The 140,181-nt window shown below is 53.2% G+C and overlaps 7 protein-coding genes across 14 annotated transcripts; 2 read left to right on the top strand and 5 right to left on the bottom strand.

The window, feature by feature from the left end:
• Window positions 1-50,219: 50,219 nt before the first annotated feature.
• KAZALD1 (Kazal type serine peptidase inhibitor domain 1) lies at window positions 50,220-53,152 on the bottom strand (the record flags this gene model as incomplete). The annotated part of the gene is made up of 5 exons (XM_079714673.1): window positions 52,998-53,152; window positions 52,034-52,602; window positions 50,727-50,887; window positions 50,499-50,646; window positions 50,220-50,314 (listed from the first exon to the last, which is right to left on the bottom strand). Exons 2-5 carry the CDS (start codon window positions 52,548-52,550, stop codon window positions 50,220-50,222), a joined length of 921 nt encoding a protein of 306 aa, XP_079570799.1. The 5' UTR covers window positions 52,551-52,602; window positions 52,998-53,152.
• Window positions 53,153-73,737: 20,585 nt separating this feature from the next.
• Window positions 73,738-79,791, bottom strand: SFXN3 (sideroflexin 3; the record flags this gene model as incomplete). 5 transcript variants are annotated; one of them, XM_079717162.1, is made up of 11 exons in its annotated part: window positions 73,738-73,834; window positions 74,108-74,155; window positions 74,623-74,672; window positions 75,521-75,570; window positions 75,750-75,877; window positions 76,099-76,184; window positions 76,569-76,644; window positions 76,981-77,079; window positions 77,424-77,594; window positions 78,254-78,417; window positions 79,577-79,791. In XM_079717162.1, 10 exons carry the CDS (start codon window positions 78,412-78,414, stop codon window positions 73,738-73,740), a joined length of 966 nt encoding a protein of 321 aa, XP_079573288.1. The 5 variants fall into 5 exon arrangements, with proteins under 5 accessions (XP_079573288.1, XP_079573284.1, XP_079573285.1 ...); XM_079717158.1 differs by lacking the exon at window positions 79,577-79,791 and having other exon boundaries at window positions 76,981-77,096; window positions 77,393-77,594; window positions 78,254-78,414; XM_079717159.1 differs by lacking the exon at window positions 79,577-79,791 and having other exon boundaries at window positions 76,981-77,075; window positions 77,420-77,594; window positions 78,254-78,414.
• A 2,090-nt stretch (window positions 79,792-81,881) lies between these two features.
• PDZD7 (PDZ domain containing 7) lies at window positions 81,882-99,247 on the top strand (the record flags this gene model as incomplete). 2 transcript variants are annotated; one of them, XM_079705213.1, is made up of 17 exons in its annotated part: window positions 81,882-82,164; window positions 86,319-86,459; window positions 86,763-86,937; window positions 87,455-87,631; window positions 87,868-88,015; window positions 89,221-89,281; window positions 89,669-90,076; window positions 90,585-90,782; window positions 91,955-92,047; window positions 92,359-92,409; window positions 93,019-93,194; window positions 96,200-96,291; window positions 96,417-96,508; window positions 96,660-96,731; window positions 97,607-98,194; window positions 98,510-98,610; window positions 99,032-99,247. In XM_079705213.1, the coding sequence occupies 17 exons, from the start codon at window positions 81,942-81,944 to the stop codon at window positions 99,245-99,247; spliced, it is 3,012 nt and encodes a 1,003-aa protein (XP_079561339.1). The 2 variants fall into 2 exon arrangements, with proteins under 2 accessions (XP_079561339.1, XP_079561338.1); XM_079705212.1 differs by lacking the exon at window positions 91,955-92,047 and having other exon boundaries at window positions 81,942-82,164.
• Window positions 99,248-100,049: 802 nt separating this feature from the next.
• Window positions 100,050-104,713, bottom strand: LZTS2 (leucine zipper tumor suppressor 2; the record flags this gene model as incomplete). Of its 2 annotated transcripts, XM_079705174.1 has the most annotated exons (4): window positions 100,050-101,397; window positions 102,206-102,457; window positions 102,989-103,651; window positions 104,276-104,713. In XM_079705174.1, 4 exons carry the CDS (start codon window positions 104,681-104,683, stop codon window positions 100,714-100,716), a joined length of 2,007 nt encoding a protein of 668 aa, XP_079561300.1. In that variant the 3' UTR covers window positions 100,050-100,713. The 2 variants fall into 2 exon arrangements, with proteins under 2 accessions (XP_079561300.1, XP_079561301.1); XM_079705175.1 differs by lacking the exon at window positions 102,989-103,651 and having other exon boundaries at window positions 104,276-104,683.
• A 9,264-nt stretch (window positions 104,714-113,977) lies between these two features.
• TWNK (twinkle mtDNA helicase) lies at window positions 113,978-117,742 on the bottom strand (the record flags this gene model as incomplete). The annotated part of the gene is made up of 5 exons (XM_079701979.1): window positions 113,978-114,298; window positions 115,371-115,512; window positions 115,821-115,928; window positions 116,067-116,307; window positions 116,500-117,742. The coding sequence occupies 5 exons, from the start codon at window positions 117,740-117,742 to the stop codon at window positions 113,978-113,980; spliced, it is 2,055 nt and encodes a 684-aa protein (XP_079558105.1).
• Window positions 117,743-118,462: 720 nt separating this feature from the next.
• On the top strand, window positions 118,463-119,624 carry MRPL43 (mitochondrial ribosomal protein L43; the record flags this gene model as incomplete). Its single annotated transcript, XM_079715226.1, has 3 exons — window positions 118,463-118,593; window positions 118,684-118,790; window positions 118,904-119,624. 3 exons carry the CDS (start codon window positions 118,463-118,465, stop codon window positions 119,137-119,139), a joined length of 474 nt encoding a protein of 157 aa, XP_079571352.1. The 3' UTR covers window positions 119,140-119,624.
• Window positions 119,625-121,832: 2,208 nt separating this feature from the next.
• Window positions 121,833-130,626, bottom strand: SEMA4G (semaphorin 4G; the record flags this gene model as incomplete). Of its 2 annotated transcripts, none has more annotated exons than XM_079715204.1 (14): window positions 121,833-122,659; window positions 124,253-124,314; window positions 124,499-124,674; window positions 124,814-124,929; window positions 125,336-125,558; window positions 125,687-125,827; window positions 126,092-126,265; window positions 126,349-126,518; window positions 126,708-126,821; window positions 126,971-127,064; window positions 127,186-127,284; window positions 129,931-129,993; window positions 130,260-130,408; window positions 130,503-130,626. In XM_079715204.1, 14 exons carry the CDS (start codon window positions 130,624-130,626, stop codon window positions 121,833-121,835), a joined length of 2,532 nt encoding a protein of 843 aa, XP_079571330.1. The 2 variants fall into 2 exon arrangements, with proteins under 2 accessions (XP_079571330.1, XP_079571331.1); XM_079715205.1 differs by having other exon boundaries at window positions 124,514-124,674.
• Window positions 130,627-140,181: the final 9,555 nt, after the last annotated feature.

Below are 140,181 nucleotides of genomic sequence, written 5' to 3'. Positions count from 1 at the left end.
ATATCTAGCTATGGGTGAGAGTGAGCCAAACCTGGGAGCCTTGTGCCCAGCAGAAGGGCTCAGTGCATCCGGCAGGGCAGTGACCAGGACCTTCTGGAGGAGTATGCTAAGGGGAGCAGTGGCTGCCTCCATCCACAATGCCCTGCTGCCTGAGGCCAGGGAGAGATGGTGGGGGTGGGAGGCTCCGCGCTGGGGGCAGGCTTGGTGGGCCACCCCGAGAGACCTAGGCACCCATGCTGCCCACTCCCACAAGCCCCGGCCAGGCCTCGGCCGCTCGCACCATACATCCCGGGACTTTTACTGCAGCACCAAGATGAGCAGTGACATCCCCTTCTCCCCTTTCATAAATATTGCATCTTCCCAATGCAATTACAGGAGACGGAGCGGCATGAGCACTTACTAAATAAGATTATGGAGTAATGCTAATGCAGTTTATGTCTGCGCTCTGACACCAGACAAACTCCCTATTAATAACCTCTCAATGAGGCTCGAGGCTCAGAACGCAGGGGCTGCCAGCCGCGCTTGATAAGAATGGCCACAGCATGGCCGCCTTGTGCTTGGGGGCTCTGCCAGCCTGTGCCCTCTTCCCGGGATACGAGGACCACCCTCCTCTCCAGGCTTCCTGGCTTGGAGCTGTTCCTCTCTGGAGACAGCCTCGCATCCACCCCCAAGCCAGGAGCCTCATCGGACACCCTCATTTCTTCCACTTCATTTGTTTATCAGCAACAGTTTGACCCCAGCTGGCGCCCCACTCCTCTCCTCTGAATCCATACTGTTGGAGGGGCCCAATTCTCATCCCCTAAAGGGTGTCCAGGGCATGTTCTTCCCTGGCTTAGAAACCGCTTACTGTTGTCTATGGGAAAATCAACACCCCTCATCCCATTATTCAATGCCCTTAACTTACTTTCCACTTTATCTGTGGTACCCACCCCCAGTTGCTGGCTACCATTAACCATTTTAATAAATATTAAGAGAGACAAATACTCTTTCACCTTCCCATTTGCACCCAACTCGTGGGTACAATGATCGGACAACACCCATCCCCCCACCGCAAAAATAATAATAATAATAATAATAAAAGGAACAGGAATTCCCACTCCTACTTCAAAACCCAACTCAAAGTTCTGCCCCCCCGACATTCTTCAGGCATAATTTATGAGGCCCTCAAGGGGCCAACAGCACACACATTTTAAAAATTACCTTTTTTGTTGGTTGTTGATTTGGAGTCCCAGAGACATGGATTGGAGTCCCATCCACACTGCTTTATAAATGTGATTTGGAACAGATTCATGAACTTCTTTGGCCCATGCTTTTTTTTGTTTATAAAACAGGCACAGTGGACTCTGCCTTCTGTTTCATCAAGCTATTGTCAGACTCCATATAAAGATGAAACAGTATAAGTTTCCTAATTCATCGGGTGCATCTCTGCTTTACCATCTTTCTTATTGCAGTGATACTTATGAGAAATGTTTGTCATCCCTGCGGGTCTGGGAGTCATTGAAACTGAATGTTGTCCAGCCCTCCTCAGTTTCCCAGACGCAGTAGGTCAGCTCCTCAGACATACTAGATGCTTTCTCCTTGCCGCCTTAACTTCTCTCCTCTTGAGGTCTCTTCAGGGTCCAACTGAGAGGACAGGACTAAGGCAGTAGAGACAAGTTCTGGAAAAACAGGACATCAGTACAGCAGAAAAGTGCCGACAGGATTTCAAGGTAAAGAGAGGCAGCCTCCTGTTTCAGGCCTTGCCCTGGTGCAGGCTGGTCATTAACACAGCCCTGGGTTCTTCTTGGCCTTCAGATAAAAAGACATTTCATGCCCAAGGACCTCAGTAATGAGGAACCAGGGAGGGGCTGGGTAGCCTGCAGGCTCAGCAGAAGCTTCCCCTCTCCGAGGCTTCCCCTCCTTTCTCCCTCCTCCTCCATCCCTCTGAAGTCAGCGAAACCTTTGAGCAGTTTCTGGAAGAGGGAGCTTCCTTGGCCTTTGGAGCAGGCACAGGGGTGAAAGAAACTGGCAAGGCCTCCTTCTAGGCCTCCTGGAGCCTCTCTCCTCTGCCCCCACCTCTCTGCCAAGGCCAAACTGTCTTCACCTCAGAGAGGCCATTGGGTCTGTGGGCCCAGGGCCTGAAGGATGGGGGAGGGAGGCCATGCTTTACTGTATTATCCAGTCCCTTGTCCCTTAAAACTGGGGTTACACCTGGTCAGGCCAGCATACCTACCACCAACTCTGACCTGCCATTCCTGCCCTGGGCTACAGGTGACTTTGCTGAATTCTGCAAACCTGTCTGAATCTGTCTGGGGGCACTTCGGACTTACCACAGCATCCCTTCGCTTGTTTATGAAGCATTAGACTTGACTGTCATTCCTCTTTTCCCTTTCTCTCCACTCAGCCTCTCCTGTCCAATCTCCCTGCTGTGTCTTTTCTTAGTGTTCTTGGTACAGGAAACCTTCCTCACCAGCCCTTTTACCCAATTTGTACATGTGTGCACACACACACCCAAATTCGGGGTACATGTAGACCCTCACCCTCAAAACACAAACCTTTGGGCATAACACATCAGGCTGTCATTGAAGTCCTGGGTTCACCTATGCAGACGTGCATCTCTGCTATCTTCCACCGAAAAGCACACACACAGAGAAGTAGGCTCTAAAGGGGCATGGACTTCAAAACAGGACAGGAAGGAGCTACTGGGGCCTCTAAGTTCCAAAAAGCACAAGGCAAAAGTGTCACTTTTCTTGGGGGTGGCTACTTTGGCCCTGGTGAAGCCAGGCCTGACTGTGGCCAGTAAGAGCAGCACAGCTACACCAAAAGGGTTGGTTTCCACCCCAGTGTATTTCAAGAACATCAATCATGGTGAAAAGAAATGGAATAAGGTAAAAGGTGGGGCTTTAAGGAGCCAAGTATAATGCAAAGATGAAAGGCATTGATTCAAATTCTCCTTCTGCCACTCTAGTAGCTGTGTGGTCTTGGGCAACATACTTAACCTCTCTGATCCTTAGTTTCCTCCTCTATTAAATAAAGATATGCTACCTTTCTTGTGTGACTCTAGTGAGAATTAAAAGAAATGAAAAGACCTAAAATGCTTAGCCCAATGGCTGGCGCATGGCAGGATCCAACGGATGGTGGCCATACATGAGAAGGAAGTAATTAGAATGCCAGTGTAAGAAGGCCTGAAACCCAGACAGGAAGATTTAGGGTCTTCCTTTCCTGCAGGACGCAGAAGAAGAAGGGCAGCTATAAGCTGAAGTGCCTGTTCCTGGTCAAGTGTGCAGTGCACAGTGGTTAAGAATCTGATGCCAGATTGCCTGAGTTCAAATCCTACTATGTGACCTACAGCAAATTTCTCTGTGACTTGGTTTCCACCTCTGTAAAATAGACATGAAAATAATATTGAATAGGATCTGTCTCATGAGCTTATTATGAGAAGTAAATGACTTAATATTTGTAAAGTGCTTAGAGTACTACCTGACACATAATAAATGCTGTACAAACGTATGCTAAATAAATAAAAATAAACCAGACTCACATGCTGATGGGGAATCTGGGTCTGAGAAGGATTCAGAGACAGCAGGACAGCCACGGGCCAGGGGCAGCCTGCTTCTTTAGCTGTAGGATCAGCTCTCTTCAGAATCCTGTGCCCTCAGACTCCCTCTTTTGTCCTCCAGTAGCTGTGGTTTGTTTACCTTAGGAACAAGTTACCCTTTTAAGTGTTCAAGCTGCTCAAGGTTTTGTTAAGGGAAAAGCAGGCATTTCTTCATATGTTGCTGGTGGCTCTGTAAATTGGTCCCATCCTCCCTGGGTTATGTAACAAAAACCACAATAGTTTTCATATCCTTTGATCAGATAATCCCACTTTTGGGATCATATCCCAAGGAAATAAAAAAGCAATTTGTACAAAGATGTTTATAGCAGCACTATTCATAGTAGCTCAACCTTGGAAGCAACCCAAATACCCAACACTAGGGAAATGGTTAAGCCAGCTAGGGAACATCAGCTCAAAGGGGTAGTACACAGCCATTCAAACTGCTAACTATGACACAGGCAAACAGTAGGACATGTCACATTCCTAGATAAAGATGCTAAGTCGTGTAAAAATAACAATATTCCCCAAGAAAAATTTACAGTGATGCCTTACTAATCAAAATCACACTTAAGGGGCCTCCCTGGTGGCGCAGTGGTTGCGAGTCCGCCTGCCGATGCAGGGGACACGGGTTCGTGCCCCGGTCCGGGAAGATCCCACATGCCGCGGAGCGGCTGGGCCCGTGAGCCATGGCCGCTGAGCCTGCGCGTCCGGAGCCTGTGCTCCGCAACGGGAGAGGCCACAACAGTGAGAGGCCCACATACCACACACACACACACAAAATCACACTTAAACTCAGAAAAATTTCTTGAACTCAGAAAAAAATGATTCCAAGTTTCACATGAAAGAGTAAATAGGTGAATATATCAAATAATTTTCTAAACAAGAGCAAGTTTGACCAGATGTTAAAACATTTTGTTATAGGGCAACGAGATGGAAACAGCATGGTGTGGGACCAAGATAGATCAAAATCAGTGGGACAGAAGAGAGCCCAGAAATAGACCCAATCACACCTAAGAATTTAATATAAATGTTAGAAAACAAGGGAGAAAGGAACATAACTGAATAAATGGGGTTGTGAAAAGGTTTTCCACTTGAAAAATTAGTTTATTTTACATCATAAAATTAAACACAAGATGGATTAAATAATTTAAATGATGACTAAGATGATGCAGGGAAATATAGGTACAATGCAATGTTAAACTTTAAAAATTCACAAAAGATTGTATGTTCTTACTGACTACAGCTTCGAAAAAGGACAGGTCTTAACCTTGATAAGGATCAAGGGATGACACTTACAGTTGCTGTAAATATTTGGTGTTTCAAACTGATGGAATCTTTAGTTGTTGAGAAGGTAGGAGTTCCTTAAAATAGGGAAAGAAAAGGGTGTAAGTCATCCTGCCTTTCCATCAACACAGAGGAGAGAAGTTGGTACTGCTTGTAGAAGGGCTAGGACTACTTCTGCCCTAGGTCAGATGGGGGGACTCTGGCAGCAGAGATCTAGGACAGCTAACGGGATACTCACTACCTGCTGATTTGACTCTTGAATGTGGCCCTGAACCTGGGCTTCCCTGTCCCCAAGCCAGCTCCTACCAGCTGGTTATACTCACCAGTTCCTTAGAGGCTAGACTGCGTGGGTTCCAATTTCAGTCATCCATGTAAAAATCGGGTGACTTTAGACCAGTAAGTTAACGTCTCTGGATCTTAATTTTGTCATCTATAGAATGGGGATAATAATAACATCTATTCCTAGAATTATTGTGAAGGTTAAATCAGTTAATTCATGTAAATCCACATAATAGTGTGTGGCCCAGAGTAACTTCTCAGTAAAAGTTGGTCATGATTTGAGGGAATTTGAGGTTGAGGGAATTCTAAGGGAAGAGGCAGAAAGCAGTGTTTGATTTCTGTGATACCTGTGTCTTCTGGATCTCTGGCTGGTTTTGGAGCTGAGCCCACCTGGCTCTCTCCCTCATATCAGCTGACGAGGCCAGAGAGACTTGGCCAAGAGGGGCCCTCTGGTGCAGACCAAGAATCCAGCGCTGACACACAGGGCTCAGCTGCCTCAGATTCCTCCTCCCTGCCATGGGGGTTCAGCCTCCCCTCCCCCGCAGGGACAAAGACCAAGCCAAGTCGACATCAGGAATTTGGGGGAAAATAGGCTTTGTGCCTGAGGTATAAAGAGGGGCCAGGTCCTGGGCACTTGGCTGCGGGCCATGTCTCACTGGACAGAGGCAGCTTCCCCAGCCAAGGACTGGCCTCCCAGGCGAGCTCTGTCCTGCTTGGAGTGTTCTTGTCTGGCTTCCTCCAATGATCCCTCCCTCCAGTTCAACTCCAGCCACAAGTCTCCAGGTTTATAGGAAAATGGAGAAGCTTTTCTTGTTCTGTCTTCCCCTATTCCTCTTGCTAAGTCAGACACAGATGGGATGGCAGGGGTGGAGGTGTAATGGTCTGTTTCCTATCATCTTTCCCCATATGTCCCTCACACATAAACCTGGGAGTATCCTTATCTTTTGATGAAAACCTCTGTTTATTGCTATATGTCATTGTTACTATCACTCTCATTATAATTAGCCAAGGCAGGACTTCCCAGGACCTACTTAGTGTCTCCCAGAAGGGGCAAAGGGAGTGACTACTGGGTCCATGCAGGATGGAGAGACCGGCAGGGCAGGGCTCTTTGAGAGCCAGATTGCAAAGCACTTTCTTCTCCTGGGGACCGGAACCGGGGGAACCTCTAGGAGCCAAGGTGGCTACAGAATAACGTGGACGTCAACCCTGGGGAGAGGGGGTGTCCAGAGGGTTGGCTGCAGAGAGAAGAGAAGGAGGAGGTCTGGAAAGGGCTGAGGGTCCTTCCTGACTCCACAGTGAGGCCATCCCCACACATGTGTTGGAAGACTTTTGAACCCAGACCCATGGAGTGAAACCTTCTTTCGTTCATACACCCATTCATTTATTCACTTATTTATCCATGCAGCCAACTCTGTGCTCTGTGCAGACAAACACATATAAGGACAGCAAGCTGGGATGACGACCGTTTCAACGCCACTGCCCCAGACAGAGTTTTCTTCAAACCTGCTGGGGGCTGAGCTGGACAGACCTCCTGGGAGGGAGTTCCGCAGGGGCTCACGGTCGGGGCGGGGGCAGGCCCAGCAACACTCTCATTTCTGTCAAAGCCGGAATCAGCCACTTCTCAACCTTTTTGGAATTCCTGGTGACTTTGTAGTTTGCCTGTGTTTGTTATTTTTGCTAACCCCTGTTTGCCTGTAGTTCCTGGTGATTAGAAAAACAAGCAAAGCAAGCCTTAAACATGAGAAGGGGGACATATGCTTGTTTCGGAGCCCAGGAGCAGAAGAGACCTGGGGAGGTGCAGAGAGAGAGAGAGAGAGAGAGTTGGAAGTCAGAGCCCTCCTCCCTGTCTCCACCCCTCCCCCATGAATGTCCCCAACCTCCTCCCCCTACTCCCTTTCAATGTCCCCTAGCATCATACAGGGTCTCAGGTCCCCTCCCCCTCCCCCTCCCCCTGGGAGTCTGGCCTTGAGCCTGGGGTGCTGGAGAACTTGGGCTGGGCCTGAGCACCCCCCTCCCTAATGAGCATTCGTTCTGGGATGAGCCCTTCCCTCCAGGGGTCAAAGGTGACAGCTTTATTTACTCACAGCCGTGCTCTCACTGCTCTGGTCCTTTCATCATTTTTTATAATAGAAACAGCCCAATGGCCACAGGCGCCCTGGGAGACCACCCCACCACCTCTCTTCTCCCCGCAGCCTCCAGACACACAGACACTTGTATCCCTCCAATAAGGGCTCAGATTTCTCAACAAAGTACAGCTTTGCTCTCAGGACAGTTTTCAGCTGTCGATTTGATCACATTCCTCTGTCTGTTTAGAGCCTGAGCCAAAGAGGCTGGGGGTTGGCCTCAGCGTGTGATGGGGGCACGGGTATGTGAGAAACGGGCACCGCACACGAGCCTGATGGTGCATGGTGTGAGGGTGTGCATTTGTGTGGGAAAACCAACGTGAGTATAGCACACCTGTCCTGAGAACGTGTTTGTGTGTGTGAGAACCCGTGTGAGTGTGTATAACCATGAGCATCTGGGTGGGAATATTTATATATACATATATATGTGTGCATGATAGTCACGCGTGTGAACATAATGAGAATGTGCACAAGTGCATGAGAACTTGGGTGTGCGTTTGTGCTTGAGTTTATGTGCATACTTATGGCAGAACCCTATACACATGACCCTGCCTGTGTGTGAGCTCTTATTAAGTGTGTGTGCATCTCCAGGTACGAATAGTGTTTAAGGCTGTGTCAGCACAACAGCCCGGAAAGATCCCAGAACTGTAATGTTAAAGTGAAGCCATCCCTGGTGGCGCAGTGGTTGAGAGTCTGCCTGCCGATGCAGGGGACACGGGTTCGTGCCCCGGTCCGGGAGGATCCCACATGCTGCGGAGCGGCTGGGCCCGTGAGCCATGGCTGCTGAGCCTGCGCACCCGGAGCCTGTGCTCTGCAGCGGGAGAGGCCACATCAGTGAGAGGCCCACATACCAAAAAATAAAAAAATAAAAAAATAAAGTGAAGCCAGACACAGAAGTTAACATGCTCTGTGGTTCCATTTACATGAAGGGTAAAAATAGGTAAAACTAATCTATGGTACGAGAAGTCAGGATAGGGTATTGTGCCTGGAAAGGGGGCATGAGGGTGTCCCTGGGATACCGATAATATTCTACTTTTTGATCAGATACTGTCTACATGGGTGTGTCTATCTTGTGGAAATTCATTGAGCTCTATACTCATATAGAGTAATAAACCAAAAGTGCATAATTTATGTATTGTCCGAATGTATGTTATGATTCAATAAAAATATTTACCTCCAAAAATGAACATGAAGATGGTCTCCTGAACCTTCTCCCCACTGTCACCTCCACCAGCTTGCCCTGCATTCTCTTCCTTCCTTCCACTCCTCGTGCTCCCTGAAGGTGAGGGTGTCTGGGTGTGTAAGAGGCATATGTATCAGGGTTGCTGAGTCTGGGGTTCTCCCCAGCCCCACGTCCCCCCTGCCCACCTCCATCTCACATTCCTTGGCCTCCCCTTGAAATTCGGTGACCCCATCTAAGGCAGTGCTCCTGCACGCAGAACTCAGATGGGTGAAGGTTTGGCACCCCCCCTCCAGGAGCCCTCAAGCCCAAGTTCTGGACTGGGCCTGACCTCAGGTGTGTACACTGATGCGACAGTGCTAGAAGGCCAGCCACCCTACAGAGGGACAAAATGCACATGGGAAGGAGTGGGTGCTACAGGGCATTAGTTAAGGGTGCTTTTTAGGAGAGAAAAATCTCAAGAGGGTCTCTCTTTGGAAAGCCCCAAAGGCAGACCTTGACCACACTATTTAAACTCCCGGGACCTGGTTTCTTAATCTTAAGGTGAGAGAAAGCATTCCGGGTTCCTGCACTGTCCCTGTGATTATCTGTGTATCTGTGTCTATGTGATTGCATACACGTGCCCGCGGGTGATGTGTGTGACCTTGCGTGTGCTTGTGCCTGTATGTTGGGACGTACACATGAGCCCCTATGTGTGATTCCAGGGGTATGAGCGCTCGTGCTACGTGGGAGAGGTAGAATAAGTACATCTCATTCCAAATTACTTTGCCCTGTGATTCCCACAAACACTTGCCTACCACATGTCCCAGCTGGGGGTTCAGAACCTCAGATTTCTGTAGGTCTCCAGGACATAGGGTCTACACTGGGAAAGGGGCTATGTCTCCAGGGCAGGAAGGGTCAGCCTGGCTCAGCTCTTTCATCCTCCTCCAAGCGGGCTCATTCACGCCCCTCCTGCCCAGGCACTGTGAGGAACCGGGCTCTGTCAGCTCCATCCCAGGTCCCGGTAACTCCCCGAATCAGGGCCCCTCCCACCGTCTCCCAAACCTGCTCAACCCGCCTGGCAGCCCAGCATCTCCCAGAGGTGCCTCCTGCACCCCTCTTCAGGGGAACAGGCATCACACTGGAACCAGGAGAGAGAGCAAGAGCTGGGAGTGGGGTAGGTAGGAGGGCGGGCTGACCCCTTCAGAAGGGGTGGGGAGATTAGGCTTGCCACTACCAGAAGCTGCTCTGATTCTTTTCTCAGAACTTAGCTTGTAGCACCCCCTCCCCTCTTGCCCTGGTCTCATTTTCCAGCCAGCAGGAACTCGGAACTCGGACAGCGACCTCCTTCTTCCCACCCCTACCCTCAGTGGCTCATTCCACCCTGCAGGCTCAGCTGACATTATATCTGAGTGACCCAGAGGGGCAGCTGGGGCTTGCCACCCCAAGGAATGTCCTGGAAGCATGGAAGGGATGAGAGATAGCTGTGAGTCACCATACCCCTCCCCAGGGCTCCCTTTGAGGATGGGGCCCTGGCTCTGGACTCTTGGAAAAAGTGTCCTCAAGCACCTTAGGCCCCCTCAATAGGCATCCACAAAGGACAGACAGACCCACCCAGCCGTCTCCCCCTCCTCAATGGAAGACGGGCAGAGACGGTGTTCCTCCTTTTAAGGGGATGAGAAATACTAACTTGTGTACACAGATACACAGAATAAAGAACATTTCTTGAATGCTTACTATGTGCCAGGGGCTGTTTGTTCTAAGAGTTTTATATAACTTAGCTCATTTTAACTTCACAGCAATCCTGTGACGAAGGAATATTCATTATCCCCATTTTATTTATTTTTTAAAAATCTTTATTGGAGTATAATTGTTTTACAATGTTATGTTAGTTTCTGCTGTACAACAAAGAGAATCAGCTATATGTATACATTATCCCCATTTTAAAGATAGGAAGACTGAGGCACAGAAAGGTTAAGTAATTTTTTCAAGATCATATCTCCAGTGAATAGGGGACTCAGGATTCAAACCCAAGCAACACAACCTTTGCTCTTAACCACCATCCTATGACATTTTGCATGATTACCCTTAAGGATACACACACCTACTCAAGCCATCTCACATACATAGCATAGAAACACATCCTTACCCAGATGTTAATCATGCCTAACATTCATACAACAATTTATTTACGAATCACTTTCACGCTTAGACACAATGTCCACTGAAGGAGGGATTGTTACCGTTACCCTGTAAACAGACAGCAATTAAGGCTGCCATTTACTGACTCAACTGAGGCTCAACTCTTTGCTGGAAGTGGTTCATCTTCTCTTTCCTTCTAAATAAAGGTAAAGTATGCTTAGCAATAGAATTAAAACAGTACAAATGAGAATAAAGTGAAAAGTAAAAGTCCCCCTCCTTCCTCCTGTTATTCCCACTTCCAGAGGTGACCACTGTTACCCTTCCAGAAATTGTCAATGCACACAGAAGCAAATAGTACTAGAGATTATATGTGCCTTCTAATCCTTGTATCAAAATCCTTGCAAAGAAGCTCTGGTTCTCTTTTTTACAGATGAAAACACTCTTAAACGTGGGGCAGCTCTCCAGTGTCACTCAGGTGTGAAGTGGGGGAAGTCTGGTTGCTAACCTAAGTCTACCTGACCTGGAAACTGTGCTCTCACTCCCTCTGCCCATGGGCCCATTGCCTCCTCCTTGCTGGCACCGTGACAGCCCAGCAGAGGTGAGAGGCTCCACCACCCCCATAAGCAGGCCACACCCCTGCTGCTCCATGCTCTTAGGGCAAGGTGAGGGGCTGTGCTGGAGAAGGCCATCCCCTCTGGCAACTCAATCCAGGGATCAGGGCTGACCCCTGATAAGGAAAGGGCAGAGAGCAGGCCTGGGATCCTGACTGAGATCACTGCAGGGTCCACGTCACCCGATGGATGTGTCCCAGGATGCCCCTCTCGAGTCCGCATCAGGTTCCACTGAGGCCTTAGGGTTAGGGAGAGCTGCAGGCAGACAGGCCTCAGTCTTCACAGTACCTCCCAGGCAGGGACACAGGAGCAGGGAGGGGGTGTGAGTCTGGGGCTCACAGGGAGAAGGGGGGCCTTTAGTTAAGAATTCCAGCCCTCCACTTCTGCCTCTGGGAGGGGCTGAGCAGGGACAAGGCAAGTACTATTCCTAGCTCCTGGGGGCAAGTGGAGACTCTGGAAGGCCTCCAGGTAAGCTTTCTGTGACTGCTCCTGGGTAAACTTTCAGAAGGACCCTCCCACCCCTGCCCCCAGACCTGTCCTCAACCCCTCTTCCTACAGAGTCTGCAGGGGTGGGACCTGGGGAGGTGTGAGTTGCCAAGGTTCAGCTGCACCCCAGCTGCTAAGGGTTCCGAGACTCCCAAATGGCTGGACGCAGTGGGTGTTCTGACCCAGGTGGCCTGGGCTGGCCCTGCTGGGTCCTGCGTGTCTCAGGCCTGCAACTCAGTGCCTACATTTCCTATCCTCATACAGGATTTAGAGAATGGGCCAGGGCCAGGATAGCCTTTCCCCAGTCCTCAGGGGAGACTCTTTGGAACGGAACCCTCAACAAGGTGTCCCCTTCCTATCTGAACAAGAGGGAGTTTCCATCAGGAATCCCTGAGGTCAGTACTCATTGGAGGAAGAGAAAGTCAAGGCGAGGCTTGAGAGGACTGAGGAGGAACTGAGGCTTTACCCATTTCTCAGTAATTTCTGGACCAAGTTGACTCCATGGGACAAAGTAGGCCTCCTCAAGAGCTCACCCTCTCCCTTCTTTGCACATGGCAGAGCCTCTCCAGGTCCCCGTCACCTCCAGGATCATGTCCACACATCTTAATGTGAACTTACTACTTTTGAAACCTCACAGCTCTGTTGAGTACAGGGTGGGCGTTTGTGGGACACCCCATTTCTATCTGTTGATAGCAATAGCACGAGACTTGGAGTCCAAGGACATGGGTCCCTTTCCAGCTTGGCTTTTAATCACCTGAAGGATGACTAGTAACTTCCCCACTCTGAGCCTCAGTTTGCCCATGGGTAAAATATAAGAGTTGGACTGAATTTGGAATAATGGGAATCTGGGAATGAGCTGGGGTGAGTGAGGTTGGAATGGGTGTTCTGCTTGTTGAACTGAGCAGGATCTCTCTCTAGAGGAATACTGTGGAAGGTAGGGACCCCTAAAAAGATATTATTGGTCAAGAAGAAAGGATGCATGTGTGTTTGTTATGAGTGTTTTTATGAGTGTATATGTGACATGTACATACGTACAGGGGGGCATGGATACATGTGTAAGGGCGTGTGTGTGTGTGTGTGTGTGTGTGTGTGTGTGTAGCAGCTAATTGATCCCTCCCTCCCAGTTGGGGTGGGGGAAGGGGCCAAGAAGGCAGTCACTCATTAGGAGGCAGCTAATGGGCCCAAATGGCCGTGTCAGCAAAGGCTGAGCTCAGATGAGCTTCCTCCCAGAGTGGGGAGGGGGAGAGATGTGAACTAGGAAGAGAAGGGGAAAAGAGAGCAAAAAAGAGCAGGAGGAAGAAGGGGAAAGAATGGCTTTCCCAGGAGAAACTAGAAGATTTGCCACGTCTTGATCTCCATTAATAAACCTTCCCACCCAAGAGGTGAAAAAGCTCCCTGACCAGAGAAGTGGAGGTGGAAAAACCTGTGGGGGAGGGAAGAGAGGCACACGTGGGCTTCTGCCACAGACATGGGTAGACCAGCCTGCACTCACAGGCCATAGGTACTCAAGGACACACACTGCGCCCTCAACCTGTATCCATGCACATAGGCGGCCACGTGCTCACCCAGGGACACGCCCCTAGGGCACCTGTGAGCAGGAGAATGTATGTGTGTATTCACCCTAGGATGCCAGCTCTGTGGCAGGTGCAGGGGAGATAAAAATGAAGAGTCCCTGCCCCCGGGGGTTGACATTTTAGTGCGGACGGTGCTGAGGAAACAGACCATTCATGTGGTATAACACATGCTGTACCCATAGACTCGCCTGTCAGGACCATCAGGGGATCACCTGCAGTTTTCTTTGCCTGGAGCCATGTTCATACTGAAGGGGGGAAAGGGAGAGCCAAGGCCAGCATCCTATACTTACCTTCATTCAGCTGAGCCCTGTGAGGGGACCTCTCACATCCCACCCACCTCCAGGCCCACCCTACCTTCCCCACACCAGATACCTGCCATTGCTTACAAGGTCTCTCACTTCCAAATTGTGAAAACACTAACGGGCAAGCCTTGATATTAGCAAGTCAGATTCCTAGTCCAGGTACCCGGTGATGGTGGCGGAGGTCTCCAAACTTTACAAAACGATTACGGTATTTCTATCTTGCACCACTCACAAAGTAGACTCCAGAGGAAATAAACGACTCTAAAGATGTTAGAAGACAAGTTAAAATTAAATAATTTTGGATTAAAGAAGGCTGTTTAAAATAAGACACAAACTATAAGAGCCATAAAGAAAAACACTGACAAATATACTACATCTAAATTTAAAACTGATGCGTGATAAAAGGTCAGAAATGACATAGAAAGACAAGCAACCAAAGCATAATAAATATTAACATCCAGAATAAAGAATTCTAACACATCAAGAAAGAGATTTTTAAAAACACATTAGGTGAGAATTCCCTGGTGGTCTAGTGGTTAGGATTTGGTGTTTTAACTGCCGTGGCCCAGGTTAAATCCCTGGTCAGGGAACTGAGGTAAGGCACACGGTGTAGCCAAAAAAAAAAAGCATTAAAAAATGGGCAAAGTATAGGAACAAGCAATTTATAGAAACAGAAATACAAACTGTCCAATAAACTTAAGAAAATACGCTCAGCATTAGAGAAATGTGATTCCTAATTATAGAAATGCAAATTAAAACAAACATAAGATTTTTGCTTGATCCAATAGATTAGCAAAAATTCAGAAAACTGATAGTATCCAACAGTGGAGAGAGTATGTAAGTGGGTTGCCTCATCAGTAATTGGAAATGCTGTAAATTGATCCAGTCTTCTTGGAGAGTACTTTGGCAGTTTCTATTAAAATTAACAATGTGCATCTTTGTCTTAGCAACTCTATTTCTAGATATCCATTATCCTAACGAAATATTCACGTCTGCTCACAGAACCACATACCAGAGAGTTTACTAAGCATTGTTTTTTTTTTTTTTTTTTTTTTTTGCCGTACGCGGGCCTCTCACTGTTGTGGCCTCTCCCGTTGCGGAGCACAGGCTCCGGATGCGCAGGCTCAGCGGCCATGGCTTACGGGCCCAGCCGCTCTGCGGCATGTGGGATCTTCCCGGACCGGGGCATGAACCTGTGTCCCCTGAATCGGCAGGCGGACTCTCAACCACTGCGCCACCAGGGAAGCCCCTAAGCATTGTTTACAACGATGAAATACTAGAAGCAACTTAACAGTCCACTGTGGGGGGGTGATACCCCATGTTACAGAATATTTAATATGTAGCAGTTAAAAATAATGAGGTAGATCTCTGTGTATTGATTCAGGAAAATCTCCAAGCCATATATTTTTTAAATTTATTTATATATTTATTTTTGGCTGCATTAGGTCTTCGTTGCTGCGCACCAGCTTTCTCTAGTTGTGGTGAGCTGGGGCTACTCTTCATTGCAGTGCATGGGCTTCTCATTGTGGTGGCTTCTCTTGTTGAGCATGGGCTTCAGTAGTTGTGGCTCGCGGGCTCTAGAGCGCAGGCACAGCAGTTGTGGCGCACGGGCTTAGTCGCTCCGCAGCATGTAGGATCTTCCCAGACCAGGGCTCGAACCCGTGTCCCCTGCATTGGCAGGTGGATTCTCAACCATTGCGTCACCAGGGAAGCCCTTGGGTTTTTTTTTTTAAAAAAAGGTAGTGTACTATCAAGCATGAGCTCTCAAGCCATGAAAAGACATGGAGGAAACGTAAGTGCGTATTCCAGACTGCTTCTGTTGCCTCTCCTCACCCTAGTCCCACAGGAGCCTGAGGCCAAACAGTTACCAGATCCTGGGGCAGCAGGTGTGGAAGCAAGTGTCCTAACCCAGCGGAGGTAGGGCTCACTCCTCTTCACTAGTTGCCAAGTCAGCAGCCAACCCAGGGGCCACTCTTAAGCCTCCTTACCCTCCACCTCGCCCCACATCCAACTGATCACTAAGCCCTCCCCAGGATTACTAAGTTCTCTCTCCCTCCTCCCCACCTCCTTAGCCCAGGCCAACAACTTCCACCCGGACCAAGGCTACAACCTCCTGACGGGAGTCTAATTCTCTGACCCATCCCCCACCTGGCCACAAGAATAATCTTTCTAAAATATGTATCTGAACAAGCTACTCCTCTGTTAAAAACCCTCTGTGGTTCCTCATTGCCTTGGAGGTCAAATTCAAGTTCAAGCTCTTTGTCAGGTTTTGCAAGGTCCCTGCTTTCTCTTTGATCTCATCTCTTATCGTTTACCATCTCATAGTTTATGCTCTGGCTGGACAGAACTACTTAGAGTTCCTCAGGCTCTCTCCTCAGAACTTCTGAACCAGAATCTGCATTTTAACAAGATTCCTAGATGAGTCTTACGCACATTAAAGTTTGAGAAGCACAGCTCTAGGCTAGTTCTCCAAAATTCCCTGATAATTAGAATCGCCTGGGATATTTATTAAAATGCTCATTCCTGGGCCCCGTCCTAGCTCCACCAAATCAGAATTTCCAGGGGAGGGGCCTGGGAAGCTGCGTATTTACCAAGCAGCTCAAGTGATTCTTTTCACCAGGGAAGTTTGGGAATCATTATCAGTGGTTTTCCATTTTGGCTGCACATTAGAATCACCTGGGGGAGCTTTAAAACTATTTTCATGATTAGAGAGGCTGGTCCGGGGTACAGCCCGGCATCAGGATTGTTCAAATCATCCCCGGGTGATTCCTGTGTGATGTGTAGCTAGGGTTGAGAACCACCACACTCAGTAGATGGTTTCCAAATGCAGGTGCATGGACCAATGGCACCAGAATCACCTGAGAAGCTCAGTGAAGGCTGGACAAGGGCTGCCACAAGCCTAGGACCCTGGGACCTTAGTGGGGAATGGTCTGCAGAAAGTCAGAAGGGAGACATGGAGAGAGAGCCTCTACCCTGGGGCCTTCACCTCCATAGAGGGAGGCGGCAGTAGTTTCCAGAATGTGGTAGGTTGTGGTGAGATGGAGGGGGGTCCCCTGGAGCAGAGCATAGCAGTGGGGTGCGGATGGAAGCCTGAGTCCAGCATGCGGAGCCAATGTGGCAGCTATGCCTGCTCACTCTCCCATCTCTAACCAGCCCACCTGAGCCTGGGTCCCAGAGCCTCACTGAGTGGGCTGCGGCTCTGGCATGCCATCCCACCCCAGCTTGGAACTTGGCATGAGCATGTCTTGGAGGTGGGAGTCGAGGGAGGAAGGCAGAAGATGGAGAGATCTCACTGAGTTCCCAAGAACCTACAGTTGACAGATTACAAAACGCTCTCCGCCCCATAACTGCATTTGGTCCTCATGGTTACCCTGTGAGAGGCTTTCTCCACATTTGCAGGTGTGGAAACTTAGAGAAGTAACATGCCCAAGGCACAGAGCTGGTCAATAGCAGAGCAGAGATTGGACTCTGTATCTTCTGGGATTTTTCCTCTAAGATACACCAACAGAAACACTCCTTTCCACTCGTGTTTGTGCTCCCACACTCCTGCACAATCATTTACACTCAGTAGCACCCATACCCCACCTGGTTACATGCTCACATACCTAGTCACACTTGCTCCTTCAAAGACCCACACATTCACACTCTCATGCTGGTGAACACACAGCCTCGCAGGCACACAACTACATGCAGTCATAGACACATACACTCTCAGGGTTCTGCATACAACTCACACAGGCACAAGTGCACCCACACGCACCCTCATAAGCCCCTGGTTGCTCTCCCTCCTTCCCGGAGGCCAAGTGTCTAATCTTAACCTTGACCCCACTCTAGTGTGTGTTGGGGAGGAAGGTGGGTCCAGGCCTCTGAGGAGTGGCTGGGAAGCAGATGTCTGGCTACAACAGCGTACCTCTCATCCCTCCACCTGCCACATTGTGGCTCCAGTCCCGGGGAAGAGGCTGCCTCTGTTTGTGCAGCGGCGAGGGTTGAATGAGCAAGAGAGGCCAGAACAGAGATCAGAAATGGAAACCCACCATCATCTGGGCCCTCCTCAGTCCATTCTGAGCCTGGTACAAAAACCCTGAGCTCAGAAATCAGACTTAATTGGGTTTGAACCCAGTTTTCCCACTTCCTAGTGATGCGGTTTGGGACAATTTACTTAACCTAAGTCTCCATTTCCTCATCTGTAGAGCGGGGCTGCTATATCTGCCTGCCTGGCAGGACTGATATGAAGATCAAATTGCAAAAACATCTGGCACAACACATGGAAAGTGTTCAGTAAATAGGTGTTGGTTTTTGTTACCCTTGCTATTATGACAGTTATTAAAAAATGTTCCCAGGTGTGGCCATTGTAGAGATCGGCCAATGGGCAGATGGGCCGAGGTGGCCTTTCCTGGGCAGAGCAGAAGGGCAAGCGTGGGGGTAAAAGCTGGCATTGGGGTGAGAAGTCAGAGAGCGCAGCAGTGAGTGAGGGGCTCCTCCCAGCTGGGGGCTGGCAGAGCTTGGGGCAGGCACAGCTGGACGGTGGTGCTGAGCATGGCCTCTGCCCTGTCCCCTGGTTTGGAGGGCAGTTCCTGCCCTGTCACAGAGGCAGATGGGAACTGGGGGCCTTTCCCTAGTCTTGGCTGCCTGGCATCCCATCCCTCTGAAGCTCTAGATAGAAATCAGGGCCCACCCATCAGCAGTGCCCAAGATTGTCCTCTTTATCTCTGGCCCCAATGCCCCAGCAGGCACGGCATCCTGCTCACCACTACTCTCCGAGAAGCTTCACTGCATTCTCCGGGCACCCCAGGGAGGCTTGGAGGATCAGGAACAGTCTCACGGACAGTCAGACTGGGAAACATTTCCTGCTAAGTGACCCTGAGATAGGAAAATGAGGTACAGGATCCCAACCCAAGTCAGCAAATGAGTCCAGCAGAGCTGGGGCTAGAATTCCGACTGTTACCTCCATCCCCAGACACTGAGCACCAGGTCTGAGACGGGCTGGCCTGGGCTGAGGAGTCAAGATCTGCGTCTTCTGGAGGTGAGGCCAGGTTTAGCCAGTGGCTGGGGAGAGACAAGACTTTTCCAAGGCACTCCCAGGCCTCTATTAGATGAGAATGAAGGGAAGCTGGAGGTGGGAGGGCGGGGCACGTAGACCAAGACTGCCCCCTCTGTGGCCTGGGCCTAGCGGAGGAGGCCAGTTACCATGAGCTACTGCTCCCCAGGGCCCCATCACTAGGAGCAGCTCTCATCACCTCCAAGCCCAAGTGGATCCCCCTTTATCAACCCCCCTGGCACCAGCCTGTCTGAGCCTCCCCCATCTCTGTCGCCTAAGACATTTGTTTTGGTATCTGTGGTGACTGTGGTCAGAGCATAATTGGGGTTGAAATACCCACTCGGACCCCCTGAAGGATAAACAAGCTGGGCTGGGGCAGCCCTGGAACCAATGCGAAGACAGACATGAAGACAGCGGTTCCGGGGAAGCCGGGCAAGCTGGGTGCGGAGGGCTGGCTGGGAAGGGAGGGGGACAGTGAGGAGGCCGGCAGTGTGCCTGCTTCCAGGGCAGCTGCGGCAGGGAAGTCAGCCCTTGAGGCCAGCAAGGAAGACCTCCCCACCCACCTGCCCTGGTCTGTGGCTGCCTTCAGGAAGCTTCAGTTCTAGTAGGGCTTTCCCCTGGCTCCAGGGAAGTCTCTTGTGCAGACTTTAGGAAGCTTGGCAACAGTTCCATTCCCTGGACCCCATCCTCACAGCTTGCTCAATAGGCCCAGGAGTCACACATGGAGAAACACATCTTCATTGATGGGGACGTCTTGACCTTGCCTTCAAGTAGCCTAAGAGCAGGAGACAGGGCCCTGCCTGGGGTTGGAAGTTCCCATTAGGACACAAAGGCCCTGGTGGGAGCCAGGAGGGGCACCTTGGGATCCCAGATAACACCTGCTGAGAGCTGGGCTTAGGGGTTTACGGCACAGACACCTAGACAAGAACTGCCAAGGAGATGGATGTTCCAGTTGTTTTCCTAGGACTCCAGTTGAGGCAGCTGGGCCTAAAGGAGGCCTGGCTGTCCTTTAGAGCCTGGTTCTGCCAGCTCCACCCTCAGGGCTCAGGATATTTAAAGGGTCAGAGCCCAGCATCTCTGGTGGAGGCATTTCATTGGCTAGGTGGCCATGCAATGCCACACACGCTGTGCACACCATCATGCTACAGTGTCTGCCCAGCCCCAGTAGATGGCATGCGACCATACCCCCAAGGCACATGTGGAGGCTGATGGGTTTGGAGAAGGGTCACGCTGGGGATCTCTGGAAAGCCCAGTGTTGAAGCCACAAGTCTCCTGAATCTTAGGACCCACTTGTGACTCTGAGCAGCTTACCGCTCTACTTGGAGAAGGGAGGAAAGTGTGGGTCTGTGGGGGGAGAGAGGTCCTTGAGTGGAATGGATCCAAGCAACTCACAGGCCTGTGTGTTTGAATGATCAGTCTACCGGATCAGTGGGTGCTCCAGATGCTGAGAGCTGGGCTTTGCTGGACCCCCACTGACCATATTACACCAGTAGATCCTGTTTTGGCTGCTTCCAAGGGTCTCCCAGCCAAGAGAGAAGGAGCAGGAACCGATGGGCTTGAGCCTGGGAAGGAGAGCCTTGACAGGCTGGCTGCATTTCAGGGGAGTTGGACCAGGGCCAGTGAAGTCAGGACTAGCTGCATCCTTCCCCGCAGGGGTCCCACTGCCTACACACACCTCCTGGGCTCCCAACTCCTCCTGAGATGACCTCATTTGAAGATGGCACCATGTGTGGTTTGGATGTGTGAGATGGGCCCTGTCTTTTGGTCCCACTGAGGCTAAGAGCTCCTTCCCTCAGAAGACTCTACCATCTCCACTTACTCTCCATCACTCTCCTCAGGGGATACCTACCTTTCCAAAGGCACTTCCTCACACAAGTGCTGTTTCCTGCCTCCTGGAGCTGCTGTCCTGGGTTTTAGGTCTGCCATCTGGTGGACATTGCTATAACTACTGCCACCGCCTTCTGAGGCCATGGCCAGAGAGCAGCACGGACCCCAGGGTAGGAAGGAGCGATGGGGGAGGCAGGTCTCCAAGTTCTGTGGACATGCCCACATCCTGCTTCCTGGGACCAGGAACTCCCAAGAGCTGGGCTTGATTGGCAGTGGAGACTCAGGTGTTGATCAGGAACCTCCACGTAAAGTCTCACGCTGCTTTACCCAGCCCAGTCTCAGGAAGCCCAGGGGCCACCAACAGGCCCCATTCTAAACCCCATTTCTTCTGTCCAAAACTGCAGAGGTGCCCGAGGGCTTAGCTCTATTTCCTGGAGCTGCAAACTTCCCATGTGCGCTCTTGGGTGGGACAGATGCTCGTGAATGGGGCCCCCTCCCCCTACCATCCCCCTCAATCCCCTTGCCTGGGGCTCCATGTCTGGACCAGACTAGTGAATTGCACAGCTGCCATGCGGACCCAGAGGTCTGAAGATCCACCTCAGAGAAGGAAGGATGGAAGCCCTCATTACAGGATTCCTCCACATGGGCCCCGCAATGGTGAATAATTTATGTACAAGGCGGAGAAGACAATAAATCAGCTGCAATGATTAACATGAGCTATTTTATGTGCGAGAAAGATCTATGGCAGGAGGCTGCCAGGTTGCTGGTGATTAATGCTGCTGTTTGCACTGGCTTCTGGGCCTTTATATTCAATTATGGTCCTGGAGTATGTGGGGGGTCCTAGGGATGGCATGGGGCAGACAGGGAGCCCAGGGAGGGAACAGGTGATGCCTAGGACCAAGGTGAGGTGACAACAGGTGGCAGCCTAGCCCTGTGGGCACCCTCACTGATGAGAAGTTTAAGTTAGTGGGATGGAGTAGTGGCTATTTCTGTAATGGAAGTCACACTGCCTCTGGGGTGACCTCTAAATACTAGTCAAGGGGGTGCCTTGGGAAGGGGGCACAGACGGAAGGAGGCATGCTTGGGAAAATCTGACTCTTCTACTGTCGAATGCTGGGTTTCTGAGCCCCCTACCTGCCCCTCCCCTGCAATCCCTGCTGCCACTGCCACCATGCTAGGAGTGGAGCCAGCCAGCTAGCCCGGGGCGGGATGGTGGTTAATGCTGGAAAAAGTTCCCTGTCATCAGCACCAGAGCTCGGGAGCCAGGTCCTGTCTCCACATCCTGCACAGCAATGGTGGCAGCCAGGCAGGCTGCGGAAGAAGGCTCTGGTGCCCTCTGCTCAGCTGACCCAGGAAGCCCTGAGAGGCCCCCTCCCTGGATTCCCACACTTGGGCCTCTCGTCCTCAGCCAGCTCCAGCTGGCCCCCATCAGTGCCGGGGGTTCCAAAGACCAGTGGCGGCTCTGGGGTTAAGTGATTTCCCCCAGCCCTGCCCCTCCCAGCCCTGGCTCCTATCAGCTCCTTCTTCCTCTTCCTCCTCCTCCTCCTCTCCAGTGACCTCTGAGCAGTGTGGACATGCCTTCCCTCGGAACCCAAGGGTTGGTCAGGGTGGGTGTGGGGGCTCTTCTGGAAGCTGAGCTGACAGCTGGGCACAGGGACCCTCTGGGGGACTGTGGGCCATGGAGGAAGAACTCCCTTCTCTCCCCCAGCCTGGCTGGGAGCCTGCTCTAAGTCACTCTACCCACAGGCCAACGCTTCAGAATTTCAGTCCTGGGGCAGGAGGAGGTGCTGAAAGAAAAGGAAAAGGGAACATCATCCCCCTGGTGGGGGTGGGGTGGGCATCAAGGGAGGCTGGCAGGGGCAGGTCAGGGTTTCTGGCTGGAGAGAGAATCTCTGGTCCATCTCCCCCAAGTCCCCACCCTAGCTTAGCCCACAGCTTCGTGGGAAGCAGTTCTGAGTCATAATGACATGTGAGCCTGTGTGGGTATGAAATCCATGTGTCTGGTGAGTATGTGGCTCCAAGGCTGCGTGTGTCTGTGTGTCCAAGCACCTGCTGTGTCTCTGAGCGTCTGCATGGTGAATGTGCACACACACACTTGAAGCTGATCCCCACCTGGGGCTCCACTCACAGTCGTGTCTAACCCATTGTTCCCCAACAACAGTCTTCCTTGGCCCCTAATCCCCTGTTTGCCTGGCTCATCCTCTAGACTCCTTGGGACTCCATTAATGAGCCCTGGACGCCCCAGGACAAGCTCCAAATTAACCCCACTGCTGACCCCGACATGGACACCTGTAATTAGGCCAGGAGTGGCTGAGGCAAAGAAGGCCCTGGGGCTCAGTGGGGTGAGGGCAAGGCTGGGCTGGGACAGGGAGCCTAATGCCCAGGAATGCTCTAAAAGCTGTGCCTGGCTCCAGGGCCCGTCGCCTGGCTCACCTCTAATAGCCTCCCAGACGGGGCTCCAGGGGGATTACCCCGTGGAGGGGCCCTGGAGTCAGGCAGGGCTGCTCAGCGGGCCCGCCCTGCCAGCTCTGGGCTGGGAGGCCTTATGGAGGGGAGAGCTGCCCCGTGGCCTCAGAGCCCAGCAGCCAGCCACAAGGTCCTTAGCAGCCCGGAACCCGTGCCCATGACAGCAGTTGCCCAGGAAAGAGCTGAGTCCAAGCTAGCTGGCGCCCCCCACCAGGGCCAGCCCCTCCCTCAGCCCAACTTGTTTTGTTTGCTCTGTGCAGTGTGTCCAGTAGCTCCTTCCGCATTAACCCCTGACCCCAACTGTAACTCTTCCTCCCCTCTGACAACTGTGTTTACCCAGTGACTTTCTTGGGCACAGAGGGGAGGGCTTATGCCTTTATTTTCTTGCCCATCTCTCCTGGGGAAAGCTGCACTCTCCTTGGACTCCCTGATCCCAGGAGCTGCCAGCAGAACCTGTTGCCCATGAGTGTGCCTGAGCACAGCTGATGTGGCTGCAGCTAAGGGCCTGGGAGGCGGCAGCTACACCGGGTTGGGAGTGGGGCTAGATTGGTACAATCATCTCGGTGTGCGATCTGGCAAGTTTTTTACACAATTTTCACTGGACATCTCATTTGACCCAGCAATTCTACTTCTAGGAATTTGTCTGCATATGTCCTCACTTGTTCTCAGATGAATATATCAAGAGAACTTATTGCAGCATTTAAGAGCTAAAGACTAGGAACCTTCTAGGTGTCCACCTAGAGGACTAGCTAAATAATGAAGCCACAGCCATACAGTGGAATACTACGCAGCCATTCAAGAGAATAATCTGCATGTTCCCATCGAGAATGATCTTCAGGGTATAAGGATAGTGGGACTTCCCTCGTGGTCCAGCGGTTAAGACTCTGCACTCCCAGTGTAGGGGGACCTGGTTCGATCCCTGGTCGGGGAGCTAGATCCCGCATGCATGCTGCAGCTAAAGATTCTGCATGTCGCAAGGAAGATCCCGCGTGCTGCAACTAAGACCCGGCGCAGCCAAATAAATACAAAAAATAAATATTTCTTTTAAAAAAGATATAAGGATAGCAAGGTGCAGAGCAGAATATAGAAGATGCCACTATTTGGGGGGGCAGGGAAGAAGGGAAATACACAAAAAAACATTCACATATCTTTGAAAATATCTTTTAAAAAATCCTCAAGAAGTAACAGTAGTGGCCGTGGGAAGAGGAATGAAGGGCAGGAGTGGGAGGGAGACAAAATTTTTACTTATACTTTTCATACTTTATGATTTTTTTGAACTCTGTACGTATTTTACCTTTCAAAAATAAATCTATTATACACACAAATATAAATAAAATGCATATATCCCGGGGCCCAACTATTCAACTTCCAGAAATCTAGCCCACACAAATAAATAAGTACACAAAGATTAAACAAGTATGGTCTATTGCTTAAATGTCATATATTGGAAACAACTTAAATGCCCATCAATAGGTAATTATTTAAATAAATGGTGGTATATCCAAACTATAGAATATTGAGTGACCATGCAAAAATGAAGTAGATCTACATGTACTGGCATGGAAACACTACAAAGACAAATGTAAGGGAAAAAAGCAAACTACAAAACAATACAGAAATATCATTCCATTTACATAAAAAATAAGAGAAAGAAGAGAAAACCATATGTTTCTCTGTGTACCTGTATATTACATAAATGTATCCCCAAAACTCTATCCCCCAAAATAAACACCCATTGATGACAGGGGGAAAATGAGATGGGGAGGTTCACACATATGCTTCTGTATATACAACAAGACTTCAAGTATTTCTTGCATAATTACAAAATAAAATAAATAAAACTTGTAAAAAGAAAAACAGCACCACAGTCACTCTTCTAGTTTCCTCCCACATCAGCTTCCAGAACTCTCATGACCATGAAATTATTATTCTCATGTTACAAATGGACAACTGAGGCTGAGAGAAGTTATGCAGCTCCCCCAAGGTCACACAGCAGACACAAGGCAGAGTCAGGCCCCAAAGCTCATAGCTCGTCCATACCATCACTCCTCAGAGGTGATATTTCTTCCTCGTTCTGAGCCTCTTCAAGGGTGTGGACATTGAGCCTGGGTTAATAATGTCCCCTGGGCTCCTACCTACGGCACAGAGTGAACCCTCTTTCCCTCCTGTCTACCTCACCCCCTCCAGCCCCCAGAGGACCTGCTGGCGAGCCCAGATGGGCGTGGGCTCCAAAGGCTGGTGCAGCTTCCTGCCTTGGCATGGCTGCCAGCCTCCCCATCACCTGCTCCTGTTCTGGCTCCTTCTACCAGGGAGAGCTCAGTACCCTTTCCCCGCCAACAACACCCCCCACAGAGCACCCCCTTAATTACACTTAATGGCAAAGACCATAAGAGCTTTATTAACTTTATTATGGACCCAATTAGCGGCTAATGCCCCGTGACTACTGTCCCCCCCCAATAATCCCATTAAACATAATGAAGCAGCCAACCCCCTCCCCTGCTGGGTGGGGGCCGAGGGGACAGGGAAATCCATCTTCCTGGGCCTGATTCTGCCCCCTCAGGCCCATTGGACACCAGCTCAGTCCCAGAGCTTCCCAGGGACCATGGCTGGGTGTGGGAAGACAGAGATTAATCAGCAAGTATTTTGATGCCAGCCATTGAGCACACGTGCACAAGTGTGCGTGCACACACACACACACACACACATACTCACATATACACACAGCCTGGCTGATGTCCAAACAACTCCTTTCTCAAAACAGAGATGTGGAAACACACACAGCCCTCAAGCACAACCCCATCCAGCAGACGTTCTCCCAGCCTTGTTCAAGAGCTCTTCAGAGCAGGATGTCCAAGTCAAGGGCCTCTGCCTGGGCTTGTCACAGAGTGAGGGGTGGGAGAGCCAGGAATCAAGGAAGACAGAGAGCCTCCCCCATGAAGCCACACCTTCACCACACCCCGGGCCCTTCCCCTGCTTTGGCTGATGGTTTTAAATATTTATTCAGCACCCACAATGTGCCAGACACGGTACGAGGCCCTCTTTGCCATCTCTCTCTTTTATATATATATTCTTTACCGTTATGCTTTACTATACAGAATATTGAATATAGTTCCCTGTGCTGTACAGTAGGACCTTGTTTTTTGCTTTTTGTTTGGCTGCGTTGGGTCTTAGTTGCAATACGCAGGCTCCTCGTGTGGCACACGGGCTGCAGTGAGTGGGCTGTCTAGTTGCTGTGAGTTGGCTCATTAGTTGTGGTGCATGGGCTTAGTTGCCCCGCAGCATGTGGGATCTTAGTTCCCCAACCAGGGATTGAACCTGTGTCCCCTGCATTGGAAGGCAGATCCTCAACCACTGGACCACCAGGGAAGTCCCTCTGCCATCTCTCTTGAGCATCACCCCAAACCAAGGAAGTAGACATTATTTCTCCCATCTTACAGATGAAGAAATGGAGGCCCAGAAAGATGGCCAGTTTTTGAAACAGATCTTATATGTGATTTGCCTTAAGAGATCTCTCCTCTCTCCTTCCCCAGCAACCCACCTTTCTCCAGCCTAAAGCAGAAGAAGCAGAGATCATGGAGATAATTCTCTATTACCTTCTGATGGGGAACTACAGCATAGAGAATGTTGCAGTGACCATCGTGGTGATCACAGTAAGACAGCCCTTGGGGATCCGATTCCACGTCAACCTTGATGGGGTTGAGAGAATTAGAAATCAGAGAACAACCCCATTCCCTACTGCCACAAGAGGTCCCTGAATTACTAGACCCCAGACCCCCGATCCAGGGTCTGGCATGAATGCAAAGGCTGGTAGGGGTGGGGGAGCAAGGGGTATTTGAGAGCAATCACAAGTAAATCCCCAGCCACTCCAGTGATCAAAAGCTTAAGACTTGGGGATTCCGGCCCCTGAGGGTCTGTGCTAGGGGTCTCCATCCACCCCTACACCAAGCACAAGAACCGCCTCGAGATGGGGTGGGTGGCACATAAAGTCTCCATGGCCTTAGGTCCCTCCACTGGGCCTTGGCCCCGGAAAAGGAGTAGGGAGTAAATACCGCCAAGACTGACAGGGTGGAATCAACAGCTGCCCTGAGCAAGGGGGCGGGGGCTCAGGAAGGAAGACCCTTGAACCTTTGCTAGGAAACAGGCTCCCTGTTCCCTTTCCCCCTCCCCCACGCTGGCCTAGCCTGGAAGCAGCCACTTGAAATGGGTCCCAGGGAGCCTGGGAGAGGTGCTGGCCTGGCTCCAGCCTCCAACTCCTGACGCCTCAGCCAGGCCCCCTTCCCCGGCCCCCACTTGGGCCCAGCCCCAGCTGGGGTCAGTAGGTGAGAGGGAGTGCTTTGTGTCTAGACCCATCCAAGTCTCCCTAACCACCACCACACGCCCAGCATGGTGCCCCTCCAATTGTTCTATCCCTGGGGAGGGTGGGTGATGCAGGCAAGTCAGCACCCTCTCCTTTCCCAAGAGGCCATGGGAACTGGGGAGGGGGCGAATTCTCCTCCCTGGGGTGATCCCAGGGCAAGGCACTGGGGAACCTCCCCGGGTGGGGCCCCTATTCTTCCCTTTGCCCTGGATGGGTGTTCTCTGGCACCAAGTCCCCCTCCCCACCCTCTGAACGAACAGTAGCACCACCCTCCCCACCCTCCTCATACCCAGAGGGATCTGGTACCCAGGGAGCCTCAGCTGGATATATCCAGAATCAGCCAACAGGAACACTAGGAAACCTTGGTGGAGGCCAAGGGAAACCTGGGGGCCTTGGGGGAAAGGTAGCCTGTGCTGAGGCTCTGGGTATGGTACAGGTATTGGCTTTATAGTGTCCTGGCTGTGTGAGCTTCAGCAAGTCTCCCAACCTCTCTGAACCTCAATTTTTCATCTGTAAAATAGGGCTGAAAATAGAACCTACTTCACAGTGCTTTTTGTGAGCATTAAAGTTGTAACATACATAAAATGCTTAGACACTTCAAATCCAATGAATGAGAGTTGCATTGTTGTTGTCAGGGATGAGGTGGTACCTAGATTGGTAATAATAACAATAATAATAGATACTGTTAGAGCATTATAGGGACCAGGGCCCCCTCAACTAACCCTGTGCCTGATTCTTACTTAGAAAGGAGGAGCAGGCTTGTGTCTCCTCACCTCGGCCCTCCAAGCCCTCCACTTCCTATAGCCCACACTGGCATGAGAACTTCAGAGGGCTGACTTGGTCCTGGCTCACTTCCAGTAAGCCCTAAAGGTGCCCCCCATCACATCTTCTTGCACACACACACACACACACACACACACACAACATGCGAAATGTTCCTTCCTTTCCCTGAAGCAAGGAGGAAGAGACATGAGGGTTTGAAGGATGAAAATTAACTGGAGCTGAGATAGGTGTCAACTTCAAGGTAGCACCCCCACCCCCACCCCTTCTCTGCCCAAGGGATGGCATTTTCACAAGTCTCTGCAGGGAGACTCCAACGCCCCCCCTACCAGGTGTGGACTGACACTGTCAGATGAGGAGCGCAAGCAGGAGAGGAGGCGGCTTACCAGGGAGAGCAGCTCTGCCCAGCCCAGGGGCCTGTTTTAGGGGCGGGGCCACCACACAGCCCACCCAGGACTCAGATTTGTGGCCAGGGCCCAAAGAGGCCAGAGGGTGGGTAAGTCTGACCTTCTGGATCCCAGCTTCCTTGGCCAGAGCCAAAAGTGCCAGGGGCTGAGCCAGCTGGTTGGGGGGCAACTCTTTTCCCAGGAGGCAAGAGCGATCTAGGACAATGATCTCCAAGGGCCTTCCCAGCCCCACCTCTGGCCAGTCTCAAGGTCTAGTTGGAGCTCCTGCCTCCATTTCCCCACCTCTCAAAGAGGGCCAAGAGCTGTTACTTGCTCTGCTTTCTGGGAACGGTCAAACCGAGTGAGGGGTGGCAGGTCCGGGACAGAAGGGCCCGGCAGAGGAGCTAGTCCCCTCATCCTGTCTCTGTCATTGTTAACAGCCACAATTATTATTATTTGGAGAGACGGGCCAGACGTGGTCAGGGACGTGGTTGGGGTGAATGAAATGAAAGTCCTCGATATGTGCCGTCTAGCCAGGTTAATACTCCTGCCTGTCGGCCTGACAGCAGCAAGATTGATTACCCAGGCCTCCCGCTCTTTATAACTCGATCAGTCGAATTAATCTCTGGCTGTCGGCCCATCTGATGCCTGAATCACAGATTTAATTTGGAGGTGTACAGCTCCTCCCCCATCCTGTCTCCTCCTGCTTTCCAGCCTCCTCTCTCTCCTCTTTCTGCCACTTCACTGTCTCCTGTTCTCCTGCTTCTGCTTCCATCACTGCCTCTCAGGCCCCTCAAGGGGGCAGTGGTGGAGGAGGGAGAGGGGAGTGGGTGGCCCTGAGTCAGCAGCCCCTCTGCCCAGGCCAGACGAGGGGTCATGTTCACCCACCCACTGGGCAAGGCGCCCACCCCGCCATGCTCCACCCCAAATGGAGAAAGAGGCTTAGCTGACACTAAGTAAGACATATTAATGTACTAAAGACTTAATGAAGTTGAGGGGGGGGTGAGGGGTGGAAAGTGCTTGCTTTATTAGTTTATGGCCGATTAATGGGGACGCCACTACTGTGATGGAGATGGATTGCTGCTGTCAGCAGCCTGGGCTGAGGGCCGGCCGCTCCTTCCTCGGGTGGTGGGTGCCCCGAATGGAGTCAGAGAGAACTTCATTAGAAGTGCCTATGGGGTCCCACCTGGGGAGGCCCTGAGGCCAGTCTGGAGGGACGGGGGGCGGGGCAGGGGCTCAGCTCTAGTCTTTGGGAGGGAATTCCAAGGGGTCAGAGCTGGGAGCTCATATCAGCTGGAAACTCCAAAGGCAACAGGGCAGAGAGGTGGCCTGGCTCTGGATCTGAACACATCAGGGGCTCCATAATGTCACCTGGAGGAAAGAGAGGGAGGAAGCTGATAGGACAGAATAACCAGGACCGTCTTGATTTGCCTGAGAGCCTTCCCAGGATGAAGGGAGTGAAGAGTAAGGAAAGGCCCTATTCCTTTCATCCTCCCTCAGACGGGCACGGTGCCCTCCAAACCGGAGGACTGGCCCACCCACATCGGGCTGCAGTCTGCCCTGACGCTAGAATCCCCGGCACCGGAGCCAGACACCTCGCCCTACACTCTGCAGATGAAGTGGAGGAGAAAGCCACATTGCCTCAACTACCTGGCAGCTGCTGACCTCCCAGGCAGCCAGTGGGAAGCAATGAGATGGAGAGCAGACGGGGTGGACTTAGGGGAGAGCAGTGGGGGCTGGGAGGCCAACACTACCCAACCACTAGGTTTCTCAGGCCTGGGGGACAGGGGGTCCCAGTCACTGGACAGGCTGACCAGATACACCCTTGGTGGCTTCTCCCTCCTCTCAGCAACTTCTCACCTCCATGACCCCAGCCCCACCTTGCTTTCTTTGAAGAGGGAGAGGTAAATGCTGGATGTAATACAGCTCCACTCCAAGAGGCCACTTTCTACTGAAGTATCTCTCAGGAGTATATGACATTTCGACATGAACATTTTGATGCAGAAACATTAAACTTTCACAATTATTATTATTATTATTATTATTATTTATTTATTTATTTATTTATTTTTTTGCGGTACGTGGGCCTCTCACTGTTGTGGCCTCTCCCATTGCGGAGCACAGGCTCCGGACACACAGGCTCAACGGCCGTGGCTCACGGGCCCCGCTGCTCCGCGGCATATGGGATCTTCCTGGACCGGGGCACGAACCCGTGTCCTCTGCATTGGCAGGCGGATTCCCAAACACTGCACCACCAGGGAAGCCCCACAATTATTTTTAATTATTATCAACTGGTGTTCAAAACAGACACTCCACAGCCCCTCCTTAACTCCCACTCTGTCCTGAGCATCTCCCAACTCCAACCCCATCCCTGAGAAGAACCAGCAGTGAAAAGAGATTCTAGAATGGGCTCAGAACCACAGTCTGTTGATCAAAATACATGGTACTAAAAAATATTTTATATTTTGACACAAGTTAGGCCAAACAACTATGGCAAAATGAGCCCGAAATGCCCTATTTGGTCCCTTGGCACTTCTTCTCACCATGTGTGTGATTCTGCAGGGATGAGTGTGCCTAGCTCCATGGGTTACCACACATCTGAGCTCCAGCCCTGGGTCTGAGTGTGCCATGTGTCCGAGTGTTCTGCGAGGGCCTGCATCTGTGCGTGTTGGGTATCTGTCTGTCTTGCAGTGTGGACACTCCCTCCTGGGGCACTGAGCTTGCCACTCATGTCTGTTCAGGCCAAGGGCCAACCATTAGTTCAGGGGTCACCACCCAGGCATGCTCCCCAAGGTAGAAGCTACCTGCTCAGCCTAACTGGGAAATAAATACCCTGTTTCTGAGAGTAATTTAATTATTGGCTCCTGCAGACTAGTGGGTAATTAAATTCCGTAGCTCCCAAATTAATTAATTACTATGCAAATAGTAATGCCCTCTGCTTTGGAGAGGAGGATCTCGGCCTGAGTTTGTCCTGCAATTAGAAGCTAATAATTACCCTGTCAGTTCCTCACTTCTGCCGGGTAATTACCTGCTGAAGCCCCACCGGTCACTGAAGATGTTCCCATCACCTGCTACTGTGCTTCTGGCTCTGGTGGTCTCAACAGCAAGGGCAGGGCATCTCCATAGTGCTGGTTGATCTTGAGATCTTCCCCATGCTGCACCATATCCACAAACCCCAAGAGCCCTGAAGAGATGCCCTTCTTTCTGACCAAGGACAACAAAGGACGGACCTCTTTAGCCTCCCTTTACTGAGGGAAGAGGGGCACCAGCTCCCCAGTGTGTAAATTCCTGTTAGGTTGGTTTGACTAACCTACAGTGAGAGATTCCTAGCTGTTGGGAACTTTTGCAAAGAGTATCTAACAGTTAATCTTCATGAAAATCATTTTCACCGTGTGACGGGTTTTTGATGCAACTAGGCTAAGCTATAAGAATGGAAGAAAGGGAGTTTCCCTGGTGGTGCAGTGGTTAAGAATCCGCCTGCCAATGCAGGGGAGACGGGTTCGAGCCCTGGTCTGGGAAGATCCCACATGCCGCAGAGCAACTAAGCCCATGCACCACAACTACTGAGCCTGCACCCCACAAATACTGAGCCCACGTGCCACAAGTACTGAAGCCCGCACGCCTAGAGCCCATGCTCCAAAACAACAGAAGCCACTGCAATGAGAAGCCCTCGCACCGCAATGAAGAGTAGCCCCCTCTTGCCCTAACTAGAGAAAGCCTGCGCGCAGTAACGAAGACCCAACGCAGCCAAAAATAAATAAATAAAATAAATAAATTTATTTAAAAAAAGAATGGAAGAAAGGGAAGAAGGCACTTTGCAGCAAACACACGCCTTCCCCCAGTTATTCAATCAAACACTAATCTAGGGCCTGCTGAAAAGGGATTTTGAAGACGTAATTAAAGTCCCTAATCAGTTACCTTTAAACCAGAGAGATTATCCTTTGTGGGCCTGACCTAATCAGGTGAGCCCTTAAAAGGGACTGAGCTATTCTTGATGAAGGAGACTGCAAATGCCATCTGGGCCTACAACTGCTCGCTGTACAATTGCTAGATCTTCCTTACTGCCTGGGGACAACAGCTTTGTCAGTGCCCAGGGCATCCAGCTTGTTCCTGATCTTTCCTTCCTGACTGCCTGACCTACAGATTTTGGGTTTGCCCCTCTCAGCCCCACCTTCTTAGGAAGGAGTCAGAGCATCAAGAAGCCAGGATACCAACCCCCACAATCGCATCAGCCAATTGGTCCTTGGCCTGACTGACATACCTCTCTTTAGAGGTTGGGAAACTGGAATCAGATACAAAACAGTGGCTGATCAAAGATTTGATAGCTAGGAAAATAAAGTTTGGAGCTGGACCCCCAATTATGTTACCATTTTCCATTTGGCAGCTGGACCTGGCCCTAGGTCTCAGGTAGGTTATACCTGTGCCTAAGTGGGAAGGTATTTTTGGCTCCCCGTACTTCATAACTCTTAAGTATCACTGTGTTTCAGCTGACTTTTCATTTCTTATCTGGATCTTGTCCTCTCCATCAGCTCCAGGCTCTTCTGTCCCAGGTTCTTGATGCCCTCTCTGATTCCTTCCTGAACACATGGGCCTGAGAGTGGCATCACTTATGTATCTTCGAGGCTCTGGTCATTCTCTTTGAGGAACATCCAGACTCCACCCCCTCTGTGCCCTCCTCCTCAAGGTCCAAAATCTTTCAACTGAATCCCTGCGGGATAGTGTCCTGGCATAGTCCCAGAGTTGGGAGATCCCTGGAGGCTGGATAGATTGTGGGTAGGGGAGGATGACTTTTGGAGACTGGGCTGAAGGGCGCTGAGCCAAGAATGGGTCCCAGGAGCCTGGGAAATAAGAGGTGAAGGGAGCAGAAGTGACCAAAAAGGGTGAGAATCCTTGCCCTCCCCACACCTGGGTGCCTCCCACTTCCCTTCAGGTCTCAGCTTCAGTGTACTTCCTCCAGGAAATTCTTCCTCACCCCTAGTGGAGGGTAGGCCTCATGCCCCATGTTTTCTCTCTCCCATACTTCTGTTCTGGACCAGGTGAGCAGATGGGCAGAGGACCCAGGCAGAGGAGACAAGTTTTGCAGGGGACCAGCTCTCTTCAGCCCACAAGACCATGTCTAGGACTGAAGGTGGTAGGAAGCACTACAGGCTTTGAGACCAAAGTCTAGCCCTGTGAATGCCTTGCCTTTGGGTCAGAAGTACCCTGGGATGAGTGTGTGCCACCTAAGACAAGACTCCTTCCACCACCACCAGGAAGGATGAAAGAAAAATGGCAGGCAGAGGGTGGCATCAGGAAAGCCAGAGGTGATAAACAAACATGTTTCCCAAACTTCACATGGGAATGTGGGAAAGAACTATGGGGAAATGCTCAAGATTCTCAATACCAGCAGATGAAGGTCCCTTGATATCAGTGAGGGTCTCATCTATTTGGGAGAAGCCAACCTTGGAGAAGCCCCTTAACCCCTCCTCCTGGCTTCACTTGGCACAACACCCCACGACAGAAGGAATGTAATGGTGTCCCTTGGTCTGGAGTCTGTACCCTGCCTTCTATACCCAACTTCTCTTTCTGATTTGCTGTAGAAACTGGTAGGAGTTCTGTCCCTACCTGTGCCTTCATGAGGTGGCAATTCCTTGCCTCTTGCTAGAAACTCTAGGACAGAGATATGTGATTACTTACAAGTTAGCACTCTTCAGGGAGCTCAGAGAGCAGTCCAGAGGGTGGGAGCCATGTCTCTCCCATCAGACTGGAGATTCCCTAAAAGCAGGGGACCATGTATCTCCCCTCTAAATATGGACTCCCAAGGGCAGTTAACATTTCTATTCCATCTTCTCCCTCAGTACCTGGCCCCAAAGTCTATAAACAGTGATTCTAAAAAAAAAAAAAAAGTACCTATGACATAGCCTGGTAAGACCAGGTGTCTCAGAACCTGGCCAGGGACTTCCAGGCACCCTCCACACAATCTGGCCTCCTGTCTTGGCTGGTGCAGTTACTGCTCCACTGACAGCTCTTTAGAATCCATTCAGAGTTTTGGCCTCAATATAATCTCTGGGTGATGAATATTTCCCCTAATGAACTGATGGGAATTGGATTAGGTTGGAATGCCCGTGTGCTTAGACTCTAGCTGATTAAACCCCCATCTGTGCAAGGCCTGCTTATGAACGACTCGTTACATATAATCTTTTGAAGGAGGGGGAAAAAATGATGTTGGGGGCTTCCCTGGTGGCACAGTGGTTGACAGTCCGCCTGACGATGCAGGGGACACGGGTTCGTGCCCTGGTCCGGGAAGATCCCACATGTCGCGGAGCGGCTAGGCCCGTGAGCCATGGCCGCTGAGCCTGCGTGTCCGGAGCCTGTGCTCCGCAACGGGAGAGGACACAACAGTGAGAGGCCCGCGTATCGCAAAAAAAAAAAAAAAAAAAAAAAAATGATGTTGGTATTCGAGTTCCGTAAAGGAGCAGGAAAGAAAGTGAAAGCAAAATGTCTGTCCAGACTTTTGGCAACTGCTTTTAATCTGACCAGGCCAGCACTCCCTCCCCCCAGGGCACCCTCACTTTCCCCCACTTAGGCTAGGGGTCTCCCAGGACTCAGGTGCCTGCATCCTTACCCAGGAGCCCTGCACAGGGTTCTCTGAGCCCACATCTATCTGTCCGCTGCAAGGAGCACTGACTGCATAGGGAGTTGCTTTGGGGAAAGGCAGGAGAGGGAGAAGGGGTTAGAGGGGGAGAAGTTAGACCTGTGGATTCAGTTCTCACCAGATGAGGCTCAAGCTCTTTATTCTTACTCCAAAATTATCCAGTCACTTTCAAAAGAAATTTCAGGGAGTTTGGAGCCCCATCCAGGACAGGGACTCGGGACAATTCCTGGGCCCTTTATCGGTCAGGACCAAGGATAGCACCTCAGCCATTTCAAGGATCTCTAAACTTCCAGGCCCCTCCAATCTCCCCTCTTTCTTCCCTGCCATTTCTCCATTCTTTAACACTCTCTCTCCTTTTCCTTCTCCTCCCCTTCTTCCTTTCCCTCCTTCTCTTCTTCTTCCTCCATCTCTTCTCACTCCTTTTCCTTATTAATCCCAGGGACAGAACCTGGCTTCTGGTTCTCCACCACCAAGTACTTTGTCCCAGAAATCCCTCAAGAATAGTTATTTTGGGGACTTCCCTCGTGGCACAGTGGTTAAGAATCTGCTTGCCAATGCAGGGGACACGGGTTCAATCCCTGGTCCTGGAAGATCCCACATGACACAGAGCAACTAAGCCCGCGAGCCACAACCACTGAGGCCGTGTGCTGCAACTACTGAAGCCCACGCACCTAGACCCTGTGCTCCACAACAAGAGAAGCCACCACAATGAGGAACCTGCGCACCACAACGAAGAGTAGCCCCCACTCGCCACAACTAGAGAAAGCCCACGTGCAGCAACGAAGACCCAATGCAGCCAAAAACAAAATAAAAAGTTTTAAAAAAGAATAGTTATTTAAGCATCTCAAGAAGCCTATCCTACCTAACCTCTTTTAAAGACCTTATCCACATGATTGACTCTCACCCACACCATCCAAGAATACACACACAAGCTGAAATCTGGTGTCTAGAAGGGAGAAAGATCAGAATGATTGTGTTTGAAAGACTGGCCAACTCTCCCCCTCCCCGGTGGAGCCAGGGATCAGCCCACCTGATTTAAGTACTCCCAGCATGACTATGGCTCTAACCCCACAGCCCTCCCCCACCTCCTTCCACCCTTTCCCTCCCGCTCCCTTCCCCTTCGATCCTCTCCTCTGTGTCTCTATGAAAAGTGGCAGCAGCTGCTGGAAAAGGCATACCCTTCAATGAACATCAGCAATTGTCATGACTGAGTGTCCCAGCCTTCTTTCCCAGTTAATCTAACTTGGGAAGAGTTGAGGTGTGCTCTGGCTCTACTGCCCATGAAAGGCAGAGAACAAATAACAAGCCAGAGGCATAAACAGATGTGCAAATATATGCAGCTGGTGCTTTCCTGCCAAATTACTCTGGACGGAATGCTGGCAGGGGGCCAGGATGCCTCCTCTTCTGATTGGAGTTTGGCCACCAGGACCCATCCAAGATCACCATCTATTTGGCAACATCTAAGTGAGGGGAGGGGATGCCAGGGAAGGGACTGGAGAGGCTGCAGGTGCCCTTAAGTTTGGTGAAGCACTCCAGAGGTTTATCCCAGAGACTCAGGTGGGTGGGGGTTAACATGATGGGGGAGGAATACAGCATCCTGTCCAGACCCGCCCTGAAGGTTCCTGAGAGTCCTCTCTCCAGGGTGGGGCTTACAGTGGTTTGAGGGTCGATTCTAACAACACTACATATCTACATCATGAGCGCTATGTTGCCACCCTCCTTCTCACTCAAGGGCTGGAAGTTCCTGTGATGTTTGATCATATATGACACTGCTCAGAGCTGGCATGGAGTGCAGTGGGCGGGTGGCAGCTGGATAAGAGCTAAACATGAAAAAATATCCCTGAAGACTCCAGCCCTGGAACAAGAGATGGAGGGAAAACTCGTTGGAATCTTTGTGGCATCAGGTGAGCAGGAAGAGAAAGAGTGCCTTAGGGGGCCTCTCTAGACACCCCAGATCTGAATTCAGAGAAACACCAAGCTACCTTCTAGGCTTCATTCAGATCACAAAGAGTTTTTCTCTTCATTCGTTTGGGGGAGCAGGGAACAGTTTTTCCATTGCCCAATTCCTGCCCCTTCTCCAGCTAAGGTGATACAGATTCCTGACCTATGGGGATGGGAAATATGTGCTCTGGTGAACTATGGCATTATGATGGATCGTGAGTGGACTCAGTCTTATGAGTCTACGCTCAGGCACAGTAGCATGGAAATGTCAACTGCCCTTCGGAGTCCATATTTAGAGGGGAGATACATGGTCCCCTGCTTTTAGGGAATCTCCAGGCAATGGGAAGCAAGAGAGTTCTATGATAAAAGAAGGGCCTAAAAAGATAAGATGGGCAGTGGAGTAGAAGGATGGGTTGAAGGGAGGAGAGATGCAGAGCTGGGAGCTAGTTAGGAGCCTGTTTTCATTCAAGCCTGATGATGGGATCCAAAGTCACACAATGGGAAAGGAATACAGGGAAAAATGAAGGGAGAGGTGGTGGGACTTGGCGATGGATTGAACAGAAATCAGAGATGAAGAGGAATAGAGTGGCAATATAATTTATTGCCCAATCCAGAACAGTTTTGAGTACAAATGAAGTGCTATCAATCATTTCCCCCAGGACAGTACACATACACTGGACAATCCTGGGCAAATCTGGACACAAAGACACCTTGGTAAAGATGACCCAAGGTTGGGACTTCCCTGGTCATGCAGTGGTTAAGAATCCACCTGCCAATGCAGGGGACATGGGTTCAAGCCCTGGCCCAGGAAGATCCCACATGCCACGGAGCAACTAAGCCCATGTGCCACAACTACTGAGCCCACGTGCCACAAGTAATGAAGCCCACGCGCCTAGAGCCTGTGCTCCACAGCAAGAGAAGCCACCACAATGAGAAGCCTGCGCACCACAATGAAGAGTAGCCCCCGCAGGGAGAGGGAAGGGTAAGCTAGGACGAAGTGAGAGAGTGGCATGGACATATATACACTACCAAATGTAAGATAGCTAGCTAGTGGGAAGCAGCCGCATAGCACAGGAGATCAGCTCGGTGCTTTGTGACCACCTAAAGGGGTGGGATAGGGAGGGTGGGAGGGAGACGCAAGAGGGAGGAGATATGGGGATATATGTATACATGTAGCTGATTCACTTTGTTATACAGCAGCAACTAACACAACATTGTAAAGCAATTATACTTCAGTAAAGATGTTAAAAAACAAAAACAAAAACAAAACAAAACAAAAAGAGTAGCCCCTGCTCGCTGCAACTAGAGAAAGCTAGTGTGTAGCAAAAAAGGCCCAACGCAGCCTAAATAAATAAATAAATAAACTGAAAAAAAATAAAAATGACCCAAGGTGTGGTGCTTGGGCAACAGCATGTATAGGGTGATGTTGACCAAAGCAATGAGGCTGGGAGGCAGGGGGAGGGATGGAAGAAGAAGGGTAAGCTTGGTATTGGACTTTTTGCATTTGAAGTGTTTGGAAACATTCACCTGGAAAAAATCAGCAGGCCACCCCCTTCTAAGCATCTGTGGGCTCTTGCTTGGAAATGTGGGTTTCAAGCTTGAAAGAGAAGTCAGTGTTAGATATACATACACTACATATCTCTTGACCCAACAGTACCACTTTTAGAAACCTGGACCTCAGAAATACTCACTCTTTTTTTTTTTTTTTTTTTGGTATGCAGGCCCCTCATTGTTGTGGCCTCTCCCGTAGCGGAGCACAGGTTCCAGAAGCGCAGGCTCAGCGGCCATGGCTCACGGGCCCAGCCGCTTCGCAGCATGTGGGATCTTCCCGGACCAGGGCACGAACCCGTGTCCCCTGCATTGGCAGGCGGACTCTCAACCACTGTGCAAAATGACATATGTTTAAGGAGGTTCACTGTGGCATTGTTTGTAAGAGCAAAAACTTCAAAACAATGTAAAAGCCCACCACTAAGGAACTGGTTAAATCTATTTTGGAGTACCATGTGAAATGTATCTAATGTAACGAGGTATATCCTTATGTGCTGACCTGGCAAATATCTCTGATATTTTTAAAGTGAAAAGAGCAAATACTAAAATAGTAGTATGACATGATAAATCTATACAATAATTGTTTTAAAATCTAATTTGTGTATGTGTGTGTGTAGTGAATATGTAAAAGACCTGGAAGAATACATACCATATTGTTAACTCCAGTAGCTTATAGAGAAGAGAGTAGAATTAGAGGGGAGGAGGAAAGAGGAGCTTTTACTTCTTGCTCTACACATTTCTGGATTGTTTGAAACTGTTTGAAATTTTTATAAGCAGATATTCATGTATTATATTTTAAAAGTAAAGAACAATGAAAAGAATTCTTTAAAGACAGACTAGGGAGTTATAAAGGTGATGAGTGGAGCTCTGGAAGTGGGAGAAAGTGGGGATTGGGGCTGGAATTTGAGACCTATTCCCACAGAAGGGGAGCTGGGAGAAAGGAGACAGGGCCAGAGAAGAAACCCCAGAATATTCCCAAAGTGACTTAAACTCATTTCTGACCTCCAAGGCTAAGAGAGATAGACTCTCCACTCCACAAGTAAGGCTGTCCGAACCATTCTCTCCAAACTCCAAGTCTCCCCTTCAACAGAGCTGAGCCTATACAAGAGCCCAGCTTTGTTCCAGGGCCCCTGATGGGTCCTAGGTGACCCACAGCTGCTCCAGACTCCACGCTGTTAGAGGAAACCCCACTTCTTTCTTAAGTGCCACACTTGCCTAGGAGACCAGCTCCATCCTAGGCACCACATTGCTCTGGTTGATGCAGAGCCATCCTAGGAGGCCCCAACCCAGGCAGTCTTGACTTCTTCCTGCTTCTCTCCTCTCCCCTGATGCTGCCAAAATGCACAGCATTTCTCCAGGTGAAGGAAATAATAGCCAGAAATGAACTCCCTCTTCTGGAGCAGGGCTGTGTGTTTAGGAGGAAGGGCTAGAATCAAGGGGACAGACAACAGCGTGACTCACAGGGGCTCCTCCCCTGGGGAGATGGAGCCTGACAGACTGGGGTGTGGGATGCTTTGAGGTGATTTCCTGACAAGGCTGTCAGCGTTTCACTCCTCACTCTCAGCGTGAGTCCCCTGCAGCTAAGCTAAGCCTTCTCCGTCTTTCTCTCTCCTCACCTCTCCAGGCCTCTCTTCCCTCTCCCAATGGCCCCTCTCCCCACTTGCAAGCCCTTTCTGGTGCTAACTTTCTGCCTCGGTGCTACAGTCTCCAGCTCTGATAGGCATTTTCCTTTTTCTTTTAACAGAAATACATAGAGTCAGCTTTTCTGTTGGAGTGCCCTGGTCCTGGGCTCCTTCCCAACCACAGCAAATTTCGTAAATGATTGGGAGTCCAGGGATGCACAATACAAGGAGCAAGGAGGCAGTGAGTGTGTGTGTGTGTGTGTGTGTGAGAGAGAGAGAGAGAGAGAGAGAGAGAGAGAACATGCACCTTTGGGGTTGTGTATGTGCTGCTCAGGGGTGGGAGGGGTTCAGAGAATGTGTAAGGGGTGCAGTGGGGGGCACAGCTGAGCCTGCTAAGGTTCCTCAGATCTTAGAAGATTATAGGACGTGAGTATCAACAGTGTCTTTAGAGTTTGTCTCAACAGTCTCCCCCAACCTCCACCCCTGCCACTTTATAAATGATAAAGCTGAAGTCCAGAGAGGTTAAATGACTTATCTTCTGTCACACAGCTAGCTAGTGGCAAAACCAGGGTGAGAACCAGGGATCCTGACTTGTGGACTACACTGTGTCCACAACTCAATCAGGGACCTTAGAGAAAAGGTCCTATTTCTCAGACACGGTAGATGACAGATTTGACTAACAACTTCTCAAAGAGATGGGAAAAGCTAGAATCTCTTGGCCTTCAGGCTGCCCAGCGGACAGGCAGGGTCCTTTCCCTCTACACCCCCCCAGAGCCCAGCAGTGACAGCAACACCTCTTCTTACGGTCCTGGCTGCTTCCCTCCTCTTCCTGGGCAAACCCCAGGGCGTAGCAGTCTGACTGCTGGCAATACTCTATATTCACGTTCGTCTCCTTGGCTTCAGGTGATTCTTGCCTGACCCTGAGTCCCACCTGCCTCATCCAAGGACCTAGCCCAAGACAAATTTGTCTTCTTCCTGTGCAAGCTCTGAGTCCAGCCACCCTGTCCCCCAGGGCCTTACTTAACTTTTTAGAAGCATCCTCTGTCTCCCACCCCAAATCTGGAGTCCTTGTCATCCACAGCCCCTTGGCATTGGGCTCACTTGCCTTCTGCGGGAATAGGATGAAATCCCTCCCCCTTTAGTGATTAGAAGAGTAATTAATCCTTAACACAAGCTATAGTCATTTGCCATCCATGCAGAACACCAGCATGGCGTCCCCCACCCCCTCTACACCACCCAACACTCTCTTCCTCCTGCTTGTCCCTGTGCAAAGCTCGTATATGAAGGACTCTCCCTCAAACCACTGCTCTCCCAAATCAGCCCCCAGGCCTTCAAGAGGGGCCTGAACTCCTGAGATAGGAGGGGGAAGTGGTGAGTCTGTGAGTGCACTTGGCTTTCTCCCGTCCCTCTAATCACCTCTCCCAACTCCCAGCCATTCCCCAGGACGAGAGTGGAAAGAAGGGTGCAGAAAAGAAGTTGGCAGGGCAATAAGAATGCCAGGGCCTTTCCTCTCAGCGCCCTTCTCTAGTTTCTCCCGCTCTCTCCCTTCGCCCCTCCCCCTCCCTCCCCCTTTCTTTTCTCTCTCGCAGATCCTGCAGCGAGCGCGGCCGGCCGGCCAGGAGAGGCAGCCGCATTCGGGGTGTGAGGCGGGAGAGGTTAATTATTGCTCCCCCGCCCCCCACTCCCCCCCCCCGCCCCGCACAAGATGTATCTGACTGTCAGAAGCGGTGACAGATGAAGACAAAGTACAGGTACGGCTCCCGCGAACCCGGCCCTCGACGTACCAGCCAGGGGTGGGAGTGGAGGGGGGCACGCTACCGAAGTTTTAACCCCTCTAACGCCGGGCCACACAGCAGGGGAGAGCGGGGGCGGGGGGGGGTGGGGAAACCCGAATTAGAACCCGGTCCCCTCCAGGGCAGCTGAGCCTAGGAGACCTGTTGGCCTTCTCCCGCCTGGGGTGGGGAACGGGTGGGAGGCAGGGAGGACCCCGTCCCAGAGGCTGCGGAACCAAGGTCGGGAGAGAGACCGTTCTGAGGATGTTACAGGTACAGAGAAATGGGCTCATGGAGTAGCCTGGGGGGTAGGTCGATTTGGGGACCCAGGGACCCCAGTGAGAGGGAGAGTTCTACCCCTCCTCCTTCTCCATGATAACATTCCGCCTCACTCCCAGCTTTATGGCTAGGCTCCTTGTCAGGGTGCGCTTGTGTGTTTGGTTGGTTGGTTGGTTGGCTTGGCCACGCCTCCCGCCTTGCAGGATCTCAGTTTCCCGACCAAGGATTGAACCCAGGCCAAGGCAATGAAAGCCCAGAATCCTAATCACTAGGCCACCAAGGAACTCCCGCACTTGTGTGTTTAAGAATGAGAATTGTGTGTCTGAACATGTGTGTACTGGTGATGATACAACTCGACAGACTTGATAAAGTCTAAATATGTTGGGGGGAGCATGCATTCACACCTCCAGTGCTTGGAAGGGGTGTGTGTGGGTACCTGTGAGGGGGCCTATACTGTGAGCACAATGTGTTGGGAGTGTTTGTGTAGGAGAGAGAGCTTTTGCCTGTAGGTATGGCTGTGGTAAAGGAGTGTATCTTCAGGAGGGTGGATGCTCTGAGCTTGCAAGTACTGAGGTGTCTGCATTTGGGAGGGAGTGGATGAGGTGTGTCTTTCTGTGAGTGCACAATGTGTGCCAGTGTGAGGCGCTCTGTGTGGTGACTCATGCTGCTGTGAGTGTGAGCCTGATTGTGTGTGCCTGTCTGTAGGGCCTGTGCATGTGCATGCATGCATGTGCCAGCCCAAAGCTGCCAGCCTCTTCCCTCACTGGCATCCCTCCCTTTCCTGACTCTCCGCTCACCATAAGCAAACGAGGTGAAATAATTACTTTTCCATTTAAATGCCCCATGTTCAAGCCAGAATGAAAACGAAGTGTTTTAATAAAATTGTCTTTAAAAGGAAAAAGAGGAAAATAAACGTCTGCTCTGCTTCTCTCCCTGGCGTCCAGGGAGGCCCCAAGCCCTTCAAAGTTCATGAAAACAGGAACTAAAATCGCAGAATCACTTACTAACCTTTTCCCCATCTTCGTCTTAAAGGTAAGGCAGCCCCCAGAAGCCTTGCCTCTGGCCTGGACCTTGAGGTCCCCCTGTTCTCAGGCTCAAGTTCTCCCTGGGACCAACCTTCATGCTTGGCAGGCACCCTGGCTTTCCGGCAGCCACATCTGGGGATGGGGGGAGCTCTGCCCCTTCCCTCCTCCCAGAGAGTCATTAAAGGCCTCCTCCGGCCATTTGAAGCCCTTGATGGACATCATCCCCTTCAGAAGCTTCCGGCCCTCGCCTCCTCCCAGGACGCAGCCTGCCCTCAGCCCCTGCTGCCCCTCCCCACGGGTCTCCTGAGTCCCCAGCTGCTCTGAGCTTTATCTGTCTTCACTGACCCCCTGGCCTGGTCCTCAGCTCCAGCTCAGCACAGTTCCGGCTGCTTCCGCCTGGTCTGTATCTGTTCCCCATCAGAGGCCCCATTGGAGCTCCAGCCCTTCAGCAGCCCAGATAAAAGAGATGGATGGAAGTGAGTTTGGAGGATGCCCCTCCCTCCAAGCCCAGAGCTAGAGCCCTGGGTTCTGACAGGGGCTCCCTGAGGAGGGCGGGGGTTGGGGGTGTGTGAGGGTGAAGGCTGCCAAGCTGTCTGGAAGCCCAGCCCCTACCCATCCCCACCTTGCCATAGCCCTTCCCCTCCTCCTAAGACCCAATTTCTCAGGCCTCCTTCAGGCAGGCACAAGACTGTAATTACCCACACACTTGAGCAGGAAGCTCTGTGCTAGGTACCCTGCCCCATCTCCATGTAGCTCACCCACCTAGAAATAGTGACAGTGAAATTGACCATTTGTTGAATACCTATTGTATTTCAGACACATTACTTATAAGATCTCTAATTTCATCACAACCCTTACAGAGGAAGTTTTATCACTATTTTGCAGAGAAGGACACAGAAGAAGGAAAGCTTAGAAACTTGCCCAAGGTATGCACTTAAAAAGCAGTACCACAAAAGCTCATGTCCCCTCTCCAGCCTATCCTTGACCACAGACCCCCAGTTCTGTTCCCAAAGACCTATCATTACCTTTCAGAGACCAACTTCCCCTAGAGATCCCCAGGAGTTAAAACCTGGGCCCCTGTGAGGGCCAGCTGAGTCCAGAAGACCTGTGGGGCCTTCTCCAGCCCTGCTTTAGTGATCTGGGGTTGGGATGGGGGGACAGAGGGGAGGCAGGAAGTAATTGTCCCTAGAGCCCTCAACGCTCATCCTGGAAGACCCCCATCACTTCTCATGACCCCATTTCAGTACCCTAAAGTCCATCCTGCCTCCCATGGTGCTGCCCACCAAGGGGACAGGGTGAAACTTGATTGTGGGGTAACATTTGTCACCAAAACTGATTTTCATAACTCTTAACCCTCTTCAGAGAGCTTTCAGTTGCCCAGATAGCAGAGAAAATATAGAAAATAAAGGCAGGCCAGGGACCAGCCTGTATCTTCAGCCCCTCCCCCTGCCCTCAACCAGTGTGGTCACAGTCCAGGGACCTAAGATCTCAACCCTGGGAAGAAAAGTACTCAAGAAGGGGAGGAGAGGCAATGAAAGGACAGAAACCATGGTTTTAGGATGATGTAGTCCAGCACAGGAGACTGAGAAGGGAGGGGACAGGAATGAGGTGTTACCACAGACCAAAAGTGAGGATGGCACCTGAAGACTTCGGGCCTTGACTGTGTCTGGAGAACATCTAGCAAAAAGAGGGAAGGAATGATCCAGAAGCACCTTTTTCCCAGTTCAGTCCCAGGAATGCGTGTGTGGTGAGGGGAGGGTATGTTCTGTGATCTTTTCCAAGTCACCATTGTTTGAACCCCCTGGGCTGAGCCCAAATTGGAACCTGGTAATGGCAACTGGACAGGCAATGAGCCAGATGGCTGGGACAGGGCTTCATGGGACCGTGGTGCTGAGAGTTCTGCCTCACCTCGCCCACCAGTGAGTCACCTAAGCCAGGCCAAGCTCTGAAGCCTAAGCTCTTCTCCTCTGCCCCCCACACATCTGGGACCCAGCTTGAGGAGAGAGGACTAGAGAAGAACATTAGGGTTCCCTGCATGGAGAAGGGAGGGGTGGGAGAAAGGGAGGGATGACTCCATCTGAGATGGCCTCCAAATTCCACCCCAAGATTGGTTTTCCTTGCCACCAGAGCCTCTACCTCCATACCCTCCCAACTCCATCCCTGATCCTGACCTCATTACTCCCGTCAGGCCCCATCTCTATCCACCAGCTCATCCTTCCCCCAAGAGTTCTCAAATCACCCCCATTATCTGCAACTGAGTCCCAGAGCTTCCATCACTACCTCCCAGACCGGATCTCTTCCAGTCTCTAAATGCACCCACCACTGCCCTCCGAGAACCTATTCCTACCCCCAGCCTCCCAGACTCCATTCCCACCCATCCGCAACCCATCATCCTTCCTCCTAAGGTGCTCTGCTTTGAGCAGAGAGGTGAGAATTGATCTTCATTAACATTCTATCACTCTAAGTGGACTTACCTAGCTGTTCCCTGTTTAGAAAGAACCTAGTCATTCAGAGGGCTGAGGAAATAACCAAAACATATCCTAGGAGGTAATCAGCCTATGTCTCCAGCCTCTTTCCCTCTGCCCTCAGCTGCCTACACACTTAGAAATAGAGTCCTAGGTGACAGGACCTGAGCTTTTAAACAGAAAACCAGGGAATCTCCAAGCCCACCAGAGAATCTAAGCCTGTCTATTCCTCACACATATATATGTAAACAGAGTTATACATACATACATATATACATGCACACACAATCCTGTAAACATAAATGTATATAATTAATTCACATGCACATCTTAGAATAGAATGTAAGGGGACTTCCCTGGTGGCACAGCGGTTAAGAATCCACCTGCCAATGCAAGGGACACGGGTTCGAGCCCTGGTCCAGGAAGATCTCACATGCCGTGGAGCAACTAAGCCCGTGCGCCACAACTACTGAGCCTGCGCTCTAGAGCTCACGAGTCACAACTACTGAGCCCACGTGCCACAACCACTGAAGCCCGCGTGCCTACAGCCTGTGCTCTGCAACAAGAGAAGCCACTGCAATGAGAAGCCCGTGCACCACAACGAAGAGGAGCCCTCGCTCGCCGCAACTAGAGAAAGCCCGCGTGCAGCAACGAAGAGCCAACGCAGCCAAAAATAACATAAATAAAATAAATTTTTTAAAAAAGAGGGCTTCCCTGGTGGCGCAGTGGTTGAGAGTCCGCCTGCCGATGCAGGGGACACGGGTTCGTGCCCCGGTCCGGGAAGATCCCACATGCCACGGAGCGCCTGGGCCCGTGAGCCATGGCCGCTGAGCCTGCACGTCCAGAGCCTGTGCTCCGCAACAGGAGAGGCCACAACAGTGAGAGGCCCGCGTACCACAAAAAAAAAAAAAAAAAAAGAAATATTTGTTGAAAGAAAGGCAAATAATAGAACATGTACTTGCAAATAAATGTATACATACAGCTATATACACATATAACAACACATCCATATATACAGTTCTTATGTACACACACACATATATGCACCTACATGGTTATCTACATACATATATCTGCATGTAGATAATCGACATACATAACATATTGCGATGTACATACATATATACATACATGTACACAGTGCATGTAGACACATATACACACATAAATAGTATGAACATATTATAGATATCACATATATACTACATATACATGTGCACCTTCACATACATATATGAATACAAATCAAGCACTTTTTTACTCAATTTTTTCCAGTCAATTTAACTGTCTCAAGACCCTAAGCCCAGGTTTGGCTGCTACAACCAGAAATAACCACCAGATGGCACACTTTCACCACTTCTTGTTCTCCCAAGTGTTGCCAGAGGTGTCGCCAGACATGTCTCTCTCCGCCTAGGCGCAAAGCTTGCAGAGCCGGTGTACCCCAGGCACTGCCCTGTCCACTACTTACAAGACTGATGGGCTTGTCCTTGGTGCCCAAAGCCTGCAATCTCTGCCCTCTCTGAAATCAGATCCATCCTCTTGGGCCTCCAGGCTTCTGTTGGAGAAGTGGACTCCCCTTTGGGGCTCCAGCTCTGCTCAGCCCTCAAATCCACACACACATACACACACGCCATTCACCAGAGCTAGCAGTTGGGCTTCACCTGGGCTCCCTCGACTCAGACCAGCGCGGCTCAAGGACCCTCCCTTGAAGCCTTCGAACTAACAACGAGCAACGGGCTTCAGTGGCCCTATTCCCCATAATGGCCCAAGGAGTGAGTCGGGGTCATTTGGACACTTGTAGCACCTACACACCGGTACACACAGCCCCCTTTGGCGGCTTACTCCCCACATCCAGCCTGGGACGCCCAGCCGGGTCAGCCAAAAGCTGGGAGGAGAGTGGCTAGGCCCTGGGACTTAGTACCCTCAGCCTGGGAGCGGCTGGCCCCGGTTTAACCCTTCCTGCCCCGGTCCAGTCTTGACTTCAGGCCTCTGGTTCAGAGCTGGAAGGAAGCGCATTTGCTCATCTTAGGCAAACTACTTAAAATCCCGGAGATGGGGGAAGTAGGATGGGGCAGAGCCTCTCCTGCCTCCAGACCTAGACCACTGCGGGTCAGCTCCCCTGGAACCTCATACATCGGGTGTGAGCAACCTAGGACGAAAAACGCGAGGAAGGCTTGGAAACCCGTGGGGAGGCGAAGTCGGGAGTTCTGGCAGCAGCTCGGCTTCCCCCTCCACCTCCCCTCTCCTCCCCCGGGAGCGGCGGGAAATTATTTATTAAAACGCCGCCCGCGCTCTCATTTATTTGCAGAGAATAATCCTCGGCATTGCAGCGTGTTTATTAAACCTTTCCCGTCCCAGCAATTCTTTAATAATAAATCGCGTGTCACTTTCCAGCGACGTTATTAAAGCCGGTCCGCTGGAGCAGGTGTGGGCGGTGCACAGCAGGGGTTCCTCCTATTCAAGGCTGTGGGGCCTGAACCTGTAGCACCGCGCAGGGGGAAACTGAGGCTATAAGGAGGCTGCACCTGAACATCCTGTAAAGTCTGCAAAAGTGATGGAGGAGTACGGGTTCTGGGGGATGCGTGTGACCCTCTAGGATCGTGCGGAGCCTCTGCTCTGCAAGTGGGCGCGGTAGGATCGATGGGCCCGCCAGGGGGCGCCTTCGAGCCCAGCTGGCCGGGAGCCGCCAGCGAAGAACAAGTCAGGGGCGGATTCCCTGGCTGCTGCGGGACCCAGACCCCAGTCCCCTCTTTCAGCGCGGAGCAGACCTCCTTCTGGGCCGGACGCTGAACGGCCTGACCCTCCTGCCCCCACCATACTGCTCACATCCCTATCCCTACTTTCGCGGTCGACTTAGAATTCACCCCAAGTATCCAACCCGCTCGAGCTGTTGAGTGCTGCTCCTGGAAACGCCGGACTCCAGCCAGGACTCGGCAACGAGAGCTGTCCTCTGGCTTAGTCTCTGGACGAGTCCTGAGGTTCTGCGGGAGGGGCAGCCAAGCCCTTGGGTTGGGGTCTGGGCCACGCCCCTCCCAAGAGGCCGGGCTCCCTACGTTGGGCCCCAGAGGACAAGCTCAGACACCGAGTCAACTGCGACTTCTCCCGTCGTGTGGCGCCAGCCTTCGGGTGGAACCCAGGCGCGTAGGAGGCCTTCGACACCCACACACGGGGGTCTTGGCCTCGCCACCTTAAGCTTTCATTTTCTCCTTTAGTCAGTCAATAAACACTACGCCTCACCAGTGTCCCTGGGCTAGGTAAGGGGAGTGTGGAGAGAGATTTCGGGAGCAAAAGAGTACGGCTCTGTGAGGCACCTCCAGCCAGAGAAGACAAGTCACAGTTGGGGCAGACGAGAAAACAAGCTTACCATGATTTTGTCTGGGTTCGGCTGGGAAATGGGCGGCTTCATAGGGAAATCCTAGGGTGCGGCCGATACATGTGACCAAACTTCTCCCCTCCTCCATCCAGTTTATGCTTTCATACTGGGTCCTACCCACATAGATCTGGTTTCCCACTCTGCCTGGGGAGGGGACAGAGGGGCAGGCAATCTATCTCCAGACCAGCCCCAGTGGAGTGCAGACTGGGAGGATACCCTCCCTCCCGACCAGATGGCTCCAACCTTCCTGCCTGGGGCAGGGGGAGGCCCCAGCTCAAGCTTCCTCTACATCTGGCAGGCATGTGCTTAGAGAGCAGGACCTACAGCTTCTGGAAGCCAGAGTCCTACTACCCTGGGAGGCCTCCCAGAGAAATGCGGTCTCTGTGTGCAAATCTGCATGAAACATCTGTCTCAGTTTGTTCATAAATCTTTATTGCGTGCCTACTGTGCCTAGTCTTGTGCTAGGCATCGTCCAGTACAAAGTGGTATAATATATGGTACTGCCCTCATGGAGTTCCCAGAATGACAGGAAAATCAGACATGCCCAAATGCCCATCTTAGTGCACTGAGCTAAACCATGCTCCATCGTGCCTTCCTGGACAGCAGATGGCAAACAGCAAAGAGAATTGCAGTTAGTATGTGCAACTGGGACTTAGAGAGAGGGAAATTTTCTAGAAGGTGAGTTTCAAGAAAGGGTAGACTGAGGTTAGGCGAAGACTGGGGACTAGAAAAATAACAGCAGGAGCTGTGCAGAAGGGCAGTCAGGAGACTGGCTGAGCAGAGCTGGAGGGAGGGCTGCTGGAAAGAAGTGGAGGATCCTGGTGTCTGCACCCCCGTGTGTCAGCTCCACTCCTCCCCACCCCTACCCCCCACCCGCCACTCAGCCTAGAGACCAGCAGGCAGCTATTGCCTAATGCCTGGTTGGTCCACACAGGAGACTGTCCTGGCCAGAGCACCTCCTGCATGGGCCCCTCTGCATCCCACCTCCCCTAGTCTCTGCCTCTCTCCTTACCCTCCAACTTTTGTCTCTCCCACCACCATCACATCTCCCCTACTAAGGGCATTAAAGCAATCTGTGAAGGGGCCCTGCTCCCCCTTTCCAGATCTTTTCAAGAGCAGGGTTGAAAACTACCCCCACTCACCCACCCCCATGGGCCACGGCTCTGGACCTAGTAGTAATCCTCGGCCTCTTCACTCTCAGCCTCCTTCTCAGAAAACAGGTGCAGGAATGACAGCTGGGGGATGCCTGTGGAGTTCAGCTGGTCTGCAAACACATGGGGACAAAGGAGAGAGAACAGGAAAGAGGGCTGTCAGTGCCCATGTATCCCAGTCTGTGAGAAAGCCATGCTTGTGTGTGTACCCACATGCATATACACACATGGACACACATTCAAGGGCATGAATCCACCACCTTCCCCCAGCCCCCAGAGCTCAGGGCTCTCCCTTACCCAGTGTGAGCACTGTCAGGCTAGCTGGGGCCTCGACCTGGCCGAGGGCATTGCGGGCCAGGCAGCGGTAGATGCCCTCATCGCTAGGACGCACAGCCTGGATCTGCAGCCAGCCCGTCACCTCAAACCTCTGGGGTCCACCCCTAAACTGGAGCCAGGAGGAGTCAGCAGCATCGTTCTAGAGGGACGGTGGGCTGCCCCGGGGAGGCCTCTGCTCCCTGTCCCTACCTGCACAGAGATGTGGGGGTCATCCCCTGGCAGCTGAATGTCCAAGCCGTCCTTTCTCCACTCGATGGAAGCCATGGGGTAGGCAAACACTTCACAGCCAAAGATCACATCCTGCCCCGTCACGTTCCAAATGTCATATGGATGTGACACAATCTGGGGCTCTGGGGGTGGAGATAGGAGGCCTGAGAACAGGATGGCACATCCAGCCCAGCAAGGACCCCATATACAAACCATTTTGAATGTGTTTGTGAGGGAACACATATATGCTGAAGTAAATACACATCCATAAGCATGACATGACACATACACAAATGTAGCTGCAGGTACACACAAGGGTGGGAACACAGAGATGGAAATGCACAGGCAGACAAGATGCACAAACAAGTACAGAGACCCACACCTCAGCCTGGCAACCACACTCTGTCCCTGATTGCTCCCCTGTCCTCATTCCACCCTCTAGGCCCCTACCCTGCTGGACTTGTAAGCAACACCTCCCTCACCCACACCCTCCCCCTTCTCTAACCAGGTCCTGCTGCCAAAGGCCCGAAGATCAGCCCTTCCCCCACCCCACCTTGGTGGGGGGGGGGGCAGTCCACGTGGCAAAGGCAAGGACACTGAAATCAATCTGGGCAGCAGGCAGAAAGCCTGGGGTCGTGGGGAGACCCTCCCGCAGAGCGTTTACTTTCCCAGCAGCCCCAGCCAAGCCAGACCCCTCAAAGGGGCTCAGGAAGTGAAGGTTACTAGAGCTGCCAAAGAAAACTTGAGGCTTGAATAGCCCTCAGCCCGCTGGGATGGAGGAGGAGGAGCTAGAAGAGCCCCCCTGCTCCACTAAACCCTAAACGCAGAGGAAAGGGGAGCGCGGGCAGAGGTCCGGAGACTAGGTTAACTAAGCACTGGCTCTACGGAGCCGCCCAAACGAAACCTGATTGCATCTCACAGGAACCCAAGTTTCCCTGCCTGAATTCTCGTGGTCTGGGCAAAGTCTGAGAGTCTCTCTTCACTCTCTCAATTTTGAGGCCAAGCGTTGGCTATGTGCCTGCTCTCTCAGAGGGTTGGTCTCTGCCAGCCGGGTCTGGAGCTTTCACGCGCCCCAACGCACGCTGCTTATTGACAAAGCTCCGGACCCGCACCTTCAGGCGGTGGCTTCTGAGGACCAGCCCCGAGAGCAAACTCCTATAATGGACTCGAGGCCTCCCTGGCGTCATCTTTTTCGCTCAGCTGGCCAGAGACCAATGCCGTCGGGGACCGGGGTGCAACGCCTTGAGGAAACCCAAGTGCCGGGGGTCGGGGTCGTGGGCCGTGCGTACCCGATTCGCAGGGCCCGGGGTGCGCCACGGTGAGGTTGGCGTCCGGCCGAGCGCGGGCCGCCTCCTGCAGGCGGCAGATCTGAGCGTAGGTGCGGCCGTCGGAACCGCAGAGAGGGCGCTGCGAGCGGCAGGCACACAGTGGCTCGGGCACCTCTCCGCGGCTCAGGTCGCCACCAGCGTCCAACTGGCACTCAAGCTGCTCGCCGCAGCGCCCGTAGAAGTGGGCACTGGGGTCCAGGTCGCAGAGCTGGCCCTCGAGATTGGCGCATTCCCAGCAGCAGCCGCACGCGTCGCGCACACGGCCGGCCAGGCAGCCCCGCGGCGAGGCGCACTCTTCTGGCCGGCAGGGAGCGCAGCCCTCGCCCTCCGCCAGCAGCCGTAGCCAGCCGCGCCGCAGGTAATCGGGGCCTAGGGATGGCCGCGCGCCAGCCGGGGACGGCGTCCGCACCACCAGGAGTAGCAGCAGCAGCAGCAGCAGCACGGGCAGCGGCAAGGCAGCTGCGGGCGGCTGGGGCATGATTAGCTGGAAGCCTTGAGAGTACTAGGGGCTTCAGCGCGTGCGTGGCACCCTGCCGGGGATGGAAACCAGGTCAGGAGGTCAGAAGCAACCTCCTTGTCACTCGTACCAACTTGGACCCTAGCACTGCCCCCTCCCCTGCTACCTTGGAGTCAAGTGTCGAGGGGTCATCCAGTTACGCTGGGTGGTAATTGATTGGGCTGTTCTTGGGGGTTGGGGAGAGGTGAGAGGAGGGAGTGATAAAGCTCAAGCACACACGCGCACCACCACTACTACCACCACCACCACAAACCATCCAACTTCGAAGCTTCCTGCCCTAGAGGTGGGTGGGAATGGCTGGTCCCAGGAGGAAGGAGTTGTTAATAAGGGTGGAAAGGGGGTGGGGCGGGGGAGGGTGTGTGTGTTGGGGTGGGGGTGGGGTGATGCCCTGGGGCCCAGAGCGCTCACCTGGTGTCCGGGACTATGCCCCTCAGAGCAGCCGTGACTCCTGTCCGAAAAAGCAGGCAGTGGAAAGGAATCTGGTGGGCCCGCCAGCCACCTCTGCTCCGACTTGAGAATCTCTGACAGAGTCCACGGACTTGCACTCAGGGAGCAGCTCCTCCGCCCCCTCTCCCCGCCCCTCGACGTTGCATACCCCACCCCCTCCCCTAGTTCTGAAGCTGCCAATTTTTTTTTTTTTTTTTTTTTTTTTTTTTTTTTTTTTTGCGGTACGTGGGCCTCTCACTGCCGTGGCCTCTCCCGCTGCGGAGCACAGGCTCCGGACGCGCAGGCTCAGCGGCCATGGCTCACGGGCCCAGCCGCTCCGCGGCATGCGGGATCCTCCCAGACCGGGGCACGAACCCGTGTCTCCTGCATCAGCAGGCGGACTCTCAACCACTGCGCCACCAGGGAAGCCCTGAAGCTGCCAATTTTATGCAGCCGCACGGGACCCTCCTGGGCCACTTCCCCCTAGCCTGGTCCAAACTCACAGTAAGCACAGAACAGCAGTAACCGGACACCCAAGCTGGGAAAGGACTAGAGATGGGGTGGAGTGCGGGTTCGGAGTAGGGGATGGGAGAGTGGGGGGTAGCTGGGAAGTTAGAGTTGGTTGAAAGGCTAGGCACTGTCCCATCTGACTTTACAGTCCCATCCGCTAGAGCAGCTGCAAAATGACGAGGTAGGAATTCTTGTGCCAAGTCGGGCGCTCCTGCAGGGCAGAGCCAACCAACGTCGTCTCCCCGCAGCCCTGGGGCGATTGCAGGCTTGTCCACCCCACTTCCCCACCAAGTCGCGGACCAGAGACTCGGTGTTTACTTCTGCCTCCTCACATCTGGCCTCCTCCTCCCTCCCCACATCCGGCAGGTGCTTCAACCCGAGGAGGAGTCGGGTGATTATAGAGGTCCCAGCCGACCCGCGGCCGCTGTCGGAGAGGTGGGCGGGGCGCCTCCCCAGTGGGCAGCGCTCCAGGTCAGAATTACAGGTTATGGTTGCTAGGCCGGCAGGGCCAGAGGCATTCGGTCTCGCGGCCGCCACCGGCGCCACCGTGGCACTTTGGGCTGGGGGCGGGGAGGAGAACATTCCTGGAGGCCCGTCCTCCGTACCGGGGGTCTGCCAGGCCCCGCCCCGGCCTGCCCCCAGCGGCTTACAGAAACCGCGCTGCAGTCCAGTTTGTAGGGGACGGAGACGGAGCTTTGCAGCCAGGGAGGGGACGTTATTCAGTCAGGCTCGCTCCGGAAGGACCTGGCCCGGGGTGGACACCGCCCTCTCCATCAACCGCGAAGTTGGCGGCCGGGTCTCGGCCTCTGGACCGCCCAGGAGGACTGGCTCCGCATGCGCACCGGGTGCCGGGGGCGTCGAGCTCTCGGAAGCGGTCAGAGACTCTCTCTCCTGACCTGAACGCAGCCAAGCCCCTTCATTTAGGGGTTTCCTCGAAGGGCTCTACTGAGGTGAGCGTAGCCAGATACACAGTCACCCTGGTCTCTAAAACGCAGAAGAGTGAAGGGAAGTAAACTTCACGCGAGGTCTCGTAACTGTCGCGAGAATCAAAACAGGAAGGAAGTCTAGGAATTCAGAACAGGAAAAGCCCGCGGGTTTTAAACCAGAAAAAGAATGGGTGGAGCCCGGTAAGGCTGATAGCTGTGGGTAATTCCTTGTCCTTGGCCCTGGGGGGCAACTGAGAGTGTCGACCTGGGGCAAAAGTGAACTGTAAGAGAACTGCGGGAAGCCCTGAAAAAAAGGGGGGATGGGGGACTTGAAATTGCGGAGCTGACTAATGGAGCCACCCAAGGACAGGTCTCTGGCTCTGGTTTACAAAGTACCATGAGGGCTGAGATCGATGTCCGGGTTACAGAGCAGAAGCAGTCCGGGATCTCTTAATGAATTGTTACTGGCTTCTAAAACCAGGAGCCAATATTTAAATAACAAACTCCACAGATCTAGAAACTCTTCACTTACCCACCTTGTTGTAGCCGGTTGTTTACTTTCAGTCTCTGCTGTGCTCTTTGCGCCTGGTATTAGGAATTGTGACTAACTCACCACTGTATCTTGTGAACCTAGCCCCTCTTCTGGCAGCACAATAAATTGTCGGTAAATATTTGTGGATTAAATGTGAAAGACTTTTCCTGAGTGTAAAAGTCAAGTTTAACGTGGATTTTCGGAGTCGCTGACGAAGGCTGGATAGACAGGGAACGAGCGCCCTCTGGTGGTCTTGCGGTTCGTGACGAGAACAGGACCATGCATACAGTAGGCACCAAAGTTGTTGACTCTACAGGACATCTTCTTTTATTAAGTAAAGATTTGTTTCAGGAAAACTCCACATATTGTAAAAATACGTTTAGAAGGGAATTTTTTGCATAAGACACAATTTGAAAGTTTAGATACTTTCCCAGATCCCCATCATCTGACACTTTATCCACTAAGGCTCCAAAACACATTCAGTAACATCTATTCGCATCGTGAATAGTAAATAAATAAATAAATTTAATAAATTTGCATACTTATACTTTGAAAATGTTGACTCAGTTTGACCGGATCATGCAAAACTGTTGGGCCACAGGAAAAGGATTCTCTTAATTCAGATGATGTGACTACTGCAAGGAAAGAAGCCAGGTGGCAGCATCTTTTGCATCGGCATGAGGGAGACTAGATTCAGGTGAGGAGGGTGAAGTTAAAATTTGTTGAAGAACATAATCCTGCCTCTTTCCTCTCCTTACTCTTTCCTGTAGATATTTGTTCTGAAGAAGGAATGGGGTGTAGAATATAGTTTGCTTTCCACTGTGAACCATAGCCTGGAGTTCACGGTTATCATACGTTTACTTTCTTTCAGCCACTGACCCATGAGATAATTGTTAAATATAATGACAGAATGAAATGGGTCCTAGACAAATGAACAACATAAGATGAAACACAGCATAAAGGATCAGTTTGGTAAGAAATTACTTGGGAGGACCCTCACATTCTAACCTGTCACTTCTTGAACCCTATTTTGACACAACTAGTGAAAATTATAGGGTTGCAACTTTGGAAAAAGCAGAAGTGAAATAGATCGTCCAGACTGACCCGTTAGAAATGGATACAGAGGAATTGTGCTTCCAGTGAACATTAGAATCAGTTAAGTCAAAAAAGTTTGAACATAAATAATTAAGATGGAATACCTTGTAGCTACCTACTACGACAAATTGGTGAACTCAGTCAAAATGAAAAATACATGTTGGAAAATAGAGTTAAGTGAAAAGGAGAAGTATATGAATACTGATCACAGCTGTGTAAATATTTATTATATATCTCATCAACAAACACCCTAAGAGAGTGTGGAACAAGGCAAATGGTTGAGTATAATGCTCACAATCCTTTATTTTGTAAAATTATTTTTCATAATAAAAAAGCAGAGTCTACTTTTATAGGTAAATTAGGATGTTGAGATAAATGTAGAAAGTTGGGCTAACCAGGTGCGAAGATAAGCATTATAATTCAGCAGCAAAAAGCGTTACCAAATGAAAGCTGGAACACCCAGCAGACTAGCTCTCTGGAATACCAAAACATTAAGGCAAGTTGAACGAGCTTTAAGACATGCAGAAAGAAATCAGGTGAAAATTTTCTTCAGCTTACTTTTCTTATGTCACAGGAGGCAACTCCTTCCCCCAGTCTCCCAGTTTCCCATCCACCTTTGAGATGGAAATCATAGCCCCATCTGACCTAACAATGTGGCCACATTTTGTATTGATAAACTTAGAAGTGATGTAAAATCATTGACTCTACATTTCTGTTCTCTTTGTTTTTAACCTTTTTTTTTAAATTTTGAAATATAACAGACAAGCAGAAAAGTGCACAAAGTAGATATAGAGTTTGATTAATTATTACAAAATAAACACTCGTGTGATCATCATCCAGATCAAGAAATACAACATTGTTAACACTCCCAGAAGCCCCCATCATGATTAATCCCTCCTTTTCCCCCTGGATAACCACTTCTAAACTCTATATTTTCATTTTACCTGGTTTTGACTTTTATATAAGTTAGGATACACCTAGGAATGGAATTGCTGCTTCACATGATATGCATGCATTCAACAGTAGTTACTACCAAACCATTTTTCCAAATTTTTTCCCCATTATGCCACATCCTTGCCAACACTTGGTATTGTCAGTCTTTTTAGTTTTAGCCATTAAATAAATATTTTAGAGCCTAAGATTCTAACATGACCTATCCCGCAAGGATTTCCTCCCCTGGATTTTCAAAAAGCTTTATTTTGAAATAATTTTTAGACTTGCATAGAAATTGCAAAAATAGCACAGAAGGTTCCCATGTACCCTTTACTCACCCTGACCCAATGATAATATTTTATTTAACCATAGTATAATTATCAGAAGCAGGACATTGGCATTGCTACAATATTATTAATTAAACTATGGGCATTAATTCAGATTTCACCTGTTTTTACATGTATTCATGTGTGTTTATAATTGAAAATTTATCACATGCATAGGTTTATGTAACCATGAGGTGAGTTAATGTGTCTTCTGGCGTATGAGAAGCTAAAGCTCATGCCAAGGGAAAAACCAGTAGAATCTGCAATACTAGATAAAATGTCTTTTAATATATAAGTTTCCTTTTCAATTATTACCCAGAGTCATTGAAGGGAAGGGAGGCTAGTTGTCAGGATAGCTAAATACTCTCACATTTTTCACACTCTACATCTACCTGTTGGGGCAGCTGTGGGCATGGGGAGAGTCCCAGTTTCACTGGTTGAAGTCTACTTGTTGTTATGGCACACGAGGAAGGGAAGATTTGGTGATGACAAGTGGTGTTCTCCAAAGCAGAAGGCTCTTGAGTCCCACCTGACTTTTTACTTGACAATTTTGCATGAGGCCAGTGAGATACCTTCCTGCTGACACCTCTAGAGTGACTCCTCATTCCTTCCACCATTATTTTATATAATGTCCAGATGATTACCAAACTTCTATCTCTGGCACAGACCTTTATCCTGAAAGTCACACCAATATATCCAAACTGATGAATCTCCTTCTGATGTTTTCTTCTAAGCAGCCAAGGAAGAAGGCCATAAGCAGCTCCAGCCTACGTTATACTTATGGCTCCCAGAAAAAGCATCAGTACATCAAATTGCAGGGAAATATGTTATTGACTCTGCTGGGGTGCATGCTAAACAGGAATTAATCACGTGGCTGAGGCCTGACCAGCCTGGAGCTCGTCTCCCCTGCAGCAGGTGTAGTCGATGCCCCGCCCCTCCAAAGGTTACCTGCAGACAGTTCCTGTACAATCTCATGGGTCTCTCTACCTGAGGGAGTCCTTTGGCCCCTAGAGTGAGCTCAGCTAGCAGGGCAGTCTAAAAATGCCACAGAGTTAACTCAGGAGCAAGCCATAGCCAGCGAGGCCCAGGAGTTGGAGGATAAATACCCCTGCTTCCTTTCCTTTCAGTGGAATAATTCTGTGCTGTATTCTCTCCAGGCTTGCAAAAGGGCTCCCCCTCACTGATGCACCTTTTATTTACTTTTCCTCCCTTCTGTCACTTCCCCTCTCCTTCACTGTGTTTTCTGGGATAACCTCCCAAACAATCCCTGTCTTAGGTTCTGCTTTCTGGGAAATCAAAATTAAGATAACCTCTGTAGAGGGAGGAGGCCATCCATCTGAGAGCCCCATCAAGACCATATGGACCAGGAAAAGTTCTTGGACCACAAACTACATTTGTTAGTGACAGTATCCTTGCTTACATTCCACTTTCAACCTTTGCTCTTAAGACATAACACAGTTTAGCATTGGCTTCTGTGGGGAGTGGAGCAATAGGTTAATATCCAAGACTCTCCTGAGCTGGCTGTTTCCTTGAAGCCAAAGAAGAAGCTGGGAAATGCATGCTAGAATTCCAAGGAAAAAATGGTGGGATGCTTTCCCAAGGGCTGATGGAAAATAGAACTTAACAGTAAACCAGGAACTACTTGGTGTTTAGGCAACAAAATCACACAGAGAATCCTGGACTCCAGGAGAGCATCAGAAAATGGTAAGTATAATGCTGAGCAGAGAACAACTGCCATCTCTGTTCAGTATGGGCAATTTGGTACTATCAGAACAAACGTGTTAGAAAGAACATGGGCTAGAAAGAAGAAACATGAGGCTCAGCATAAACCTTTGAGCATGTTATTGAGTCCATAAACCTTAAAAAAAAAAAGTCCACAAACCTTACATGTCGATATGCACAGCCTCACAAATCCCCAATTCCTTCGTGTATTTTCCACCATTTTCCCCAGGAGTAAGATACAGGGAGAGAGGTACCAAAAGATGACGATCAGGTGAACTATGCCTGGCAAGCCTCCTGCTGGTTCTGTCCCCTGACTGGGGGACACCCCAGTGGGGAATTTGTTGAGTAGAATCACACAGAAATTGAGCTCAAGAATTGTGTAAAAATACGGCGCTTTAAGTTAAGGGACTGAAATCTCTGGGGTCCTGGAACTTGACTGCTGTCACACTGCCCTCTACAACATTGTTTTTTTTTTTTAAATTAATTAATTAATTAATTAATTAATTAATTAATTTTGACTGTGTTGAGTCTTCGTTTCTGTGCGTGGGCTTTTCTCTAGTTGCAGCGAGTGGGGGTCACTCTTCATCGTGGTGCGCGGGCCTCTCACTGTCGCGGCCTCTCGTTGCGGAGCACAAGCTCCAGACGCGCAGGCTCAGTAGTTGTGGCGCACGGGCCTAGTTGCTCTGTGGCATGTGGGATCCTCCCAGACCAGGGCTCGAACCTGTGTCCCCTGCATTGGCAGGCAGATTCTCAACCACTGGGCCACCAGGGAAGCCCTACAACATTTTTAAAGAATTTGGATTTATCACAAGGGGGAAGGCTGCCGTATATCAGTCTTGTGCTTTGGGAACTGTCAAGTGCTAACACTGGCCCAGCTGCTGGGTGCTGTCTGCAAAGCAGGCGGTAGCTGCAGTGGGAGGCAGCTTAAAACGCCCCACAGTCTAGGAAGGGCCTCCGAGAAGTTCTTATTTTAACATAGAATCCAGGCTTCCAGTCAGCTTTGCCAGCAGCTGTGACCCATCTGAACTTCAGTTTGTTCTGAGAAACGAGGATGAATTCAACCTTCAAACATGTTGTATTTGGCACAGTGGGGTTTTTTTTCTTAATTGCCAATATTTAAATAATGAGAAATTTTATATAAAAATCCAGATTTTAGGGGCCGGAGTCATTAGGCCAGGATGTTCAGAGAGGCCTAAGGCCAGCTGCTCCTAGTGCTGAGATAAGGAAGTGAGAAAAGTTGGAGCTAATATCTAAGCTCTTAGTGCTGCCAGATTTTTTTGGGGAAAAAAAAAAAAAAAAAAGAAAACCCAGGGAATCTAGTCCACCCTGCAACCATTGAAGATGAGCATTGGCTGCTGTTTCAGGCAGGGCTGGCCCTCTCCAGCTCACCGCAGTCCCAACCAGGCTTACTTCCCTCACATAAGAGTCTTGCCGGCCGGGATTCCCTGGTGGCGCAGTGGTTAAGAATCCGCCTGCCAATGCAGGGTACACAGGTTCGAGCCCTGGTCCGGGAAGATCCCACATGCCACGGAGCAACAAAGTCTGTGCACCACAAGTATTGAACCTGTGCTCTAGAGCCCACAAGCCACAACTACTGAGTCCACCTTCCACAACTACTGAGGCCCGAGCACCTAGAGCCCATGCTCCACAACAAGAGAAGCCACCCAATGAGAAGCCCACACACTGAAACAAAGAGTAGCCCAGCTCGCCGCAACTAGAGAAAGCCCGAGCACAGCGCGCAGCAACGAAAACCCAACGCAGCCAAAAATAAATAAATAAATAAATTTATAAGAAAGATTCTTGCTGGCCCATGTGGCCTTTGAGTTTATGATCCTTGAACTAGATGGTTCCTTCAGCTCTAACATACAAAAACAATAGCTACCCCTTATCAAATGTTTCCAGTGTGCCAGGCACTGTGGCAAGCAATTTACATACATCAGCTTATTTCAAACTTACAAAGGTAGTATTATTAACCTTATTTTTTAAATGAGAAAACTGAGGTTCGGACTTGTAGGTAAATTTGCCCACTGTCACACTGACCAGTAAACAACAGAGCCAAGACTTGAACCTGGGGCTGCCGACATCCAAGGCCCGATTCTAACCATCACGTTCGTTATCCTGACGATATCGCTGTATCTTTGTCAGCCTAACTCCAGTGCAGCTGGAGCCAGAACTGCAGCTGGTGTTTTATAATTTAAACACCCTATATTCAGGAGCCAAGCTGTAGAAATGCAGGTGAGTGTGTACCCAGATGGCAGATCAGAAGGTGGGGAGGTGGTGGGGAACCTCGTTGGTCACAGCATCTGGGCACCTGAGGCCAAAGTGCTTCAGGGCTGGCATGAAGAGAAGACAACAGAGATGAGCTGGGGCTTCTGGGGAGGTGGCAGGTGGGAGGCAGGTCAGTCCCCCGTTAGAGGCCTTGGGGAGAACCTCCAGCGCCTCCTGGTGCTGAGACAGGCGGGTGGGAGGCGACAGGCGTTACAGCTGATACCTGAACAGCTAGAGTTGGCAGGAATCTTCCTGGCTATAGGTGGGGTGGAGGGGATGGTGACTGGAAATGAGGTGGCTCTCTGAGCTGGGGGGGCAGCGTGAGCCCCTGAGCCATAGGGCCTAGGGGTCCCGCCCCAGCCTTCCTCATTCTTGTCCCTCTCCCCTCCTTGCTTGAGTGGTTGGCCTGTGGTGACCAGCGAGGCTCCTCTGCAGGAGGCAGCCAGCTACCTCACAGGGAAAAATAGCCTCGGAGCCCTCCTTAGATGCAGACACACAGCAATTTACCCAAGGCCTCCGGACCACGGCCACGTGCAATGCGTGGAGGTAGGAAGGGAAAGGAGGAAAGGTCGCGTCCAGAGGCGCCTCAGCTCGGCCTGGGGGCTGGGCCGCAACGTGCCTGGCCTGGCGGGTAGCAGGGAGGATGAGGCGCCGTCAGGGGGTGAGGGCACCGAGCGGTTTCGCGGCCCAGTCAGATGGTTGGCCCGGAGCCCTGACCCCGGCGGCTTGGCTGGGGTGCCGCATCGAAGGCGCGGAGCGCCCCTGCGAGGGCCGAGAACGCCGCAGGCAGGTGGCAGCGCCGGGCGAGGAGGCCGACGGAGAAAGCTCCAGCCCCGCCGGGGGAGCGGGGTGCGCCCCCACCCCACCTGCGCGAGGGCACCTCGCCCGCGGGAGGAGGGGCGGGAGTCCGAGGCGGGTCGGATTCCCAGCCAGCTCTCTGCTCACAGGAGGCGGCCCATTATCCGGCGTCGTTAAAGAGCAATTAGATGGAAATTAAGCCGAGAACAAGTATTGATTATCTCATTAAGGCCGGGGGATCCCTTTCTGTCGGTGAGAGTTTACCGCCGCTCACCCCATTATCTGCAAGGTGAAAGCCTGCGGTCTTCAAAACCTAGTGAAGTATCGATCTGGTCTCCATCCCCAAACCCAGTCCCGCCCTTCCCCCCTAGCGTATGTGTGTTCTAGAGAGGTGACACGAGGGGTGTGACGAGGTGGAGGAAGAACTCAGGTCCCCACTCTCTCGTCTTAGTACTTCCTCTGTAGTTGCCTTCATTTTCTGCTCCCAAGTCATTTCTCCCCTGGAGCTGAGGGGTGAGGAGTAGGTGTGGCGATGGGAGAGGAAGATTAGAGACGGTTCACAACTCTCCAGGCCTGGAGAGAGGAGACTCCCCTAGTTTTACATCCAAGGAAGAGAAGCTAGAGTCCAGACTTAATGGAAAGAATTTGCCCCTGTTGACACAGAGCGTTGGGTGCATCTGGGGCCCAAACTCCTGCAGGGAGGGGGAAAGGCTTAGTTCTGGGTGACCACCATCGCCAAGGAAGAGTCACCTGGGACCACCCCACAGATTCCTCAACGCTTAGAAACCTCAGAATTCAGAAGGGGCTTCCTCAGGATCCCAGATGATGTGACCTTTGGAGAAAAATCACAGTGTGTTGGAGAGAAGACTTGTTTTCATCCTGGCTCTGCTTCTAGTTGGTTGTGTGACCTCAGGCAAGTCACTTTGCCTCTCTAGGCCACGGAATCCTCAAAAGAATGGAGTTGGAAGAGCTCTAAAGCTCTTGAGTCCTCAGGCACCATAATCTGACCGACTAAGTGCTGAGCTCCCAGCTGGTAGGCAGCTGTGTGCCCAGCTCCTGCCTGCCCTCCGGGAGCTATGACCTCAAGGGAGAGAAAACATCAAACTGATAATTACAGAAATAAGTTACAATTATAATACGAATTAGAAGAAAGAGTGCAGGTGCTGTGAGGGTGCTTAAGAAGGTGGTGGGGGAGTTTACACAGGAAACAGATATTTCAATAAAAAACACAGGGAACAAGCCTGTTGCCCACTCATCCATTCAACACACAATTACTGAAGGTGCCCCAGAGCCCACGGTGAGCAAAGCGATGGTCCCTTCCCCCTGGAGCCCCCAGTCCAGTGGGGGAGGCAGACAATATTATAATCACACAGATAAAGGTAAAAGCACACATATGGTACATATACTGAAAAATGTGACACGGGGAAATGAGCAAGAATAAGAAAAGGAACTGACTTGGGGAAGAGGGGGTCAAGGAAGCCTCTCCGAGAAAGCAAAGGTCAGTCCATCATTTAAGGTCAGAAATCCTTCAGTCAAGCCCTGGGGGAGGTGGGGGAGACCCCTGAAGGGGGTGCACCTGCCTCCCCTACTCGCCTAGCCTCAGAGCAAGCCTAGGTCGGAGACAGAGCAGGGCCTAGAATTCCGGTCTCTGACACTCCCGACCCAACTGTGGGACTCACCCGATAGCCTCAGGGACCCCTGGGGGCGGAAAAGGAGGTGGAAAGCGGGATGGCGGCGGCGGGTGGTGCGCCCGGCCCGCGCAAGTTTGGCCCGGCGCGGAGCGAGCGGCGCTGCAGCCTATCTGGGCTCATCTCCCTGCCCCGGAGCCGGGCAACTATTAATCTTGGTTGACGGTTTCTAATGTCCTAATTGGGAGGTGGGGAGAGCGGCCCAGTCCGCCCTAAAGGTAGAAGCGGCTAATGGGCCTCTTCATCACCGCCAGGAGCGGGTCCCTGGCGTAGCAAGGGGTTGCTGCAGCAGGTGAGACGCGGAGCCGGCGGCGGCCCTTAATGAAGCTGCCGGGGCTGCGGCGGACCGAGAGGGAGCTCGGGGAGGGAGGCGTTTCCGGGGGTGAGAGGACGGGTCGCCCATTCCGGCCCTAAAGCCCAGCTCCGGGGCTCACCTGGGCGCCCTTTATCTGAAGAGGCCTCCTGGGGGCGCAGGGCTCGCGGGAAGGTGCTGGGTTAGACCTGCGTAGATAGGGATCTTTTCAGAGGTGACAGGAGTTGGGTGGGATACACGGGGAGGTGGAGGGTCTGAAAGCCCGAGTCTCCCTGCCGTAAGCAAGGGCCGGGCACAAAGTGGGCGCTCCGATGTTTGCTGACCTACGGGGCCTGTGCCCTACGTGTGCAGGGGGTAGATGTTAGGAGCAAGTGTGAATTCGCGGGCATCCGTGACCGCATGGCTCCAGAGCGCCTCGTCTGTTCATATTTGCGCCCCTTCCCCCTCTGTGACTCACCTTCCCTTCTGGGGCGGGTCTGTGATCTCCCAGTCCTCCAACTCTCAAGCCCGTCCCCTCCTCCAGCATATGCTAGCGGGACCTATCGCTAACCCAATCCTCCCAAGGCAGCTCTCCTCACCCCCACCCCCATCCAGGTCCAAACTGCCCGGGGAAGCGCGGTTGGGAGGGGGTCGCCCACACAGCCGCTCCTCAGCCCTCCCCTGGGGCCCGCCGCGCCGTGGAGCCCCGGCTTCTCTACGGGATTCGCCGTCTCTCGCTCGCTGTCAGCCTCTTTCCCGCCCGCTCCCCGCTCCAGCCGCATCAGAAATATATTGTATTCTCACGTAATCCTGTTCAATTACAGCATAATAAAACACATAATAAAAACCTAATTCATTTTTCTCCCGTGCCCACCATCTCCCGGCATCTTCTTGCTCGGGATTAAAAATTTGTCTTCATGTTTGTGGCACCGCAGTCCCGGCGCCTCCGCATCTTTAATATATGAGCCGGGGCGCTAGGGACCCACCGGTTCTGCAGTCTTCGCGCCGGGAAGGCGCCCACCAGTCACCTGAGGATGCAGGCGGGGAAGTAGAGAGAAGCATAGACCTGCATGGGGGGCCCAGCGGCACCCACCCCCTCCCTCCCCGGGGATGGGGGCGGATCAAAGGCCTCAGATTTCCGGGGGCCGAGAGATAGCGCGTCCATTTGTCCAGCAGACCCAGTGTGGCCTCCAGGGGGCGTATGTGGGGCAGGTCTCTGGAGATTTTTACCAAGGAGGCTGGGCTGCCTGGTGAAACCCAGCTGAAGGTGCAGAGCAGAGCCGGTCAAGGCGGCGCCCCACTGTCCTCAGCCTCCATTCTCTCCTTTGCTTCTGATCTTCTGAGCTGACCAGGTCAACGTGGCTCTGACTTCCAAGTTACCACCACCATCCCCAGTCCCTAGGGACGCTCTACCACCCTCTGATCACATTGTGAACACCTGTATCACTGAAACAAGATTAGAACTCCCCAGAAGCAATTATTAAGAATTTAATAAGAGAAAATTTCCTACAGAGGCACAGTACTTGCTGAGCTTACAGAGGGGGCAGGTCTGAGACCCAAATGCAAACCAGTGATATTCCCTCATTCCTTCATTTCTTCCTTCATTCATTTAGGGCAGGGGTTCCCAAATTTTCTACATTCATGGAGCCCTTAGTTTTTCAGTGATTTTTTCACAGTACCCTAGGCCAAAAGAAATATCTAACAATTCCCTTTAAATACTTAGGTCTAGGGCTTCCCTGGTGGCGCAATGGTTGAGAATCCGCCTGCCAATGCAGGGGACACGGGTTCGAGCCCTGGTCCGGGAAGATCCCACATGCCGCGGAGCAACTAAACCCGTGTGCCACAACTACTGAGCCTGTGCTCTAGAGCCTGTGAGCCACAACTACTGAGCCCACGTGTCACAACTACTGAAGCCCGTGCGCCTAGAGCCTGTGCTCCGCAGCAAGGGAAGCCACGGCAATGAGAAGCTCTCACACCACAACAAAGAGCAGCCCCCGCTCGCTGCAACTAGAGAAAGCCCGTGCGCAGCAACGAAGACCCAACACGGCCACACACACACACACAAAAGTACTTAAGTCCAAACAATTTAATAAATATTTACATCCTAACTCCTTTGTAGCCATTTGAAAAATGAACACACATAAATTGGAAGAAAACAGAATACTTTTTACATTATTCTTAAGTTCGATTACTAATGAATGGAATGTGTGTCTGTTGGGCTCTGCATAACTTCTCAGAACATGGAGTCAGCTTGGATACTGCCACCAGTTCCTGTTCTACACTGACTTTTGTGTAATTCTTGCTGTTTGTCACAGCAACCATCAAAAACACAGTTTTGCAAAGACATCATTGAAAGTGATGTAGCACAAACTAATTTTGAAACTGTGAACTACCTCAAGCTAGTAGTTTGTGCAGTGTCTAGCAAATGTCGAGTATTGCTGGATTTCCCTCAAAAACTTTAAATGTCTGGCAGTCCTATGAGTTCATTGTGGCACCCTGGGGTGCCTCAGTATACAGTTTGGAAACCACAGACTTAGGGAATCTACCTGTTTTCTTTAAGCAACAAGCCTCCTTAGTGGTCTTGGAAAGGTTGGGATGACTGAACAGAGGTCATCTGATTTGGCCACAGGAAAAGAACTTGAATCTTATCCACAACTCAGCGGTCAGATATAAGGAGGGGAGTCTGACAGCCTGGGGGTTCAGATGTTAGTCTTACATCACTGTTACCCAGCACCACCTTCCACCCCACTGCACCTTGGTGACCTGGAAAGGAGGTCATGACAATGAAACTATATCACCAGAGACCAGCAACTCTGCGTGGGACTACTCTATAGGAACTGGACAAGAATGAGGTGAAGGTGTCTCCTTTCCAGCATGCCTTAAATGATGGCAGCTTGGTGCCCTCCCCAAGAAGTGGCAGAGGTGGAGGGCAGGTCAGCACCCCAGGTAACTGACAGAAGGAGAAGACATTGACATGTGCAAGGAAGCAGATAGACAGCACGGTTGGAGACAGTGGCTCTGATTACATGTTAGATACTTTCTCCCTCGTGTCCCTGCATTTAGGACTCCTAGGGAGACACAGAAGAGGGAGAGTTGAGCTCCTTCTCTTGCTGGCTATCGTATGTAGGGACATCTCTAGGGACAAGCTTCATTTTGCCTAGGGGACTTTTCAAGCCACACTACCCCCAAGATTCTGACATGCCTCCTTGGGAGGACATGCTCCCCATCCTCGAGGCTGAAAATTACTAAAGCTGTGAGCCATTGTTTCTGTTGTGAATATGTCGTATCTTTTAGGTTTGTTGAGGAGTAAAACAGATTGAGAACCACTTGGTTAGTAAACTAACCTAGGACCAACATATGAGTGGGGTTTAGGGCACTTCTGGATTCCACATTCATTTATTCAGGAAACATGTATTGTGTACCTACTGTGGTTCGGGCACTATTATAGGTGCTGTTGGCATATAAAAGTGAAGATATGAGTAGTTGCTTAATGGGTAGAGAGTTTCAGAGTGCAAGATGAAAAAGTTATGAAGATCAGCTCCACAACAATGTGAATATACTTAACACTACTGAACTTAAACATAGTTAAGACGGTTTTTATGTTATGAGTTATTCATCACAATAAAAAGTGAATATTGGACTTCCCTGGTGGCGTAGTTGTTGGGAGTCCGCTTGCCAGTGCGGGGGACATGGGTTCGAGCCCTGGTCCGGGAAGACCCCGCATGCCACGGAGCAGTTGAGCCCATGCGCCACAACTGCTGAGCCTGTGCTCTGGAGTCTGTGGGCCACAGCTGCTGAGCCTGCGTGCCACAACTGGTGAAGCCCACGCGCCTAGAGCCCGTGCACCGCAACGAAGAGTGGCCCGCGCGCAGCAACGAGGACCCAATGCAGCCAAAAATAAAGAAATTTTTTTAAAAAGTGAATATCACAATAAAATGCTGCCTGGCCTCAGGTTTTTCATTTAAACTGGAGAGAATCATTTGTATAGGATCAATAGGAATACATGTTGTAGCAAATACCAATCAAGTTAAGTCCCAGCCAAAGTGAGAGAGTGGCATGGACATATATACACTACCAAATATAAAACCGATAGCTAGTGGGAAGCAGCCGCATAGCACAGGGAGATCAGCTCGGTGCTTTGTGACCACCTAGAGGGGTGGGATAGGGAGGGTGGGAGGGAGGGAGATGCAAGAGGGAGGGGATATGGGGATACATGTATACATATAGCTGATTCACTTTGTTATACAGCAGAAACTAACACACTATTGTAAAGCAATTATACTCCAATAAGGATGTTAAAAAATAATAATAAATAAATAAATAAATAAATAAATGAAGAGCAGTAATTATAAAAAACAAAACAAAACTTAAGTCCTAGCTCACAACTGCCCTTCTTTGAGAACAGCCCCAAACACAGAGGTGGACCTGAAGTAATGATGTGTAGTGTTTTTGCAACTTGACCCTGACCTCTGGCCACCTCCTAGGGGTAGACAACTGATCTAAGCTGTACCAATTTTTCAAACTTGAACGGAGAGACTGAAGCTGGTTGAAGCTGTTACCTTCATGGCAGTGTCCATATACTCCCATTGCTGAGGCCTCCAGAACTGCCCAGCTTCTTGGCCTTTCCAAGGCCTGCTTGGTTAGCTCCATGTCTGATTCTGAGAGCTACGGCAGAATCCTTCCAACACACCCCTCCATTTACCGAAGCTAGCCACAATCATTCTCTGTTGCTTTCCACAAATAACTTCAATTATAACCCAAACCAGTGGTGCTCCTTATGGGAAATAAAAGTTGTCAATTGAGGATTTGCTGGTGATAGGGGAGGGGAGGTCTTCAGTCATAAAATAGCACGGGTGGTTAATTTATAGATTAAAATAGCAAACTCTTGCTCCATAAGCAAACACTTTACCCTGAAGGAGCTGTGTATTGCTTGTTAGAGGCACAGGGTTATTTTCCTACTGGAGGTATGGGGAGGGGAGGAGGACAGAGTTGTGTAAGTAGCCTAAATTATTCCGCGCTCCTCCCCCTTTCTCCTGGTCGTTATTCAGTTGCCAAATGTCGCTGGTCTGAGAAGACTGGAAGGAGAAAGCTGGAGGAGGCTGTGGCCTGAAGCTGAGGCTGCTGTTGTCCTTCCGGCAGCCTGGGCTGGGACTGCCAGTCAGGAAAAAGATGTGAATAAAAGAAGAGAGAAGGGAGCAGCCCCAGAAGCTGTCTTTTGGACACTGATCCAGCTGGTTCGAGGTTCCTCCACAATTCCTAGCAAAAGGTTGCCCGGCATCAGGACCTGAGATCACTGCAACGTGCGGGGAGACTGAGGAAGAGGGGAACGAGAGAGGTGCCTTAATGCCTGCCCTGCACGGGGCTGTGTCCCTGCAGATGGGAAGGCCCTCTTCACCCAACAGCCCATTTCTACTCAGCGCCAGGCACAGAGGCACACTTAGCGGAGTTCAGTGAACTGTGGGATACAAGGGTGGAGAGACGGAGAGACCACGGCAGGCACAAGAGGCAGGGCCAACAGCCTCGCAGGCCACTGGAAAAAATCGGGGCTTGGGACCCAGGAGGGGCCTCGCGTGATTCTTCAATAACCTCGCGGATTTCTAGGCGGGAAGTCAAAGGGCGGGCCCTGGGATGCTCTTGGATTTCGAAACTGGAAAGTAGGGAGGGGATTTGGCGGATTTAACGGTTCAGGGCTGAGGTCATCAAGGAAGCGGATCTTTGACGTAGGTTCCAGGATCAGGTAGGCGAGGTGAATCGTATCCCCGGCCTGCGGCGCTTAAGTCATTGCCCGGGAAACGGGAAGAAGGCGGAGCCAGCCGTATTTTGACTGACAGGAGCCAAGCAGGGGCGGGACTCTGCTTCTGACTGGCTATGTCCCCCACGAGGGGCGTGGCTCACCTATGACTAACAGGCCCAGGGGCGGGGCTGGCTTGAGACTGACAAGCTTGACGGGGAGGAAATGGGACTTGGTTTTGGCTCTTAGGACACCAGCCAGGGCGGAACTAGGATAGTCTGACTGGCATGAGTCCACAGGGCCTGAGCTAAAGCTGGCCCAAACCACCTGTCCTTAAGATGCCGGCCTCATTAGCCCCAGTGACCAAGGAAAAGAGCAGGATATGGCCACCTGGTCCCCTCTCTATGGCCAGGGTAAGCCAGGCCTCCAGGTCCAAGCCATTTTTTCCCTTAGAACGTAGGCCAGGAGAGAGGAAGAAGGCTGGAGAGGAAGGCCAAGGATGCAGATGCAGGTTCCCAGAGAAGGTTCCTGGAGTCTGAGCACTGGGAGGAAGAGAGGAGGCCCAAGAATGGGGCCAATTATTTAACTGTGAGAAAAGTGCTATCTCTACCCAAATGCTGACTTCCGAGGAAAATTCCAAGCATGTGGAGGCAGTCTGGAAAACATGCCTGGCTAGGATTTGCCCCTAGAGAACCTGTGAAGTTAGCTTAAACCAACCGTTTTTTCTTTGAGAAGCTGGTATAGAACTAGGAATGAAAGATGGCAGGAAAGCCTTCCTTCAAACTGGCCCACTGGTGCCCTGGCCAGCCTTCTCTCTGACAGGGTTTAGTATTATCTGCAGAGCACAGATAATTGTTATTAAATGTTCTTAATGATTTTGTTTTACAGAGATTCCAGCACCTCACTCCCCAAGTGGGTTTCTTTTACCTAGATTTTCCAGTAAAAGTGCAAGGCCTCTTTTCAAGGGGATTGCCAAAGGCCAAAGCTGTAACTTCAGAAAGAGGCTTTAAGATTTGACCCAGGGCTCCAGGTGGGCTTGGTGGGAGGTGCTGTTCCCCAGCTGAACAGGATGGAATTGAAACTGGCTATCTAATGTTGTTCCATAGTTAATCAAGAATGGGAATCTTTGCTTTTACTCCTTCAGCTATAAAACCCTCAAGCTTGGAAACTCCTCGGTGGCTTTGGTAAAAGGTCTGTACACTTGTGGGCCTGTCAGTTTTGCTGGCCTGTAAACAAACTGGGCCCAGGGAGGAGATGTCCTGGAATGTCAAAGGGAGTAGGAGAATGACCTCAAGTTTGGCTGGCAGGTGAGGAAGAAGCATAGCACAGGCTTCATAGTCACTCAACTTGGCTTGAATCCTGGCTCCACCACCACGTAATTGTGTAGCTGTGGGCAACTTTCTTAATGTCTTTAATAAGCCTGTGTCTTTGCTATGAATGGACATAACATGTCCAGCCTCACAGGGGTGGTTGTGGAGATTGAAGGAGACAATGAACTTAAAGCACTTGGCTTCAGTAAGCCTGCCTGGCACAACAGGGAAGGACTCAATAAGCCGTAGCTGGTGTCACCCCCACTGCACATCAAGTAAACTCCTACTTCCTAAGAGGATTGAGTGAGCGCAGGCCAGGGTAACAGGTCACTTGAGGCTGTTGTGGGACCATTCAGCTCTAAAGATTTCTCCTGACCACGTAGTGTGAGAGCTTTAGGCTGAAAAAAAGGGAGATGAGGGGTATTTCCTGCAGGGAATAGGGAATGGATTTTGTTATAGATTCATTCACGTTTATTCTTTTGAATCTTCCTAAGCCGAGACTTGGGGTAAGAGAGGCAACTATTGGGGTAATTCCCTGATGGTCCAGTGGTTAGGACTCTGCACTTTCACTGCTGAGGGCAGAGGGCGCGGGTTCAATCCCCGGTCAGGGAACTAAGATCCCGCAAGCCGCAGGGCCAAAAAAAAAAGACAACTATACACTGTTTAATAGTAACTCTCACCAGCTGTACATAGGCATGAACAGGACTTTGGGCCTTATTTTTCCTAGAAAAAAAAAGGTGCAGGGAGGGAGTAGAGGGCCCTGGGACGGGGGGAGGCGTGTTAACTAGCAAACGGTCCCGACCAGGCGTGTTCCAGTGTTGCATCAGTGAGAGTGTGTAGGAGTGTAGAGGTGTGCTGGTGCCCTAGCAACTTCTCTGATGGAGCCAGGCAGTCCTTAGCCCTCTAGCCTTCCTCTCCCAGAGGCCACCACCCCATGCCAAATGCCTGAAGGGAACCAAGAAGCCCAGAGCCTGAGTTGCTTTGTAGGTGTGTGATCAGCAAACCCGCATCCCCCGCCCCTGTCCCCAGCCAGAAAAGAAGGAAATGAAGCCAGCACCCCATCTGCTGAGGGAATAGAAGGTGGAGGCATCTACCCACATCCCTCCTGCTTTAGCACCCAGGGTGCTGATGGAGGACTGATTTTCTAATCTCAGAGCTCCCTCTGCTGGGGGCTGAGGCTCCCTACAGAAGGGGAGGGAAGAGACTAAGAACTGAACTTCATGGGGAGAGAAGGGAAGGCCGCAGGCAGGAAGCTCTTCCTGGGCACTCAGGACATGGAATTGAGTGAAGATCAAGAAGTAGACAGGTTTTCGGTTTATTGAGTAACAGTGGCACCATAGCTTTTATTACTGGTGGCGGTTGGTTGGGGGAGCAGGAAAGTGCTCTTAGAGGATCGCACTGGGGCCTTCACCCCACTTCAGCCAGAGGTCACAGGAGTTGGAGTCATGGTCCAGCTCTGCACTCCGTGAATTCACCAGCACATATTCCATCCCCAAGTCCACCTCCCCTTTGGACCAGCCGTTGACTGCTGGGCCCTTCCTCCTCTTGGAGGTGGGGGTGTGGGGGAGCAGGGCCAAAAAGCCTCAAGAAGAGAAGGAACTAAGATCAGGATCCTGCTGAACGTCCAGCAAGATCAGTGGAACACAAAATCCCCTGTCTTGAGATCGTACGCTCAGGGCCTAGTTGCCCTTGAGGTGTCCTAGTTACAGCCACTCAGACACCTGTGGAGTTTAAGCACCGTTCCCATGCTGTGTCCCTCCGTAAGAGGGTGCAGTGGGGGCTCTTTAACAGGAATGCTTGCTCTGCCTTCATGACTTTTTGGTTAGGGGAGGGGGTTGGGATTGTAACTTTAGACTTAAGGTTATGATGTCTTGCGGCCCAAGAACTCCTAGGATTGTGCCTAAAGATGCCCGTACTACAGTGTGGGGGAGATGGGGAGATGACAAGAGCAGTACAGGACACTGACACTCCTTTGTTCTAGCAGAGAAGAGGAGAGGAAATGACCCGTTCCAGGATGTGGGGAATGCGATAAGCCCCCTGCCTCCCTTATCCTGCCATGTCGTCCTCTGCCAGCCCAGTTCCTGAGTCAGCTTCGGGAGCCAGGAAGCAGAAATCTGAAGGATTCAGCCCAGTTTAGCCTGCTAGTGTCCCTCAGTCTCTGTCCTGAGATCCTGGGTCTCCTCCTGTGTCCAGAAGGGGCAAGGTTCTATCAGGAATGACTTGGCTGGTGGAACTGTTTAGGTGAGAAAGTCCTGTAGCCTGGCCAGCTGGCAGGTGACAGGAGGCCAAGAAGGGAAGCCAGACATGAGGACATCCCAGGACAGCCTGTACACACACGTATCACATATGTACATATGTAGACACACTAGCGCAGAAGAAAGGGATCATGTGACCCTGCTCTTTGAAATCAGAGGAGAGAAAAAGGCTACGGGGGCACCTCTCCCAGTCTAACGGATTGCTGGTCTCAACGGCTGCTCCCACACCAGGCCTCCGCCCAGTACCAGGCAGAAGGAAAAGTGGCAGTGTCGGCAAGACTCCACTAAAGCAGCAGCCCAAGGAGGTGAGAGAGCAGGCCAGGGGCTGACGCCCCCTCAAAGCCCCTTGTTGTAGTAAACCACTTCGATACTGGGGTTTTGCTCATGGATCTGAGCTCTCAGCTCCGGCTCCAGCCTCCTCACGTGTATGGAGCTGCAACAGAACAGCGCAGGCAGGCTGAATGTCCCCTGAGCCCACCCCCCTCAGCTGGGTGCCCCCCGATCACCACCCCTCTTCCTCCCAGGTTGCTGAATCTTCTCCTTCAACTGCCAGAGGCCCAGATCACTGTCATTCCCCCACCCCCAGAATAAGCTGAATGCCTGCCAGGCCTCCTCCTGGAACACACTGAAGGAACCTAAATCAGCTGCTCCCAGAGATGTGGAGACCTGTCTGAAGCCCCCAGCCAAGGCTGGGGGCAACACTTACCTTCTCTGGGGGAACAGGGCACAGCACAGGGGGGTGGCAAATACCAGGCTGAGGGAGAAGAGTGTTGGAAAGGTTTGTGAAGCTCTGATCTAAGAATGTTCCCTCCCGGCACCCCACCCCATCTCTGAAGACAGCCTCTAGGGGTGGAGATTGATTAAAGCCAACGATGACATTAGGTTCTGGCTGAGGAAAGAGCCTCCAGAGCAGTGACCCAGAGCGCCACAGCCAGTGACAGAATTGGGAATTAAATGTGCGTGAAACTCTGGGCTGGTACCAAAAGGTATATTTCCATGGTTTCCGTGGTGGATGTAGAACCCCTTCGACTAGATTCTTGACCTTCAAGAACAGAGATCACTCCTAACACACACAGTATGCCCTACAGGTGTCCAATACCCCTACCAGTTGAATGTATGAATGAATGATGTATTTAAACATCTTAAAAGCAATAAGACCCACCCACATCCACCACAGAAAGGACACTCCCACACATTCTAGCTAACTCCCTGCACACTTACCAGAAACCCACCAGTCCCACCTGCAGGGGCGCCCCCAGCCAGGGGCGGCGCTGTGGGGAGAGAGAGAGAATGTAATGGTGTGTGTCCCCTGCCCGCCCTCACCCCTACACATTCACCCACCACGGCTCTATCCCATCAGCGCTGCCTTTGAGCCTCTGATATGTGGCCCTTTTCTTTCCCCCAGTCCCATAACAGGGACTCACCACCCTCCACTCCAGGCAGGCCCATTTGCTGACACCCTCCCTAGCGTCCCACCACCCATCTTCACCTCTCTGAATCGCTTCCCACACTTCCTTCAGGAAGCCTCCTCTAACCCTCCACTCCCTCCCTCCCATCCCACTGCGTGAATCTGTCCCTTTCCAAACACATCTCCTGCTCTGCACACCCTTCTTGATTTGCTCCAGCCTTAGAGGTCAGCAATCTGTTGCTCCGTGTACATGGTTGGCACTCAATAAATATTTGCAAATAAATGATTCAACAAATGAGCCAGAGCTTGTATCCCTGTGCCTTGCTTCTCCGTCCTGTTCGTGTGCGGGTGAGCCTGTGTGTGTGTCTCAATGTTTTTTGTAGCTGACAGCACGAGCATGATATCAAGCATGGTTGTGATAGTCCATCCCTATGTGTGTCAGAGGTGTCTGGAGTGACAACAGCTTCCTTCAGGACAGAAACCCTTTCTTTGCTTCCCTTCCCTTCTCCTCCTGCACCCTCAGTGTTCCTACATTCCTGCTCAATTTATTCTTGCTGAATGAATTAATGAAGGTGGAAGGGGTAGCACAGGGGTGGGGCAAACAGGTAGCAAGTCTTAGACTCAAGTCAGGTTGGAGAGGAAGTTGGGGACCGGTCACTTCTGCCCCCAGTCACCACTATTTCTAGGACGGGGGAGGTGAGAGTGACGTACCTTTAGGAAGTCTTTCTTCTCCAGGGTGTCCATGATCACGGGGGGAATGGCTGAGGGGAGAGCAGGGCAAGGAGGGAGGGAGTTAGTAGTGTGAAAGTCAGGACCCTAAGGAAGGGGCGATCCCCCTTTGAAGCTCCTCCCACTCCCCCCAGAGTCCTCAAACCCCCCGAATAATGGCACCCCCTTCTCTTAGAGCCGCCCATGCCCCACCGAGCCACTCCTGCCTCACCCATGGCAGGAATCGCCATGCAGATTCTTGATGTCACCACCTGGAAGATTCCTTGCTTGGCTGCGGCCACCGAGTGGCCAAGCCTCTGACCCTGTTCATCGGTCACTGGGATGCCCACCTGCAGCTCTCTGAGTAGAGAAGCGGGTGGGGGTCAGATCACAGGCCCCAAATCTGACCTGCCGTGCTCTCACGGGCAGCTAGTCCCCTCAGACAGCCTAGATTCAAAGGCTGGTTCTCCCACCCCAGGATCCCAGCACCAGACTGAGACTAGGCCCAGCAGCCCGTGTGGCTGGCTGGTGTGCCTACATGCACCCTGGGCGTGCACATGCCAGGAGCTGGGGCCACTCACCTCTGCCTCATCAGGGGGATGTTGATGCAGTTGGCAGCTGCCACAGCTGCAAAGGGCACAAATCTGCCAACCAGTGGGGGCAAATGCTGGGGGAGGAAAGATGTCATTTAATGTAGGGGTCCCCAACCCCAGGGCCGCAGACCGTTACCTGTTAGGAGCTGGGCCGCACAGCAGAAGGTGAGCGGCAGGCGGGTGAGTGAGCGAAGCTTTATCTGCCACTCCCCATTGCTCGCATTACTGCCTGACCCATCCCCCCACCCCCATCTGTGGAAAAACTGTCTCCCACGAAACCGGTCCCTGGTGCCAAAAAGGTTGGGGACCACTGATTTAGTGACCCTAAGGGCCACGGCGTGGTAAGGAACTCTGAGGAGAGATATGGGGAGCCTGTAGGTTGGGGTGGAGGAGTGGTAGGGAAAAAGGAGGCAGATAAAGCGTGAACTGGGGGGGGCAGTGGAATGGGGGGGATTTACCTTGGTGAGGGATTTGAGTCCCAGGGCCGTGGCCACAGCCCCGGTGGTAGCACTCACGTAAGCCGTTCCCAGCTGCCTGTGGACGGAAGAGCCAGGACACAAGGTGGGAGGTAAACAGTCCAGCATGTGGCTCTTTGCTTCAGGGATGTGAGGCGTGGGAGGGCGGCCTCATTGCAGAGAAACGTCTCCCCTGATCCAGTGCAGATTTGTCTGGAAGCCCCAATCCCAACCCTTGAAGAGGATTGGGTCCCCCAAAGCATACACAAGAAGACCTCAGGCCCTCAGTCAGGCCAGGAAAGTGAGTGGGGGGCAGGCTGAGAGGAGGCCGCTGAGCCACTGGCTGCATAGGCCCAGGGGAACAGGAGAGAGCAATGGAGGGCCGGGAGAAGAGTCCCTGGGGACAAGCTCTCACCCCCCAGTGATGGGAGCGTCGCCACTGCGGTTGGAGTAGTTAACGATGGCATTGAAGGACTGATTCACCCACTGCCAGAACACCACGGTTGGGGTCTTCCTGAGGGAACAAAGACACTTACTTCCACAGTGTCCCACATCCTTGGACACTGATAATAAAACCCCAAAGGTTAACCCCAAACCCTCAGGAGGGGCCCTGTTGATGCCCCTAGAACGTGCTCTGGTGACCCCTGCATGACCCTCCTTACACAAACACACCCATTGTCTCTGGGGTGGGAGGACCCCGGGGGCTGAGTTCTGAGGAATGGAAGGGTTTCTAACACAAGCTCTCACCCACCTACTATTTTCTGCCCAAACTGGCCCAGAGAGGAAGTGCCTAGTCCTCAAGTTACACAGTAGCTTGAACAGAGCACCCAGGGAGGAGACACACAGGATAGGACCTGCCTGTAGAAGGTGAGCATGCAGCCGGTGATGGTCATGTTCATGGGCACCTGGGCTGACATGCGGCCAATCAGGACCACCTTCTCCCCTGTGTCCGGATGGAAGGCAGAGTCGTACACATACTTGGCCCTCCAGAGCTGGTCCTCGGTGAGCCCTGGTGTCACCACGCCGGCCCTGCAGAGGTTGGCAAGGAGGAAATAGGCAATTCTAGGGGGCAGATCTGCCCTCCCAAGCCCTGCCCACCCAGCTCAGGGGAAGTCTGGGCAGAGGACCAGGCACTTTGGCTCCCAATCTCAAAACAAAGGAACTACTTGTCTCTGGGGAAGAATCAAGTCTTGCCAGAAGGAGGGCTCCTATTTCTATTTCCCTTCTAGCCACACTATAGGAGGGGTGCCCTTCTGTTTCTGCCCAAATGCTAGGTCAATGCTGGGTAATGGTGGTTTCCAATGGGTCAAAAATGGCTGGGGTGTTGCATGAGTTTTTCCTCCTGGAGACAAGGAGGCTGCCTTCCTACTTCCTTGGGACTCAGCTGAGCCCCTCTGTCCTTGCAGAGGGTGGCCCAGCAGTGGGACAGGTCCTTGTAGAGGGTTTGTGAAACACAGAGCAGCCCCCTACCCACAAATATCGACACCACCTCCTCAACCCAAACACCCTGAAATCCTTTAAGTTAAAGTTCTGTGCCCTAGTTGTCTGTGATTCCAACAGAGAGGGCAAGGGAGTGAGGGGGTGGAGGCGTGGAACAGGGTCACGCTCAAGTTAGGGGAGACAGGTGCAAAAGGTACTGTATTAACAGCAGGGAATGAGCCCCTGGGTTAAATGGGGTTGGGGGTCACCTGTAGTTCTGTACGATGTTCCGGGAAGCTTCTAGCTGTGCCCCGGACAACAGCAGATTTCGGGGGTCGGTCACAGTGAAGAAGTGCCGGGCTCTGCCCAGGAAAGTGCTCTGGTCCCAGCGAGGTTCCTGGATATTGATATCTAAGGGCAACTCACCCATTTTCTGCAGGGCAGGGACCAAAGTCAGAGGACTCCAAGGAGGGGTCCAAGGGCTCCACATGGGGGAGACTTTGGTGGTGCTGCCCTGGTCCCTGCCAATCCTTCTAGAGCTCAAGATGACTCTAGATAGGTAAGCAAGGATGTGGGGAGGAGCTGTTTTCTAGGCAATGTTCCAGCCCCCCTGGGCCACTAGAGAACACGGCCAGGAAAACAGATGTCCTTGCACTCTGGCCTGGTAGAGATTTTCATGAGTGAGGATTTACATGTGTGTGGTTGACGCATGAGCAGCAACTAATCCCATGCAGCTACTCTTGTGCTCTGTATGCACAAAAATGCAGATTATATGCATTACACATCCACGTTCATGTCAGCTTTAGGCCCCAGTTGCCTTGAGACCTACATCCAAACCCCCAAGGCTGTTTGGGAAGATGACATAAGCCATCTCACACCCCAGGCCCTGACTGGAGGACAGCAAGGGGTCATTGGCAACTCCAGGGCTTACCTATTCCAGATCTCAAACAGGGGACTCTGATGCCAGCCAGCCAGGTGTGCTCGTGGGCATGCACAGTCCCCTCTCCAGACCCATCTTCCTCAGCCCACACTGAATGGCCCAAGGTTCTCCTTGTTCCCTAGCTGGGCAGGGCTGGCACGAACACACATCCACCTCTCCCTGAGCTACCTGCCTCTAAAGGAGCAGGATTCAGTGAGTGACCCCTCCACTCAGCACAGAGAGGAAAGCCTGAAGCATTCATCTGGCCATGTTGGGCAATATCCTACAGAATGACTAATTCTCTCCAACCACAATTCCTCCCTCACAGGCAGACACACCCTCCCCTCTCACACACTCACATTCACATACCCACACACAAAGACACCAGCATACACGCCTTACACAGACCTGCAAACAGGGTGGACACGCCCTGCATACAAAGACCGTTACTTAAACACACACACACAGCTCATATCCATCAGTTGCAGACACTTGAATGTGTGACCATACAGAGTCTCAGCCCGACATTCCCTCCCCAACCAACCTCCCCTCGTGCCTTAGAGCCCAAGATGCTGAATCTCGCAGGACAGAGGCAACTTTCCTCTCTGACTCCCAGCCCTCAAGCCCCTACTCCCCTGACCCCCGAACCCCGCCCGGCACAATGAGCACTCACGATTTCCTAGGCTCCTGGGCTCCCGTCCTCTGCAGCTCTCAGTCCCGCCTTCCTCTCCGCGGGCCGCCCCTGCCCTCACACCCATCACGGGTAACGTCACGCGTGACGCTCGCCAGCCTAAGGGGCGGGGGCTCCCTTGGCGCATCCGCCCGGCGAGGCCAGGGATTGGCAGAGCCTGGGGGCGGTGGGTGTCATTTAAGGGCGACGCCCCCAGCCCGGGCCACTGAGACCCGGCCCTACGCTGTCTCCCAGAGCCAATCCGAGCTCAGGGATCAGTTCTGGCCACGTCCCCAGCCCGAGAGAGGAGGGGAGCAGCTGCCCTATTTGCTTGCAGTCCCTTGGCTGGCCTCGGGAGGCACCCGCTCTCTGCAACCGGGGGTCTAGGTGCCCGGGGCGAAAGCTGGCGGCGTGGAGGGGCATCCTCTGACGGTACGCCCAGAGGGACTCGGGTTACCGCCCGGCTTGTTTACTTAATGGCTGCCTTGGCAGTGGCCTCTGCCTACTTGGACCCCTGGTCTCCTACCCCGGTTCCCTCAAGGTCCTCTCGCAGCACCTTGGCATTCTCACCCCTTCACAGTCCGGTTCTGCTCGTGCCTGTGCCTCTTCGGTGTCCCCAGCCCTTTCCTCCTCCCCAGTCCCCTCTATACTCCCCTCTATAACCTCTAGCTCCACTGGGTCCCCAGTTTCCTTATGCCTCAATCCCTACCCCTGCATCACAGACCCTGGCCGCAGTCCCTGCCCCGGATGTGAAGGGGCGGAAAGCTCCAGGTACCTCTGTCTGCATCAAGAAAGTGGATCAGAAAGTCTTCCTCCTTCTAGTGTCCTGGAACCAGCTTCCCTGCCTTGCGTCCTTTCCAGAACTGGGTGGCCAGAGAGACACTTTCTGACATAGGAGGATGCATATGAAAGCAGCGCTCAAACACACACACACACACAGAGACACACACACACACACACACAACACACTCCCAACTCACCCAGTCACCATACAGAGCATGCGTGCTGCACACCCAGGTGCCAGCCCGCGCTCCTGCCCACCGCAGGCTCACGCCCCGCTCTGCCCAGGTGGCATTCCCTCGCTGAGGCCTCAGGGGTGACCGCGGAGGGGTGGCAATTCCATGAGCCCTGGTAGCTGGTTTGGCCTGGAGAAGACGTGGTTCTGGGCTCCCCTGCGCTGAACCGGTAGCGGGAGCCGGGCGAGCTGAGACCCAAGGCCTAAGTTCGCGGTGAGGGGTGGGGCACCAGAACTCGAACTGGAGCGGGTAGAACCCAGAGGCCCCAGCCCAGATTACAAACGGCCGACCGGGGCACCCAAGGGAGGTGGCTGGAGGGAGTGATTGGCGGCCCTCCCAGCCAATGGGAGCCCGGGGCTGCGCTGGGCAGCCCTATTCCTTCAGCCTCGGCGGGGCTTGGGCGGGGATCCCCCTGCCGCTGCCGCTGCTGCTGCTGCTGCTGCTGCTGCTGCTGCTGCTGCTGCTGCTGCTGTCGCCCGCGCCCGCGGGCGGGCGAGGCTGGCGGCTGCAGCACGCGCGAGCAGGTGAGGGGGGCCGGGAGGACCGAGCCGGGGGTAGGGTGCTGCGTTCTGGGTCCAGGAACTGCTCTAAGGGATTTGGCCCAGGTTTTGCGCGGGATGTTGGGGGGCTCTCGCCAGCAGGTCCTTCCCCCAAGGCTGGGAGAGGTTCACGCCCCTCTTTGGACGGGAGGGAAGGGGGGACAGAGGGGACCGCAGCCTGGGGTCTGGGGATCTCTGGGGTCCTTGGCTGCAGCTGTCCCAGGTTCTGAAGCCCCTCGAGGCCCGAGCCCCTGGGGCTGGCCCCCTACCCACATACACAGGAGGGATAGTTCAGCGAACTGTCCTGGCCCAAATTTCTCTCACACTGCTTGCAGCCCTAGGGCCGGCAATAATCCCATCTCCACTCTCTCAACCTCGACTGAGGACTGGGGACCTACCCGAGTAGATGACTAAGCTGAGAGCAGGAACTGGGGTGAAAGAGAGGTTCTCACCCCCCTTGTTGTATAAATGGCTCCAGAAGTCCACAATGGTGGCTGAACTGGGCAGTTCTCTGGTCAGGGGGTGGGAGAGGTGAGAGGCCTAAGGCATGGGAGGCAGGATGCTCCAAGCAGGGGTGGGGTGGAAGTTCTGGGGGGCAGCGGGGGCAGCATTCACACCCCTTCCCCAATCCCTGCTCTCCCTATGCAGGCCTGGAGCACACACTCCTGAGAGGCAGCAGAGGTCGGGGACTCCAGGTCCCTGAGATCCCAGTCCGCACAGAAGGCTCATGGAGCCTGGGGCACGTGGGGCCCTCCTCTCAAGGGCTAGCAGGTTCTCTCTGGACCTGTAGGGCACCACCCCCATCTAGCCACCATGGCGCATGGCTTCCCAGTGGGCTTCGACCCAGTGGGCCTCACAGACCTAAGCTCTGGCTCTCTGAGCTCCCTCTCCTCCCGAGGCCACCTGGGCAGCGAGTCAGGCTCTGCAACCCGATACCTGCTGAGAAAGCAACGGCGGCTGCTGAATGGGCCCCTCCGCGGAATCCGAGCCTCATCGCCCATGGGCCGTGTCATCCTCATCAACTCCCCCATCGAAGGTGGGAGCAGGGCCCAGCCACCGGGCCGGGAACTGCAGGTGGGGGGGTAGGGGACAGCAGGCACTAGGTAGGAGAGGGCAGAGCCAGTGTGGGTGGGGGAACTCAAAAAATGGGAATCGTAGGGATGCAGGGAGAGAGGGCCTCTGGTAACCCACAGACTCTTCCTCATCTACTCTGTTCTCACCTTTAAGCCGATCCTTTAGTGTTCCAGGATTGTGGAGAGGTCAGAGGTGGGAGGCCTGGCATGGAGGTAGAGAAGGGGGGGTGTGGTATGCCAGCCCCCAAGGAAGGAAGGCAGAGTATTAAATTGGCACCTCACTCCTATGGACTCTTCCTTTCTCCAGACCCATTCATGTGTGACTTTGGGGGGTGGGCAGGATGGAGAGGGACATTCTTCATCAACCAGTTCATTGTGTGCCCAGCTCTGTGCTGGGCTGTGAGGCGTCAATGTCCAGCTGGACAGACAGAATTAAAGGCTTCAGGTGCAGAGGACAGAGACAGAGGTAAAGTGGAAGATGTTCCAAAGAGTTGGGAGAAAAGGAGGGTTGAGGATAGGGAGGGAGCCCCAGGTCTGGGCCCTGAGGGAGGGGGACACCTAATCTTATGTAGTTGCTTAATGTTTCATTGCACACCTATTGTATACCAGCTCTTGTTAGGTCCTGTGGGAACCTACAGAGAAATAAGGCTCAATCTTCACCTTCCAGAAATTTCCAGTGTAGCAGGGCTTAGAGACAGAGCAATGACAGCAGCTGGTGGTGGGGCGGAGATATCACAGACAAGGTTGAAATGGAAAGCATGGAATATGTTGGGTGGGCACTTAGGAGGCAGCCTGGCTGCAGTGACAGATGTGAGGCGACAAAGAGCCGGCGACCAAGGCAGGACCTTGAATACCAGCAGGGGAGTGGGGCCCCCTGGGCCTGGGCTTTCCATGGGTGGGACCAGATAAGTATCTCCAGCTCTGCTCTTCTCTCTCAGCCAGCAGGGCTCCCCTGGCTGGATCCCAGACTGGACTTTTCAGCCTGCTCCTTCCCGCTGACTCAGCTGGGCCCCTCTGTCCCCTACCCAGGGCACCAGGGCAGGGGAGGAGCATGTTGCTCAGGGAGCAGGCTTTCCTGCACCAGTGGCCCATCACGCTCACCCCCATCGTCCACCAAGCCCGGCCTCAATTTCAGGTGAGCAGCAGGGCAGCATGTCATTCTGGACATGGAGCAGAAGTCGCCAGATAAGCTAGGAAACACAGAGGGGGAGAGAGGAGGTACTGTAGCACGGCCCTTGCAAGTCCCATCGTATTGGAAGAACCACGTCATACCTCCCCCTCACACGCCCACGTACTCCATGCCCAACTGTGATGCGAGGCCTATGCACACTGTCCCTCTAAAGATCCTCTTCCAGAAGTTCCATGAGTGCTCTCTCCCTCTGCCTCACCCCAGTGCCCTAGTGCAGCCAGGAGAGCAGCATCCCCTAGCAATGGAAGGACTGGGGCATTGCTCCAACCAGCTGGCTTGTCTGGGTTGGGAGCCTGTGAGCTCAGAATCATCCCCTCTGCCTGAGCACAAACATCTCCCAACTCACCACAGCCTGGAGCCCCTCCCCCATGTTATTATCAATATTTAGAACTTTCCAGAGGCCTAAAGTTAACTGATAAGGAGACACAGTGGGAAGGGGAACACTGCCACCCATATCACCCAGGAGTTCCCACCAACTCCTCAAACTCAGTGGGTCCCAGAGAAATGGTATTATCTTTAATCCCAACCAGCCCTTTCTCCTCACTCTCCTAATTCATTCATTTATTCATTAGTCCACTTATTATTTCATTGATTAAAAAAAGACTTAGCAAATATCAAGCACAGTGCACCATACTGGGGATACACTGGTGGAAAGAATTACTAAGTCCCTACCATGATCGAGCTTACAGCCCAGTGAAAAGAGAGCACGAATAAATAATATACAAATAAGCAAATGATGAGAAAGGCTGGTAAGAATCTTGAAGGTACTAATTTGGATGATATGATAGAGCAGTGGTTCTCAAACTTCAGAATACATCAGAATTGTCTGGGGGGCTTGTTAGATAGGTTACTGGGCCCTACACCCAGAGAATCTGATTCAGTGGGTCTGTGGTAAGACCCCCAAGTTCACATTTTTAATAACTTTACAGGTGCTGCTATGCTGCTGGTCTGGAGAGCTCGCTTTGAGAACCATTCGGACAGACACTACCTGGGAGGAGGGGGAAGGGACTTTCTTAGGTAGGGTTGTCCAGGAAGGCTTCTCTGAAAGTGGTGTTTGAGCCAGGAGGAAGTGGAAATAGAAGGTGGCTTTATGAAGGTCTGGGCAAGAGCATCGCAGGCAGAGGGAACACTGAAAGGACTGGCCAGTGAGAGGAACAGGAAGGCGGTCACTGTGGCCAAAGGTCATGAGACTGGGGAGGGTGGCCAGAGGTGAGTGTAGAGAGGTGGGCAGGGGAAAGCCCAGGGAGGGCGTTATTGGGCATGGAAGGAATGTGGAGCTCCTTCTAGAAGCAGGGGTAGGCACTGAGGTTTGTAATCAGGGGAAAGGCATGATCTAGTATGAAAGTTGACTCTGGCCACTGTGTAGAGAATGGACTAAAGGAGGCAGGAGTGGAGGAGATAGTGAGGAGGCTGCCGAGTGCCTGGAGGGATGCCTGATGGCCCCAGGCTAGGGCAGTGGAGGTAGAGGATCTTCCCTCCTCAGAGGCCCCAAGCTCCTAGGCTCAAAACCCCAGATTTGACATCCCCCTGGCCCAGGGCCCTAGGGAGGCCCCCCGAGGAGAGACTGAGGAGAAAGAGGGTTGGAGGGCGGGAGAGCAAAAGCCTCCTCATCTGGGCTGAGAAAGTCCCGGGACCTGTGCAGATAGAATCAGCTAGGAAGCCCCAGCATCTCCCACAGCTCTGTCCTGCACTGTCCCCACCTACAGGCTGCCTTTGGGGATTACTTCCTGAGCTGCCCTGCTCATGTACAGTAACCTGATTTCTCTTAGATCGAATAGAAGTGTGTGTGTGTGTGTGTGTGTGTGTGTGTGATATTTCTCCTCTCAAACACCTCTGAGTGAGCCTTCCCCAAGAAGAACTCTGACCTTCCCACCTGGGACCCAACTTACCCCTCCAGTCCCCTCACTTTTCTCTAACCAAAAGGCCACCTCTGAGCCTTTGCTCACTCCATCCCCTCATCAGTGCCTTTCCCTTCCCCTCCACCCATCCAAATCCCATCCTCCAAGAAAACTTCCCTGACAGCTCCAGTCCCTAAGGACCCCCTCCTCTGACTTTGCCCATCACTGATGGAGAGGACCACTCCTGTGCTCTGGGCACATACTGAGGCATGGTGGTTTGAGTTTCTTTCCTCATGTAGTCAGTTAGCTCCTAGAGCCCTCACCTCCAGGATCACAGAGTCTATGAGATACAAGGGGCCTCAGGGATCCTTCCACAACATCCCAGACAGGGACTTACTAGGTATCAGTTTGTATGCCTCCAGTGATGGGAAACTCACTATCTTTCCTCGGAAAATTCATTCCATTGTCTGCCAACTGAAGGTTTTAGAAAGTTTTCCCTTATTAAATCTTCCTCCATATAACTCCACTGCGTGGGCTTGGTTCTGCCTTATGGATTACACAGACAAAAACACCTAATGCCTTTTATAGAAGAGCTCTTCAACTATTTGAATATAGACTTACCATACTCGTGTCTACTGCAAGCTGGATAGCCCAGACTCCCTCAACTGTGCCTCGTAGAATGGAATCGTGAACATCTTTCCCATCCATCTGACTCTCAGAGTGGCAGGATTTTTCAGAATTTGGCCTATCCCAGGCCTGTGGTCATGGGTAGCTTAGTAAGGATTAGATACACACACACACACACACACACACACACACACACACACACACACAGACCCTGCATTATGAGGAAAGGAGAACAGTGTCTTCTAGCATGGAGTCCTGTCCTGTCTGCTCCCACACCCTCCCTGGCCCATGGTCTCAAAATCACCCAGAGAGGACTCAGAAATTAGCTACCTACCCCCTCATTTAGGGCCCTGGGTGCCGGTGCCCAGCAACCCAGCCTTCGCAGGCCCCAAGCTGGGGAGGCCAGGGGCCCTCTGTGCCCAGAATGGGCAGGGGAGTCATGCCTGTGTCCCTACGCCAACAGCCAACAGCGATGAAAGTGACATCATCCATGCAGTCCGAGTGGAGAAGAGTCCAGCTGGGAGGCTGGGGTTCAGTGTGCGGGGCGGCTCTGAGCACGGCCTGGGCATCTTCGTCAGCAAAGTGGAGCAGGGGAGCAGTGCAGGTGAGTGGGGCCCAGGTCCTGGCTTCGGACGTGACCCCCACTTTGGTGGGGTGCGGAGATGCTGTTGTCAAGAATAAGAGGAGAGGGCCCTCAGCTTTGGAGGGCCTGATCCAATGGGGAGATGGAAGGGGCTAATGAACAGGTAGGTCCCTGTCTGATGGCAGATACTCAGACCCTACCTGGGGATCCCAATCTCATCAAAGAGGTTTTACCCCAGGGAGCCTAGTCTGATGGGAGAGGCTCAGCCTCAACCTGGGGGACTTCTCCCAAGCGGCCCATGCCAGCCATGCCTCCCCGGTGCAGAGCGGGCTGGTCTGTGCGTGGGTGACAAGATCACCGAGGTGAATGGGCTGAGCCTGGAGAGCACCACGATGGGCAGTGCTGTGAAGGTGCTGACGGGCAGCAGCCGCCTGCACATGATGGTGAGGCGCATGGGCCGCGTACCAGGCATCAAGTTCTCCAAGGAGAAGACCACATGGTGAGCAGGCCTGGTCCCACCCCACCCACCCCAGCACCACCACCCAAAGCCATGGAGGGAGAGGCCAATGGCACAGGGCTCAGACGGGGGCCTGGCTAGTACGGCTTCTCTTCTTCCCATCCCCTGGCACTGGAAACACAGGGATCCGACAGCCTGAACTTGAAATGAGAAAAGGCCATTTCTTTCCCCAAGCCCTCCTCTCAACACTGTGCTGTCTCAGACCCCAGTGGCCCTGCCCCTCCATGCTGCGGCTGTGAGCCTGGGGACAGTACCCGGCCTCTCCCTCGGGGCCCGGGGAGGATTTGAAATGGGGCCTGGCAGTTAGAGCTGCTCAATAAAGAGAGATTTGCGTGGTTTCCCTGACTTGATGAAATCTATATCCCAGTGAAGATCTCAGGTCTGGGAGTCCCCCAAAGGCAGCCCTGCCTTTCCTATGCAATTGTCTTGGCTGCTGGGAGGTGAGGGGTGGCCGGTGGTGGAGGAGGGCCCAGGCTGAGGGCCCCGTGCTGTTGTCCAGGGTGGATGTGGTCAATCGGCGGCTGGTGGTGGAAAAGTGCAGCTCAACGCCCTCTGACAGTGGCTCAGAGGACGGCGCACGGCGCATCGTCCATCTCTACACAACCTCGGATGACTTCTGCCTGGGCTTCAACATCCGCGGGGGCAAGGAGTTTGGCCTGGGCATCTATGTGTCCAAGTGAGGGCTGGGGCAGGGTATGGAACGGGGTTGGGCTGGAACCTGGGGATGGGTCAGCAAGTGAGTCCTGGCCAATGACCTAGGTCAGGGGTGGGATCTGGAGAGGGGGTCGGGGGTCACCAGGAGGATGGTCAAGGGGTTTGACTGGGGTATCCCTGTATGCAAGTGAAGAGTCTGGAATAGGGTGAGGGAGAGCAGCCAGGTGGCCTATCAGAATGCCTCCTTTCTGACCCCAGAGTGGACCATGGTGGACTGGCCGAGGAGAACGGCATCAAGGTGGGGGACCAGGTCCTGGCAGCCAATGGTGTCAGGTTCGACGACATCAGCCACAGCCAAGCCGTGGAGGTGCTGAAGGGCCAAACACACATCATGTTGACCATCAAGGTGGGCAGGACTGTGGGAGACAGGGAGAGGCCAGACTATAGGAAGGACTTCCCAGACCACTCTAGCACTTAATGTTGCCCATCGCTGTGCAACTTATGACTTTCCACAGCCTCGCGAGAGGTAGGGCAGGCATTGTCCTCATACCTATTTCACAGAAGAAGAAACTGAGGCTCAGAGAGGTGACATAACTCAGGAATCACAGTCAATTACTCAGTTGATCAGTAGGAGGGCCTGGTTTCTCTCCAGCTCCCCACCAGATGCGTAGGCCAGTGTCCCTTTGTATGAGTGGTGGAAGTCTAGGGGCCTCCACCCAGAAAGGAGTCCTGCCCAGAAAGGGGGTGGTAACTGTGGCTTTGGGCAGGACCTGGGTAGTGGGCATCCTCAAGGCACAGGGCAGGGAGGTCTGGGCTGGAGCCAGAGATTGGATTTCAGGGGATGTGCCTGGATTCATTATTCATGTGGGTCTCACACTTGCCTAAGGATCAAGTCCTTCTCACCCTGGCTCCCGGAGGAGGTGATGTCTCACTCTCCCCTAGCGCCCAACCCTGGCCCCTGGCCCCATCCTCTCCCTTGTGAGACTTCTTCCCTCTCACCATTCAGTGCCTCCCCTGCCACCCCCCCCCCCACCGCCTCTATTTCCCACCTCTCCCACATCCCGTTTCTCCATTTCCTTCCTCTCAGATTACCCCAAACACTCCTCCTCTCTCCCACTCTGCCCCCATTCATTCATTCATTCAATATTTTTGAGTACCTACGACATGGCAGCCACTATGCCAGGTACTGGGTCACAGCAGTGAACAAGATAGACAAGGTCTCTGCTACTGGAGGGAAACAGACAAACTAGGACTGTGACAGCTGCTGTAGGGAAATTAACGGAGAGGTGGGATGGGGTAATTTGGGAAGGCTCTTTTAGCCAGGGGGGGTCAGGACCTTTCAGCTCTGAGGAGGTGACACCTGAAGAGCTGGCCATAAGACGAGGTGAAGGAAGAGAATCCAGGCAGAAGGGACAGCAAGTGCAAAGGCCCTAAAGTATAGAGGAACTTGGCACGTTCAGAAACAAAGTGGCTGGTGTGGCTAGAACATGATGAGCTCGGAGGAGAGTAATCAGGTTGAAAAGTTGACTCCTGTCCCATCGCTCCTCCATTCTTACCCTCCCTCCTCAACCACTCCCCTCTGCCCTCCTGTGCCCACCATGCCCTCCCCAGGAGACCGGCCGGTACCCTGCCTACAAGGAGATGGTTTCTGAATACTGTTGGCTGGATCGATGTAAGTAGCCAAGACTCCAAGGTTGGAAGGTAGGGGCTGAGGCCCTAAATTGGGGCTGAAATCTCTGAAGAATAAGTGGGCAGGGGCACCAAAATCTCCTCAGGACTTTCACACGCCCAGAGCCATTTCTGGGCTCTCCTCCGAGAAGCTGCGGTTCCTTTACAGGCTCTCCTGGAGTCTGGAGTTGCAGGGGGTGGTTGAAGAAGAAGTGACTTGCTTAAGATCTCTCAACCAGTCAGTGACAGGACAGCTGAGCAGCTGGTTCCCTAGACCCCATGCTTACAACCTTGCTGCCGCCAAGCCCACGGATGGCCTGCAGCCCCGGCAGGGCCCCAAAGCCACCCGGCCAGATCGCTGAGACGCCCCTGCCCTCCCCACTGCCCGCAGTGAGCAACGGGGTGCTGCAGCAGCTGTCCCCCGCCTCGGAGAGCAGCTCCAGCGCCTCCTCGTTCGCCTCCAGTGCCCACTACAGCTCGGCTGATGGCTGGAGCTCCCTGCCCTCGGACTGCATGGATGTCTGCCTGGGGCCTGAGGAGCCGGGCAGCTGGGGCCCAGGCCGGGGGCGGGCAGACACGGCCATGCAGACGGAGCCAGACGCGGGGGGCCACGTGGAGACCTGGTGTAGCGTGCGGCCCACAGTCAGCCTCAGGGACACGGCCATCCGCTCCGACGGCCCCCCGCCTGCCCCCCGCCTTGACTCCGCGCTCTCTGAGTCCCCCAAAACGGCTCTGCTCCTGGCCCTCAGCCGACCCCGGCCCCCCATCACCCGCTCCCAGAGCCACCTGACCTTGTGGGGTATGTGGGGGATGGGTGGCTGCTGCTGTCTCCAAAGCCCCTGCTCCCAAACCTGTCCCTCACCCTGCCCTGAGCCCCAAAGCTTCCTTTGCGCCAGGCTTTGCCCCAGCGCCAGCTGCAGAATACACTCAGACCCTGCTCTGGGCTCCATTTCAAACTAGTCCTGGGCCCCAAACCTACCCTCAGCCCCAGCCCCAGCTCGTCAGCCCTGGGCCCCAAACCAGCCCTAACCCAGCCCCTTCATCCTGGAGTTCCCAGCCCTGTCTACAGCCAGACAAACAGACAGACACACGCACACACTCCTCACATAGCTGTAGCTGTGGGTGGGGGAGGGGTAGAAAGCTGGAAGAGGAACCCCGGCCCCGTGCTCATCCCCACCTCCCCACATGGCTGCAGATCCCGTCTGCCCCCTACTCTCCCTTTTCTCTGCCCCTCCCCACACCCCTGCCCCTCGTCCTTCCCTTCTGCCCACCCCTCCAGCCCCCCGGGTGCTCCCTCGTGTCTGCAGAGGAGAAGAAACAGCGGAGGAAGGAGAAGTCGGGGTCCCCTGGGGAGAAGGGGGCCCTGCAGCGCTCCAAGACCCTGATGAACCTCTTCTTCAAGGGAGGGCGGCAGGGGCGGCTGGCAGGGGACGGGCGCAGAGAGGCCTGGACGCTGGACAGTGGGAGCATGGCCAAGCCCCGCCCCCACCCGGACCTGGAGAAAGGTAAGTACTAGGCAGGTCAGCCAAGCAGGACAGAGGAAAAGTCCACTCCGGCACCCAGCAGGTCTGAGCTTAAATCCCACACTACTTCGTCCTAGCTGTGAGCCACCACTTCACCTTGCGAGCGTCATGAGTAAAATGAGAGTAATAATACCTATTTCTTTGGGAATAGTGAGGAATAAGTGAATTAGTGTATGTTAATCACTTAGCACATGGTCTGACACACAGAAGGTGCTCAGAAAATATAATGGTCCTTGTTATACTGCCTCATCTTCCCATTTTACAGAAGGGAAAACTGATGAGAGTCAGAGCATAGACAAGAAAGCCTTGGATCAGATCCCCGTGCTCTTGGCACTGAGGGGAGGCAGGGCACTCCTTTCCTAGAGCATTTGGCTTCACTTCCCCTGGCCAGAGCTCCACAGGCTTTACCCAGTTCTAGAACCATCTTGAGGAAGGCCATTTGTAGATCAAGGGCCAGGCAGGAAGGCCTAGACAGGCTTCACTCATGTCAGGGGCTTCCTAAGGACACTTACAGAGGGTGTCTCATCTCTCTGGTGAGATTCAGAGACTGGACCAAAAATGGATGAGTTGAGACTATCGGGGTTGCCTGTAACAGAAACTCAACTCAAGCTAGCTTTAAAAAGCGCTTCTTGGCTCAGCTACTGGCGCAAGCTGGGTCTAAACGTTTAAACAATCTCCTCAGACATCTGCCCCCTTCATCTTTTGGTTCCTCTTTCCCCTGGGTTGGCTTCATTATCTTGCCGGCTTTGCCACTTGGAGGTAAGAAGGCCACTGTCGCTTAGCAACCCAGGGAAAAGAGCTTCTCCTTAAATAGTTCCAGCTGAAGGCCCTCATTGGCCCAGCTGGGATCACGTGCCCAACACGTCACTTGTCATCTGGGAGAGAGAGAGGGTGCTTTCATTGGCCAGCCTGGGTCATGTGTCCACCCTGGAGTACAGGGACTGAGAATGGGGTGGGGGGGTGGTCCCCAAGTAAAATCAGGGTGCTGTTTCCAGAAGGGAGAGTGGATGCTGGGTACGCAAAAACAACCAGGGAATGAGGGGCTCGGCCCTGCCCCTCCCTGGGGTCTCAAGGTGACAGTCTCATGGGAGAGACAACCCCTTCAAATCAGGGCAGGCTCAGCCCCCTCCTTAAACCCATCTCTTTTTCCAAAGCCCCCAGGGCCCTGCTCTCTCCTGGTTCTCCTCCTACTTCTCTGGCCACTCCTCTCCTTCAAAGGCTCCTCTTTTTCTCTCTGTCCCTTGAAGGTAGGTGATTTGCCCTTGGGGTTCTTCCCTCCATTCATTTGCTTCCAAATGAACCTCCGCGAGCAGGGTGCAGACTGGACCCTCTCTTGATCCAAAGCCTTCACTGACTCCCCGTTGCCTGTGAATGAATCTCTGGCCTGAGCATGGCCTTCAAGACCCTCCTCAATAGCCTGGCCTCTTGCTTCCCGGTCCTACCACCTTCCAGCCTTGAACGCTCCATTCCAGCCAGTGATCCAGCCAGTCCTGAGCCCCCAAACCCCATTTTCAGATTGGGGACCAGGGCTGCAACTGAGCCTCTTTCTTCTTCATAGCAGGGGGAGTGGGATCCGTGCAGAAGTTTGTCACCTGGAGGCTGAGACGTGGTAATGCATGCATCCCTCTACCAAGCCTGGTTTACAGTAGAGCTGCAGATGGGGTGCATATTGGGGGTAGTAGCTTAGGGGCTTTGGGCTAAACTCAGTTGGGGTCAAGCATGGGGGATCAGACAGATAGGAAGGTGCACATTGGGGGGCAGCTAAAAGAATTGGACTATACTTTCTAAGAAAGATAGGGTTGCAGACAGATATTGGGGTGAATTTTTGAGGAATGGGAGCTTGAGTTGGGTCTCCCCAAAGACAGATTTTTGGAGAGATGAGGGAGGTAACCTTGCTAGAACTCCAGTGAGGACAGATGAGTATGACAGCGCATGTTCAGGGGGCCCAGGGGGCACTGGGCTAGGACTCCACTAAGGAACAGCCTGGGATAGGGGTCTGTGTTGGGGGCTGAAGGGCCTGGATTGGAGCTCCAATGATGAGAAGATTATGTGGGAGACCATGGTGGGGAGCATCTGGGCTAGGCTGGGATTCCGTCGGGGGTACATGGGCCCCTTAGCCAGTCTGTTCTGGGGTCTGACCCCACTGAGGGGAGCCCCCCGCCTCCTCTTCTGATGGCTCCTGGCTCCTTCATCATACCCTTTTGCTCCTGCCCTGCAGACTGGGAGAGGGGCCGGACTCTGCTCTCTGCCAGGTCCAGGAGCCCCTCCAGCCAGCTGCCCAACGTGGATGAGAGGGTGCAGGCCTGGGAGAGCCGAAGGCCCCTGATTCAGGACCTGGCCCGGCGGCTGCTGACTGACGACGAGGTGCTGGCTGTCACCCGCCACTGTTCCCGGGTGAGCCTCCAGCCTGTCCCCAGCCCTAGTACATAGTCACTCAGTCTCCCAGCCCTTCATTCATTCAGGCCACTATCTATTGACCAGTATCTGGGCTGGACACTGTGAGGCCAGTGGTAAGTAAAAGCAGAAGTTACCCCTGTAACTCATGAGTGCACACAGACACACGGACACATGGACACACACACACACACACACACACACACACACACGTTGAGCTCACAGCCAGGAAGGGAAGATAGACAGTAACTAAAACCTAAGCACCCATAGTGACAAATCATGTGAAGTACTGTGAAGAAAAAGAACATGAGAAAATAACCTAAGAGGCACAAACTAGATGGCGTGGTCTGGGAGGGCCTCCCTGAGGAGGTGATATTTAAGCTGAGGGGAGAAGGAGCCAGACCAGACAGGTGATGAGTTCGGGACCTGAGTCCCTGCAGTCACCTGCTCTGTTCTCTGTTCTCTTCTAAACCCAGGCTTCCCCACCCCTCATGCCTCCTTCCACTCCTGGGTCAGCCAACAGGCCTGGCCTCATGCCAAGCCCCCTCCCCTGTTACCCAAGTCAGTAATCTTTTGTCCTCCCAACATACCCCAAGCCTCTCCCAACACCTGCACTCTTGTTCTCTGTTTCGTTCAACTTCAGACAGAAGCAGAGGGCCCCACGGTGGGGTAGAGGGTAGATCTCAGGGAGTCTTTGTAGCCTGGGTGTTGGGGAGGCTGCAGGAGGCACAGGCCACGCCCTCCAGGAGGATTGGAAGGCTCTCTCCTATCCCTCTGTCTCAAGAACCTGCAGGTTTCCTGTGATGGGTTCCTTGTGCTGGATCTGCATCAGTGCACACGTGATCCTCTATACCAGGGCAAGCTGAGGAGTTTCAGGAAATTGTTTGTGGTTCCCCCGACTCCCTCACCTTGGTCAGGGTGGGGCTGTGTTATGTCTGTGTGACGTGCATTTGTTAATCTCTGGGGTACCTGAGTTTGTGTTGACTTAACTGTACGGTTGTATCTGTGTGTATGTCACCTGGAGACTGAGGCACACTAATTAATGCATCCTTTTGCCAGTGCTTGGTTTACAGCAGAGCTACATATGGGGGTGCATCTGGGGGGCAGCTAAAGTCCTCTGGGCTAAACTCAGTTGAGTGTCACGCTCAGCTCTGAGCGCCAAGTAGGGCTGTGTGTACCAAGCCTTTGTGAGCCTGCAACTCTAGGCTCTGGCCACTAGGTAGCGCTCTGCATCAGTTTCTTTGGTAGGCTCCTGTTCCCCCACCCCTCTGCTCCTCCCACCCTGCCCAGGCCAGGAGGGCCTCTCTCTGTGCCCCAGAGCACCTAGGGAGCAATGCCTACCACCCAAGCCTGACCCAAGCCCCCCACACACCAAGAGATCAGACCCTCGGGGTGGAGTCCTGGCTGGAATGATTAGTAAAGCTCCCCTGGTGACTTGGATGTGTGGTTCCCGAACCCCAAGCCTCCCTTCTCTCTCCCCCTCTGAGCCATCTCCCCACAGCCGCCAGACCAGGTATTATAAACCACCTCTCTGATCACTTTACACTCCCCAAGCCCCCTTGCAGCCTCATATCTTTGGCAGAATAGAGTACAAGTTCCTTGTCCTCACATTCAAGGCCCTCTCTGATTTGATTCCCCAATTCACTAACCTCTGCTTTCCCATGGTCACCACATCACATCCTCTTTCCTTGGTATAACATACAACACTGGTTTATACAGCCTACGAATTGCACAACTCTAGGGGCACTACTCACACTGTAGTCACAAACTGTACAGCCTATATGGAGGCCCTCCATGTACCCCATGTTCCATTCCACACTACCCTTTCCTGCCAGCTATCACGCTGTTTCCCTGCATTTATCCTTAAGAGTCAGTGTAAAGGCCATCTCCTCCATGCAGCCTCCTTTGATCTTCCCACCCTCCTCTGAGACTGCCTCTGCCCCATCACCAGTAGTCTGTAGTTTACTGGAGCATGTGGCTCTCTGTTGTTGTGTCCCCACTGCCCAGTACAGGACCTGGCACTTAGTGGATGCTGAACACAGGTTTGTGGACTTGAAGTGTGTGCACATATGTGACTGGCTCTGTGCAATTACATGTATCTCTCTCCAGACAAAAGGGGGTGTGTTGTCCATATTTGTAAGTGTGGGTCCCTGTAATTTTGTGTGTGGTTTAGGGCCACACAGAGCTGAATTTCCAGATATTTATGACTGTCTCACTCTGGCCACCAGGGTGTGCTGTTTCCCCGTGTCTGTGCACGCCCAGGATGCTCTGTGTGTGTCCCGGAATCAGTATGTGTGTCCCTCATGGCACTAGGGGGCAGTGTGCTGTCCAAGTCGGCTGGCTCCCAGTATACAGTTTGCCAGTTTGTCTGGGTCGGTGGGGTGTGGCTGGTGGCATCCGGGCAGTGCCAGGCAGAAAGGCCTCCACCACCCTGGGTACTGACTGGAGAGGCTTTCTGTAGGGCCACCCCTTCCCCAGAGTCCCCATTCCAGCCTTGAACAAAGCCTAATTTGTACGTCTGTGCAGACACAAGCTGGGACAGCCAGGCGCACAGACTAGACTTTGGCTCAAATTCCTTCCTTCAGCCTGGGAGGTGGGGTGGGGAGGAGAGTCCACGCCCTGCATATCCTTTTCCGGTACCACAGCAGGCAGGAGCCAGAGCTCTTAGCTTGGTTCCTCATCTGTGTGGCCTGGGGCAAAGTCCTTCTCTCTGAGCCTCAGTTCCCTCATCTGTGAAACGGGAATAATTGACGTCTCTCTCAGAGTGGTTGCTAAATGAGAGACCATGTGTACGAGGCCTAGAAAAAGGCCCAAAGCTGTTATTGTTATTGCTGTTACAGCTCTGTCATTATTATTGCAGGCTTCCTCCCAGTCACCAAGATAAGACAGCCTGGGGGTGGGGAGAACCTCTCCTAAACGTGGGGTCCCTCCATGCCCAGGCATGCCCCCTCACTGGGCTCTGGATGTTCCCTCTGCTATCTGACCTGTGGTGCCTCTCTCTGCAGTACGTGCATGAGGGCGGCGTGGAGGACCTGGTGAGGCCCCTGCTGGCCATTCTGGATAGGCCTGCGAAGCTGCTGCTGCTGAGGGACATCAGGTGGGGAGGGCTTGGGGGCAGGAAGGGGATCCCCGATACCTCCCCTAACCTCTCCAGGGCTGAAGTCCCTCCAGGCACCTCCAGAACTGAGCCCTGACCACCCCTCGTCTCTTGCCCTCCCCCAGGGGTGTGGTGGCCCCCACAGACCTGGGTCGCTTCGACAGCATGGTGATGCCTGTGGAGCTGGAGGCTTTTGAGGCCCTCAAGAGCCAGGCAGGTCAGCAGCCAGGGGGCAGGACTGTGGATCCCGAGCCGCAGGTGGGGCTGGGGGCGTGGCCTCCCAGTGGAGAGGGGCAGAGATTGCCTGGGCCCATTCAGCTGGGCCCATCAGGGAGCCTTGTTCCTGACTTGCTCTCCTCTCCAAACAGTTTGGCCTCCTGCCTTGCGACCAGCCCGGCAGGACACACCGCCCAAGCGTCACCTCATCACTCCTGTGCCTGGTCAGTCAGAGTCCCAGAGCCCAGGGAGGGGGCACACCCTAGGGAGGCTGGGGAAGGGAGAGTGAACCTTTCATCCTTGTCCCCATGTGGGCTGTCGCGGCTTCAGAGGTACGTGTGTTTCCCTGAAGGAAATCCCTTGTCTGCCAGAACCATTTTCATCATGTCCACTCACCATCCGTACTATTATTTACTTAATAATATTAAAAAATTTTTTAATTAATTAATTTTATTTTTGGCTGTGTTGGGTCTTCGTTGCTGCACGCGGGCTTTCTTTAGTTGTGGCGAGCGGGGGCTGCTCTTCATTGCAGCGTGCGAGCTTCTCATCGTCGTGGCTTCTCTTGTTGTGGAGCACGGCTCTAGGCGCGCGGGCTTCAGTAGTTGGTGGCTCGCGGAGCTCAGTAGTTGTGGCTCGCGGGCTCAGTGGTTGTGGCTCACGGGCTCAGTGGTTGTGGCTCACGGGCTTAGTTGCTCCAAGGCATGTGGGATCTTCCCGGACCAGGGCTTGAACCTGTGTCCCCTGCATTGGCAGGCAGATTCTTAACCACTGCGCTACCAGGGAAGCCCCTTAATAATTGGTTTTAAACCCACCCACTTTTTAAATCATCTCATTCTATGCAATAACCTCTGCGAAATTACCAGCTTGGTGTGGGAGTCTTATTTTTACTTTCTATTGTAATAGTTACTTAAATAAAACTGTAACTATTACAATAGAAAGTTTTAAAATACTATTGCAATAGAACCTGGGCACGCTGCCAAAGGGCCTGAGCAAACCCAGGCCTGGGTCTCCCTACACCAACAAAGGCAAGGACTGGGGCTTGGCAAGGTGGTCTGGGCTGTTGAGGAGAAGGCGGCCTGACCTTGGCCCTCTTCCCCAGACAGTCGTGGAGGCTTCTACCTACTTCCTGTGAACGGCTTCTCAGAGGAGGAAGATGATGGGGAGCTGAGGGAGCGTCTGGGGGGCCTCCAGGTCTCCCTGGGTGCCTCTGCCTCCTGCCACCCTCATAAAGGGATCCCCCCTCTCCAGGATGTGCCAGTAGATGCCTTCATCTCACGCAGAGGCGCCTGCACACCCCCTCCCCAGCCACCCCCCGTGGCTCCCCGGCCCCCGAGGCCTAACTGGCTGCTGACAGAACCCTTGACCCTAGAGGGCCCTCGGCAGAGCCGGAGCCAGGGCCCAGGCCAGAGCCACAGCCGCAGCCGGGGCAGAGGCAAGTCCCCCGGGCGCAGGCGTTCCCCATCCCCGGCACCTATCCCCACTCCCAGCACAGCCAGCGGGCGCTACCACAAGCCTCGGAAGGCCAGGCCTCCTCTGCCACGACCTACGGATGGGCAGGTGGCCAAGGCAGGGGCCAGTCAAGGGCCCTCTGAGAACGGAACTGGTGGGACAGCCGAAGAGGCAGCCACGAAGGTCCCCAGTGGGGAGCTGAGGACCGTCACGCTATCCAAGATGAAGCAGTCCTTGGGTGAGTCCAGGCGGGACTGCGCCTGCTTGGGGGTGGGGGCTTTTGGGTGTGAGTGAGGTTGGTGGGCTTGGTTTTGGGGTATAATTAGGGGACCTGGGACTAGGGAAAGAATCGGGGTATTAGGATATAGTTGGGAGGGTCCATATTTGGGAGGTTTGGGGTCTAGAATGAGTTGAGGATTGAGTAGTAATAGAATCTGGGGGTTTGGGAGAAGTTGGGGGCTCTCTATTTGGGGATGGGTCCTGGGTTCTCCTGGGAGCTCTGGGCTTTAGGGGTGTGGCTGCACGGTAACCCAGTGTTCCTCCCTCTCACTAGGCATCAGCATTTCTGGGGGCATTGAGTCCAAGGTGCAGCCCATGGTGAAGATAGAAAAGATCTTCCCTGGGGGCGCCGCCTTCCTCAGTGGGGCCCTTCAGGTGGGTGAAGGGCACCCAGGCCCACCCCCTAGGCCCAGAGCTGAATTCTGGCAGGGGGCGGGGCTGGTACATGCTCATCTTCCAGCCAGACATGTTTAGAGCAGGTCATGGGAGGAGGCTTGGGAGCAGCGGTGTTAGGCCTGAAGGATGAGCAGACCTAGGGAAAAATCTGTCCCCTCATGCCAGCCTGCGCCTGAGGGTGGCCCATCCTGTTACACCACTAGCCCCAAGGGACAAAAGGCAATTGTCTGCACCCCACCCTGCCCCCAACCGGCTCTGGACACAAAAGTCCCATTGTCCATCGCCTCCGCCCAGAGCCCAGATGGGGAGGAGTGTCCTAGCTGGTGGAGGTGAGAGGTTGGGTGGTGGTGTGGAGTTGACCTGAGAAGGGAGGTCTGTGATTCTCCCACCCCCATCCCAGGCTGGCTTTGAGCTTGTGGCCGTGGATGGAGAGAGCCTGGAGCAGGTGACCCACCAGCGGGCAGTAGACACCATCCGCCGGGCGTATCGAAACAAGGCTCGGGAGCCCATGGAGCTTGTGGTCAGGGTCCCCAGGCCCGACCCACTGCCCTTACCCTCTGACTCATCAGCCCTCACTGAACAGCGGCTTCCTGGTGACCATTCCCCTGCCCGCTGACCCCTTGATGGTACTCCAGCTACCTCCCACTGGCTCCCAGAACCTCCCATTAATGCCCTTCCCACCCATACCCAGACCCCTCCCGCTGATGCCAGGCTTCTCCAGCTGACCCCCAGCCCAGTGCCCTCTCCAGTCTTCCAGCCTCCTGATACTAATCCCAGACTCTCCCCAGCTACCCTGTAACTCTTCCCACTGACCCCCGAGAATCCTCCTGCCATCCCCTGGACCTCACCTACTAACCACTTCAGGCCTCAAGAACCTCCCACTCCTGCTTGCCTTGCCTACTCCCAAAGCTCCACACTGGTGGCTCAGATCCTCTCCCCCCACATTCTCCCTCCCCAGTTGTCACTAAGGCTCTGCTCATTCCAGATAAACTTGGTGTCAAGGACAAGGTGCTACTGGGCAGCTCTGTCACCAGCTCACTATCTCCAACCTCCCAAGACAGGAAGGGGGTTGGGAAACCCAAGGTCTGGAGCTTAGGATTGGTGTGCACTTTCTCATGATTCCCCCAGTGAGGGACAGGCACTCTCAGGGCCCTCAAGGGGTCACTGTATCCAGCCCCCAGCCCCACGCAGTGTTCTGTGCAAGGGACAGGATGGGTCTTTTCTAGTTTCTCAAACCCCAAGAGCCCATGTCATGTTGTGGTCCACTAGGAACTCAGATTTTCTGCTGGATTTGTCCCTCCCCCATCACCTTTCTCCCCCGAAGACCTCCATGAGGGGTAGGGGAATAGCCAGCAAATAAAGGGGGCGTGGGGTCAAACCAGTTCCCGTAATCTTTATCCAGCACACTCATCTTTTTCTAAAAACAAAAAAATTTTTTTAATTTTTTTCTTTGGGTTTTTACAAGAAATTTACAATGTGAAAAATATACAAGTGAAAACAAGGCCATAAACCTGGGTGTGGGGGAGGGGCCACTTGGTCACAAATACAAATAAACAAGACATTTCTGAGTTCTTCCTTTGGTCTGACTATAGCCCCCTTACCCCAGGAGAGAGGCTGCAGAGCTGGAATCTGGGGATCAGACCCCACTCCCAGCCCTGTCCCCCAACATAGGCAGGGTGGGGGCAGGCACATCTGGAGCAGCTGGCGCTGTCTGGCTCGCTCTGGCTGTGTGATGGGGAGAATGTGGAGATGAGGGAGCCCCTTCCTCTTCCCAGCCCCCTGGCTGGGTGGGCTGGAGTGCTGGGGGTGAACGGGGTTGGCAGAGTGGCAATGGCAGTAGTTGGTGAGTGAAATAGGTTGAGTGAGTAGGAGCCTCTGGGTGACAGTGAACACAGGGACCTTCAAGGAGTCTGATCTTGCTCATCCAAGTCATAGGGCAGCCCCGAGTCCTTGACAGAGGCCCAGAGGCCTGGATCACAGGGGACAAGTGGCCCTGGGACCCTGAGACTTCGGGGCCCTCAGTGGATCTGAGGCTACCATCTGCATTCAGTAGACCTCCCCGCAGAGCTGGATGCCAAGGCCCTAGATTTCGGTGGCAGTGATCTCCTCCAGGCAGATGCAGGGAGCTGGCTCCGCCAGGCCCAGGTCCGCGAGTTCCCGGGCCTCCAGCTCCAGGCTGAGCTGCTGCAGCTCCTGCTCCAGCTGCCGGTTGCGTCGGTACATCTGGATGTAGTTGTGCTGCAGCTGCTTCTGGTAGCGGATCACCTGCTCCTTCTCCGCCTGCCAGGCCAGCCGCTCCTCCTCGAAGCTGTCCCGCTGCTCCTCACCTCGCCGCCGCTCCCGCTGTAGCTCCGCCCGGAGCCGCTCCACCTGGGCCCGCAGGCTGCCCCCAACCCCGGCTGCTGCCCGCTGTGCCTTGGCCTCATCACTCTCTGCCAGGAGGAATGGGTCAGCAGTGGCAGGAGGCACAGGGGCTTCCCGGAGTCCAGCTGCCTCGGTGTCCAACTGCCCAGCTTTCTCCCGCAGCCGCTCAGCCTCCTGGCGGTGCCGCTGCAGCTCCTGGGAACAGGCCTCCAGCTCCAGCTCCCGTGTTCGGGCCGCCTCCTGGAGGCCCCGCGCCCGGCCCTCACTGACCCGCAGCGCCGCCCGGGCCTCCCGCAGTGCCACTCGCAGGGCCACCAGCTCGCTGCCCTTCTGCACCAGCTCTGCCTGAGATTCCTTCAGTTGCTGCTTCAGGAGGGAGATCTCGCCTGACTTCTGGCACACCTGGGGGTGGAAGATAGTCAGAAAGGATGATGAGAAGTGTTCTCCCAGGGTGTCAGGCCCTGACATCATGCTGGGCATTTGGGGAGAGGTGGTTTGATCATTATACCCATTTTACAGATGGGTATAATGAGACGGCTATTAATTGGCTACGGTGGAATACAGACCCAGATCTTTTGCTTTCAAAGCTGGGGTCTTTAAACCATCATGAAGCAGTAGCGCCCTGGGGACTGGGTGGTGGCAGGTTTGGTAGGAGTGGAAGCAACTGAGGGCAGTGCCCACATTTCCAGTTGAGAGGCACTACAGTATCCTGGTGAAAAGCAGAGACACTGGAGCCAGACTGCCTGGGTTCAGATCTCAGCTCAGCCACTGACTAGGTGTGACCTCTGGCTCTAGCCTTTCTGGGTCTCACTTTCCTCACCTATAAAATGAGGATATTAACAGCACCCACTTCACAGGGTTGTTACGAGGATTAGAGGATACACTCTACCTTACATGCTTAGAATAGTGCCTAGAGCAGCAAGCACTACATTCTCATTCTTATTATGGCGGGAAGGCAGTGGATGGGAACGTTACTGGCTACATGAGCACTTAGACCAGACCAATGAGAAGACCAAATGTGGAGGCCCAAGAAGACCCGCACCCAGAAAGGGAGGTCAAAGGGGGAGCCTCATCTCACAAAGGTGAGGAAGGGGAGGCCCTCTGGGGGTGGCAAGTGAGGGGGTGTGGCTGGGCCCCTCCTTTCAAGGCTTACCCACTCCCCACCCCCCTGCCAAAGGCCCTGCTCCCTGCCCATCCTGGTCTGGCCCACCTCCCACTTGGTCTCCTCCAGCCGTGGCCCGAGCTCCCGCTGCTCCCGCTCGAAGGTGGCGCAGCGCCGCTCCAGCTGCTCACGTTCCTGCAGCAGCTGTGCAAAGTCATCCTGCAGCTGCCGCTTCTCCTGCTGCAGCTGGAACACCTGAAGCTGCAGCAGCTGCTGGGCCCGCTGCACCCGCTGTGCCTGGGCCGCGCCGTCCTCTCGCAGGGCCTCGCGCTGCCAGTGCCGCTGCCGTTCCTCGTACACCTATGGGCGAGAGGGCAGGCCTGGGTCCTGGTGGCTCCCCCAAACCTCAAGCCCTGGCCACCCCCAGCTCCCCAGTCACCAACTGCCCTGGCCCCTGTCCTGGGCTCAGGGAAGGTAAATTCCATTCAATAATTACAATAATTACAATACCAACAGTAGCAGCTACTTTTATGAAAAGCAACACAACAACAATAACAGCAAGCACTTCCCAGGTGCCAGGCATTAGTCTAAGCACTTTACACCCTTCACCCTACTTAATCTTCATGATACCCCTGAGGCCAGGAATATCCCCATTTATAGATGAGGAAACTGAGGCTCAGTACAACTAAGTAACTTGCTCAAGTCTGAAGGCCAATAAATGGTGGTGCTGTGTCAACCACTCCACAGTGTAAGCCAGACAGCTGGGGTGGGGATGGGGTCACATTGCAACAGCCCGACACCTGCCCCTCAGCACAGACAGAAATGCTTCTTGTATTCCCAGCACCTGTGGATGTCCTGCCACGCCACCCCTGTCACTGCCACTGACCACACCCGGCACATGGTCACCTCGCTCTCGTCCAGACTGTCCCGCAGCTGCTGCAGCTCTGCCTCCCGGTCTCGGAGCTTTCCTTCCAGGACACAATGCAGCAGGGCCTCGTCCGAAGGGGGTGGAGGGGGTGGAGGCGGTGGCGGGGAGCGTTCCCCACAAGAGCTGCTGTCAGGGGAGGCCCGGGGACCGCTGCCCAAGAGCCCCCCGGCCATGCGGCCCCCCAGGGAGCCTGTGCTCTTGCTGGAGGAAGATCGGCCGCTGTCTGAGTGGGAGGGCCCAGTGGGGGCCCCTCGGGCTGGCCCAGGCAGTGCCCCCCGCCCAGGGCCGTGGGAAGGCAGGTGCCCGCCTGGGGAGTTGGTGGCTGGCTCTGCACCCCCGGTGCTGTAAGTGGGCAAGCTGGACAGTGAGTTTCGGCCGGAGTCAGATAGAGTCCCCGATGGACAGCTGCTGGCCCAGCCACTCAGTGTCAGGGGTTTGTCGGCAGCCGAGGAGGAGGAGGAGGAGGAGGAGGAGGCAGGGCCCCCAAACAGCTGCGTTAGGCTGCCTTGGCTCCCTGACAGTCCGGCGGCCCGAGGACCCAGGAAGCTAGGTAGGGATGGTGCCCCTCGAGGTTTGGGCAGCACTGGCTTGAAGGCTGTTGGGCGGATCACAATTTTCTCCATGTTCTGAAATGAGGTGCCACTTGACAATGGGGATGAGGCCGCCCAATCTTTCAAAGCCCTTATCATACTTCCGGCCCTCCCATCCGGGGTCCCCAATCCCCATATATTAATAACAATTGCTACCACTGGCTGAGGGCCTCCTGAGTGTCAGCTTTATGTCAAGCAATTTAAAACGTTCCTCTCAGATCATTACAACAGCCATACTAGCAAAATATTATCACTATCTCATACACAGATGAGGAAATGGAGGCTCAGCAGAGTTACGGGCCTTGCTCAAATTCAAATACATTGTTTTAAGTATAAAACAGTATTTCTAAGCAGCTAACATTTATCGAGTACATATTATGTGCCAGGCACTAGGCTAAACACTTTACACACATTATTAAATGTAATTCTCCCAACAATCCTGTAAGAGTTGACCTATTACCTCCATTTTACAGATATAGGAACTGAGACTCAGAAAGGTTAAATGACTTCTCTGAGGTCATACAACCAGAATGAGGCAGAGTTGGGATGAGAACCCAGATCTGGAGCCCACACTCCTTCCTCTAAATAGGTCTCCTAATTTCAGCTTCTCCAGGGGACCCCTGATTCCACCCAGGCCCCAAAGGAAGGGCTGGTCCTCACCTTCTCCAGCTTTCCAGAGACAGGGATGAGCTTTGGTGGGGGACCGCGGAGATGGGCATTGCGTGCCCGCTGTTCTCGGGCATCTTCGATGTCACTGCTTGGGCTGGGGGTTGACTCTGTCCGGAAGTCTTCATTGACGTAGGTAAAGTTGGTGCCAGGGACAGCCTTCCTGGGGGGCACAGCTGGGCACAGCGGCTCCTGTGCCTCATAGCCACCCTGCAGCAGCCCATCCTGCTGGCGGAAGAAGGTGGGCCCAGGGGGACCGTGATGGCGGGGAGGAGCCGGCCCCCCAGGGCAGGGCCGGCCTGAGATGAGGCTGCTCACGCTGCCCATGGCTGGAGCTTGTGGGGCAGTGGCGGCCTCAGGAGCGGGCTCCAGTGGCACTGGCAGCGTCTGCACAATGGCCATGGCAGCAGAGGCTCAGGCCTGGCCAAGGGCCTCCAGGGAAACCTGTGAGCAGGGCAGTGGTGTCAGTCTCTCCATCTTGAGCTCCCTCCCTATATAAGGTCTCGAGTTCCTCCTGGTCCTTTGTCCCAGGTCAAACAGCCCCCTGACATCAGTAACAAGCACTGATACCCTCCCCCCAAGGCATCCCCTCCGAGTCTTGGCAAGAACCTCAATTATCCCTGGGCCCCAGGCCACTGCCCAATTCTGGTCTGAACAGGGCTGAGGACTGAATCTACCAAGCAGGGATGATGAAGGAATGGGGCCCCACAGAGGCCAGGACTCAAGTTAGGGAGGGAGCCCTCTCTACCAGCTCCCAGCACCAGTCCTTGGTCCCCTGGGACAGGTGGCCTCATTAGAGGCAGTCTGGGCAACCTCAGGGGTGCAGTCAGCAACTCAGATGGTAATTAGGAAACAAAGAGCTAAGGCCAGGCAGTGCCCAGCCTCCCCCAGCTGGGCCTCAGTTTCTCCCAGACAGACAGGCGGCAAGGGTGGAGCTGGTCAAACAAGAACTCAAGAGCTCTTAGGGAGCCCACAGGTACCCTCTGGGGTCTCCTGCCTCCAAGAGGTGGATGCAGGCTCATGCCTGTTTCCATGACAACTAGCCTCACCACACCCAAACAGTCAGGCCTAGAGAAGCCTACACAGACCCATTGCCAACCCCTATGAAACCTTCTAGCTTTGGACATTCCCCAGAGTAACCCCAAGGGGATGAGGATAGAAGCTCTACCATCACCTCTGGCAGCTGCTCCATTTCCCTGGAGCCCAGGGACGAGGGCTCCACCTCCCCAGGCCCTGCTCCTTCCTGGAAGGGGACAGCAAGTCTCCACCCGGAACTCCCTCCCCAGTCCTGAGGCTGAAGACCAGGACTCAGGCATCTGCTGAAGTCATCATGCAGAACGGGAGCCAAGGAGTGGACAGAGAATTGCGTAGGAGTAGGAGTGTATGCATCTTACTTATTTGTGCATGTGAAACTGTGTGCACAAGAGCATGAATCTGAGCACTGTGTTTGAAAACATCAGGAATGAATGTGTGAGTATATATGTTTGGATAAATGCATTAGTACATTCAGATATACATGCATATGTATGTGAACTCATATATGCATATCTTACAAAAGTGTGTGTGTAAATAGGGTGTCTCTCTCAGAAAGTATGTGAAAGTTACAAATGCATACATAAGTGAATTTGTGGTGTATGACTGTGACTATGTGAGAGAATATGTTTGGTTAGATGTCCATTCATATATACATGAGTTTATGTATCTTACAGAAGTGTGTGAGTAGGAAATGAGGGTGCACAAGTGTGTATAGAGCACCGTGTGTGCATGGGAGCATGGGAGCGAGAGGGTGAGAGCCTGGGTGGCACGCAGGGCCTACTGGGTGAGTGGGAGCCTGGTTTTTGTCACTCACTGGATTGTGGGGAGAGGAGAGACACGTGAGTCTTTGCTTGATCTGCTCTCCTTCATTCTTGTGTGTGTTCCGTTAAGTCCGCCCCCACCCGCCCTCCCCGCCCAAGTCAGAAGATCTGGAGAACCAGGGAAGTGTCCAGACTGAGGAAGGAGGAGCTGCGAGCTGGGGGTGGGGGTGACTGGTGTCCATGGCGCAGGGGCAGGGGCTGAGTCCACCCCACAAGCGCCAGCCCTGAGCAAAGCCAATGGAACACCCCCTCCTCTGCCCTCTCCCAGACCACTCCAGGGCCTGGAGGAAGCAGTGGGGAAGGGGCTTCTTAGGGGGCCATGGGGGCTGGCATCTCTGTCTCCATTTCCCCACTTCTGTGAGCACAGAGAAAGTGGAAACTGAGGGGAGGAGACAGAGAGATTCAGATAGGGACCCAGAAGACAAGAGACAAAGACTGAGAGAGGCCCCAGGGTCAGGCAGACCCAGTGAGCCGGGGTCCCTGCGCGCCACGGAGCCAGGAGCCCTTAAACCCAGAAGAGACACTGAGCTGGGCCCTGAGAGCCAGACACCCAGGGAGCCAGCGCCAGGCGTCTGGAGAGCCAGGCCCAGCCAGCCCGGCTCCTGCTCTTGGAGCCCGAGAGAGAAGGAGGGGCAAGTGGAGGCTCCATTTTGAGAAGTGCGTTTGTGGCCGTAGGAAGGGAACCCCTAGCTCTCCCCAACATCCTTGAGAAACCGCTCCGGCACAGCACACACTCCCCCCGCCCAGTGGGGACTGCTGAGGGCTGGGTCCAGCCGGGGTCCGAGGGAGGTCTGGCCTAGGTCCGAGCTCCCACAGACCTGTTTTGGGGGCAGAAGAGTTCGGGAAAGTCTCCCCCTCACCAAACTCCAAGGACCATCCAGCGGGATCAAGTCTGGGATCACGAGTTCCCATTCCGAGACCGGAAGCCGGGAGCCCCCAACCCACCCTCCGGAATCCATCCCCCCCTCCGCCCCCCGCCGCTTCCATAAAGTGGGGGCAGCTGTAGAATGCCGCCTCCCCACGGGACCTCGGCCGTGCATAAGTTGGGGTCACCCCCAGGTCGTCTCCCAGCCCCGGCCCCCCCTCACCTCCACCGCGCTGCTCCATGCTCAGCCCCGGGCCGCCCCCAGCGCTCCACAGGCGCGCCGCCCGGCTCCAGTCCGTGCGCCGCTACTCGGAGCGGCCCGGTCCGGCCCGGCCCCGCCTCCGGGGAGCCCCCGGCCCCGCCCGGCCCAAGTGGGCGGTGCAGCGCGGGGGAGGGTCCGAGGGGCGACCCGCCCCCGGGGCGCGGATAAGCGTAGGCACCCCGTGTCACGCGTGTCCGGCGAGGCGCACGCACGCAGGGGCTACGCAGCGGGACTCAGGTTCCCTCCCTCCGAGGCTCGGTCGGCTCAGGACTAGGCGGCGGCGGGTCACCCTGTACCCCTACCCGAGCCCCGGGGCCAGCGGCTGCTGATCATTGTTAGAGCACAAAGGGCCAGGCGCCGCGGCGGCCGCCCTTCCCCCTCCGCTCCTCGGGTCGATGCCAACCCCGCCCCCCCCACCCCCGACACACTCTCCGGCTTCGGAGTCCAGAGAGGGAGGCCGAGGGTCAGCTGCCCCCCACTCTGGGCCCTGCGCCCCAGCACAAGTCGGGGGCCGAGGTTTGGTGGGTGCTTGCCCCACCCGCAGCGGGTTGGAGGAGGTACGCTTGGATTTGCGGAGGCGGCGCCACCTAGCGGCCTATTCGGAGAACACGCCCAGTCACCCCCAAACTTGGGGGTCCCTACCCGACTCCCCAGCACTGTGCCCTCTCCCACTAGAGCCCAGGCCTTCCCCGAGCGCGGCGCTGTGCTCCCCAACCTTCCCTCCGAGTCATTTGCTCGAGAGGCAGCCCCTGGGCCCCCAAAAGTCACTGGGGTGAGCTGGTCCAAACTTACAGGCCAAGCCTACACGAGCCTCATAGCAGACAACATTCCACTGTCTTCTCAGGGTCAGGGATAGTCTCACCCTCTGGCAAACAACACTGTCTTAACACCCACACGATCTTTCCCACATTCAGTCTCACACAGCCACAATCACACAGTCTGTCTCGTCCATCACAAGGTTCCATGTCCCTTCTTTCCATAATCTTCAGGCCAACTCACAGAGATACACTCGGTGTCACACGCCTAGTTGTGCACAAGCTTTCACAGCTCGAGTTCCTTCGCACCCAGTCACAATCTTAAATACACTTCGTCTCCTAAGCATTTTTCACACTGACAGTCTTAGTCACAAAGACAACTTCTTACACATACACGTTGTATTTCACAAACATTTTAACACATAGACTTGCCCGTAGGGGTCTCTGTGACCTAGTCAGGTCAGCTGATGCCCGCACCCCTGGGCAAGGACAGCCTCCTGCCCCCTAACCCCGCCCCCCAGGGCCTAGGCCCGCCAGAGCTCCTCTGCCCCAGGAAGGAGCATTCCCCCCCTTCCAGGCCACAGCCCTGGCCGGCTCTCAGCTCTATTTTTAGCTCTATGGAAAGGGTTGTTTTTCTTTCTTTTTCCGTGGAAAGGGAAACATAGCCCAGCCACCCTCAGGCTCACCCTAGACCCTCTGCCTCACAAGAACAGACTGAGCCCCACCCCCCCGTGGAGACCCCCTCTGCTGGCCTTACCCTGATCCCAGCCTCCTGGGACACCAGGAGCCTCCTCCCCTTTCTGGCAGCCTGCCCAGAATCAGGCAGCAGCTGGGCTCAGCGTGTGTGTAGAGGTGGGGGGTGGGGCAGGGAGGGAAGCCGAGGGCCGCTGCCCACTACCTCATTCCCTGGGGGGAGGGGGGCCGTCCTCCCTTCTACCAGAGGGAGATAGGCCCACTCTGGTATTAAGGGGATGTGTACGCTCATGCATCCTCTGGGGAAGGGGGACTCCCACTCTTGCATGAGGGGCCTTCTGCTTCTACTTTGGGGGTAGGAGCTCCCAGTTCTGCAAGGAAGAGTGGTAGTAGGAAGGGGACCCACAGGCTCTCCCGCAGCTGCTCCCTGGGCTGGAGGACCGGGCGGGGGCTGCTGTACACTACCATCCAGAATAGCACCCCCTTCAGGGATACTTTCAGGGATGGGGGCACCATGTTCCGGAGAAGGAAGACGAGGAACCCAGGTAACCCCACCCCAGCGCAACAGTCTCTGGTCCTCCTGCACTACCCCAACTCCAGGGGGCGTTGTGTACCCATTCCTGGGGGAGGGCTTATCACGTCCAGGAGGAGAATGAAATACAGCCCGGCAAGATACCTGGCAAACTTGCTGAGTACCGCGGAGGGAGGTTCCCGCCCCGAGCCTGGGGTGGGGGGAGCACAGCCCGCTGGTGGGCGAAGCGATCACGTGCTCAGCGCCTGTTTACGTCCTAGTCTTCACCTGCGGGCAGCAGGGAAGCAGGAACCTCCGGAGGTGTCCCACCCGGCCCGCCCCTATCCGCGGTCACTGGGCGGCCCTATTCTCCCACCCCCGTCAAGTACGCGACAGCAGCGCGCCCTGCCCGCTGGGGGGTTCTCGCGGGCCAGTGGCGCTGCTCCACGGACTACTAGCGTTAACTCACTGGGCGCGTCCGCCCCGGAATGCACGTGTGTTCGTGTGTCTCCAGTACGCGTGCGTGTCTGTGTGCACGCGTGTGTGGGCTCGTCAGTGTGAGTTTCCGTGTAGGTTCCCTGTTCAGACTCCTGGCCTGCGGCCCCCGGACCGGGGACCCCCCTCCTCAACCCCAATCCCCAGCTTCCCCAGATCGGGAAAGTTCGCTCCGGGGCGGGGGTGTGCGGCAGGCGCGAGTTCCTGCACCTCCGCGGCCCCACCATTCACTCACCCAGCGCCACCTGCACCGCCGTTCAAGCTTCCGCCCGGCTCCTGCTCCAGAGCCGGTACCTCCTTGCCGCAGACCCGCCGGCTCCCAAGCCCGCTCCGGGTTGCGGACTCCCAGCGCCCGCCCGGCCGGGCTTGGTGGAGCGGGGCGGGGCGGCTGAGGCCGCGCCCCCGACCCCGGCAGGGGAGTGGTCTGCGCAGCACCCCCTCAACAGCCGACCCACTACCCAGCCCAGCTGTGGCTCGACGGTGGCCCGAGACTGCCCCTCTGGCCTCTGACTTCACAGCTTACTGGATTTGGCTTTTGACTTACGAAGGGGCCAGTGGCGCGACAGCCAAGCTAAGCTACCTGGCTGCCCTAACCAAGTTGGCTATAGGGTTTTACTGCCACCCTCCTCTGCTTTGTAGGGAGCCCACCCTGGTCCACTCTCAGCCCACCCCCCAGACACAGGGGAAACCCCTGGGAATCAGACAAAGAAGGCTCAGGTTTCACCAAAACAGACCCCGCCCTTCCTCACACCTCGAGGCTGGGGCTGCCCGAGCAGAACCAGCGTCTCCCCCTCCCCTGGAGTAGGTGTCTGCCTAGGTGAGCAGGCTTGCCAGTTCTGGCCCCTACGGAGTATGGCCAGGTTTCTCTCAGGCTCATAAAGTTCCACCCACAGGCACAAACAGGAAGTTGACCTGTATTGCAGGGAGGCACCAAGGGCTCCCACCCTCCATGGCACTCAAGGCAGCCTGTGATGTCTACAGGTATCTGGGCCATATTTGCAGCCTGAGTACTTGGGCAGCAGGAGTCCTGTGAGTTTAGTCCCTTCTCAAACCCATTCCCAGTAAAGGGATGGAGGACCAAGGCTGCCCCTCACAGGCAAATGTGACAATGAATCTGAGGACAAGGCTGCAAATCCAGCTGGACTCTGCTGGGCCAGGCTCTTCCTCAGCTCTCAGGAAGATTCTTAATGTCCAGCTGGGCACAGGCAATTTGCCTCAATTCACTCTGGCTACGTACAGGGACAGTGACTCCCAGGGATCTCACACAGGACCCAGGGATTAACTACTGCTTTCTAGGCTCCAGGGACTCCTGAACACACTTTGGGCTAATTTTGATGTGAGGAGTTTAAGGCAGGTGTGGAATAGAATGTGTTTGTCTAGGGGGTGGGGCTGGGGGAGCATTAGCTTCCCCTCCCCCCATTCTGGTTTGTGCAGTGTTGGGGGTATCTGCTAGGAGGGTGGGGCAAGACAGGCAAGTGTGTATCTATCCCTCTAACCCCAATTCACACAGAGACCTCACAAAAGTCCCCTAATGGAAATCCCTAAAGGATTTCCTGAGAACACACCAGGCATCCTAGGGAGACCAGAATATGGAACCCACATCCTTATAGGTAGGACTGACCTGGTCGTGTGCATCTGGAAGGCATGGCTGATGTTCAGCGTTATAGACCCTGGATGAGGCCTAGACCAGCCAGCGGCTGGGAATGATTACTGCAGGATTAGGAGGCCTGGCTCCAGCCAGTCTGGGAGAGACCCCCAAGAAGGGAGGCCCTGGAGGAGGTCCCCCCTCCCTCCCCCCCAGAGAACAGCTTTGCTCCAGGGTGTTTCAGGAGACAATAGTAGCCACAGTTCTCACACACCACAGACCAGAGACCCCAGACCATTCCACAGGGTTCCAGAGCCCCCTCTTAAGTTGACAGGGAAACCTTGATAAAGCAGCCCTGCTTTCAGGAAGCAGGAACCCCACTGACCCCACCACCCTTTACAAAAGGCTTCTCCCCAGCCCCCTTAGAACATCTTGCATTCTCATCACGCTTGCAGGCAAATCTAAAGGGAAACAGACTTTAGGATATCAGAGGAAGTGAGATGGGAAAGTGTCACCATTTAGCAATATTTCTTAAAAAATTTTTCATTAGATTTTTTAAAAAAATATTTATTTATTTGGCTGCACCGGATCTTAGTTGCAGCAGGTGGGATCTTTTTTTTTTAAATTGCGGCATGTGGGATCTAGTTCCCTCACCAGGGATTGAACCCGGGCCCCCTGCATTGGAAGCACCAGAGCCTTAGCCACTGGACCACCAGGTAAGTCCCTCAGCAATATTTCTGACAGGTCTCTAGGTAAGTTATCTTACAATCTCTGGCAGGGTTTCTTAAAAATGAAGAGTCCTTCAGCCATAAAAAGAAATGAAATTGATTTATTTGTAGTGAGATGGATGGACCTAGACTCATACAGAGTGAAGTAAGTCAGAAAGAGAAAAACAAATACCATATGTTAACACATATATATGGAATCTAAAAAAAAAAAAAAAAAGGTTCTGAAGAAACTAGGGGCAGGACAGGAATAAAGACACAGATGTAGAGAATGGGCCTGAGGACACAGGGAGGGGGAAGGGTAAGCTAGGACAAAGTGAGAGAGTGGCATGGACACATATACACTACCAAATGTAAAATAGCTAGCTAGTGGGAAGCAGCTGCATAGCACAGGGAGATCAGCTCGATACTTTGTGACCACGTAGAGGGGTGGGATAGGGAGGGTGAGAGGGAGATGCAAGGGGGAGGAGATATGGGGATATATGTATACATATAGCTGATTCACTTTGTCATACAGCAGAAACTAACACACCATTGTAAAGCAATTATACTCCAATAAAGATGTTAAAAAAATAGGTTCTGCATTTTTAAACAAGAGCCCCAGTTCTGACACACACTAACATAAGAGAAAAGCTGAGAGGGTACAAGAGGAGGGAAATGTACAGGGGGTGGCCAGATAAGAATATGCTGAGCTTGGGTCCACGATGAGAGGTCAGTGAGTGGCTCATGTCACAGAGGGACAGCTGGTCAGGCAAAGCCTTAGGCATGGGGCCCAGTGATCCACACCTCTGCCAGGGATCACATGGAGATCCTCAGGGAAGACAGAGATAAAGAAGCACCATCCTGTCTTCCCTAGGCCACAAAGAGATGTAAGGGTGTGCATGCATGAAGACCCCTTAATACCCCGGCTTTCTTGGGAGTGCGTGGCTCAGACAGGGTGGGGGAGGGGACCTATCAGCTCCCAATTCAAAGTGAGAGGAAAATCCAGTTAAAGATTGGGGTGACACCCAGTGGTCAAATAAGAAAAAGCACAGAAACAAAGGCAATGGAAACTTTTCAGTAAAACTGGAAAAGGCTCTACAAAAAGTCATGATTGCAGCCACTCCAGCAGCATACCATGGAATGAGTGTCTAGGTGGCAGGCACCCCAGGCTAACAGCTCCCTTCCATGGCTCTCTTCCAGGCTTCCACCTTTGTGGCTGTCCCTGGTATTATAAGGGCTGAGCACCTAGATCCAATGGTAGTAAGCACTACCTCAGGGCAGGCTCCAGAGTGGAGAGCAGAGGAGATTGGTATCCACCGTGTCACCCCTTGGCTCTGAAAGCCTGGGCTGGAGTTTTGGCAAGACGTCCTCTATCCCCCTCCAGGTTCAGGGGGCCTGACCCCACTGCTTTTACCTCAACTTGCTCATTCCCACCTCAGGGCCTCTGTATTTACTTTTCCCTCTACCTGGATTCCTTCCTCCAGATGTTCACATGGCTCAATCCTAGTTCTTCAGAGGCCCCAGCTCAAATGTCCTCTGCTCAGAGACACCTTTTCAGATCTTAATCTAAACTAGCCTGTAAGCATGATCACATTACTGTATTTTTTTTTCCTTTAGAGCATTTTTCACTATCTAAAACTATGTTTTGTATGTATTTGTTCATTGATTATCTTGTCTCTTCTACCACATTACAGGTTCTGTGGAAGCAGGGACCTCATCTGTCTTGTCAGTGCTATATTTGCAGGATGTAGAACAAAACCTGGCACACAGCAGGTTCTCAAATATTTGCTAAATTGAATTCTCTTGCAATGAAACCCTGCCCTAGGCTAGGCCCCTCAGATTGAGAAGGGCCCATAGGTCACAACTACAGGACAGAGGCAGCCCTAGCTGCCTTAGAGGACTAAGAAACAGTCTCTACCCCAGCCTGTCCTGGCAGGCTCGTTTCAGCATCCAGCTCTGCAATGCCTTCACCTTGAAGGCTTGGAGAGGTCTGGCTTCTTGGGGTTGGGGGCCTGGTCAGCGTGAGTCTCAGAGATCTGGGGCACAGCCCCCTTTTTGCCAGAAGAGGGCTTTTTGGCCACTAGCCCATTGTCATCCTTGATCTTCTTGAGCCGGGCCTTGCTCTTTGGTGGGATGGAGAAGGTGAGAGAGTTCTTGTTGAATTCAAGTGGGAAGACACCTACGTCTCCATCAAAGCGGTTCTTGGACACCTGTAGATACCGTTTCCCTGGCCCAGTTACCAGCTTCCTGTCCTGCAGGATCAGAACATTGTCCGCTTCCTGGCTTGCCTGGGGGATAAGGGGCAGAGGAGGAAGGAGCAGTGAGAAGACATATGAGAGAAGCACAAAGGAAGGCTGAGGGTGCAGGGAGGAATAGCAAGAATGGGGGAAGGGAAAAGTACTTCCCCCATCACCAAAGCTCTCTGAACGACTGACCAGAATGCTGGGGCCACTTGAGTCTTTTAGTTCCCTGACAACCCTGTTGCTGTCCCAGATTGTGTACATGCTGCTAACACTTCTGGCTCCACAGCTCACTCAACCCGAGCGAGCTCCTTATCATTTAGGTCCTGGTCTAAATGTTACACTTCATCAGAGAGACCATTCTTGATCCCTGTAAATAAAAAAGGCACTACCATCTTTCTACTTCTGTGTTATTCTCTTCCCCAGTTCCATGTCTGTTCCATTGTGGCACATAGTTTGTGTTCCTTGCCCTGTATTCCCCGTGCCCAGCCCAGGCCTGGCGTGTAATAGGCACTCAGTGTACCACTGGAAGCTCCAGGATCTGGCTGGTCCCGCTGCCCAGAAGGCCCTCCCACTTATTTGCTTATTTAACACCTATTGTCTGACAAAACCCAACCCAACCTCTGTTGACACATCTTCTAGGAAGTCTCCCCCCAGGCTGACTCAGATGCCTTTTCTCTTTTCTCCCAATACCTGTGCTACCTATCATAGCTCTTATCATACTGAGTTGTAATCACTGTCTCCTTTTTTCCCTGTTTTTTTTTTGGATGTGCCACGTGGTGTATTGGATCTAAGTTCCCCAACCAGGGATCGAACCCACGCCCCCTGCATTGGAAGCACGGAGTCTTAACCACCGGACCGCCAGGGAAGTCCCTCACTGTCTCCCTCTTTTCCCCATAGAATATGTGAGTTCCTGGAAGGCAAGCAGGGCAAAGGACCAACCATTATCGGCCTTTGTATTCTAGCACATGTGTTCCTCATGTCATGGCCCCAGAGGCAAGCTGCCTCCTGCCTGTTCCAGATGGACAGTCAAGATGATTTAAGGCCTAATGAGGGCTGTCCCTGGTCACACCTGCCCCCTCTACTTTCCATAGCTTGAGCTCCTCTAAAGCCCACTTACTTTGGCTGAGCCAAAAATGGATGCTGTCTGTAGTTCTTTATCATCATCTTCCTTCCGGGGGTGAATGACCAGTGTCACATGGCAGCTACTGTCTGTGGCAAACTTCCGAAAAGCCCCGATGACATAGTCTTGAGCTGCAATCCTACCCAACAAAGAGGTTACCAGACACAGAAGGACAAGAACACACACATACTCCTGATTCGTTCACATCTCTCCACAAACCACCACAACCTCACTCTACTTCCCTCTACCCAAGGACTCACACTTAAGTCCCTGTCCATACTTCCCACTGCCACACTCCACACCTCTACAAAGACAGTAATACATATGGGATGGTATGTTCCTGCACATATGTCAGAAAACAAGAGTACAGTGTGTCTGCCCAGAGGCCAGCTGCCTGAGAAGATGTGTGTCTAAGTGGGTTACAGCTAGACAAGAGGAGGATGTCACCTGTCTGTGGACAGCTGCTCATGACCCATCATGAATTGCAGATTGTCGATAACCACATGACAAATGTCATACACGTAGACTGCATGTTGCATCGTGTCTATTACAGTCCTGGGAAGAGGAAGAGACAATGAATTCAAGAGTCAGTTACAAGTAATCTCCAGACCATGGCAGCCAGAAAACTCTGTTGGGAGTCTGTTCTCCCACCCTCCTATTCTTTGAAAGCTCCAGATTCTTTGGGAATCTCACCTGATGCTCTGTTGCCCATGAAAAGTCATGAAATAGAGGGGCAGGTCCTCAAAGCGGTCGGCCCACTCGTCATATTTGTCCAGTTGCTCTTCCAGTCGCCCCACAGCAAACTGTGTCAGCATGACCCGGGCTAGTCTCACGTTGCTGATCTCAAAGCTACCCCATAGCGTGTTCACTCCCTGGGTACACAAGTCCAGGGCATATTCACTGATGAATGTCGTCTTTCCACTGCCTGTCGGCCCTGCATGGGGGGTTGAACACAGACCCGGGTGAGGAGTAAAGCCCTACCCTTGAAACCAAGACATGCACGGAGCTTCAAAGTTGGGAGGGGAAGGCGCCTCTTCAACATTTACTGTAGCCCAAACCCACGTGCTTCAGTCATCTGACCCTCTGCCCCCAAACCCGCCCAAGCAGTGATTTCCCAAAGGGTCACCTGTGAAGACTGTCAGCTCGCCCTTCCGATGTCCCTTCAAAAGACGATTGAGGTCGGGGAAGCGGCTCCAGCGAACGCCAGCTGCCTGCTCCACATTTGATAGTTCTCCTAGCACCTCCTCCCGAAGCTGCCGGAAAGACACGATAGACTTGTGCCAGGCAGGCAGGGCAGTACGCAGAATACGAGAAAGATTTAAGCCTTGGTTCAGAGCCTCCAGGGGAGAGGGCTGCTGGTCCCCAGGCCGCACCAAGGAGCATCGTTTGGGGTTCAGTTTTCGGGCGAACAACTTGGCAGCTTCCCAGGACCGAAGGTCATCCCCCAGCCAGAGAACAATACGTCGGAACTGTTCGAGGTAAGGAAGCAAGGCAGGGGGTAAGCAGGCTGTTCCTCGCGGTAGGGCAAGGGTGGGCAGCCCTGTGGACTGGCTCAAGGCCAGGCTGTCCAGCTCACGACTCGTCAGCACCACCTCAACATCTCGACGACTGATCAGGGGTAACCCAAACAGGTTGTGGAAGGCACCAGGCTGGGGGATGGTGGTCTCCACATAGTGCACTCTGTCACCCTGGCCTTCGGCCCCTAGTAGCTTCAGGCCTCGTAATCCCAAACCTCCAGGGGAGAACCAAGGAAAGACAAGGCTGTGAGCAGGCCGCAGGTAGCGCACACTGAAACGCTTGAGTGTGTCATCTGTCACTTTGGTGAGGCCAAACATCACGCGAGCCAGCTGGGCCTCCTCTGGTTCAGGCAGCTCCCAGAGAGGTACAGCTCGGTCCCAGATCCTCTGGACCTCCTCACTGTCCTCAGCTTCTGGGGCCTCACTAAGCAGGACCCCTTCTCTGGCCCCATCCCCTCGGCCCTCCACGCTGGCCTGGAAGTCTTCCCAGCTCCCTTCAGCTAGGCTGGTCATGCAGAGAAAGCGGCCTGTGGTCTTGTCGATGAAGAGGCTGAAGGAAGTGGCAGCACCAGTCTCGTCCTTGAGCTTCGAGGCACCCACAAAGGGACTAGGTGCCCGCACGCAGCTGTGCCCATCCTGGAAGGGGATCCCATGGGCCCGCAAATATTGCCGGATTTCAGTTGCAGTTACAGGCAACATTGGTACCTCCAAGGCGGCGAGAGCCTCCTTCCTGTACCGTCTGCGAGGAGGGCCCAGGGCCAAGCTTCGTGGCAGGCCCCTCCACCCCATCCACGGCCCACGCAGTGGCAGCAGGATACGGAGGGGGTACCCACCTCGGAGGAGGACCCACATTCCTAGTCAAACGGGGGAAGTCACTGCTTGAAATGCCTTAGGCGCCCGGTTCGGGTGCCTTCACTACTAGGTCAGACCCTGGGGATCCTGCACGCAGCTCTCTTCTCCCTCTGAATCCTCTTCAGCCCCTCTACATTGCCACTTCACATCTATGCCAGAGGACACGGCCCTTTCACGTCCGCGTCCCTTGGCCGGTTCCCTACCTCTGAAGTCCTCCACAGCTGCTCCCCCCGCCGCCCCCCCTCCGCGCCGCCCCTCGCCGATATGGTTTTTCTCGATCATCTCCTCGTCACTACCGCCCCTCCACTGCCCCTCCTCGTCGTCCTCATCTCTGCGGCCGCCTGCGTCCCTTCCGTAGTCCCTCTCCTCTGGACCCCGTGCTAGAAGACCGCTCCGCCGCTCCTTCCCTCAAGGGGACACCAGGCAACCTGAGCGCCACTCCTTCGCTCCCGCCGAGCTCCGCGCTCAGAGGGACGCCCGCCGCGCCTCCGTCGCGTGGCTTTCTCGGCTCCACTGCTAGGAGCTCCGCCGCTCCTGACCCCGGCCCCGAGTCACCACTCTCGTCTTGCCCCGGTCGCCTGCAACATGGGTCACTCGCGCCACTAGCCGCGACCTCGGAAACAAAACTGCCGCGGCGCCGGTGTTCCCGGAAGCGGAAGCCTCGGGTTAGTCCCTCCCCCACACCGCGAGGCCGGGCTCGACGGCTTCGGAGCTCCGGCCATGACTGCGCGCGGGAGCGCTAGCCGCTTCCTGACCAGTGTCCTGCACAACGGGCTGGGTCGCTACGTGCAGCAGCTGCAGCGTCTCAGTTTTAGCCTCAGCCGTGACGCGCCCTCGTCCCGCGGCGCCAGGTGAGCCGGGGAAGGGCGCGGAGGTGCGACTCCAGGCCGAGGTTGCCCCGGGTCTGGGGTCACCTTGCTCCCCCTTCTCCGGTCCCTCAGGGAGTTCGTGGAACGGGAGGTGACCGACTTCGCCCGCAGGAACCCCGGGGTCGTAATATACGTGAACCCGCGGCCGTGCTGCGTGCCCAGAGTAGTGGCCGAATACCGTGAGTGGGGCCGGACGAGGGCTGGAGGGAGGCGTCGTGGGGCTCGGCCCGCTTGCCTGCCGCTCGTGTGACCCCTGACCCGCTTCCTCTTATCCCCACCTCCCTTCGGCCAGTTAACGGGTCTGTGCGCGAGGAGAGCATCCACTGCAAGTCGGTCGAGGAGATCGCCACGCTGGTGCAGAAGCTGGCGGACCAGTCGGGCTTGGACGTGATCCGCATCCGCAAGCCCTTCCACACGGACAGTCCTAGCATCCAGGGCCAGTGGCATCCCTTCACCAACAAACCGACAACGCTGGGCGGGCTGCGCCCTCGAGAGAGGTCCAGGATCCTGCCCCAGCCTAGCGGCTAACACAGTGAAGAGTTACTCCACCTATTCCAGTCCCAGGGTTTGGACTCTGACCCCAGTAGAGTCCCAGTAGAGGTGGTTCTTTCTTCTGGTTTGGTTCACGGGAGACAGATGGAGCCCACCAAAGGGGAAGCTGACGCCAAAGCTTTTGCTTGGGATAAAGAAGAGCTGCCTGTTTCTTGTTGATGTCCCCTGTGAGGGGCAGAGACTGTGAGTCTCCTAATTCTGATCCAGCTGACATCTCTGAAACCCGAGAGTCTTCAGATTTCACTGGATCTTCATTTCTTAAATCCAGATCTCAAATCACAGTGAGCAGATTTAAGGCTGGCTTCTGAAGAATCCTTCATGTCCTGTTTTTGCAGCCATTGACCAAGAGAGAGCTAGTACTTTATACCCTGCTGTGAGCATGGCATTGGGCTAGGTCCTTTATATCTGTGAATGTTTGTGTGCAGATTAGAAAACTGAAGTTAATAAACTTGTCAAGGTCACACTTGAAGTCTGCTTCCAAATATGCACATATTTAAACTATAATGCCATTTTTTAATCTTAAAACCAGAAGCGGGCTTCCCTGGTGGTGCAGTGGTTGAGAGTCCACCTGCTGATGCAGGGGACACGGGTTCGTGCCCCGGCCCGGGAGGATCCCACGTGCCGCAGAGCGGCTGGGCCCGTGAGCCATGGCCGCTGGGCCTGCGCGTCCGGAGCCTGTGCTCCGCAACGGGAGAGGCCACAACAGTGAGAGGCCCGCATACCGCAAAAAAAAAAAAAAAAAAACCCAGAAGCAAAATGAATAATAACTCTTCAGGATGGTGTAGTATCAAAGGCCACGTGATTAATCTAGGCTTGACCCTTGGAGAGAGTGATTCTCAAGCCAGCTGATAAATAGGCAGCATCTTCTAGGCTTAGCTAAAAATGAGGTGAGGGACGGGGGGAGATGGTGAGAAAAAGAGCCAGAAGGTAAAAACTGAGAAACTGTTGTATGAATTCTTGAACTGTCGTAATTTTGTTTGTCATCCCCTTATCACCATGATCAATAAATAGTGAGAGCCTTTAAAAAAGGACTGTACCTGCCCAGGACAGTCAGGATGGAAGCTGAGGATCCCAATTTCCTCTGCAAATGGTTCTATGGGGAGCAAAGCCAACCCTGCAGCACCTTTACCATAGGCTCAGAAGCCTGTCCCCTGGTGATCAGGAGAAAACCAGTCTAGACCAAGCAGACCACTCATAGCTGTGGGGAAAGAGGGTATTTATTAACCAACAGTGGGGGGAGGAACTGAGCCCAGCCTCCCCACTCTGTCACATGCCTCTCCCGCCTCCCTGGGTCGTGAGCGGGGGCATTCCTAAAGAATGGTAGCCGGTTTACAATAAATACATTCATTGTGGGGTAGAGGGGGGAGAGGTTGGGTGAAGGGCAGTAAAAATCCCGTGGGACTCCACGTTCTCAGCTACAAAAATAACAGTCATCCTCACCCAAAGGGAATGGGGGAGCTCAGTCAGGTTTTGATTGTCCCATATGGGCCTGGAGACTTCAGAGGCCCCTGGACCCTGAAAGTGCCCCGGTGAGGTAGGACAGGGGTGGGAGCCAAGCATCCAAACCCCCAGCCTCTTATCCTTTGCATAGTTCCAAGAACGGGCTTCATGTGCCAGGTGAGACACCAGATCTCTTCTCCCCCTGCTCTGGTCTAGGGGTAGCAAATGTTTGGTCCACAAAAGGGAGGCTGGCTCTTTGAGTGCATTGTTGGTCACCCGTCCTAAGGACGTGTCTGTGAGGACAGCTAAGTGGGAGAGAGCTCTCCCTCTTGAAATGTTCATGGATCAAACCCAACAGACACAGGTCCAGCGCAGCAAGGAGAGGCTCAGAAGGTGCATGTGAGTGGAAATGTAAGCACATGTGCATGAGGAAGACCATGCCTGGAACTGTCTCTGTCACTCTTGAGAGTGACTAAGGGGGTAAGGAGGCTGACTTACAAGGGCTGCACATTAGGGGAGAAGAGGGAATGATGCAGTAGTCTTACCTCCCCAGGCTGGCCTGTTCCCAAGCTCTTGCCAAAGAGGTCATCACACGGGGCTGGGACTACAGGAGAGGACTAGGTAGGATGGGATGTGGCAATTGGGAGGGTACCCAAAGTCCAGAAGAAGGGATGAAACAAGAATGCACCAGGAGGTGGGGGTGGGAGCCCTGCAGCCCAGCTGATAGACATTCTTCCATGTGCACACGTGAATGTACACAGGGCTCAGGTGGTTCTGGTGACTGGCAGAGGTCTTGTCTGTTTTCAGGACCATCCAGCACATAGGGCCATGCAGAGGGTGGTGACATTGAGGCCATCTGGACCTGCAGAGCCCTGCCTGGGAGAAAGAAGGGTTTGAGCAGATGAATGGGGCAGGAGGACGGCATCCTCTCCTCCCAAGTGCTTAGGTTAAAAGGGAACAGGAGCTGGCTCTGGGTCTGCAGAGCCTGAGGGAGCACCTACCTCTGAGGAGCACCGGTTGGCCTGGGCTGCTCACAGATGGGTCCGTGGAGACTGAGAAGGGGACTTTGGCTGGGCCTGACTCTGGCCAGCCCTACAGGGACATCAGAAAGTTGGGAGAAGGGCCTGGAGTTGTGGGGATGAAGGTAGGGTGTCTGTGCTGGGGAGGCAGCGGCCCAGCCTGGGGCAGGCAGGCTGGTTTGGAAGAGCATTTGTCCTGGGAGGCTGGGCTCAGACAGAGCTCTCATCCAGGTGCTCCACGAGCTGTGTGTGCTTCCTCTTCTCCAGGATGCGGCTGAGCTCCTCTGCGAAGGAGCAGGGCCCTGCCGGCACTCCATTGTTGCTCTGCCTCAGGAGCACATAGCTGTTGCCGTTCATCCTGCGCAGCCGGCTGGGCAGTGCCACCAGCCCGTTGGTCAGCTCAGCCGGTGGTGGTGGGGGTGGCGGGGGTGGCGGGGCTGGAGCCCCCTCCCCGGGGATGATCTGGAGGCAGCCACCCTCCAGGCCCCCAGCCCCCTCCCCATCATCACCATCTTCCTCTCCAGGACACTGGCCTGACACTGTCTGCAGCTGCACAGCAGAGCCCCCTGCCCGGCCGGCCCGACCCAGTGAGTATTTCTGTCGGTGTCCTCGTCCACCTCTCCGAAGACAGGCCACGTAGAAGAGGGAGGAAGCCAGGATAAGGCAGAGGCCACCAAGCGTAGCAATGGCTAACACATAGAGCAGCCGCATATCAGGCGCCAGTTGTGCCCCAGGCATTGCAGGGGCCTGTGGAGCAGGGGCAGGAGTGGCTGGCCGCACTGTGAGGCTGTAGGAGGCCAGCAGGGTGTGGAGGCCATTCTCTTCAGCATAGCAGCCGTAGTTGCCACTGTGCTCAGGCTGTGTGTCTGTTACCAGTAGCCCATCCACACCCACGCGGTAGCCATCCTGCCCATCACTCAGGCCTATGCTCCCATTGAGCATCCACAAGGCCCGGGCCAGGTTGGATGGCTGGTCACAGGGCAATAGGACATCATCACCCCGGAGCACAGAACGGGTCTTCAGTGGTGGTGGTGGCCCTGGAGGGAGCGGGGGACAGGAGAAGTGGTCATTGCCTTCCTGTCCTGGGAAGGCATTGGAGATGGCAAGCCAGGTGGTTCACTGTTAGGTCCCCAGCACCAAGCACAGAATCTGGAATTACGGTGACAACTAAGCTCTCTGTGCTCATGCTCCCACATAAGGTTCATGTTGGCCCTTCTCAGTGGTTTCAATTCCTGACATCTGCCAATGATTCCTCATCTCTACCTCCAACAAAGAGTTCTCTTCTTCTGAACATCAGATTTGAATATCTTCCACATGCTGGGCATCTCTTGGAACTAAGGCCAAAATCTCCCTCCCAGCCTACACCAGGTATTTTTCTTGAATTGTCATCACCATGTATGGTGCTACCAGCCATTTCCCAGAAACCTGAGTTTCCCTTGGCTCTCTCTCCCCCTCACCTTTCTATCTAACCCTCACTAAGATTCTGCTTCCAGAATCTATCTCAGACCTCTTCACGTCTCTCCTTCCCCAGCTGCTGGCCCCCATCTAATCCATTCTGCATGTAGCAGTGGGGTGACCTTTTAAAAACACTATGCTGGGGCTTCCCTGGTGGCGCAGTGGTTGAGAGTCCGCCTGCCGTTGCAGGGGACACGGGTTTGTGCCCCGGTCCGGGAGGATCCCACATGCCGCGGAGCGGCTAGGCCTGTGAGCCATGGCCGCTGAGCCTGCACGTCCGGAGCCTGTGCTCCGCAGCGGGAGAGGCCACAGCGGTGAGAGGCTCGCATACCGCAAAATAATAAAAATAATAATAATAAAAATAAAAACACTATGCTGATCATGCCACTCCCCCGCCTCAACACAGTCCAGCCTCTTCTCTTCTTGTTCAGACATCAAGCTTGCTCTGCCTGCTCTTCCCTCTACTTGGGTGTCATCCCCCTCCCCATGCCCTCTATTTGCCCGGTTAACTTAGGGGAGAGAGCTAACAGTGATCAAAAGCGCAAACTCCAGGCAGCCTGCTTAGGGTCAGGTTCAAATTCAGACCCTACTGCTTAATAGCTGATTTAACTTTGGGTAGTTTACTTATTCTCTCTGTGCCCCAGAGAGATTGCCCCTCACAGAGATGGTAATAATGGCACCTTTCTCATAGGAATGCTCTCAGAATAAATGAAATTGTTCACGTAAGTGTTTGATCAGTGCTTGGTGCATGGTAAGTACTCGGTACATATTAGCTATGATGATTATTATGATTATTGCTCTTGCTTCAGTTATCAGCTCGGTCATCTGATCTTCCTTGGGGCAAGCCCTTGTCATAGTTGTAATTATTCCTTTTGTAACAAAAACCAAAGAAAATAATTGTAATTAATTGGTTGTGTGATCATTTGATTGCCTGTGCATATACTTGGCTGTAAGCTCCAGAAGTGACAAAAAACTGCACATCTTGAACCTGTTTCCTTATTTACAATTTTTTTTTTGCAACAAATATTTGTCGAGTACTTACTCTGTGCTGGGTCATTCTCGCTGAAAGCACAGACACAGCCATTCAGATACATACATGCACATACAAGTGGCATCAAATGGTAAAGAGGACAGGCTATGCAGCCAGACGCACACACATCTGTGACGTCACTTACCTGTGTCCCTGTTGCCCTCACAGCCTCGGTTTCCTCTCTCTATGTCCTGTATCAGTGCTGTCCTGGAGACAGAAGATTGGGATTTATGAACAAGGAGAACTGGGCTTCAGTTTCCCCAGCGGAAGGGTCAGTAAAGCTGTTACCAACAACTGGCCCCTACTCCCTGCAGCTGGCAGGCCCTCCTCCACCCCTCAGGCCCTGATCCCCTGGGCAGAGGGGACCCTCACCCCCCCCATGGCCTCCCACCTGCTACCCTGGGACCTGTTGGCTCCGGTGGTGGTCACCACGCAGGTATGGGTGCCGGGGTCCCAGCCACAGTAGGGGTCCCGGGCCAGGATGCAGTCGTAGCAGGAGCGGTAGCGGGAGCAGCTGGACAGTGATAGCTGGATGACTCCACTAGGGGCCCCCACATAGAGGCTATGCTAGGAGCCAGAGAGGACAGCTGGTTGGCAACACCCCACTCCCACTTACAGACACACACACACAGCCACTGCCCAGCCTCCCCACTCCCTCCACTTATTCTGGCAAGGCCGGAATATTGAGGGTCATGAGTCGGGCTACCTGCGTCGGAGAGATGACCAGGTTCTCCACAGACTGGGGCTCCTTGAACACCTGTGTCTCTTCAATAATGTGCATCCCAGAGCCCAGGACCACTGCCTTGTGGATCCAGCCATCAGCTGGTATGGGAATGGCAGAAGGTCAGACTCCAACAGTGGAATCTACTCTCAGCCCCCTGCAATAGCCTAATGGGAGCAGCTTGGAGTCATGAGGTCAAGGTCAAGGATTCGGCCAGTAGCAGTGGGCCCTCTGGACATTGGGAACTCCAAGCTAGTCATGGCAAGAATTATTGGATTTAGAAGAATTAGTAACTAGGGTCAAATGTCACTGTGGTTGGTGACAGGAGTCAGCAATCACCAAGAGCTAGTGGTCATTGGGGACCGGTAATGAGTGTTCACTGAAGAATCAACATCAGTGGTCATCAGGGTTTTGTGATCAGGGGTCATCCAGGGGGCTAGAGGTCAACAGGGATCAAGGACTCAGGCCAGCAGTCACCAAAGGGCTCAGGCCAGGGGTCAGAAGCACCTGTGCCCAGAAAGAGCAAGTCATAGGTGGGTCCAGCTGGCGTGGTGACAGGTGTCCCCGTGAGGTGTGTGTAGCGCACACTGCGCTTGAGCAGCAGGGGCCGTCCGCGTGTGGGTACCACGGGCCGAGCCATCAGTGGGTGTAACTTCACAAAGTCCAGGACCAGAGATGGCAAGTCCTGGGATGAGTTGTAGCCTCGGCTGCGCAATGAATCTGTAATGCACTGTGGTGGGGGACGGGGTGGTGAACCTCAGGACTCTGCCACCTGCCCGTCCTCCCCACAAGGCTAGACCTCCTGCCCCTCTCAGGGGTTCCGTCTGCTCAGCACTGACCTCAGGCCTGGGCACTCACCGAGCCAGGCCGGGGCTCTGGCACCCCTCCCTCGTAGCGGCCCCAGCGTCGGACACCATCCTGGTATTCCATGTAGGGGCCTGCGAAGACAGCCTGCACCTCGGCCAGGTCGTAGCGGCAGATGGCTGAGGCCTCCAGGGTCTTCCTAGAGACGGGACATAGGGGAGGGGGCTGAGTCACACTGAATGGAGCCTGCCCACCTGCGTGGCCTGGAGCCCACTGTTACCCTGACCAATCCCTGCTCCAGGCCCACAGGGCCTCTCCTGAGGGTGAGCAGGCCACTGGATGTGCCTGAAGTTCTCTGTCTGCAGCCAGCCTCCCCCAGTGGATCCTATCTCATCTTCACTAACCTCTGCTCCAGCCCCTATGCTGTCCCCGTTCCTTGCCTCCCCACTGTCCCTGCACTGACCACTGTGTGGTCAGCGTGAAGGCCGCATAGAAGTGCGTGCGGGCTGAGGTGTCAGCTTCCAGGCTGCAGACACCACGTAGTGTCTCATACTGTGGAATGTGGCAGATGAGACGCGCCTTTAAGAAGGAGGTCCACTTCTTCTGCAGGATCTTCTTCCCTCCCAGGTCTCCCTGGGGAGGTAGGGGCATGGGGTCAGGGGCCAGGATCAGAGGTTCAGCCTCTACACCCTGGCCCTGCCCTCAGTCCTCCTCACCTTGCACACACGGGCCACACGGGCCACACGGTGGCTGCTGCGGCTCTGAGCAAAGCTTCCAGAGCCCTCCTCAGCAGCACGCTCCGTGAAGAAGTAGTAAACCTTGTCGTCGTCACCCGCTGCACTGGCCTTGCTCTCCCGCACCAGGACAGAGAACACAAACTCAGCATCTGTGGGTCAGGCAGTTCAGGTGGCTTCTGAGATAGGCTGGGATCTCCCCCAACCGCCCTCACTCAACAACACACAGGAATAGACACGATCACCTGGGGATATGGGGATGGGATGGTCAACTGCCCAAGGGAGTAAAGATGAAGAAATAGTCCCCTGCCCCCCATCATCCTGTGCCTCGTCCTCCTAACCATTGAGCCAGTGCATTGGTGCCTCCTCAGTCCTCAGGGAGTGTGGGTGGCGGCTCCGGCGGATGTCAGGGATGCTCCGGAATTCATACCGAGTAGCTGTGTAGAGGCCTCCATCTGAGGCAGGGACATGCCAGCCATGAGAGACATGTCACACAAAACAAGACACATAACACATGGGTGGCAAGTCCTAGCAATGAGATCCATGTCCCACAAACAGCATGCTTGTGGATGAGGGGCCGATGTGGGGAGGAGGGCATGCTTACCAATGATGAGGCCTGTGAAGCCACGGGCTGGGTCATAAGGACACTTCTCCTTCCCCTCCTCGAAGCTGGTTGGCAAGGTGAAGGCCTCAGCATCCTGGGGGAATGAAGGAAGGGCCAGAAGTCATTGCTCTTGAGGATAGGCCAGGGTTGTTGCTGAAGATCAGACCAGTCCAGGGTCAGGGACCAGCAATCAGGGCAGGGACAGGCATACTCACAATGGCTGCACAGAGAGGCTGGAAGGCATGAGTCCCGCACGCGTAGAGGTGAGTGGCATTGAGGCGCTGCAGGAATCGCACGTGGTTGAAGCACTCGGTCTGTGGGATAGGTGGGGGAGGGCTGTGAGCCCTGGGCCTCCTTAGAGACTGCTTCCATTAGGCCAGCTTTGGCTGGCTCTTGCCCCCACCCACGGGACAAATAGTTCTTTTCAAGAGCCTGGTGGGCTTTCTCACTGCCCAGACACAGACTATTCCCTGGAACTCACTGTCCTTTGGTCTCCCAAGGGCATGACCCCTTTTCCCTTGGCTATCTCTTAGATTGCCTGACACACTTGGCTGGCTTCTCCTGCGTCTTCTGTAGTTCCCTGTACCCCCCAGTTCGGGGGCTCCAAGGGCTCTCACCACCCTAAGATGCTTCTCTCTTACATCTCCTCAGCACTGTCCCCCAGTCATGGAGCTCCCACACCTGCTTTGGGGTGGCACTACCAAATCTACCCCCAGGTTCCAGCCATTGCTCCACCTGATATCCCACAGACACGTCAAACTCATGCTGTCAGAAACCAAGCTCATCCCCTCCCCTCCCTCACCTGCATCCTCCCTCTTAAAACTGTTCATCCAGTCTTTCCCACTTCATTTCATCCGTCCATCCCATCACTCAGTCCAGAAACCAGGCGTCATCTTTGCTGCTTCCCACTCCCTCACCCTCACATTTAGTCTCTCACTGTGATTAAGTCTTTGTCCTACATGTTTCATGACTTGGTCTACTCCCCCTCCACTACCACCACCCTAGTCCAAATTACCACCATCACCTCTTCCCTGGGCAGCTACGCGACCACCTGGCAGCTCTCCCAACTCTCTGCCACTCTTTACAGAATCCATTTATTTATTCAGTGAATGAGGAATACATGCACACAGTGTAAAATTCAAAAGGTAGAAAGCGGTATGTTGTAAACAGTCTCCTTTTTATCCTTGTTGCCTTCAAAGGAGACTGCTGTTACCATTGTCTGGATTTTCCTTCCAGAGAGATTCTACCAGTCAGCACCATCTTGCAACCCACTTTCCAAGGCATATTTAAAAAATGTAAACCAGATCATGTCACTGCTGTATTTAAAAACCCTTCAGTGACTCACCAGAGTCCTGAACATAGGGTCCCATATGCTCCCGGCCCTACATGATAGGGCCCTACCCCTTCCTCTGGCCTAATTCACCCTACTGCAGCCGCACTGGCCTCCTCTGCCCATCAAATGCCCTAAGCTGCCACCCTCTTGACTTCTTTGCCTTGTTAATGATTTCTCCTCCTGCCTATTACCCAGGGTTTGAGTCCATGCAGGCCTCTTTGTCTCATCCCACTCCCTCACCAGGTGCAGTACTTTGGCATCCATCCCTCCTCTCCAGAAGCCTGCTCAGGCCTCCCTCCTCTGACCCATATGATGCCCCCAACCTCCTCACTGCCTTTCGTGCCTCCAGACTCACTCTATTTTAAGCCATCTAGTGCCTAGGACCAGATAAATATTCTTATAATAGTGTTTCCCCAAGATGTTTACATGAAAAAAACTGGGGAGCTGGGAGGGGGAATTCTCCTCAAAGCCTTAAGGGTACTGCTGTGCATTGTGGGATTGAGCATGCAGCATTTCCCAAACTCATCTAACTATTAAACATCTCTTTTGAAAATTAATGCTCCTCAGAACATGCTTTGGGAAATGTTCTAAAGCCAAAGTGTGGTTCGGGACCAGCAGTGTCAGCTTCATCTGGGAGCTTGTTAGAATTGCAGAATCTCAGACCCTTCCCCAGACCTACTGTGTTAGCATCTGCATTTATAATACACCCAGGTGATTCACTACACATTAAAGTTTGAGACTCTCTATAAAGTGTCAAATGGTGAGGGTGCCCATTGTCCTAGAATAAAATCCAAACCTCCAGCTGGGTGTTTACAGCCCTCCATAAACTGGGCTCCATCTGCCTCACCAGCCCCATTTTCTACCCATGTTATACTAAGAGGCAGCCTTTGATGGAATCTCCTGGAGACGCCTCTTTAAATGCAGCTGCCTCAACACCACCACAGACCCACTGAATCAGAATCCCCAGGCCAGTGGGCCTTGGGAATGTGTATTTTTAAAAAGCTCTCCAGGGATCTCCCTGGTGGTCCAGTGGTTAAGACTCTGTGCTTCTACTACAGAGGGCGTGGGTTTGATCCCTGGTCATGGCCAAGAAAACAAACCAAAAAAAACCACAAAACCCCACTGTGTAAAAAGCTCTCCAGATGGATCTGTTACATAGCCAGACACAGGACCCCTGCAGACACTCTGTTCTTTAGCCAGAAAGGGCTGACACTTCACTAATACACCTCCACGGAAAACTGGGTACTTGAGCTATTCCTTGACCGAAGCCTCATTTTTCTCATCTGTAAAATGGAGGATAATACTATTTCATAGGGTTATTTTAGAATTAAATGAGATAATAGCTAAGTCAGCACTTACTAGAGATTACTTATTGTTATCATGATTATTATTTGGGAGCCCAGAGGAGATTAAGATGCTGGTCTCAGACCAAGCTAGTAGGTCGCCAGATGTTTGGATTAAAAATACTGCTCCCAGGGCCTGCCACTCCAGTGGCACTTACAGTGCTTATTGTGGTTGCTGCAACTGACTGGCTGATCTGTACCTCTCCATCTGTGTCCCCACCAACCCTGACATCCCACACTGAAAAGAAAGAGGAAAGGAGCTGGGGAGAGGGCGAACCACATACCTGGTTGTTTTTCCCTTTTTGATGACATTTGCTTTGCATCTCTGGGGAGGCCTCCCAGTGAATCTGGAGGGGGCAGTAAAGGGAATTGGCTGATGCATTGAACCCAGTGCCTTTGCGTTTCCCCACTACCTGTGGGACAAGGTGATAGGACCCCAGGGCAGGGGTAAGTTTCAGGAAGAGTATTGGAGGTAAGGGAGACCTGGGCCAGGAAGGGCAGTGCTGTCTGACCAGGAGGCTATGGAAGACTGACAGGGTTTCCAGGAAGTTGAGGTCCCAAGGAGCTGGATGAAGCTGGAGACCCTCTGGTGGTCCAGGTTCCAGGGGCTGACCTCTTTGTGAGTCCCGTCTCCTATGTTGTGGGCATTGAGAGAGAACAGGGCGCCTCGGGCTCCCACCAGCAGCCTTGCTGAGGTCTCCTCCAGCAGCAGCGTTGAGTAGTTCTGGGCTCGGCCCTTGAAGTGCTGGGTCCCGGAGAGCTCTGGGGAGAGGGGGAGCTATAAGCCCAGCTCTGGGGCTGCCTCCCCATGCCCAGCCCTGGCTCCTGCTGCCTTTCGAGGTTGGGGATGTCTAACCTTCATAGGGGATGGTCATCCGCGGGGTGGCATCTAGTTCTCTGGATGGTCTCCGCAGCGAAGGTCCAGGGACTGCAGTTGCTGTGAGGAAGCTCAGGAGGAGGGGCCAGAGCCTCCCCCACATCTTCCTGGGGAGGCCCAGACCAACGAGACCCCCAAGCGGATCCAGGGCCAGAGTTAAGGGGATGATGGGAAGAACAGTCACAGGGGTTAAGGTCCAGGAAGATGACTTAGAAGGTCAGGAGTCATGGGGCCAGGGAGGGTCCTGGAATTGGGGAGACATGGAATCATAGGGTTGTGTGGCCATGGAATCCCAGGTAAGAGGTCAAGAGGAGGGATGGATTACACGCTGCCTGTCGGCATCAAATACAAACGCCATGGTGAGGGGGAGTTGTGGGGTCACAGAGGGGTTGTAGGTCACTGATGGGGTCACCCTGCCCTGACAGCAGGGCTAGTCCTGGTTCTCTGAGGTCTGTTTTCTGAAGAAAAAAAACAGGAAAAAAAAGCCCTTTCATCTGTGTATTGATGGAAAGTAGATAGCATTACCCTCAGACTTCAGGTGGTACCAAAGGGAGGAGGCCCAGCATCTACGAAACTCCCACAAGAGGATGGATTCAGCCATTCTGTCCCCCTCGCTGTTCTGATGCAGGAAGTTGGGTGGAACTTGTCCACTTTCAAGACCCTAGACTCCCTTCAACCCAAACCCAAGGTAATAGCCCTCCTCTGACTGAGTCAGAAGTGTGGCTAGACCTCCGTCTTCGTGGAGCTCGGGTTCCTAGGGAGAGTGCCTTTTCCCAACAGGGAGACCCAACACGGGCAGCAGCTGCCCCTACCGCCTGCGGGGGTGCCTTATGCAGGAAGGCCTGGGCAGAGATGCTTAATGGGCCTTTGTTTATTTTGTCCTGTTTTCCCTTTGTTTTTTCTTTTCCCTGGCCTGAAAGCTCCCTCTGGAATTTCTCTTTAATTAGATACTTCTCCTCCTCGGCATTCCTCTACAAGGGGGTGCACATCTCTGCCCTGCCCATGCGAGTCTGTACTATACCCTCTGGCTAAGCATCCACACGTGCCCCTACCTGCAAACAGGCACTCACAGGCACCTCGGGGTGTATCTGCCTCCCTCTGCTCTCCACCCCTCGCCACTGTACAGTTGTAATACCTGTACAGGAGCCTCTAGTGTGCAAGGTCACTTAATTGAGACATGAGCAACATGTAAAAGGTGAACGATAGGATCCCTGAGCTCTTGACCACCTCTCCTGGCACATCTTGGAGACTATTCCCACATCTGGACCCTCCCTCACGCCAACCAGCTGGGGGTGGGGTTGGGATAGGTGGCAGGTCGGATATGATCCCTGTAATAGGCCTGATCTCTGAAGTTCCTGAGGCTTGGCTGGGCTAGGTGTGGAGAAAAACCTGACCCACCCAATCTCATCAGACAAGGCCAGGGGGGCAACTGGCCTCTCCCTTTCCTTCCAGGTCAAATATTAACTATGTGGCCTTGAAGAGAGGGGAGGGACTGGTAACTGGCCAGAGGGAGAACAGGAACTTGGAGGGTTTTTTCAAGAGGTAAAGGTCACCACTGTGGTGGGCAGAGCCCAGAGAGGGGAGAATGGAGTATGAGTAGACTGAGGAGAGTGCCGGGCTCACAGAAGGGGCATGGGCCCCTGGTGTGGGGGCTGCGGCAGCAAGAGGCCCCAGGCAAACAGCGCATGCCCCACCTCTCACTGTGGAGGCACACCTGTTTACCTTTGGGCCTCCTGTCTGCTTAGTGCAGAAGTGGGGGTGCGGGGGAGCCCTATGGCTAGGAGGGATCAGCCTCTAGAATTGGGCAAGAGGAACACACCCCAGGTCAGAGGAGCCACTCAGAGTGTGGTGCATGGCACACTTACACAGGTTTAAACGAGTCACGTATGTCCAGAGGAGGGTGATGTGCGTGCACATAGGTACACACACACATACATATTCATCAGAGGGCTGCGAGCACGTGTACTTGCAGGAGAGTCATGCACACACACATTCACAGGGAGGTTTATGCACACATATGTTCACCTAAAGGGCCTGCCACATGTTTATACATACTTACATGTAAAGTTGTATTTACATGCCCATTTGTTCAGCAAGTCACCCAGCCTATGGGGTTAACAAGGAGGCTTATAAACCCACACATGTCCCTATGAAGGATTGTACACCTATTCACAGGAGAGTCCTGCACATACACATGTACAGGTAGGGACATGCACACAAACCCATTGATATAGTGGGTCAGGCACCGTCATGTTTGCAAAAGGATCAACTACATGCGTACGCACACAGTCCTCAAACACACAGTTACATCTACGCAGAGACAAGCATATGTACATACAGGGGTCCAGTTCTCACTGCAGGCTTGGAGGCTGCCAGTGTCCACTGGGGGTGAGATGCAGAGCAGAACACTGCCTCCTTTCCCGAAAGTCCCAATTCTAAGGCCAGAATCCAAGTATGTGTTTGTGAGTGTGTGTGTGTGTGTGTGTGTGTGTGTGTGTAGTGATGGGGGAAGTTTCTGACCTCGCATGCTCAAATAGGATGGGTGCATGGGTCAAGGCTGCTCTGTAAGGGAGGGAGGGGCTACCTAACCCAGGCAGGAGGAGGCCCCTAGTTTTAGCAAAGTAAAGATGCAATGGAATGTGTAACCTAGTCCTCCTCTACTCCCATGGATACTGCAGTTCTAGATACGGGAGTTGGGCAGGAGCTCTCAGCCCCCATTTAACTTGTTGGGAGGGAGGATGGGGCTAAAGGGGGGGGGGCGGAGCTGCCAACCCCCTCCCCCAGTGGCAACGAGGCTTCAAGGTCTCCAGTCCACATCCCACACTCCACCCCCGGTTCCACAGCTTGGGTTCCTCCCCCAGGGCCAGCCCCCTGAACTCTGACCACCTTTCCTCTATTAGATCTTAGGGCGGAGGGAGCTGAGGAGGGGAGCCACCCCGCAAACAGGATCAGTGTAGGATGAGCAGGCTCTCGACCTTCATCCCAGATGTCCACCTGCCTAGTGTAGGTGGTATCTCCCTCTGCCCAGTAGGATGGCGGTCCCTCCTGGCCTGAGAGCCCCTCCCCCGCTACCCCCTCCCTCTTCCATCCCGGACAGTCCGCGGTTCTCTCCTCTCCTCAGGTCTAACCTCAGTCTCTACTGCTGCAGCTCGAGGACAAGCTCTCCTTCGATGCAGCCAGACGCTGGGAGACGTGACCCAGATCCCAGGGAACACTGTTCGCCACGCGGGCCCCCGCCCCACGCCAGTTCCCGACTCTGCGGTGGCGGGTCTGCGCCCAGCGCGGCCCGAGGCCTGGCCCGCACCCCTCTAGAGCCTTTACGCGGGACTAGGGGACTTGGCGGTGAGGAAGGCCTGGCCTAGCTTGGCGGGTTTAATAAACGTGGGAAGGCCTGGCCTGGCCCCCGCCCCCCGGTCCGGGCACCGCCGCCGCCCGCACTCCACGCCTCTCTCACCTTTGCGCTCAGATCCCCGGCCATAGAGACAGCGGTGCGCGGCTCCGCGGCCCCACAGCACCACAGCACCAGCGGCTGGAGGAAGGGGCCGCGGCCGGAGGAGGGGCGGGGTGGAGGCGGAGCCGGGAGGTGGGGCGGGAGCCTGGGAGGCGGGGCCAACAGGGTGGATTGCGGGGAAGGGCGCTCCCCACACTACACCATAGGTCAGGGCTCACACACAGCCCTCGGGTGTCTGGCGTGCCACGCCCCCTAGGGCCGCGGCCCCGGTAACGCCCCCTGGTAGTGGCTTCACCACCCCGTGCGCCCTCGAAGGGCTGATCCTACCTTCCCACCCCTCAGCCCTAGAACCCCTTGGACTTGACTGCTCCTGGGGATGTGCACACGTCTCCTCTCGGGGCTTAACTCTCCGAAGGCCCTCTGGCCAGTCCTCTAATCTGGAGCTCACTTCTTGTGCTCCTGCCACCTCCTTCTGCTCTCTGCCTAGGGCAGAGGGCCAGAGTAGGTAGAGACCAAGAGTTGGGGCAGCTCTCACCACAGAACAGTGTCTTGATTCCTAGCTCAGGGGTCTCCAGCCGAGGTCTGAGGAGGTGAAGGGGGTCAGGCTTGGAAGGATGAAGTAACAGCTTGACCAGAAGTGCACACAGAAAATGCTGTTTTTCTGATTAAATAAGCCACAACCATTTGCACCCGTCCACTCAACCAAATCTTAGATGTAACTGGGGTTCACCTCCTCGGGGACTGGGTCACTCAGACACCTGCCTTTCCTTCCAGCTCATCTTGAATATCATTCTTACTCCAGATCTTAAAGTGAGCTCCTCCTAGGCAAATATCCTGTTCTGCCTAGGCTTAATCATCTTACCCAGGAACAATCTAGGAAGCCTCCTCAGAATCAATTCCCCAACTCCCTTAAACTCAGCTAGGGAAGTCCTCCCATGCCATCTGGCCTTGCAATTTCCCCTCAACTCAGGCCATGCTTCCTTCCCACCACCTATTAAAACCCCCTCTAGGGTTTGAATCAAACCTGAGTTCTAGCCATGATCTGGCCTGATCCTCCCTCTCTCATCCGTGACAGTATTGATATGGGCCCAAGAATAAGACCAAAATGATAAGGGCCACAGGGTCATAGGTAACTGAGTAGTATCACATGTGCCTAAGAGTCTGAGCTCTGGAGGAGCAGGGGGTGGGGGAATAGGCAGATGAGCACTGGCCTGAGAGAGAGTGAACAGGATTAAAGTAGCTGCCATTATTTAACTGAAGGGACCCTGGGAAAGACAGGTCATCCCTCTTCTCAGAATTCCCCAAAGCTCAGTTTGGCACTTCATCATATACAGTCTCGTAGTCTGTGCGGTTGTGTGTGACTGCAGACCGCTAGACAGCAGGGCCCACGTCACACTTCCACCACCCCAGCACTCTGTAAATAGGATGTGTGTGTATGTGGAGGGGGAGATAGCTGGGGAGAGATGTTTATATTAAAGTATACACAGGGAATTTCCTGGCAGTCCAGTGGTTAGGACTCTGCGCTTCCACTGCAGGGGGCATAGGTTTCGTCCCTGGTTGGGGAACTAAGATTCCAAAATAAATAAATAAAATGTACACAAACTTTTACAAAGGTGTCCAACTTCTTTCTTTCATTGTAGCCTCATTCCACCCTGAGGGATTAATAGCCCTATTTTATAGACTGGAAAACAGGCTCTAAGGGGTTAAGCAACTTGCCTTGAAATCAGGACTGGAAAAGCCTGAGAAGAGGGAAGCAGGGTAAACCTGAAGGGGAATTGTCAAAGCAAAGGCAGAAGTGTGCAAGTTTGTGCACAGATGAGTGTTGGGGGAGTAGGCAGAAGGGAAGGGGCATGAAAGAGGAAAGTGAATTTGATTTGATGAGATGAGAAGGTTCCTAGTAGGAAACAGAAGGGAAAAGTCAGCAAGTAGTGCAGAAAAGACTACAGAAAAATATCCTAAAAAAGAGCTGATGCATTGAGTAAGGAAGTCCAAGGTGGGACGACCAGGAGAGACATGGCTATGAAAAATAAATCTGCAGTCCTTGTGGGAAAGTGGGTTGGGGGACAGTGGAGGGAAGGCAGGAAGACTGCTAGCCCCATGGTACCAGACAGGAGAGAAATTAAACTGCAGGCGCCCAGTGGGCTAAGGGACACAGCTCCTCATGTTCTCACAGAACTCAGTGCCAACCTCAGATACCTCAGGAGGTGGCAAGAAGGCCAAAGTGACTTGGTGGTCGGTGTGGCATCCCACTTGCGTACACTCTACGAGGCAAGCCTTTCTCCTCTAAGGTGCTCTGATGGCCGATTCAGAACCTCACACATTTTCAAATGAACAGAATGTACAAATCACAATGCTGAGTTCCAGCATGGCACTTGCTAAACTGTAGTTGGGCAGTTACTTCACTATCTCTGATAATATAGATTCAGACCAAATCCATTTCTCTCTGCTGTCCTCCCATTTCAATCTCTGAACTTAATCATCAGATGTAACAACAATTAATGGAACTTTCTATAGGAAGCCCCTTCGAGTGACAATACTCTCTACAAATCAAGCTGATAAAATATGAATGAGGGGATAGTGACAGTGAAAGAGATTCAAAATCAAACCAAGATGTTAATCCTAACCTAGCCATGAATCTGTATCCTGGGACATAGGAAGTTCATTCTTTGAGTGGGTTGTTACTTACCCCTAAAGTCACTACCCTGGCTGCTTCATAGGGTGGCTATGAGAGGATCCCATTTGAAAACCTTCTGGTTTTCAAAAGAAACACAGAACACAAATATGGGTTTTATTTTTGCTAGGCTATTCTCCCCAACTCCGCTGTAACAAAGTGGCAGAGGGCAGTGCTGGTTGTCCTCAGCCACCTACACACCAGCGTTTGGCTCCAGGCTTTGCACAGAGCAGTTACTCACTGTAGCAGAGATCCTAGGTGAAGGGGGTAGGTATGAAATCCTGAAACTTGAGCAGAGGTTCCCTGAGGCAAAAGAACTCTGGCCTAGTCAAGTTGTCCTGCTTCCTGTTCACTGTGGCAGCATTTCTGTTCCTACTTTGCCATCTCCAGCTCTGGTCTGCCCAGTACTCTCCCTTTTGGTGGTGTGTTATTTATTTTGGCCACACATACAGCTGAGGTGCTTCTTCTGTAGGCACCGTCACCAGTGCAACAATGCTGTAGTCTCACTGTCCCACTGTGCCTCAGAAGCCTGTTTTGCTTGTTAAGTTTTCCTCCCAGCCAGTCGTCTTGGAGTCAGACCCAAAGCTGGGCCTTCTGGTTTGCCCTCTCTTGACTCCAGCCTGGGGAATGGTTAGCAAGGAAAAGGGAGTGTTAGGACATGTCCACAAATGATGGAAAATCACCACCCACCATCCCTTTCTCAGCTTAAGCATGCTGGGTTTAAAAAAAAAAAAATCACAGTTTTTTGCCAGCAGAGACAGAGCTGGACAGAGCAGCTTCTGGAGGTCCCTGTATCAGAAGGAATAAGCACACATACACTATAATTTTAAGAGATATGGTTTGCTCAGATGTCAGTGAACCCCAAAGTGCCAAGATCAATTTTGTCATCTGAGAAGAGCCTCAAAGTAGAGCTAAATAACAGCTATCATTTATTGAGTTCTTGCTATATACCAGGCCTTTGCTAAGCACTTTTCATGAAGTAGCTTATTTAGCCCTCACTAATCCTGAGGTAGACACTGTTATTATTCCTTTTAACAGATGAAGAAACTAAGGCTCAGAGGAGCTAAGTAACTTGCCAAAGATCATATGGCTGGTATGGTGAATCTGGGATCTGAGGTCAGGACTAAGGGCAGGGTCAAGGCCCTTAACTTGTAAAGGCTGTACGGCCTGTCTCCAAGTACTTAAGGCAATTTCTCTGCTTTGCCTAGGCTGTTGCTCCATACCCCTCCATCCCACGTCTGGAGAAAAGTGCTCACAGGCGGGTTGGTCTCCTCCTAACCAGCCTGTCAGAAGGGAGAAAGAAATACTGGCATGGTTCTGGAACTCAAGCCTCTGGCAACCATGCCTAGCCCTTCTTTGAGCTCATTAGAACAGTTTCTCCTGTGAGGAGGTCTCAACCTATGTCTCCTCTCAGCTGGCATATCCAGAGCTGTATCTGCCTGGCAGGTTGGAAGTGGTCCTAAAGCTCTGCCTCTGCACTGTATGGCTTCCCCTTTCTTTGCCCTGAGCTCTAGAACAAGGGAGCCAGGCCAAGGGAATTCTTTTCCAGTCCCCTTTGCCTAAAAACAGAAAATATTTTCACCTGGATTTCAGAAAGTAAGATTCATGAGAGCTCTGTTTGTGTTGTTTACCACTGAATCCTAAAAAGTGCTTAGCATGCAGCAGGTACTTAACAGTTGTTGAACAGACATAGTGAATGAGGTAATCTAAAAATGAGATTACCAAATTACTGACTGCAAAGTATGCAGCAAATTATTAATTGGGTTATATAAAAGTGAACTATGTACAACTATGGCTTTATGTATTCCAGAAACAGGAAACATCAAGCTAAAAAACTGACTGGAGAATCCAATGCAAGAGGAAGAAAGGAAGAAATCAGTTTAAAAACTAGGGCTTCCCTGGTGGCGCAGTGGTTGAGAGTCCACCTGCCAATGCAGGGGACACAGGTTTGTGCCCCGGTCCGGGAAGATCCCACATACTGCGGAGCGGCTAGGCCCGTGAGCCATGGCCACTGAGCCTGCACCTCTGGAGCCTGTGCTCTGCAATGGGAGAGGCCACAACAGTGAGAGGCCCGCATACCGCCCAAAACAAAAAACAAACAAAAACAAAAAACAAAAAAAACCCACCAAAAAACAAAACCCGAGGTGAGGCAGGGGAAGAATCAGGACATTCCAGATACTTAACCATCCCCACTCCCAAACAAATATTACTAAACACATGTCCAAAACGAAGAAAAAGCCATTTTAATAACAGACACATACATTCATAGGACTTAAAACAAGATGTAAATAGTATAAAATTTAAAAAAAAAAAAGGAAAGAAAAAGGAAATCTGCATTTACTTGTAAACTTCATAAAAGCTGGTGGATTAACTGGCTGATAGGATTGCCCAGGGAAAACAAACACACAGATAAGGAGGTGCACCAACACTGTTAATGAATAAGAAATAACTGCAGATCATGCTCTACATGCCCAAGCCACCTGTACCCTAACTTGTCTCCTTAGAGACAAACCAGAACAGTCCTCCCCTAATTCTCCAGCTCAGTCACTTGTTAATGGGTCATCTCTTAAATTTTTGTTTTTTTAAATTTCAAAACTACTCTTGGTTTAAAGACTCCACAAATTACTGGCCAGTCCCCACCAACTATACTTGTTTTGACAGAAATAAAAATACAAATGCTCCAACTGAGCCTGGATGACAACACACCATTTTCTTTTACATCTGGGGAGATTTTTGTGAAGTCCAAAGCAAGCTACTACTTGTACTTCAAAACAAAAACAAAATGCCAGCCTTCTAAAAGGTGACAAAGGCACCACTGCCCTCAGGAGACAGACAGAAAATGTACAAATGCTGTTACTTTACTGCTACATAGATGCATTTTGTGCATGGAAAGCCTCTTCATTTAATATGGTATACCCAACAGAATTATATTTTAGAATAACAAGAAAAGCAGTTTAGAAAAGGCAAACAGTTACACACAGAAGCATAAACACAAGTACCTTATTTTTCAGCTTGCAATAAGGGTAATAAGTTTGACATACATATCCAGAAAATTAGAAAAGGTGATTTTTGGCACAGTAATATTGCCAAACACACCACCACTCAGTGCAAGCTTTGTTTGCCAAGTCCAAAAAAGTGGCCTGACATTCTCTGTGCAATGAACATATTCTCCCCCACTACCATCCCATTCACTGGGCAACAGCAGCAGGAGGGAGACAAAGCATGGGGACTCAGAGGGAAAAGGATAATACTTAATTTGGGAGAAAAACCATGGGCCAATTGTGCTAAAGAGACTCACAAAAATTTCTGAGAACCCCAATGCAAATACTGGCTGGAATATGACCTGGAGACTAAAGACACTACCAAAGTCATAAATACAAGGGTCCAAACTGATGTTTGGCCATTGTTTTTAAAGGGACAGATGAAGTATTTTTCTCTAATGGAGAAAGACAATTAAAAATAGAGACTTTTTTGGGGGCTTCCCTGGTGGCACGGTGGTTGAGAGTCCACCTGCCGATTCAGGGGATGCAGGTTCG

Source organism: Hyperoodon ampullatus, assembly GCF_949752795.1.
Source record: "Hyperoodon ampullatus genome assembly, chromosome: 1".
Classification (NCBI taxonomy): Eukaryota; Metazoa; Chordata; class Mammalia; order Artiodactyla; family Ziphiidae; genus Hyperoodon; species Hyperoodon ampullatus.
Note: the sequence above shows the minus strand (reverse complement) of the source record. Positions and strands in the feature narration are given on the sequence as shown.